The sequence below is a fragment of the Lemur catta genome, chromosome 5 (genome assembly GCF_020740605.2).
Source record: "Lemur catta isolate mLemCat1 chromosome 5, mLemCat1.pri, whole genome shotgun sequence".
Lineage (NCBI taxonomy): Eukaryota > Metazoa > Chordata > Mammalia > Primates > Lemuridae > Lemur > Lemur catta.
In genome coordinates, this window is record NC_059132.1 from 108,509,180 (window position 1) to 108,653,358 (window position 144,179).

General features: G+C 36.1%; 2 protein-coding genes and 1 long non-coding RNA gene across 9 annotated transcripts; 1 reads left to right on the forward strand and 2 right to left on the reverse strand.

Moving 5' to 3' along the window:
• Window positions 1-9,930: 9,930 nt before the first annotated feature.
• Window positions 9,931-15,094, reverse strand: LOC123637725. Its single transcript, XR_006735037.1, has 4 exons — window positions 14,980-15,094; window positions 12,671-12,909; window positions 10,130-10,267; window positions 9,931-9,969 (listed from the first exon to the last, which is right to left on the reverse strand). It is a non-coding gene; the product is annotated as an uncharacterized LOC123637725 (long non-coding RNA).
• A 7,128-nt stretch (window positions 15,095-22,222) lies between these two features.
• CEP44 (centrosomal protein 44) lies at window positions 22,223-43,875 on the reverse strand. Of its 6 annotated transcripts, XM_045552483.1 has the most exons (11): window positions 43,105-43,875; window positions 38,111-38,249; window positions 35,257-35,404; window positions 33,954-34,100; window positions 33,456-33,578; window positions 30,673-30,846; window positions 29,581-29,787; window positions 28,730-28,805; window positions 23,826-23,950; window positions 23,538-23,575; window positions 22,223-22,756 (listed from the first exon to the last, which is right to left on the reverse strand). In XM_045552483.1, the coding sequence occupies exons 2-11, from the start codon at window positions 38,197-38,199 to the stop codon at window positions 22,714-22,716; spliced, it is 1,170 nt and encodes a 389-aa protein (XP_045408439.1). In that variant the 5' UTR covers window positions 38,200-38,249; window positions 43,105-43,875; the 3' UTR covers window positions 22,223-22,713. The 6 variants fall into 6 exon arrangements, 5 of the variants coding, with proteins under 5 accessions (XP_045408439.1, XP_045408437.1, XP_045408438.1 ...); XR_006735434.1 differs by lacking the exons at window positions 22,223-22,756; window positions 23,538-23,575 and adding an exon at window positions 25,260-25,343 and having other exon boundaries at window positions 23,863-23,950; XM_045552481.1 differs by having other exon boundaries at window positions 22,540-23,950; window positions 43,292-43,875.
• On the forward strand, window positions 43,649-81,536 carry FBXO8 (F-box protein 8). Of its 2 annotated transcripts, none has more exons than XM_045552486.1 (6): window positions 43,649-43,817; window positions 58,354-58,701; window positions 61,927-62,053; window positions 76,882-77,000; window positions 78,995-79,191; window positions 80,901-81,536. In XM_045552486.1, the coding sequence occupies exons 2-6, from the start codon at window positions 58,373-58,375 to the stop codon at window positions 81,086-81,088; spliced, it is 960 nt and encodes a 319-aa protein (XP_045408442.1). In that variant the 5' UTR covers window positions 43,649-43,817; window positions 58,354-58,372; the 3' UTR covers window positions 81,089-81,536. The 2 variants fall into 2 exon arrangements, with proteins under 2 accessions (XP_045408442.1, XP_045408441.1); XM_045552485.1 differs by having other exon boundaries at window positions 43,766-43,817; window positions 58,365-58,701.
• Window positions 81,537-144,179: the final 62,643 nt, after the last annotated feature.

A 144,179-nucleotide genomic window follows, 5' to 3' on the forward strand; every position in this document is an offset into this window, starting at 1 on the left:
TGGACAAAAGAGCAACAGAAAACTTGTTGCTCTGATATGCAGAAAGACCTTCACAAAGTTTGTAGTTGCCAATCTTCTCGATTATCATTTTGGTGCTGAGTTGAAATGCTTCATTTCAAAAATATTTTTCTACTCTTTGAAATTATTTGCCTAAAAAGGAAGAAAAAAAAAAGAGAGAGAGAGAGAGAGGGAAACAGAAAACAGCAAGCTAAATCACTAGGGGTACAAAGATGAACGAGACCTAGTCTTTATACTTGAGGAATTCACAGTCCTGGGAGGAAAATATTGTATATAGAGAGAAATCAAAACATAACATGGTAAATACTGTTATAGAGATAGGAACAAAATGCCCATGGAGCACAGGGCAAGTATGCTTCTTGAGAAGGGCAGAATTCTCACAGCATTTGAGATGGATAGTGAAGATATAACATTAATAGTAATTTTCCAGGAAAAAAATAAAAATGCAGGTGTGGCATTCCAGTCTGGAAGAATAGTCCTAAAGTCTGGCATTTGTAAGAAAAGACAGTCAATGAGAAAGGAGCATAAGGTACATGGAAAATACAAATGCAGGGGAAGCTGCAAAGCCTTGTAGCAGCCAGTACAAAAATCCTCTTCTCCTAACCAGCTGAGGCCAAGGTTCTCCAACTTTAGTGTGAATCAGAGTCACCTGCAGGGCTTATTAGTAATAAATCACAGATCACTGGACTAAAGCGTTTTGGTTTCAGTACTCTGGCATGGGATCCAAGATTTTGCTTTGCTAACAAATTCCCAGGAGATGTTGATACTCTGGATCCAGGGAGCACCTTGTGTGATAGTGTGCTAAGGTGTCTGGACTTCACCCTGCGGGCAACAGAGAGATGATAGAGAACTTTACGGGAGAGATATCCATACCACTGGCTTGGGTGTACAGTGTGACACATGCCTAGAGTATAAGGTACTAGTGACAGGAAAATCAGCTAGGGATTATTAAATATTCTAATTGAGAGAAAAATGAGAGCTTCCTATTATGGTAGAAGCTGGGAGAAAGAAGAATGGCTAAGAGGCCAGGCACAGTGGCTCATGCCTGTCATCCTAGCACTTTGGGAGGCCGAGGTGGGAGGATCGCTTGAGACAAGGAGTTCGAGACCAGCCTGAACAAGAGTGAGACCCCGTCGGTACAAAAATAGAAAACTTAGCCAGCGTAGTGGCTCATGCCTGTAGTCCCAGCTACTCAGGAGGCTGAGGCAGGAGGATCACTTGAGCCCAGGAGTTGAGGTTGCTGTAAGCTGTGGTGATGCCACTGCACTCTAGCCTGTGCGACAGAGTGAGACTTGACTCAAAAAAATAAAAAAACACACATAAGAATAGCTAAGAACTATTTCTTAGGTAGAATCTACATAATTTGGCATTTTCTTGGATTTGAGAGCTGAAAAAAAGAAAGAAGTGAGGAATGACACAGCAAGTCTTTACTCAGGTACATAGTAGCACATACACGGGCATTACCTTAAACTGTGGAATATCAAACACTGGAACAGGGCTCACAGAGGGGTAATGTGACTTCCACTTCCAGCAACATTCTCCTAAAGAGAGTTTTAAAAACATCCTTGTACAAAGCTGAATTTAAAAAACAAATCTTGACACAGGAGTGACATACAGTGTCAAATGCTATTCAGAGGTTAAATAGGAGACAGAATAAAAATGTTGGATTTGGCCTGCAAGAGGCCATTGTCTTCCTAGTAAAAATAGTTTCCCTCAATGGTGAGAAAATAAACCAAGCTGTAATCAACGGGAGAGTTCATGGGAATTATGAAGGTAGACACCTCAAGTGTGACTGCCCTCTTAAGAAATGTGATAAAGAAAAGGAAGGACACAGGAACTTGATGTAATGGTTGGATCAAGAGAAATTGGTGGCTGTTGTTTAAGGATAAAAGGGACTTTTAGCATGTTTGAAGGCAAATGCCAGTGGAAAGGAAAGATTCAAAATTCTTAAAATTAGATATAACTGATCAAGTAAGATCTATAAGTAGGCAGGAAACATTAAAAAGATGTCAGCTGAAGAGAGAGAACTTGTTTTGTTTTTTTTTTTAAATAATAGAGATGGGGTCTTGCTGTTGCTCAGGCTGGTCTCAAACTCCTGAGCTCAAGAGATCCTCCCACCTCGGCCTCCCAGAGTGCTGGGATTACAGGCGTGAGCCACTGAGCCCAGCCTGGAGAGAGAGGACTTTATGAGAGAGATACCCATGTCCATTTTCTACTTTCTTCTGTGGGGGGAGGGGAAATTCCCCTTTCCCCCAAAAGTTGGCTGAAAGATTAACTCATAAATAAGGCAGATTAAGAAGAGAAAGAAGTTTATTTGCCATGTGCAAGGGGAGAATCACAGAGTGATTACTGAGTATCCCAGCGGGGTCCAGAAATGTATACACCCTCCTTTTAGAGGTGAGGGGAGATGAGGAGTACAGGTAGTTCTGTGTAGGGACAGTAAATGGTTGCTAGGGAGGATGAGTAGATACTTCGGAGGATGAATGGATGGAGGGAACATTCACTGACTTGTAAATTCACCTGAGAGACAGGTCTCATGTTTAAAATGATTTGGGCCAGGTCTGGTTGCATCCTTGATCCTCTTTCCTGAAATATATCACAATAAGAGGGAGCTGAAGGGAAGTCCCTTGTTCTTTTTCATGGGTCTGTCTGGTTATAGGGATGGAGAGAAAGCCCCTACCAAAGTCTGCTTATCTTTAACTGCCTTTAATTTAAAATACTCTTTGTACCAAGGACTCATATTTTGGGGTGAAATTTCCTGAGCTCCTTCACTTCCATATCCATAGTAGCTAAATAACTGCCATTAATGACACTTTTTGAGTAGATATTGGATATGAATCTCAATTTATAAGTTCAGAGGTACCTCAACTCTCTTTTTTTCACAATCAAATTAATTTCAATTTTCAAGCCCTGTCCCATGGGACAACTGTGAGACTCAGTCCTTCTTAGAGTCTTTCCCTGCCTGGCCCAGAGTCGTGCTCTGGTTCTGGGTCACATAAATACCACCAGGGGCTTCTGGCTGTCTGCAGCCATCCTGGCAACTACCCCAGTTATCTGTGACCTTATTGTCTTGGGCAATGTTGCTGCTCTCACTGGCCCCTCTAGGGTGAAAGAATCCGCAGCTTTGAGAGACTGCCCAAGGCTCCCTGCCAGAGGCCCTGCCTCGCCTCCTCTTGGGGGTCCTGCCCACTTCTCAGGCACTGCCACTAAGAAGCGCGCCAGTCACTGCTACCCTCAAGACCACACGCCCACCTCCTCTCCCTCAGTCTCGGGAACCCTCTCTGTGCTCTGGGGGAACATTCGTTCTTTATGTTTTTTCTTTTCTTTTTTTTTTTTTTTTTTTTTGCTTCATCTTCCTATTTTTTTTTTTATTTCAGCACCTTATGTTTTTTCGAGGCACTCTATCTCTGTTTTCAAATTACACCCATCTTTTTCTGCTTCCTTCAAACCTTCTAAATTCTCTGAAGATTTGAGGCTTTGGAGAAATAAAAGAGAATGATTTACAAGCCAGTTCTTTCTGTCCTTCCCCTAAATGGCTTAAATAGCTGGGGCAGGGATAGGATAGAGATGAGGGGGCAGAAAGAAAGCAGAAAATACAGAAGGGGAAGGCCGGGCGCGGTGGCTCACACCTGTAATCCTAGCACTCTGGGAGGCCAAGGTGGGAGGTATCACCCGAGGTCAGGAGTTTGAGACCAGCCTGAGCAAGAGCGAGACCCCGTCTCTACTAAAAATAGAAAGAAATTAACCAGACAACTAAAAATGATCGGCATAGTGGAGCCTGGCATGGTGGCACATGCCTGTAGTTCCAGCTACTCAGGAGGCTGAGGCAGGAGGATTGCTTGAGCTCAGGAGTTCAAGACTACCCCGTCTCTACTAAAAAAAATAGAAAGGAATTATCTGGACAACTATATAGAAAAAATTAGCAGGGCATGGTGGTGCATGCCTGTCGTCCCAGCTACTCGGGAGGCTGAGGCAGGAGGATCACTTGAGCCCAGGAGTTTGAGGTTTCTGTGAGCTAGGCTGACACCACAGCACTCACTCTAGCCCAGGCAACAGAGCGACACTCTGTCTCAAAAAAAAAAAAAAAATACAGAGGGGGGAGTACATGCATGTACACATACACACACACACACACACACACACACACACATGCTCATGGGCCCCCACATATACCACTCATTTCAGATGTATCAGCTCATCTAATCCTCATACAACCACACAAATGAGATAGCGTTATCTCTGTTCTATAAGTGAGAAGACTGAGGCTTAGGGAGATTATTTGTCCAGGTTTGCCAAAATAGTAGACACAGTAGAGCTAAGAATTCAGCTAAAAAAAAATCCCATTCCCAAATCCATTCAATTAATCACGTCACTAACTTCTGCTTAACAATAGAGTTTCTGTGTGTGCAGAAACTAGTTATGAAATAAATTTTCTACCTTCTCCTAGGATTTGTCCAGTGAGGATGGTTAGTAATATACCTTGGTCCTAGCTGCCACATTCAGTTGTTTAGTATTCAAAATGTTGTCACGTCTTAAAACATATTTTATTTATCTGGCCATTTAAACACATTAAATCTAAAGCAAATATCTCATGAGCACAAGCCATTGTTTTATGTTTTACAGGAATTATACTACCCTTCTTTCCTTATATATTATCAAAGCATTTATTGTGCAAGTATGTGTTAATATGCACAGAAATATTGACATCTCCATAGGGCAAATCAGCAAATACATATTTTAAAGGCACAAGAATCTGGGTACCAAATAGAGGGTTGGTGTTTGGTATCTAAATACCAAATTCTGTTTGCCTGTCTCTGTGGATCAGGGAGTCCAAATTCTCAGATTTGGAAGGAGTGATGTTTTGGAAGATTCTGAGAGGATAAAGCTGGGTTTAGGCTAGGAATGTCCTAGAATGCATCTGTGTGCCTCCCTCCCCCAGTGCTTTTGGGGGCACCAGCCCCTTTAAGGAACAACATCCTGGGCCTGGGGAGGTGTGCTCTTTAGTAAGCAATCCTGAACTGCATGAGATCATAATCATAATTTCATACAGAAATTTTGCAAGAAGTCAATAAACTCTGGCAATGTGCTGTGGGCATATGAGCTTGTTAGAGAAAACATGTAGTGATGGTGAATGGTTGATGACAATTCTGGATCCTCTTCTTCAAGGCCATCTGTTTTCATTTATATTCAGTTGTTCATCTGTTATTCATTCGGGAAGGTGTATTAGTAGCCTAGACATATTTAAGTAGTTGAATTGGTGAATCTACATAGAAAGTTCGTAATATAGTCAATGGTCAGAAAAGATGAAAGCAGATTTCGTGATATGTATAAACTATAATAGAAATTCCCCCTTTTAATTGTGGGTTTGTCTTTTTTGTTTGTACTAGAACTCGTTACAAATAATAACGCTATGATTTCTGAGGCAAGCAGCCATTCAGTTCTATGATTCTCAACCTAGAGTTCTTATGTTCTGAAGGTGTGCAGTCCTATGCCATGAAATAAATGTGGGCCTTTATCCTGAAGCATTGGATAAACTCACTTATATGCAAAGCATTAATTTTTACGTTAAATCAATAAAGATTATTTTATTAAATAGAATATAAAATCCACATAAACTTTTAAAACAAAAACACTTGCTCGACTTCAGTGTACAACCTTAGATCTGTAGGGCCACACTTTGATTCTTGTCAACCACTTTTCCTTCACTCATTTATTATAAAACAGAACACTAAAGACACAAAACATGAAAGAAAAAAAAAACCACTGGTAAATTGGATTTCATTCAAACGAAAAGCTTTTGCTCTTTAAAAATAGTTGTTAAGAAAATGAAAAGACAAGCCAAAAACTGGGAGAAAATACTCACAAAACATATATCAGACAAATGGGCTATAGCCAGAATATGTTAAAAACTCTTACAATTTAATAGTAAGACAAACAGCTCAACTAAAAAATAGGCAAAAGATTTGACAGCTACTTCACAAAAGAATATAGACGTACTGAAAATGATTTAGCATAGGTATGTGAAGGAATATTATTAGTCATCAGAGAAACATAAATTAAGACCACAATGAAATATAACTACAATACCAATAATTGACTAAAATTAAAAAGACTGACCATATCAAGTATTGGAGAGTGCTATGGTCTGAACATGTCCCTCCAAAATTCATATGTCGAAACTGAATCACCAGTGTGATAATATTAAGAGATGTGGCCTGCAGGAGGTGATTAGACTCTGTTCTCATAGATGGGATTAATGACCTTATAAAAGAGGTTGAAAGGTTCCATTCCTTTAGTCCTTCCATTCCTTCCACCATGTGAGGACACAGACAGAGGCACTATCTATGAAACAGAGAGCAAGCCTTTACCAGACACTGAATCTGCTAGCACCTTGACCTTGGATTTCCCAGCTTTTAGAACTATAAGAAATAAATGTCTATTATTTATAAATTACCCAATCTGTGGTATTTTGTTATGGCAATTGAATGGACTAAGATAGAAATTGGTACTGAGAAGTGAGGAACTTTTATAACAAATACCTAAAATGTGGACATGGCTTTGGAACTGGGTAATGGGTAGAGACTGGAAGAGTTTGGAAGCGTATGCTAGAAAAGACTAGATTGCCACGAACGGGGGATTCTTGCAAGGCATCAGTAGAAGAGAGCTGTGGAAAGGAACTAAATCTTCTTAGAGATTATCTAAGTGGTCATGAAAAAAATGTTGATAGAAATATGGACAGTAAAGGCAATTCTGATGAGGTATTATGTAGAAATGAGGAAGCAGGTCTGGAAACTGGAGGAGAGGCCATCCTTATTGCCAAGTGGCAAAGAACTTGGCTGAATTGTGTCTATGTCCTGGTGCTTTGTGGAGGGCAGAATTTAAGAGCAATGAACTGGGATGTTTGGCAGAAGAAATCTCTAAGCAAAGTGTTGAGGGTACAGCATGACTTTGCTTGGTTTTGTATAGTAAAATGCAAGAAGAGAGAAATTAATTAAAGAGGAAACTTATAATCAAAAAGGAAGCAGAACCTAGAGTTGGAAAATTCTCATCATGTAATGAATGCAAAAGCACGTTCAGAAGACAACACCAAGGATGTGGCCAAGGGAATGTTTGATAAGGAGGTTAGTATAGGTGTAAGGAAGTCACATGCTATTCATGAAGACAATGGAAGAATGAACCCAAAGGCATTTTGGAGATCTTTGAGGCTGCCACTCTTATCACAGACCCAGAGTACCAGGGTCTCGGGGCAGAACTGCTTCAAAGGAGGGGCCCAGGGCACCCATGGGACCTCAGGGTCTGCTGCCCAGGGCCACCTTAAGTTTCTGATTTTGCTTTCTGGCACAGTCACTCCAGGTGTGGCTCCAAGTGGGCCTAGGTGTGTGTGATCTGCAATGTCCACCGCTGCAGAGGGCACTGGCTGTAAACTTTGGCATCATCCACATGGTGTGAGGTGTGCAGGTGTGCAGAGAACACAAGCTGTGGAGCTCCTAGATTTCAAGGGCCAGATGGGCCCTGGGGCTCAGGCAGAGAACTGACTGCCACAGGGGTGGGGCCACCACAGAGAGTCCCTGGAGAGCAATGCTTAGTGGAGCTATGGGGCAGGCCTGCCTCTGAGACTGGCAGAGCCAGCAGCATACAACTTCAGCCTAGGACAGCCACAGGCACTGGACTCCAGCCTGTGAGTCAGGGCCAAACCCCTCCCCCGATGTATATAGCAGGCTGTACATGAAGTCAAAGAAGATTATTCTTAAGCCTTGAGATTTAATGTTGTTTGCCTTGGTGTGTTGTGGACTTACTTGGAACCTATTACCCCTTTCTTCTTCCCTATTTCTCCCTTCGGGAATGGGAATGTCTATCCTATACCTGTCCCACCATTATCTTTTCAGGATGAATCAGAACTTGAGTCTCATCTGTATCTGACTTAAATGATATTTAGATGAGATTCTGGACTTTAGACTTTTGAGTTGGTGCTGGAACAAGGTAGGAATTTTGAGTCCATTGGGATGCAATGGATATATTTCCCATATGAGAATAACATGAATTTTAGGGGGCCAGGAGTAGAATGTTATCATCTGAATGTATTCCCCCCAAACTTCATATGTGGAAACTTAATTGCCAATGTGTAGTATTAAGAGGTAGGGCATTTAGGAGATGATGAGGTCATGAGGGCTCCACCCTTATGAATGGGATTGAAAGAAGAGGGCTCACACAGCATTTAGCCCTTCCATCCTTTCCATCCCTTCTGCCACGTAAGGACACAGCAGCAAGGCACCAGCTTGGAAGCAGAGAGTATCTCTTACCCAACACTGAATCTGCTGGTACCTTGATCTTGGACTTCCCAGCCTCCAGAACTATGAGAAATAAATTTCTATTATGTATAAATTACCTAGTCCAAGGTATTTTGGACAGTGAGGATATGGAGTAATTAGACTCTCACATGCTGCTGGTAGGAATTGTACAAGCACTTTGGGAAACAGTTTGGCAGTTTCTTAAAAAATTAAGTATATACCTACCTCCTAGTGATTTACTCAAGGGACACCAGAACATAGGTTCAAACAAAGACTTGTATGTCAATGTTCATAACAGCTTTATTTCTAATAATCAAAAATTGGAAATGATTCAAATACCATCAACAAGTAAATGGATAAACAAATTATGGTAGACCCGTGTGTGAAATACTGTTTGACAATAAAAAGGTAAAATGTATGTATATATGCAACAGTGTGGATAAATCTCAGTATCAGTATGCTGAGTACATACTGTATGATTTCATTCATACAAAATTCTAGAAAATGAAAAGTAATCTATAGTGACAGAAAGTAGAGCAGCAGTTGCCTGGGGATGAGGGTGGGGAGAGAAATGAATCATAAAGGATCATGGAGATACATTGAGGATGACAGAATCGATGATCCATTGATTGTCGTGGTGGTTCCAAAACTGATCAGACTTCATACTTTAAATATGTAAAGTTCAATTACATCTCAATAAAGTTATAAAAAAGACTTCAAGTTCAAGCCCCACTGACTAGAGGGACTGTAGTACTATCCGTAGAAATCAGAGGGAAATATAACAGGGGAAAAAGGTTGACTGAATGGAAAAAAACATTTTGAATTTGGAGTGGATTTGCAGCAAAGAGAAACATGAATCCAGAGGATGGGAAAGAGTTCAGAGCTCAAGGAAAAGATTTAGTAGCAACCTTCATGGAATCATAAAAGCTTAGGACTGAGTGACATAATGAAGCAAGAATTTTAAAAAGTTGGAAATCCCAATAGCACGGACACCAAGTTAGGAAAGCAAAAGGAAAAAAAAGCCATAGGGAACTGAGAAAAATATAAGACCAGTGGGAAAACCAGGAGAGCACTATTTCACAAAAGCCATGGGAGGAGAGGGCTGTGGGAAGGAAGACGAGGTAGTAGACAGTGATGAAACAGCTCATGCTGTGAAGGATGAGGACGGACAGATGGGTTTGGTGATTAGAAAGTCATTACTAATTCCCATCAGAAAGGTATTTTTAAAAGGACAAAAAGTTATCTGAAAATATGTTAATCTCAATATTATTTATATTATCAAAAAATTGGAAACAACCTAAAGGGCTAAAAGAGAGGAAACAAATTGTGCCATGTTTGTACCATGAAATACTTTGTAGCAATTAAAATGTTTATGAAGAATTTTTCAGCAGGGCACAGTGGCTCACCCCTGTAATGCTAGCACTCTGGAGGCCGAGGTGGGAGGATGGCTTGAGCTTAGGAGTTTGAGACCACCCTGAGCAAGGGTGAGACCCCCATCTCTACTAAAAATAGAAAAATTAGCTGGGTGTGGTGGCACATACCTGTAGTCCCAGCTACTTGGGAGGCTGAGGCAGGAGGATCACTTGAGCCCAGGAGTTTGAGGTTGCTGTGAGCTAGGCTGATGCCACAGCACTCTAGCCTGGGCAACAGAGTGAGACTTTGTCTTAAAAAAAAACAAAAAAACAATATTTCTTGTGCTAGCATCCCAAGTTTCAATGGCACAAACATTTTAAAGCCCACAATATACACTGGATCACATTATGTTCATTTTCTCTACCTAAGTAACATTTTTCAATGTACAATCTCTTTGACATATTTTTTACCTCCTTTTCTGGAACTCTGTACTTCCTCCTAGTGTCCATCTTCCGGAGAATCCGGTGCTTTCGTGATTCCCCGTGCAGCATCGATGGGGAATCTCACACAATCTTCTACTGTCTCATGCTCCAAATTAGCCGCCTTACCTGGAAGCCAATAAAATTTCTCTGAGAGGCAAGAAATGTCCATCATTTACATGTCAGTTCAAATTTCATATCTTCAGAGAGTCCATTTTTGGCCACACAAGGTATACATTCCTATGCTAGTAACTCCCTATCACATTACCCCAGTAATTTTCTTCATAGCATTGATCAACATTTGGATAACCTACTAGAATTATCTTACTATAATACCTGCCAGACACGGTTATTCTACGGATTAATTAATACCTTGTTGATTATTGTTTCACCACTTCCTGGGACTCTTCAGTACATCCCATTAAATATTATAATACTACAAACAATGGTACTGATTTACATATAAGATGTAGAATTTATTCCAATGAATCCTCTCATCATGCTCCCAAAGTCCCCAAAATAAAAGATATATTCCTGAAAAATACATCCCTAAACCTATAAACACTGATTAAACACTAATCCTTTTTAATTTTAGCCTCTTTATTTGCATAATTTTCAAATTTTTCACTAGTCTTTCTCAGCAGTGCATTAAGCGTTACACTAACAAGCGTTAATGTAGTTCCTGTCTTTCCCCGAAAGGACTATAAAACCGCAAGGCTTTTAGGGTTTAAGGCTGGGATATAAATATTCAACCCAGGTGTTTCTAAATCACCTTCCATAATCTCAAACGATGCTATACTTGAATAGCTCTGGCAAAATGTCTTAAATTGTAGTCTGTGTTTGTACCAAGTTATGTTACATCCAGAATAAAGGCATAAAATAAAGCAAAGCCCGCTGACATATTTATTTTCAGAACAGTTCTGTCACATGAACTTTATAATCATATTTGAAAATCCAGCTGTGGAAAGGTATGCATACTAGATAAATGACTGTTGGGCCTTTGCCAGACCACAAAATTGAACTGTAGATAGTAAAGAAAAGTTCTAAACCAATGTTAGAGTAATTCATCCTTTTAGGTTAAAAGCTTCAATTAACCACCTAATTTCTGTCAATATCAATATAACAATCATTTTTTGCCTACTAAAAATAAAGAAGTGACAATATTTTTATGAAAATACCAACTAAATGTGATTCCTGGCTTTTAAAAGTCTTGTCTTATCTAAAGTGTTTCTATAAATATAACTGTCCTCTGTGCCCAATGTAATCAGTTTTCCATTTTCAGTAAATTCCAAAGAACTCTGTCCTCCACAAGAAATGTTGGCTCAACATCCTCGTGGATTGTTTTTATTAGCAAATGTGTTGTTAGAGAGGAATGTCTCCATGTGTTCTAGACCTCAGATCAGGGAAGGTAACAGGTTCAATCCTAAGCATTATATCCCTCCAACTAGGAATAAAATTGCATTTAATACTCCAAAAATACACTGCTTGAGCCAGAATTTATGGATATGCTCTACTTGAATAATTTTCTTTCTAGCCTAAGGCACATTCTGATTCTAGCCTTATGTATTGAGCAAACATCTGAACCAGTTCAGTAAATGGTCATGATTAATGTGTGAGATCTCGGGCAGTTCAAATGTGAAACACACAAAATATCTGCCACTTTGAGATACAGACCATTTGGGAAGACAATTTCCACTTGAAATATGGTCGTAAAAATTAAAGTGAATTTTATTTACTTGATGTGAAAAAAATTACATGTTAGCATTAAGAGCCAATAAATGCAAGGAATGAAGCCAGGGCCTATTACATATGGCCTATGAAAATGTGTTTTATAAGATGTGGTTGATGCAGTTAACAGAAAAAGTCTAGAGTGCTGTATGTTCAAAGAATAAACAAATGCTATTCCCATTGTTTTCCCTTCTTCTCATTGCCACTGAATATGTGATCAACGTAGAACTCGGGATCTTAGGTACAAAGGACTTCAAATTAATTTTCTCCATACTGCCCCAGCTTCTGTGGAACACGGTGCCTTTAGGCTGCCAGCCCCACAAAAGACCGTCTTGTTCGCTTGCCCAGCTCTTCCCTGCCTCGTTCCCTGTTGAGCTAGATCTTAATTCTCACCTCCCTCACTCAATGCTCGCCTCTTTCACCATACTGGGTTTGCAGCACTTCATCTATGTGTGGGCTTAGTAGACACTGGGAAGAAAGCAAGGATGGACTACTTTGGTACTTCCGTAATCTTTAAATTTCTCTCTAATGATGTTGTACCAAGTAGATAACGTTTTTCTAAAACCGACAAAAACATTTACGTTAATGAAGCAGAACTTCTGTTTTAAGAAAGCATGAATTTTCCCCCTCTCCTTAGCCCCCATCTACAATGACAACAAAGAAATATGAAGGATATAAACCCACATGAAGAATATGAGTGAGGGGCTATTGGCAGATGTTTTAAGGCACTTCTGGAAAACAGAAATTAGACAAGTGTTGCCTCGGTAGCAGGAAGGAACAAGCCTCAGATTGGGCCATACTCACTGGAAGAGCTGAGGCTGAGGAGGGAGCTGGCTGTCCAGGCAGAGTTCTGGGGAGACCGCACTTAGGGGATCCCTCCACCAACACATCACAGCAGAGCGAGAACAGCAAGGCACGGGGGCCGGGACACAGACACTGGAGAGAGGCCAAGGGAAGCTTCAGGATGAGAGGCACAAAGTGGGCCTAGAGAGCAGCATGCTGAGGTTGGAAGGAGGGGAAGGGACACTCCATGTGCGAAGATGCTGGGAGGAAAACACAAAATGATAGATTAAAGTATGGCATAAACATATGGCAGGATGGGTAGATAGGAATTAGGGTGGTATCAGAGTGCTGTTTCCTCCTCTTCCATAAAGGGTAGTCCAAAAATAATGCCTAAAGTAGACCAAACAAAAATTATAATCATATTAGTTAGAAATACGTTGTTAGACACCAGAACAAACAGCTAAAATATTCAAAGTTTTTTCCTCTGTTGTGAGAAGCTATGGGGATGAGAAACCTAAAGAACTGGTAATATATATAATGATGAAGTAACATAATGTATGTACTAATTAGCAGAGATTTTAAAAAATTAAAATATTCAATTGTGGTAAGTGTACACTGAAATAAAAACTTCTATAGAAGAGTATAACTTTTACAGACATAAAATAGCAATAGATATCAAGTACCTTAACCATTGCATACCCTGAAAACATATCCTAATGAAATAATAATATATATCATCAAATATTTATGTGTAGAAAATTTATCATGGCACTTTTTATATTACAAAACTTTATACACCAGCAAAATACACAATAGGGAAATGACTTAAAAGATTATGTTATTATGGCTGGCAGATCTAAGAAGGTTAAATGTTTGTTGAACTTCTAGGAGAGAATATTTTGTAGCTATTAAAATCCAGATTTCGCATCTAAAAACATATTTAATGACATGGAAAATGCTCATAATTTCCGTGAAAAGAACAACAATTACATCTGCAATATAATCTCCATTTTTAATAACCACACAATCCACATAGATAGAAAAAAGTAAAAATAATATACATCAAAACATTAACAAAGGTTATTTCTGGATGAAACATGCTCTTTGTACTTTTTACAAATTTTTAAATGAAAATAAAATGAATGTGTGTTACTTAGGACATGTTAAAAAATGATCATATGTTACAAATTCAGAACATATTCAGAATAAAAACATTAAAAAGATTGTATATTCTTAGATAATCATTTTTTAGGAAGTATGACAGTTGAAACTATAATAAGTATTCTTATCTAAAAAATTTGGGTTTACATATTCCATTTGACCTAAGGGTAGAGGATGTTATTTGCAACTCATCCAAACTCATCTTTAAAAATTTAACAAGACAGTTCCAGTAGTCTATTTTTACCATAAATCTATCTTGAGCAAGAATGATGATAACCTGAAGGTTAACATATATTCATTAGCAATTTTTTTTTTACTAAATCAGAGAACAACATAATCCAAACACTCTTATCCTTTTTCTAAACCTAAAAAAAAAAGAAGTCATGGACTACCTTTTGAACTTTCCCCTTTGGTTTCTCAAAGCATAACATTTTGAGTTCCCATGAGTAAAGTACATTCTTAAAGCTATAAAGTGTGAGAACATTATCCTGGAAGCAAGATATTATTGCTAAACTACCAAATATATTTTAACACTGACTGCTTTATAACTTTTATAACTTTGAAGATATATCCAAACAATTTAAAAACATGTCTTCTTTAGCTTTTCCAACTTAAAGTCAACTGAAACTGTACTAAGAAGGGAAGGGCTAGCAACTTTTCTGAAGATTCTTACAACTAACTCTTGCTAAAATGTGTAATTTTTTGTGTTTGAGCAAAGTGCTTCGCTTCTCTGTGCTATTTACCTACTCATCCTGATACACCTTCCTAATGCAATGGAAAAGTATAATTGCCATCACTCTTGTACATCCTGATCTGAAATGCTAATGGTTTATCATAAACTTTTCTATGTTACTTCAGATTAAAAAGCTGTTTTGATTTATATTGTTACATTATGGTTTGGCCAGGAAAATTAAAAGCAATTGATACCTTCTATGCAGAATTTATTAGCTTGAGTTGTACAATAACAATATCATTTACATGTATCAAAGTATTATGGGTAAAAGATCATATTTATTGAGTAGATATTCTTTGCCATGAGAAAAGAATTAAAGAAATAAGTTCCCAAAAATTACACACAATTTTCTGGAGACTCCAGAAGACCTGTATTAATAACAACAATAGCAATATATTGGCTCATGCAACTGAAAAATCCATAGGTAGACCCTTACCTCCAGCATTTCATACACTGTCTTTTCATTGTAACTTTTGAGATACTGGCTTTCTCCACCGTTTCTATCTGGTAGCTTTTCATTCAGGTACAAATAACCGTTATTAATTCCAGTATCTTCTAGTAGTTACTGTGGAAAGGAAAAAAAAGTTTCTCTTTCCTAAAAGACCCAGCAAAATTTCTTTCTCTACATTTGGATTATCTTCTCATCTGTCAGTCTGATAAGTAGAAAGAGCTATAAGGAAAATGGGTCTACTCCTGAATTTTTTTCCCATTAGGAAATTGGGTAAATTCCCCAAAAGAAGGGAAGTGTGAGCTGGACAGCAAATAAATGTCTACTATACCTATCACATTTATATAGATTATTCCATAGTAATAATTGTTTCACTTCTTCAATTTTCAGACAAAATATACAAAATAAAAAATAAATTCTGTGGCCTTGAATTCTATGACCAAAATGAACAGTGTGACGTGATTTTGACTTGAAGAGAGGTCCCAGATTGATAAGTTTACAAAACCTGCCTTTTATTATCATTGGGAGAACAGAGAAGACAGGGGTGGTCCCATAACATGTCAGTAACCATCATAGGTAGTACTAAGAAAAACGGTTCTGTTCGAGTCCCTTAGGAGAATTTTGTGAAACTACTCCCAGAAAATTATGACTTCAGCTTTGCAAAAACTAAATCACTGTACAAAATTCATATAAATCATATACAAACATGTATATCTTATAAATCAATGTATTCATTTAATTTCCTGAAGTTATAGGTTGGAGATGATTTATCCTAGTGTACTCATCAGAAGATAGGGCTTTTCAAAATGACTTTCCACAGGACCACTGTCAACATTCTTTGGTGATTATCATCTACTCAAGACAGAAATATCCTTTTCCTTTCCTTTCTTTATCCAGCCAGCCAGTCCTTCAGGGTTGGAATACCCGTGCAGCCATGACTTAACTATTTTCTCCTTCTCCTCCTTGCCGGTGGGATTTCTGGGCTCTGCCATGTCTATGCTTCCTTTTGCTCATCAGATTGAGCCAATAAATTCCCTTTCATGCTTAAGCTAGTTTAAGTTAAGCTTTCTGTCACCTTTTTGTGACAACCAATCCTCCAAGAAACCATCATCTTTTTAGCTGGTAATTAAAGTGTTTAATTTTGATATCAAATTTATATTTTCCTCTTATGGATTGTGCATTAAAAACTATTTCTTTGCCCCAATGTTATAGACATAAATCTCCCTTACTAGTGTTTCCCCAACTTTAATATTTATCCATGTTCATACCTGAAAGCATTTTTTAAATGCAGATTTAGCTTGGGGGGGATGTTGACATTTTCAGTCCTCACTTTCATTTCTATTTTTAAGTCTTTAATCCACCCAAAAATGATTGTGAATGGTGTACAACAAGTCTCTAAATTCATTCCCCACCCCACATATAAATAGCCAGGTGTTCCCAGAACTCTTTACTGAATAATCCACCCTTTCCCCTCCATACTCAGTAATGCAGTAGTTGTCATGCATCTTACTCTATGTGGAGTCTGTTTGGGAGCTAACTCTACAGTTAACCTATTTGTTTGCCTTGCACTGCTACAAATGCTATCACAATTTTAATTACTGTTATAATTATCATAGTTTTATAATAATTTTAGATAATTTATAGGACAAATCCCCCATCCCCTGTTTTTCTTCCTCAAAATTGTCTTAGCTATCTTTTGAATTTTTTTCTTCTTTAATCTGTATAATATTAAATTGTGGGGGAAAAAACTGTCAAGAATCTGATTGGGATTAAATGAATTAAAATAATAAATGGTGGAATTAACAATCTTTATTGAGTCATCCTAATATGAAAATAGTTTGTCTTTCCATTTATTTTTTAAAAATGTTTTTATTTCACATAAGTTTAACCATTTTCTAAATGAAGTGCACAAACATTTTTATTTGTTCTTAGGTACCATTTCTTATCAGTTCCTTTAATATATATCTTTCTAAAAGTAAATCTTTATTCATGGCTCCTATATAAAAAATAAAATTGGCTTTTATATCATGATCTATACTATTATCCAAATTCTATTAATTCTAAAAATTTGTCTGTAGTTTATGTTTGTTTTTCTATGTAGCCTGTCTAATTGCTGAAAATCAGTAATAATGAGAAAACTTAAAAGTAGCAAAGCAGAGTAAAGAACCAGATTCCATTAAAAAAGATAAAAATGATAGCAGAATTCTCATCAGATACAATGCAAACCAAAAGACAGCAGAGGGGCATTGTTAAATTGCTGAAAGAATAAAAACCAAACAAAAAACTCTGTTCACCTAAAATTGTATACCCAGCAAAAACATCTTTTGAAAATGAAGGTAAAATAAAGACTTTCAGTATTTATCACCAGCAAACTAGAATAGATAAAGGAAGCCCTTCAGGCAGAAGGAAAATGATGCCAGGAGGAAACTGTAGATCCACACAAAAGAATAAATAGTATCAGAAATGGTAAACAGGTCAGTACATATAAAAGACTTTAAAAAAATGTTTTAAAACTCTTTAAAAGATGATGGACTGCTTACAGTAAAAATAATGACAATGTTTTGTTGAGTTGAGAACATATGTAGAAGTAAATGTTTGACAAAAAACCTGGAGGGGTGTGTGGAGAATGAAAGCATATTATTGTAAGGTTCTTATACTTGAAGTATACTTACTTATCTTATACTTGGTCTAATATTTTAAGGTAGCCTATAATAAGTTAAAGATATACACTGCAAATCTATGCAAACACACACACACTCACACAAGCACACACAGTATACTTAATAAGCCAATAAAAGAGATAAAATAGAAACAAAAAATATTTAGTTGATGCCAAATAATGCAGAAAAAGAGGCAAGAATGGAACTAAGAACAAATGGTGAAAATAGAAAACAAAGAAGGTGGTAGATTTAAATCCAACCACATCCACAATCAAGTTAAATGTAAATATCTATTCCAGAGATTTTCATATTAAATGAAAGAGCAAGACCAAACTATATGTTATCTTCAAGAAATTGACTTTAAATACACAGATACAGATATATTAAAAGTAAAAAGATGAGAAATATTGTAATAACATTTCCTAAAAGAGAGCTGGAATGGCTATATTAATATATCAGACAAAATAGATTTCAGGAAAGCATATTACCATAGATTAAGAGGGCCAATTAGGCAAAGTATTAAGCATTAGTGAAGCGTCCTTTTCCCAATGCAGATAATAAATTGAAGATAGTCCTTTAATTGGAAGAGATACATTCTCTTCAAATCCCATTATTTCCCTCCATCTTCACTGTCATTGCAATCTGAGTCACCCTTACTTTATCTTTCTTCAACTATCTGATAGCTGCTTCTTGTACCAGTGTCTCTGCTCCTTGTTTTGCCCTCTTTATTCTTTATACTAAAGCACTAAAATAAATTCTTCAAAAACTCAAATCTGGTTATGATATTATGCTGCTTAAATTTTTCAGTAAATTAGGCACAAACTGCCCCTGGGGCCTGTGAAACTGACCTCTCACCACCTTGCCCCCATAGACAGATGTTACACACCCAGTATCCCAGCCCTAGTGAATTCCTTTCAAATGCCCTTCCTCTCAAGCCATTGTTCATGCTAGTCCTTTTGCTTACACCTTCTTCCCTGGCTATCCCCCATTCATCCTTTAGGATTTAAGAATAACATCACTTCCTCTTAGAAACCTTCCCTCCACCCTGATCTGTTAGATGCATCATTCTTCCCTTATCACAGTACTACACATTGTTATTGCTTACTTAATGGTCTTTCCTGCTCAGCTGTCAGATCAGTGAGAACAGAAACCACATCTATCTTGTTCTGTATGTCCAGTGCCTGGCACACTGGTTGGTACCTAGTAGACACTTCAGCCAACTTTCATTTTACATGCATTCATTAGCATACCAGTGAGGCATTCACCTTTGGATGACCCTTTTCTAGAATTCATGATTATATCTTTCTTCTGTCAATACCTTCCTTCCATAGAAAGGATACGGCATGATTGACCAGCTTTCAACTTGGTAAAATCTTACTTATCTGGAAACCTTAATTTATTTGATATTCATCCGGTCAACAAATAATTATTAGCACCATGTAGTTTGTAATGAATAAATGAATAAACAAATGCTAGGCACTAGGGGAAATAAATATTGGCAGAAAGACTGAAAACCAAAAGATAATACTAATGAGAATTAAGGTCATATAAATAATAGGACCTTACAGAAGGTAATGGTTCCTCATCAAAGCGGGGAATGGGAAAATGGAAAAGTGAGTTGGTCATGGGTCTAAAATGATCAATCGTGACTCCACTGTAATTCCAATTAATAGAGTTTTACAATGATAATTACCAGTGACTATTCCACAGCTTATTTTAAAACTTTTTTCCATAAATACCCTACAAGAGATACATTTTTAGAAAAGCTCAGCAAGTTTCAGAGACAGCAAAATAATAAAGAGAGAAATCCTGTTGACTGAGGACCCAGAAAGAGGGGATCTAACTCAAGGGAAACTTAGCTGGTAAACTACTAAAGCAAAAAAGCAAGTTGTGTGGGTAAGGGAGCTTGTGGTCCAATCTATAGGGACAATCAAAATACATAAGAAACAAGTATAGGATAATTCTGGTGCATTCCCACAGTGTCTCTAAAAATTTCAACATCAAATGAATCGAAGAGCTACATCTAATAAGTTGATTGCACTCCAAGTATATAACACTTAGTGAACAGAAGGATTAAACCTACAAATTAGGAACTATCCCAAAATATTCAGCCTTCTCATTACTCTAACTCCCAGATTGTTCAACTTTCCTGGGTGATTAAAAGTGTGATTCTTGCCTTCTTTTCAAATAAATTCAAATAATTTACACATTTGGAACACTTATTGAATAAAGCCTCTGTTTCAAATTTTAAAATGTTGAGTTTAACATTTTGCACTTATAAAATTAAAGAGCAAGATCAAATTTTTTATTAGTAATTTGGTGGATTTCAGAGAGGAAAAAAGACATTTACGCTTATATAGTCCTCATTCCCACAAGTATTAGAAATAAATATAAATCATGATAAAATATGCATTTAAAAAAATCTCCCCCAAAATAAATTTGCAAGATCTCAGCCTTGCTACTGCTGTCAGTACCGTGTTGATTTTCCAGCTTTCTTCTCTCTGTGAGCAGCATGAGAAACCTGCCACTTCCACTTAAAACAACACTCAAGTACCAGAACACTTAAAATTTTAATTTTGTAGTTTGAAGTTTCACTGCCTCCACCACTTCACCCTCTCTACCTCCTTCAGTTTCAAAGAAAGGAGACAGACAAAGCTGGGGACTGTTAAACAGTAAAAATTAAAGCTAAAATGTTATTTGAACTCAAAAAAGAGTTGTAGTTTATAAAATTGACAAGGTTTTTTTTTTTTTTACTTTTTAATGCTTCCCTAAGTGCATATCAATTATATAAAGCTGTGAGTAATGAATGGCATAAAACACAGTTCCGAAGTCTTTATGTTTTATTTTTCAAAGAATATATTACATGAAACATCACATTCAAAACAGTAGAATAAAACAAAAAAACGATAGAACTACTTTTTTCAACTTAATAGTACTTAGCTTTGCCTAGAATTGTCATGGAGTTAATGTTACTTCTTTTTAACTCTTTCTGAATAGTATTTTACCTTTATGCATTCTTTACGGCATTCCTATATAATCTCTACCCAGACCTCTTCACACAATATAGCACAGACAGGGCAGTACAAGCTACCGATGCTTTTGTTGGTAGTATAAAGCTTTTTCACCCAGCTTAAGAAAGCATGAAGGGGTTGGAGTTAGTTAACTAAAGGTTAATTATGTAGCTTCAGATCTCTCTAGAACTCCCCTACTTCACCTTCTCAAGTTAATCAAAAGGGGCTGGTTTACGGTTATAAACCACTTACCAAATTGCCAAGAAAAAGAAAACTCTTTAAAAATAATAAATAATTTGGTTATCCCTTCAATAACTTCAATGAAGTCAAATTTGCTTTATATTTCCTAAGATTATATTGTCAAAATAGCATAAGGAGATCCTTTGTAAGTGTAAACATACAGTGTTATCATCAAATGATTTTATTACTTCTTGTTACATAGTTGTTAGATGAAAGTATACGAGAATTTGGATCACAAATTTCTATGTGATTATATATGAAACATTTTATAGTATTTTCAATATATACTTATATTTTGCACACTATACATACACTAGGCAATTAGAAATGTTTTAAATCATCCAATTGTGTGTATGTCTACACTATATAAGGAAAAAAAGGAGGGTAGAAAGAGATAAAGAGAAAGAGACTTACCTTTTCTTCTGTCTTACACAAGAAAACTTCAAAAAGGTTTCTTTTTAAAATTGAAATTGAGTTTTTCAAACGGGAAAATATGGTCCTACGGTTTATGGTAAATCATGTATTTTAAAAAAAAGATAAAATATTGGCATAAGAACCACAAGGTGGTGCTATAATTCCACGCTAGTGCCGATATTTTAGAAATCATACTGATATAGTAGTTTTTTCTTATAACTGTAATCTCTTGATTTTTATAAATGTATCTGTCTTGTAATTGAAAAAATAAAGCTAATAGGCTTCATTAATCCTAGAAATATTTGCTGAAACTCTACTAAATTCAAGGCTGTATGCTTCTATATGCTAACATAAAAGTTCTCAATTTTAAAGTCTAATAGCATTTATTAGAATACTAAAAATGCTCTTAAAAGTTATTTTTACTTATAATTATGATTTAAAGTTAATGTTTTATATTTGACAGTGAAATACTGAATTATACATGCATAATATAAACAGATGAATAAATAAAATATAATCAATCTACAGAATAAAAAAGAAAAAACACTCTCCTTTTTTCCTTCCAAATAATGGAGTCAATTTTCTTAAGGATCATCCAAGATTATTTATAAAGTTTAAAAAAGATAATATAGTAACTTTTAAAATGAATTTAATTTTTTTCATTTAACTTCATCTAAGGCTTCTCCAAAAAAAATTGATAACTTCCCATCATTAAAAAACAAAACAAAACACCTCACTGTGTACCTTATAATGTTGGTCTTAAAGTTTGTTACAGAATAGAATACTAAAATACTCAACATGTTTCTTACAGTGAACTTTCAGACCTGCTTCCAAATATAAAAGGAGAATCTTACTCTTAATTTCTCAGTGTTAATTGAAAAGGTGTTGCTGCTTTTTGATTAAGCATGAAATAACTGTATTTTGTATTATTTAATTTTTGATGAGCATTTTTAACTTTTCATTACAACACACTTGTCAGTACAGATGGCAAGATGGTATACATGAGAGCCTCCTGGGTACAATATGCAAGTCCCAGCTGGAATGTTTCCAACAGGATGTAAACCATGGTCCTCAAGCCTGTACTTTAAAAAACATATTACTTAGCACACTGCCAACAAATGTCAACACAGAAAATACAGTGCTGTAATGACTTCACTCTGTAAGAGAAATGTACTGGAACATAAGTTTTTCCTAAGAGAAGAGAAACAGAGTAAAATCATAGCTCAAAAATATTAAAGTATTTATTCAATAATGAATGAAAAAACTCACACACCAAATGGAATTCAAATTGTTAATAAAAATATTGCAATATATTAAGATTGTATAAAGAATTCTTAAAATATACAACATGTACAGTAGCCAAAGTCCTAGAGAAGTTCATGCAGAAAATTCTACAATTAATGATTTGGACATTTCAGTAACTCTGCAGTTTCTTCAAACCTGAAATATAATAAACAAATAATATATTAAGTAAAACAAATAATTCATAATGAAGCATTGGATTTAAGTTGTTGAAATTATGCTTTTTAGCCAGAAATAATTTGAATATTTTCCTTATTTATAAGTACAGTTACTATGAGTAAACCTAAGTACAGTACGGCCAGAAGAAAAACAACTAGAGTCAATTATATTTTTGGAGTCGTATATTCTTGGAGTGTAAGTTATTTCAGTACTTTTCAGATTTCAAAAGAATATTACAGTTTTTTAAAGTAGTAGCTATACAATAATCTCATATACGGTTTTATATTTCCTTTGAACTGCTCTTTAAAAAATCATATGTAATTTTATTTGTACTGGATAAAACACCATTTTTAGTATTATCTTATCAATAACTTACTAATAAGGACCAGTGATACATTAATAACTGAAAATATCTCCAAACCATCCATCTATATATTACTTAATATTCTGATAAATCCGTTATCAGAAATAGATAATACTGTTGATAAACTACCAACCAAAAATATCTCTGCACTCTTTAATCCGCAGTTAATTCCATTAACAATGTTTTATATCACTTGTTGGAAACCAAAACAGTGACTCATCTCACAAACACATAACTGTAGGTGGATTTATTATCCACTGGAGTCCTGAAGGAAATTCCACACCTGATTGAGAGACCTTTAAGGTTTGAAACACATATGCACATTCTATATATACTGTAATCCAATACAATTCCCTAGAGAGAAATGAATTTCTGTTGCCCCTTTCTGTTACTTACATTTTTTTCATCCTTTCCATTTTCTGGATTGTTGTTTCCTTTAATTTAAAAAGCAACAAATTTAGGCGATTTCTTAAAGTAAACCATCATCAAAGATGGACCGTGAACATACAAAACACAGTCTGAAACATTGCATTAAGTACTGTTTACTTATCACAAAGAATTTTTGAGAGATTAAGATTTACAGTTTTGCTGTTTTTCTTGCCAACAGTATATACAACTAAAACTAATGCTTGTTGTCCTGACCTTAGAAAGGAAATCATCTAAGCAGTTGCCAGTTTTTCTTACCTCAGAAATGTTATTCAAACCACAGTAATTAATAGTCGAGGCTCTGGGAGTTGAATCTGTGGATACTGTACAATAACCAGAGGACAGAGGAATACTTGCTGGTCTCTCTACTTTGCTTTTTCTATCTGTGAAGAAATTAAGATTTAGGTTACCTTTTCCTCTCACAGTAGAGTCAAATATCCAAAAGTGTTATTTATAGGTGGAAGAAAAATGTTATTTTATTTAAAAAAAAAGCTATTGGTAGTTATAGATCAAAGATGAGTTTTTAGTATTCTTAAGATAACAGCTTAGATCTAGATGTTAAAAATTAGCTGATAAAAATTACTAAAGGCAATATAATCATTGTCATGATAGCAATAACTCTGAATAAACAGGTAACAATTTATTTTTAAATAAAACATACTGAATCATGTATATTCTTTTCTTAAAATGCTGACATCCTCAACAGCCTTGTGTAGGAATTATAAGGAAAAAATGGTGGTATCTATAGTAAATAATATCAATGAATTTGTCATGATGCTTTTATTCTGCAATGTCTGAGGATTTCACAAATTTTTTTTTTTTTGGGAGACAAAGTCTTGCTCTTTTGCCCTGGCTAAAGTGCTGTGGTGTCAGCTTAGCTCACAGTAACCTCAAACTCCTGGGCTTAAGCAATCCTTCTGCCTCAGCCTCCCGAGTAGCTGGGACTACAGGCATGTGCCACCATGCCTGGCTAATTTCTTCTATATACTTTTAGTTATCCAGATAATTTCTTTCTATTTTTTTTCAGTAGCGGCGGGGTCTCCCTCTTGCTCAGGCTGGTCTTGAACCACTGACCTTTCGAGCAATAAACCCGCCTCAGCCTCCCAGAGTGCTAGGATTACAAGCGTGAGCCACCTTGCCTGGCCCACATATTTTTTACTATTGTTCGTGGCAAGTAGCAATAATTACTAAAATTTATTACATATACCTTATAAAAATCAAGAAACATTCTATTCTGAGTTGACACATCTGGAAAGAAATAATGCTTAAAAAATTTAAGATCCACAGATTTCTTTTTCTAAAAAACTGAAAAACAGCATTTCAGGTATCAGTTGGACAAAATGATAGCAAGTCTTTCCTAGAACAGAATCAGAGAACATTACAAATAAAACATGCTCCTGTTGAATCAATCCTACAAACTCAAGTCAGAATACGTTGGCTACAAAAACAAGGCCAAAAAAAAAAAAAAAAAATCAGACACCCATTTAATCTGGTTTCCATAAAGATAGCTTTATTGTACGTCTACACAGATAACCTCAATTAGGAAACAACATTTAACACATAAGGACTAAAACAACCAATAGACTTTAGCTTTCATCTCTCAGGGAACCACAGTCTCTTTTGCCAATTTTTCTTGCCATTTGTTCCATTCCTGTGCTTTTCTCCGTAGAATGGCTTTCTCAGCATACTCACCAGCATTAACTTGGACCACATGGCTAGCCCAGTCCAGGGTCGACAACATTTGAATGACTTACTCCTTTGTCCTAAATCCAAATCCTAAGAGAGAGAATGTAATTTGGTTCCACACCCTTTGGACTGGTATTATCTAGATTAGGTGTCTACTCTTGGTCTACTTAGTTAAGCTGGGGGGCAAGATCACATGGTACAACTCTGAAGGCTACCTAGACCCAGATCTTTTAGCAGGAGCTGTGGACAATAGGTAATTTTAAGGAATAATGTGAAATAATTATTTTCTATGGGTAGAAATACGTACCCTCTGAACGTACTGAACAGGTCTTATGTCATTCCAAAAAGAGGGGAGCCCTAGGACAGTGAAACAGGACTGGAAAGACAGACAAATAGAAGGTGAAGGAATGGCTCTCTTAGCCTTGCTTTTTGGGGTCCAGACTTTGTGGCATGTAGCCTTACACAAGGTATGCCTCATTGTGGGAGCAAGCTGGGATTAGGCAGCCTGGTAGGCTATGCAGAGACACACCCCTATAGGGGATTCCAGCAGTTATAGAGTGGGGCATATGCAGAACACCAGCTGTATTTAATAGCCAGACCAGTTAAGTGCATGTTACTTTCTATGATAATTTTTTTATTGCTCTCCTGAGCCTTTAGTAAAGTCGTACTTGCTTAAACATTAATGGTTTCTCAGCTCTGCTACAGGGGATTGAGAAAAGAACTGGTAACTAAGTTCAGGTTGAAAATAAAAGGGGAAAGCGCTGACCCCTGATGCCAGCTGTTATGAAGTATCAGCCAGTGGTGACTGCTGAGAGACCTCTGTGAAGAAAGGGAATCTTGTAACGCTAGATCTTCCAGCCAACTCTCTCCATGTGACCATTAATCTTTCACTGCCAACTTTGGAGGATTATCACCCTATCCATTAAGAGAACCAGTTGGTTCCTTTACTGTTTAGTAATTTGTAAGCCAGTACTTCCAAATCCAGGACCGATATGCATATCCAACTGATTTCTGGAGGATATTTTGTCTTAAGTGTTTCATATATAATTTAATAAGTTCAAAAGTGAACTTATTATTTTCCTCAAAGCTTCTCCTCCTTCTAAATTCTCTGTCTTATTAAAGAGTAACAACCATCTACTCACTCACAGGAGCCAAGCATAAGTAAATAGCCAGTCTTAACTTTTTCCATTTCCTTTACCCCTTCTGCTTCTAGCAGTAATTGTGGCTTATCAATTTTAACATCTAAATATCTCCCAAATAAATCACATGCTCTTTAACTTCAGTATCACTGCCTTAGTAGAGATCCTCATTATTATTCCAAAATAATGATCACTAAAATACCCTTCAAATTACTGTCCTTGCCTGTCTGTCTTTCATCTGGGAAATCACTATTCTGCTATGATGATAATCTTTCTGAAACTCAAATCTGAGAATATTAGCTTTGGTAACAATCTTTCTAGGACTCTGGGATAAACTACATGATTTGATCTTTTTACTCTTCTGCTTCAACTTCTTTCATGTGCCCACATGTACCCTTCCTTCTAATCACACTGGAACAAACCACACTCTTTTGTGGTGCCACATCTTTATTAGTAATATTTTTTTTTCCTGACAGGAAAAAGGCACAAAACAAAGCAAAACAAACAAACAAACAAACAAAAAACAGCCCTGACAGTTCATGGCCTATCTGGCAATTAGCACCTAAAATACTATATCCCCTATTAAGTATAAATAATGACATAGAAAATAACATCACATGAGGTCACTTCATTATATGAATGAAACAAAAAGACACAAAACCACTGTCATGTCTGAACACAGACAGAACAAGGATCATGTAACCATAAAAATGACCAGATACAGCTCCTCCCCCGTTAACATGAATGCTTCTTTTACACTAAAAATTTCACCTCCATTTCATTCTTACCATCCCATCATCAAATTGCTCTGCTTCCTGACAGCACCCAAATCAGAAAAGCCCTTGCTTCCTTAAACCCTCTCCAAAATCACCCAGTGCAACCTCAGTCCTTAAAAGCCTGTCCTAACTCACTCTCACTGAGACACTGAGATGCCTTACAGCTCCCCCTGGAACACTGAATTTCTGATAAAGGCAAAACAAATCTGGAACCTCACAAAAACTATACCTGATTTAACATGATCCTAAGACCAGAGTGGTAAATTCTTGCTCTCTGTATCCAAATGAAATCAGACTCTCTGCTTCCAAGTAGCATGTATATGTACGGTATAATGTGTAAGTCTTTATAAACTTGAGTCTATTAATCTAGATCAGATTATACAATCTATGAGACCAGATGTTTACCCTATTCATAATCTATAATCCACTTCAAATAGTGGCCTATCTGCTCATTACTCTATGTCCTACCTAGCACAGTGGCTTAAATCTGGCTATGTGTTTTCTAAATAGGTTAAAGGTATATTCTACAATAATATTAAAAAGTAATAAGCCTGAACGTATAAAATCAAACTTGCAAAAGGCAATGTTTTGCAAATAGTAGGCATTCAATATTCTTTTAATGTGTAAATATTTGAGCTCTACCAAATGCAGATACTAGAGACAGAAGTACAGACGTATTTTCTGTCTGCTAGACAGACCATAAGATAAAGTTTTGGCTTTGATATCTGTTGAATAAATACATGGATGGATAAATGGGAAAAAAGTCAACATTTTACCATATCTGAAACCTATAGTCTGTAGTAAATTTAGTTGCCTTAAATAGCACATCAAATAATTATATTTAATAACCTAATCACTGAAATTGTTCTTTGTGTAATGAAATGGGCATCTGTACTAACATGCAGTGGTTAATAAATAACTTCAAAGACAGTTGCCTGGATTCAAATTTGCTCCACCATTCAATAATTGTGTGACCACTGCATAGTTACTTAATCTTTCTGTACCACAGTTTCTTTATCTGTGAAATATAAGTAATAATAGTACTTATCTCATATGGTTGCTTTGAGAATTAAATGAGCTAATAAATCAGTTGGAACAATGCCAGGTACATAGTTAGTGCTAGAAAGTGTAGTGCTATTATTATTGTTATATATGTAGTAGCTGAAAGATTTTATGATGTTAAACATCCACAGATGTTAACAAATGTTTTCTTCTCTCACATACATTATTTCATATGGGAAAGATATTACTTAAGTTAGAAAACTTGGATGCCAATTATAAAATTCTAGAATGATTAAAAAAGTAAAATATCTCTAAAAATTTATAATTTTGTACACTGAACTTTATTCACCCACTGTATCATGTAAAATAATAATAGGCTGGCTTCTTAAGCAATCCTTGCTGTTAGTAGTCTGTTGGTTCATTATTTTCTTTGTTCTAAGAGCTTTGTAATTTTTAAACAATAAGGCTTGGGAATATTAAAATTACCAGGTACCCATAAACTTATTTTTCTGAAAACTCCTTATCATACCACCAATTCTAATACCATTTAAGAACTTACCAGCATTCAGAAGATCCATGTCACTACTAGAAGCATAGTCTTCACTCATTTCATTATACTCTATATATTCATCACTCTGGAATAATACAGTTAGATATTTAGAATGAAAAACAAAAATGTTCTAATTTTATATTCTTACTGTCCAGCCTAAAATATAAAGATGGTATGATAAACGTTTAAATATTTTAAATTATTTTTTAATTTTTTATTTATAAAGCAATATATATACTATATATTCCTATGAATAAGAAATAGTCTTTTAAATGTGGAAGCAGATATCAAACTTCTTAAATTTACCAACTTCACTCTCTAGGAAGGAAAGATAGACCAGAAGTTGAAATCCTGAGTAAAAAAACCAAATTTCTCAGATTTGATAACGCAATGGCTGATATGGTAACTATTTCTATGAAATTCATAATATGATTGAAACAAATCAGTTACAAAAAGAAAGGAAGAGTTATACTTTTAATTTTTCCTGTACTGATTTTTCTTTTTCTTTACCCTGTGAAAATAGACCATTTGTACTATTAAAAGACATGAAATAATTTCAACCTTTTCCTAAACAAAGTCAATCATATTCTTACCTTATTTTAATTACTTCAAGTATTATTCATAGCTCTAAAAGGTCAACATACAGGTTTTTCAGATTATCTCATTTGATGGCGAGAAAAACAATAGCCACAGCAACAACAAAATGGGCTATATTTTAATAAGACTTCATTCTAACTAAACATTTTCCCATTACCTAAATATTCTTGAATTTAGCACTTTAAAAAAAGCATGTACATAACAATAAAAGAAATACTTTATTGTATCTGATATATTCTATAAATGCAAAGAAAAGTAAATACCTTTTTAGACAAAAGTAGTTCTGTTTCAAGAAGAGTGACACGGCTTAGAAGATTAGTCCAGGTCTTTTCATTTACCAACACTTTTCCTTTCATTTTTTCTTCCAAGCATTCTAACCTTTTCTCTATCCAGGTCAGTTTTTTAAGCTTTTCTTGGCATTCAGCAAGCATAGTCTGTAGCGCAGTAATCTCAGGATTAACTTTTATGTCCTAAAATGATTAGAAAGATTTAAAATACTATACAAATTGAAATTCCTTTAAAACCAGTGTATTCCCATTTCCATTGTGTTATTTCAATAGTTAGGAGAGGCAGTACAATATGAAAGTAAAGAGTGCTATCTCTGGAGGCAGACTACTTAGACACTTAAATTAGTTCATCTGGATTTATGATCACCTGCAAAAAATGTACAGATAATATTAGTCCCTACTTTTTATGATTCTTGTGAAGAGTAACTGAATTAATTTGTCATTAACTAGCATCTTGAAATAACACCTAGCACAAAGCTAAGAGGAAATGACAAAATGACAATGCATTGAGTTTGCTCAGTTTGCCATATAACAGGAAATAATTCCTATGGCCATCCGGTAGTTTTTATAAGTGCCAACTGAATACTGATATACTGAGATGCATAGAAATCACAAGACATAAAAAGATGAAAAAAAGTTTTAATAGAAACAGTAGAAAGTTCGTAAAAAGAGCAATAGAAATGGTATTCCAAGAGGGACAGAAAAGGACAAGGACCCAGAAAGCAAAATGAAAAGGCAATGGAGTGTCAATCTCTTCCATTCACCAATACAGGAAAAGGTGATAGAGAACCTCCGCCGTACAAAGTAGTGAATCTCCTGAAGCCAAGTATCACGTCGTCTTCTTTGCATTCCCCGTAACACTTGGCCCAATACCATAAACATAAGCAGCAAATATCTGCTGAATTATATACAGTAAGACATATTGATTCTTACATAATGATAGCATAGGTAATATGTCATGATTAATAATTAAAAGGCTAGAAGTATCCCAAAATTTAGAAGCTGAAATAATCATATACATCAAGGTAAGAAATATTAGCATCTCTTAAAGAAGTTTAAAATTCTTACTTGCTGCTCAGCCTTGATTTCAGGGACTTTTACTTCAGGTATCTTTATTTCAGTAGCCTGTAAGGCAGATACAGCAACTGCTTCAGTAACTTCTGTTACTGTACCTATTAATGTATCTTCAGGACTGTCAACGCGATCTTCATTATACAAGTGCCGGATCACCACAGCTTTCTTCTGCATAGAGAAAAATATGTAAGAAATGCTTCCATGTTTTCCTCCCACAATTATTTTAAGCATACACAGTAATCTGCAAAAGGAACACCAATCCTCCTTTAAAGATTTTAAGAAGTTTAAATTACCGCACATTTTTAAAACATTATAATTATTAATATTACTAATAATTTATGTGTGATGCTAAAATTGTGGTTATGATTTTTAAAAGCATTATTATATTTTAAGAAATACACTGAAATATTTATTAAATGATGTCTAGTATTTGTTTCAAAATGTTCCAGTTTGGGGAGGGAAGATGTTGAGGAATAAAGATGAAACAAGGTTAGCAAAAAATTAATAAATTGTTGAAAATAGATGATGGGTTTTATAAATGATTATAACATTCCATAATCAAAAGTTATTTTTAAAAATGGTTACCATGTAATTCACATATAAATAACCAAAAACTGGCTCTGTGAGGACTCATTAAACTTTTTTTCTATCAAACAATCCACAATATAATAGACCTTCAGCTTATAATTCAAACTTAATAATGACAAAAGGAAAGGCCTGACAAAAGGCAGTAGGTCAAACTGCACATTTACGTAGGAATCTTCTGCCTACTTCGTATTCCACAGTCTGTATATGTACTATAAAAACTGTGAAAGAAATCACAAACAGCACTCTGTGTAAGGCACTAAGAAAGGAGAAAATTTCCTTTAACACTGACTTAACTTTTGCCTGTCAACAAAGAAATGTACTTAGACTCTAACTTTTCTAAATCTTAGAATTTTTAATACTTATTCTAATTTCTGATAATTAAAGATCTAATGTAATTCACTAAATTTTGATAGATTACAAAGAAAACTTTGCTTTAAGACATTTAAAAACAAATCTAATGTTTTGAAATTGTACATTTTTCTTTGTTAGAACAATTTAGATTACTCCTCAACCCCATACTTAAATAGAATACTTAAAAGTACATTGAGTTATATCAACTCATATTTAATAAATGCTTACAATGCGCCTAATCCTGTGCTAAGCACAATAAAGGTACAAAAACATCAGTATAAGAAAATCTCCGTTTATACATGTTCTAGCTGGAGAAGAATACAAGATAAAAATAACTTAGCAGTTAGAAAATAAAATCATATAAAACAAACAAAAGTTAGATGAACTAGGAATGCAAGTTGACAAGAAGTATGGGCATTTATTCAGAAACCATGTCTCTCTCTCCTTTTTTTTGAGACAGAGTTTTACTCTGTTGTCTTGTTCAGAGTGCAGTATTGTCATCATAGCTCACTGCAACCTCAAACTCCTGGGCTCAACTGATCCTCCTGCTTCAGCCTCCCAGGTAGCTGGGACTACAGGTGCATGCCACTTAGCCCGGCTAATTTTACTATTTTTAGTAGAAACGAGGTCTCGCTCTTGCTCGGGCTGGTCTCGAACTCCTGAGCTCAAGTGATCCTCCTGCCTCGGCCTCCCAGAGTGCTAGGATTACAGGCGTGGGCCACTGTGCCAGGTCCCATGTCTCCTATAATTCCTTTTCTTATTGTCCTCATTACCTAGAGCAAAAAAGGCACATTAAAAAAAGGTGGCAGGTCGGGCGCGGCAGCTCATGCCTGTAATCCTAGCACTCTGGGAGGCCGAGGCAGGAGGATTGCTTGAGCCCAGGAGTTTGAGGTTGCTGCGAGCTAGGCTGACAGCACAGCACCTTAGCCTGGGTGACAGAGTGACACTCTGTCTCAAAAAAAAAACAAAAAAAGTGGCAAAAGAACTTTTTCCTATAACAATAAAATTTCACTTTATAAAAGATACAAAAGTATAAATATCATTCTATTTATGTAACTCTTGTATTTTGAATTAGGGCAGAAATAATTCTCTAGATTTTACTTCAGCCAGAAACTATTCACATTCTTTATCTAATTGCGCATTGATTATTCTATGTGGTATGGTATTCTATCCTTCAGTCTCAGAAAGAGTATTTCCCAGATGGAAGACAGCTGAAAGTATATTTACTATGAAATAACATTTTGGCTTAAATCTCCCTTAAAGATAGAAGAACTATACCTCTAAATGCACTGGACTCATTTTGCCACAGGTGCTCAAAGTAGATAACGGCAGAGAAGATATCTACCAGCAATGAGAAAATATTCAAAACACTAACCCAAAACCAGATGCCAGGTTTAAGGACTATGAGTCATTGGATAATTCATACTCCTGATTATAGAAACATGAATGTGTGTAAATGAATCATCATAACCTATCACTATTACTAACGTAGGCTCTCCATGTGTTCCCATGTTTTAGAAACACCAGATACATAATTAAAAGCAAATATAGATGACAGTATAATATAAGCTTCCTAAATCATCACTATTCCGTTTGAGAAATGAGGCAGAATTCGACTTTAGAAGTATAAAGAGAAGGCTTGTTTACTTTTACATTTCTATCCTCTCCTTATAACTTTAGGAATATTCCCCAGACAGTATTACGGCATGCACTGTTAAAAATCACTACACTCTGATATCTAACTAGAGTGTTTGACTAGGCGCCAGTCAGAAAAGTAAACCTTATGTATTCGATTAGTTAGATCAATAACTCTTACACTACATGACACAGGTTTATACCTTTCCTGAAGTCATAAACCTGCCGGTGATGTCAACACCAACAGCTTCTGCAGATATCTTCTCATTGTTCACACAAGGTTCTGATTTACCAGAGCTGCTTTTCTTTCTTTGTTGTGATGGAGTCTAAAATAAAAAAAAATGTATTAGCCAAAATAACAAATTTTGTGTGAAAGCATAAAATATGTTAAAATTCATTATCATTTGAATTTTCATATATGAACTGTAACTGAGAAATAATGAGGCTACATGTCTTTTAAAAACCAAAAAGTGATGAAAATGCATTATGTTTGTACTGTTAATTTAGGACTAGCAGTTCCAAATCATATATGTGTAAAAATAAGTGACTAGTTAAACATAAGCTTTATAAGGGTACTCAAATCTGTGAATAATGCAGTAATTGCACTATATAATAATTTACTGTCTAGGGTATTGATTTTATACATTCAAATACTGAGCCACTTATCATAAATTACCATTAAAATCTATTCATAAAATTACCTTCTCAAGAGTACTCAATTCCTTGTGCTTTTTCATCACACAATTCAAAATGTCACAAACAATTTGGATTTTCCATTCCGCAAACCCAGATTGGATAAATTGCTTTTTTGTCAAAATTGGCTTATAATTAAATTGATCACGAAGAAGCTGCAAAGAGTAAACACATCAGTGTAATAATCAGAAATTTCTTTTTAAAATCCAAAATGATAAATGGCCACCTGGTCAGGAGCGTAATGGGCACCTTTGAGAGGACAAGGAGGACCAAGACATTAACTACAGTTAAGGAAATTTACAGGGCTGGTGTCCTGACCAGGAAGAGAGGTATCCAGGCAGAAAATGGGGAGCTAGAGATGTGCCAGAGAAGAAACGGCTGTTGAGAGAGATGAAAAAATATAGGCATCATCGAAATGTTTAAATATCCTCATTTATACTAGAAAAATTCCTTAGCTCAATAGAATTCCATACCAGCTGTCAGAAAGCCATAGTTCTGTTTATAATTCTTCCATTACGTGATTTTTAGACAAGTCAGTAGGCCTTTTCGTCTCAAATTCTCATTTATAAAATGAGAGAAATAGACTAGATAGTAGTTTCCAAAAGCTACTCTGTGGAACTCTAGAAACGTCTCTTAGGTTTCCATGGAAGCTTTCTGGGATTAGAGACAAAGAATGGAAAGATTAAACAGAGACCCTACATATAAAAGCTCCTATTTCATCAAATGCAACTTCACTTTTTTCAAAAAAAGATTAAATTACATAAATGGGCTTTACCATTAAAAACAAAGTTTTAAAAAAAACACAGCAATTGAGAAAAAAATTAATGATAAAAAGGTTTTAAAAAATCAAATAGTGGGTTAAATTCAGTATAGTACAAATGTAGCTATAAAATGAGACACTGTCTCAGACATCAAATAATATAACATCTCAAAGTTTTAGTTTCTTCTTTCAAACAACTAAATTAACTCATATTTCTATAAACTGCAACTTGTACTGAATATGATCACATTTCTCTCTAACTTCTACCAGTATACCAATTTTTACTGGAATTTGACATAAAAAGGGCAAATGATAGCCAATGAGAAATGTTACCAGTTGCCATATTTATTAGAGTAGGAAATATCCACAAAGCAAACTTGAATTGCATCTTGATTTCAACAGGGACTACATTTAAATGAGATAAATGCATATGAAAATATTCTGCCAATGATGCATGCTGCATATATTTAAGGATTTAGTATTAAAATATTATTTTCTAAAAATCATTCAATAAATTCTACAATAATTAGTGTTTCATTGACTCAAAGTACCTTATAGACAGCATCTATAAAGCGCAAGTCATTCTTTGCTATGAGTTCTATATTGGATTCCATCAGAAGTTCTGCTACGTAAGGTGAATATGAGGTAAAAGAATAACTGATGATTGGCAAAGATGCCGCCGTGTCTCCCTTTATCAAACTGTCAGGGAAAAAAGAAAATGACTTTTAATAAGTATAATCCCACAAAGTTAGATAATCAAGAAATATTAGAAATGTCAGTAATTTATAACTTAACACTATAGCCATAATAATTAAGTGATATACGAGACTCTCTAGATTCCACCTCCCATTCTAAACCCATCTAGCCAGACTACTATAAAATACTATTGCTAATTTGCTCAGAAAATTACTACAGCTCTTCTATGGCACTGGTTCTTGACAACAAATAAATAAATAACCACAGTTCTCTAGCACCAACAGTCTATTTACCATAGCATTTATTGATTTTTCAAAGCTTAGTCTTACTTGATCTATTCCATTTTCTCCTACTAATAAAACAAATGTACCACATTATAGTACTGAAGTACACTTTGTAGTTTTGCAAACACTTCTTACATTAACTTCATTTGCTTTCTACCACAAACTTGCAAAGGTAATATTCTAAGTTATAGGTGAGGAAAGCAGGGCTGGAAAAAGCATGTACTGTGACTAGGCTGAGCAGTTTACTATCTTCCATTTATTGCTCATTCTAAATCTGTACCTTATTTGCTTATGCTAATTCCTCCAGTCTAGAAAGGTAACCCACTCTTCTCTGCCCATACAACAGTTAAGCCATCCTCAACTTTTCCGATCTATACTGATCTCTCCAAGAATGACTCACAAGGTACTTAGTATCTACTGCCTCATGCTCTGTCTTACGGTGTTTTCTAATTGTCTTATTTTCTCAATGTGAAATACCTTCACTGATTCTCCCACAACAATGCTCAGGAGGTATTTGTTCAATTAGCCAGTAATATTTGTTCAATTGATGTAACATTGCATGTACCCAAAACATCAATGTTTTCCATGAAATTCAAGACATAGACATAAATATCCCTATCCCTGCCCAAATTTTTAAAAAGGCAGAGAACATATATATGATGATAACACTGCATTTTGTTTTTCAGGACAAATATAAATTGTTACTCTTTTATGCTTCTTCATAGGTACAACAATATTTACCCAATCAGAAAACTGCTCTGGCAATCTTGTCTATCTAGAACAGAGTTCAAAAATGGAATAAAAAAAATACCTTTGAACAGCAAAATCTGTCCATTTTATGCACATTGTGAATAGATGACAGCCAGGCCCACTTTTAACACTTCTTACATTAAAAAAAAAATCTCAAAAACCTTAGCTACCTAGATTCTAAGGATTAGCAGATTAGAAATAGTAAGAAAAACAAATATTGCAAACTGGCATACTAACACAAAAAAACATTAAATGGGCAGAAAAAATTAAAAATGTGAAAAAGTAGAATCAAACTACACTGGTGGTGGTGGTGGGGATGTTTATGGGTACATGTGTGTGTGTGGCCAGGAGAGAGTGGTAATGGGAGTCTCTTTGGAGAAGCAGCAAGTAGCATGACCAATCTCAACAGATCCTGCAGATATTAGTATGTTATAGAATAATCTAAAAGTTATTGTTCTTAATGATGTTCTTGGGCAACAACTGTTTAAACATTATATTCAGAAAACAAGAGAATATTGGCATACTTTAGAATTAATCCCTCTAAAATGTTCTTTTCAAACGTTGATGCTTAAAGTGGCAAGAATAAAACTTGGCTACTTAAACTGGTTAAGTTTCTGCAGGTTCTGGATGTCAAGATTTTCATATTTTGAGGTATCAAGATGATTGCTACATATATGGATTTCATTTGTTTCATACTTTCTGCTTCTCACATAAATGCCTATAATGACAGTAATTACAGCTAAACTTTCTCCTTGCTCTCCTCACTGTCCTTTCATTTGTAACCTCCTCTTGAGGTCAGCTCTCCCAGGTATACAATAGAATATCCATTCTTGTATGTAAGCTCAGTACTCAAGGATTCTACTTAGCAGTTGGTTTAATCAAATTTCACTCTACTACCTGAATATATGCCTAACCTGGACTTGTCCCTTGACGCTCATCCATTCAATAAGTGTCTAATTAACTCCTATTATGTGTTAGGCCCAATTCTACACATGGCAATACTGCAGTGAACAAAACAAAGCCCCAGACTTCAGCTTACATTCTATTAACATTAAGCTGAAGGGAAACATTTAATTGCTGCATCAACTAATCAATGATAAAAGGTACAAATAAGTGCTATGAAGAAACAGAATATTAAGGGATAGAGAATAACATGGAATACCATATTAGATTGACATGAATATATCAGGAATGTATGTTGGTATAAACTACAAAAATAAATAAGTCATAGTTGGAAAATGGAATCCAATGTGATAGGTTCATAATGAGGTCTACTAAATGAAATAGTTTAATAACAATCTTTAGGCTGCCATAAAGAAATCTACTAACTAGAATATTCCGTATCAAAAAGAACACTTGGCTTAAATGTATAAAATCTATCATCTATAACATGAATAAACACTATACTTCTACGTGTTTAAAAGTTGTACAGAGATCATATCCTACACTGTGCTTCGAAATGGTGTTTTAAATCTCTTGGGTTGGAATTTTTCATTAATTAATACTTAGCCATAATCTCCTATAATTCTCTTTCTCAAATATTTTAATCATTTCAAGGTAAATTTAAATACAATCCAGATAAAATCTGACTTTTCTTTAGGTACTTCCCCCATGTCAAATATTATCTCAAATCACTAGCAAAAAGAATACAAATAAGTTCGAGATTATAGCTTACCCTACACAATCCACCTCTTCAGGATAATTTAGCAAGCGAAGCACTTGTTCTAGGTTCCGTAAGCTTCTTTTTAAGTCACCTGTTGCCATTATTTAATGATAGATTCAGCTCCAACTCTTGAAATAATCTAATTTTTCACCTAAAAATAAAAATTTATGAAACACTGGTTTAGTCTGTGTATTTTTTGAAGCTTCTCTATTTTATTTTGTTCTTATTTCCTATTGGCACTTACCTTTATTTATCTTATCCTAGCTCTTTCTCCTCTAACTTATTTTCCCACTAGTGAAGTACTGCCTTAGTATCTACTATAAATTCCTGAATATAAGGTACGCTTATCTCCACTCTCCAAAACTTTTTCCTTACAAAAAAGAAGTTTGCCTTATATTCCTGTTCGTACAATGTGTCTCATATGACATTCTCCCAAATACTTTATTTTGAATAATAAAATACCATTTCAGAAGATGCATCAAGTAGAAATAACTTCCATCAATGACTATTCTGGATGCTTATAGAGGCTACATGATACAATCAGTAGAGAATGGAGACAAAGAAATTTAGCACAGATTTAGTCAGAGTCACAGGGCTCCAAACTCACATAGTTGCCAATCAGTTGCCTTTTCTAAAAAATAAAAATAGATGAGTTTTTTAAAATGCAGGTTTCATCTGGTTAAATATGACAGATTAAATACATGCTACCTTCATTTCTATTCTCTAACCACCACTAACATGAAAATAAATAATTAAAAATCACATATACGCACCAGGACAAAGAGAACCAGAGAAGATTTCAGATGACAAAAGAGTTATCAACAAAATTTTGGAAAATGAAAAGCAGATGGATAAGTGATAACTAACCTAGCAGAGCAAAGACAGAACAATCCCATCTGGCTATTTAGGAAGAAACCAACAGAAGCAAGATAGGTTCACAAATGAGGGGCACTTCATACTTCTGAAAGCAGATGGTTAAGTCCAGGGGGCTTAAATAAGAATGATTATTTGAAAGTCTACATAAGCAGTAGCTAAGCCTAGATTTTTTACTTGTCCTACCCCCTCCTATACCCACACACATAACTCACTCAGCTAGGCAACTATCTCTTTGCTTCACTGGAAAGAGAAAAAGAAATTTACATTCTAAAGAAAGTGAATCAAAGAGGCACCAAATTTGGAAACATCAGACATGGCAAAGAGCACAGAACAAAGTGCTGGAAAGCAAACATATTTTTTTAAAAATTGTATGTGTATACATATACATATAATACATGCATAATATATATAAATAAATATATGTGTATATATAGCACAGTATAGCGTCCTCCTATGCCTCAGCTTCAAGAAGGCTAATTTTTTTCTCTTTCTTCTTCTTTTTTTTTCTCATTTTCCCATGTCTCACTTTAAATCAAAAGCTACAAGAAGTCTATTAATCAGACTTCAAGTTCTCCAGCGCAGCAGACTGTCAAGTTCTACTCTACAGAAAGCAGATGGACCTAGAGAAAAAAAATATGCTAACACTATTGACGTTTGAGGAAATCCACATTGAAGAGGCCAGATCTTGAGCGCAATAAGCCTGATGCAAAACTCACCCATTGACAAGCCTTAGCTTTGTACCTTTTTATAGACACTCATGTTTAAAACTAAATATATGCTCAAAGATCAATAACTACTAAGAGGAAGCCTTCAGCATGAAAGGGAAAGACCAATACAAAAAGGAAAAATTTTGTGGAAATACAGACAATGCAGGAAATAACAGAAAATTTCAAAATAAACAGTATATTTTCAATGACATTAGAATATTAAAGTCCAAAAGAAGAATAGGAAGATATAAAAAATAAACAGCTTGTGAGAATTTAAAATGAACCAGATTGTCAGCATGGATCAAAAAACAAGATCTAATTATATGTTATCTATTCGAAATTCACTTACAAAGATATATATAGATGAAAAATAAATAGGGGAAAATATACCATGCTAACACTAATCAAAAGAAAGTGGGAGTAGTTACATTAATTTCAAACAGAGCAGATATCATAATAAGGAAAATTGTCAGGGATAAAGACAGGTGTTATATAATGATAAAAGGAGTTAATTCTCCAAGAAAACATAACTATTCTTAATATGTATGTATGCACCTAACATCAAAGCATCAAAACACATGAAATATCTATGCTGTGAAAGGGTCAACTGGTACAATTACTTTGGAAAACTTACTGGAGATATCCACTAAGCCTAACATACGTAGCATGGGGCTTATGAAATAGAAACATGATTCTGAATAATGTATATAATAGAGATACATATATGTGTGAACCAAAAGACTTAAACAACCTGAGATTTTAAATAAAATGGATCATTTTTTAAAACTGCCCCAAAAAATAATATTATGGAATTTATTTATAAATAACTCATTTTATTACAAGGAGTAAGCCTTTCATTAGATTCTCAAAGGTTTTTCCCAAAGGAGGATCATAAAATTAATAGGTAGATATGTAAATAAATGATTGAGAACCTTTGCTAGAAGGAGGTAAAAGGCTTCTGAACTGTAAGTCTAGTCAATCTGTAAGGTGAAACTCAATAACTTACTCAAAAATATCTATTTCAATTCTCTGTGGACACTTCATAGAACGAAAATAATATATAACAATACCTTGAGTAATGAATCCTCTGAGAATGAAGCTCCTTTAAAATGAAGTCATTGGCATTAAAAACAATGACAAAAAAAGAAAAAACCAGAACAATTCATAAATCAAGTGAAACAGTTACCATGATCTTTTCACCTAGTCCAAATTCCAGCAACTGCCCAGGACACAAATCATCTCCTTACATACCTTCTCTGTATCTATACATAAGTACAGGCAATAAGGCTAGCAATTTGCAAATACCTAGATTTAGGAAGCTTTCTCCTTTAAGCCCCTAGCTGCCCATTTCTGTAGCCATTTTCCCAGGCTACAGTGACTGTTCCTTCCTATTCCTAGTCCGCTCTCCTTTATCAACATGGTAAAGAACACGTTATTGAGTACACTTTTCTATAAGTGTGTGCATGGGCATTTTAGTCACTATTTTTCAGCCCATCAATTATTTTAAGCAAATATTTACATTTTTAGGCAGAGGCAATTTCAGGTACAGTCAAATGAGAGGTAACTAGAAAAAGAGAAAGTGATCCTGAAATCTCATCATGCAAAACACTGGCCAAGAAGGTAAAACTTATGTAACATTTTTTAGGATGATTGGGGGTAATGGACACATGGAAGCAGTAAAAGAAATTTTCCAAGACCAACCTTTACTTTTCTGGAAAAGATGAAATAAAAACTAATCTGGCTACAACTGCAAAAAAGCAATTCTTGGGTTTTGCCATTGGCCAATATCATGGGTCTGAGACTGTTTTAGGTTCCAGATCCATCTATCTTAATACAATTCTTCCAGGGGTGCCTTCTTCCTGAAAGACAGTCTTTAACTTTAATGTAAATTGTATCTCCTCCCTCAGACTTCCTTTAGTCCTTCCAAATGTATATTTCATCTTCCCAGTACATGTAATTTTGTTTTATGTAACACTGTATGGTATCTTTTCATGTTTCTTTTATCTGATGTCCTGGAACACATTTCAATGTTTCTTACATTATTATTTCTACCTCTGTCATGGAATTTCTGACAACAATGTCCCTGGAACACATCCTCTTCATTACCAGCAGAATTAATATTTTGAAGAGTAAGATACAAGTACAGCTTGGATCTGTAGGTGAAGGAAATAAGTGATAAGACAGGACAGAAAAAAATAAAGGGACAAGGAAATGGGATTATAGAAAAAATTACAGCTACTGCTCTACATTTGCATGAAAGGCTTTATTAAGTCTATCACAAAATTTAAAAATAATAAAATTAAGAGATTGAAATAAGGCACTCTACTATTTATGCACATTTCAACACAGTATTTTTGGAGATGATGAAAATTAACCTAAATTAATATTTTCACCTTATAACCCTTATCAGAAGAAATTAAAAGAAAAAAGGAGATATTACTCAGCTTGTATCATAGATTCAATCATTAAGAAGATGTCCTTGCTTATCCAGAGTTTCTGTTTACAAGTGAGATCTGCCCAATTAAATCTGTGGGAAAGGTCGTGAAAACAGCATGCTCTAGCTAGCAGTTTTAACCTAGCTCAATCTCATTGCTGTTCAAGGTCATTAAAACGATGCCTCCCAATGGAATGCCACTGGAATCAACGTGATTTTTGTTCAGAATGAAGCAACTACACTCACTGTAACAATTACAGTCACGACTAAGAATTTATGCCATTAGAACGCTCGATATCTAAAAACCACGTCTCGAAAATACAGGAGTAAAGATGAGGAAAAATTAAGGTTATGAAACTTTTTACAATAGACAATTGGGAAATACATCTCTAAGAGTCTGAGAAAGTGAAAGCATTGAGCAAGCTGGGAAAACAGGGAGTAAGGGACAAGTATAGACTCAGTGGGACTGCTGTGTTCACACACAAAACTGTTAAAAGGCTTGCAGATAATTCTGAAAAAAAAATCGTCTAATATAGCCATAATTCCGGAATAAAAAGAATAAAAAATTCAAGATTGATTCTTTATAGTGAGGGAAAACTCTGTAGTCTTCAAGGAAGGTGTGAAAATATTTGAAACACCGGGGAAATGAAAGCAAGGAAAATATGAACTGCTTCCTTCTAGTCAGTATCCTGGAAGAGCCCGATGGATCCTCACCTCAGAATCCAGTAACAATCAGCAAATCTGTAACTTCCCATCCTAAATCACAACCTAATTCTGATGTTATGAGCTGCCACGATTCTTTCTACTTCGTTGTTACTAAGAGCATACACTAGTTGGGTACTAAGAAAGGCCCCCCTCCCGCCATTTGATTTACAAGGACGACAAGGCGGACCTGGTCGTTACCCCACGCCCGGGGTCTCGGGAAGGGCAGCAGGGAAAGGGACCTCCGCCCAACCCAGGGCTCAGCCTCCCGGCTCCCCGTGGCTCACCCAGCAGCCGCCGAGCAGAGAAGCGGGACAAGGAGAGGAGAGAGCACATGCAACCAGAGACAGTCACCCGAACCCCGTCTCCAGCAACGAGTCCCCGCTGCCGGCGCCTGCGCCCAGGGGCGCTTCTCGCGCCGACCGTTTGTGTCTGGAAGGACGAGTTCCAGCCCGCCACGCGCCGCGGTCAAACCTTCAAAGCCGCGGGCTCCTCAGCGCTCCAGGATTCCTCGCTGCAGATTCCACACCGCGTTCGTTAAGATCCTTGAGGAAAGTGACTCTGCTGAGAGCCTCCTCAATGCTCAGTCCAATAGCCACTTGCGGATTATAAGTCTGTATAATTTTGATGGTCCGAGTGGCTCGGGCTGCGAAGTGAGAAACAAAGAATCTATAGCGAATCGTAAACAACGGAAATAAAAATGCTTCTCTGTTAAGCGCGGAGCCCTAACGTCACTTCCGGCAACAATAGGAAACGTCAAAACACGGACAGTGGGCAGGTCTGGCCATTGCAGCTTGAGGTTCTCCGAGTTCAGAGTGGGCTAGTGCTGTTCCTGGTCCTTTCACCACCCTCTCCTCCACCGGCGAGAACAAGTGAGCTTTGAACCGGCTTCTCCATGGCCTGAGCGCCAGTTCCCGGCCGAGCCATTTTCTTTTTGGCTGAAAGCCCCTACCCGGAGGCAGATTCGTCGCGGCGGCGGTGGAGATCGCAGGTCGCTCAGGTACAAGCGTCAGCCTTGATAGTTCTGATCTCTCGCTTCCTTTCCCTGTACACCTTCACTTTTCTTCTCGGAAATAAAGACAACCAGTGCTTGCTAGTTGGTTGAAACTGGCCGACCGGCAAGAGTTTGGGGCCAATGGCAGTTCAAAGCATTTTGAGTGACAGAAGTGATGGCTTATAAAAGTGAGGAATCAGTGTGAAGAGGCGGAAATAGGTGTGTTCCTTCTGTTACTAGGCCATTGGGGTGTAGGTCGGTTTGGGACCCCGGGTGATAACTCAGCGTCATTCTGAAGTAAAGCCAAGAAGTGGCAAGGGTTTCTTTCAGGCCCAAGTGTTGCTTTTTGGGTAGTAGTGTTATTTTGGTTTCTAAGCACAGTTTTTGGTTCTCTACCACTTCCCAGTAATGCCAGTGTAAACACATACGATATAGTTAGGATCATGATGTATTGCCAGTTGCTGTAGCATTCAAACTTTGGTTGTAAAATTTGGCAAAATGTTAATTTGTCTTCTCTTATTTGTTTCTCTGTTACGGGGCACTAATCTCTTACATAGTAGGTGCTCAATGAATTTTATTCATTTGACAAAATTACGTAAACAAATCTCAGTCCTCAGTCAATGGATTTTTTTGTTTTATTTTTAGATTCCGTATTTGCTAATTTAATAATTTATTTTACTTGTTTTACAAGTAAAATTATTATTTTCCAGGATCCTAAGTGTTTCTCCCCAAATCAGTATATCAGGAGTTTTATTACCGCAAAATGAAGTCAATTTACGTTTTCCATTTCAGTTTTCCTTTTCCTTCTTTTAATGTTTGGAGCTTGGTAACCATATTTATGAAATAGGAGTTCTACCCACCCCCTCAACCGTAACTTCCAGGAAAATGATTTACAAAATAAAGCAGGTCTCAGAATGGAAAATAAATAAATTTTAAGGCCGGGCAGGGTGGCTCACACCTGTAATCCTAGCACGGTGGGAGCCCGAGGCTAGAGGATCGCTTGAGATCAGGTGGCCCGCCTGTAATCCCAGCTACTAGGGAGGCTCGGACAGGAGAATTGCTTCAGCCCAGGAGTTTGAGGTTGCTGTGAACTAGGCTGAGGCCACGGCACTCTAGCCCAGGTGACAGAGCAAGACTCTATCTCAAAAATATATATATATATTTAAAATAAAATATAAAAATATATATATAAATTTATATATTTTTTTTCAGATTGAGCCAGAAGCTTTAATTTTTATCCGGTTAACCTGGCAATTTTTCTGATGACACCATTCATTAGTTATTTATTGCTGAGTAATAAATTTCCCCCAAATTTACGCCAGCTCAAAACAACAAACATTTCTTATCTCAGTGGGTCAGGAATTAGGTTAACCAAGTACCACTGGTTCGGGTTCTTTCATGAGGTTGCAGTCTACCTGTAGTTGGGGACTGTGATCTCATCTGAAGATTCCGCTGAGGTGGAGGAAGATCTCAGTCCAAGTATACTGACATAATTGTTGGCAGGCCTAGGTTCACCACCACGTGGGTTTCTTTATAGGATTACCTCACCATGCGATAGCTGGCTTCCCCAAGGGCAAGTGATTCAAGAAAGAGCATCCAAGATGGTAGCTTTTATAATATCCTAATCTCAGAATTGATATTCCATCACTAGTGCTGTATTGTATTTGTTAGAAATGAGTCATTAAGTCCAACCCAAAATCGAGAGGGTGGGGATTACACGGGGCATGAATCCCAGGAGGCAGGGATCTCTGGGGGCCATTTTAGAAGCTGCCTAATGTAGATACCCTGGGTGAACACTTTAGGAGTTAATAGGAATAACTGAGCAAAATGTGTCCAAGAGAAATGTGGTCAGACAAGGAAAAATGCCAGGTTGTAAAGAAATAACAAACTTGTACTAGCAGTATCTCTTTTGGAAAAAGTTTTTTTGTAGGGTTTTTTTTTCCTGCTCTCTGAAGAGGGCGGAAATTTTATTATTTTTTATTTATTTTTTATTTTATTTATTATTTTTTATTTATTATTATTTTTCTTGGGAAACTTTGCCTGTGTTTACTGTGCTTTTGCTAAGTTAAGAGAGATTTTCCTCGTTTCACAGTATAAACACATTGAATTATCAAGAAATCTATCTTTCCTTTGATCAAAGTGCACTGAAATTAGTCATTCAGATTTATAACTTTATAGTCCATTATTTAACTAACCGCTAATTTACAACTAATTTTTTTCTACATTTTGATTCAAATTTAGAAACTGAAGCTATTCCATTAACTGACCCATTAGTCATTAATACTGAAGGCTAAGAAATATACAGCTAACTCATGTTACTTTTTCACTGAATTATTTTACTTACGTAATATTTTAAAAGAATTTTAATGAAAGACATCTATTTCTGGAAATATACGTTCCCTGTTTCTTTTTCTATTTTTTCTCTCTCATTGTTTTGTTTTTCTGACAAATTTCTTGACATGAATTCTATAATAAACTAAACCATTCTTGACTGACTTAAGTTTATATCATATTTGGAGCAAGTACTTTTTAGTGATACAGAGATTAAAAATATATTTGTAGCTTCAGATTTAGGCAACAAGTTTAGGGAGTTTAACTCTGTGATCAGTAGTTTGTGTATTCTTCAAGAATAGAATGCATAGGGTTTCATAAACTATTTGATTGAAGGAACCAGATTTTAGCAAGTAAGCCAACCTTAGAGACACCCTATCTGCTCATAGGGAGTAGGGATTTATATAAGAGAAGTCATGAACATGGGGGGAAAAAAGCTGGGAAGGACAGATGCTCATTGCATGACCCTTCCATCTTTATCATCTCTTCATTTTATTATTCATTTTTTAGAGTTTTTTCCCCACTCATGTTGTTTTTATAGAATCATAGAATTGTTTTTCCAATTTTTTAATTGTGGTAAAATACACATGTAAAATTTACCATGTTACCCATTTTAAATATACATTTCAGTGGTATTTAAATACATTCATAATATTATGCCACCATCACCACCAGCCTTCTCCATAGCTCTTTAATCTTGTAAAACTGAAACTCTATACTTATTAAACAATAACTCCCCATCCTCACACCCATTTCCAGATCCTGGCAATCACCATTCTACTTTCTGTCTCTGATTTTGACTACTCTAAATACTTCATAAAAGTGGGATCATCCATTATTTGTCTTTTTGTGACTAGCTCATTTCACTAGTCATAACATCCTCAAGTTTCATCTGTGTTGTCGTATATGTTAGAATTTCCTTTCTTTTTAAGGCGGTATAACATTCCATTGTATGTATGTGTCACATTTTGCATATCTATTCATCTGTTGGTGGATACTTGGGTTGCTTCCATGTTTTAGCTGTTGTGAATAATGCTGCTATGAACATGGATGTACAAATAGCTCTTCCAGACCCTGCTTTCAGTTCTTCTGGGTATATACCTAGAAGTGGAATTGCTAGATCACATGGTAATTCTATTTTTAAATTTTTTGAGGAAGCCCCATACTGTTTACACAGCGGCTATGCCATATTACATTCCCGCCAACAGTGCACAAGGGTTCCAATTTCTCCACATCCTTGCCAAGGAATGTTTTTTTGGTAGTAGCTATCTTAATGGGTGTAAGGTGGTTATCTCATTGTAGTTTTGATTTGCATTTCTCTAATGATTAGTGATGTTGAGTGTATTTTCATGTAATTATTGGACATTTGTATGTTTTCTTTGAAGAAATGTCTATTTAAGTCATTTGCCCGTTTTTAAGTCAAATTTTTTTGTTGTTGAGTTTTAGGAGTTCTCTATATATTCTAGATATTAATTTCTTATCAGGTAATGTGATTTGTAAATATTATCTCCCATCCTGTGGGTTGCCTTTTTACTCTGTTGATACTGTCTTTTGATGTACACATTTTTTAAATGTTTATGACATTCAGTTGGTCTGTTTTTTCTTTTGTTGCCTATGCCTTTGGTGTCATATCGAAAAAATCATTGCCAAATCCAAATCATTTTGAGGCTTTTGCCCTATTTTTTCTTCTAAAAGTTTTATAGTTTTAGCTCTTACATTTTTCTTTCATCCATTTTGAGTTAATTTTCACGTATAGTGTTGAGTAAGGCTCTAACCTCATTCTTTTGCATGTGGATATTCAGTTTTCTCAGCACCATTTGTTGAAAACACTGTTCTTTCCTCCATTAAATGGTCTTGATACCCTTGTCAAAAATCTTTTGGCCATATTACGTGAGGGTCTATTTCTGGGTACTTTATTGTATTCCATTGTTCTCTGTGTCTGTCTTTATGCCAGCACCACACTGTTTTGGTTACTGCAGCTTTGTAATAAGTTTTGAAATCAGGAAGTGTGAGTCTTCCAGCTTTGTTCTTCTTTTTCAAGATTGTTTTGGCTATTAGTGGTCCTTTGTGATTCCATGTGAATTTTAGGATGGGTTTTTCTGTTTCTGTGAAAAAGGTCCTTGGTATTTTAACAGAGATTGCATTGTACCTATAGAGCGCTTTGGGTAGTAGTATTGACATCTTAGCAATATTGTCTTCTAATCCATGAACATGGAGTGTGCTTCCATTTATTATTTTTATGTCTTTCATTTCTTTCACCAGTGTTTTTTAGCATTCATTGTAGAAGCCTTTCACTTCCTTGGTGAAATCATAAGTATTTCATTCTTTTTGATTCCTTGTAAATAGAAGTGTTTTCTTAATTTCCTTTTAAGGCTATTCATTGTTAGTGTATAGAAACACAACTGATTTTTGTGTGTTGACTTTGTATTCTGTTACTTTGCTGAATTCATTTATTAGTCCTAAGTTTTTTGTTTAGAATCTTTAGGTTTTTATACATATAAGATTATAATTGCAAACAGAGGTAATTTTGCTTCTTTGCATTTTGGATGTCTTTTATTTCTTTCTGTTGCCTAATAGTTATTGAAACTGTAGAATTTTATAGCTAAAAGAGACCCTGGGGATCATCTATTCAAAGTCCTTATTTTACAGGTGAGGAAACTGAAACTTCAAATTTAAGTGACTTGCCTGATGCTCACTGCTAGTTAAAGAAGGAGGTTGAATCAAATCCGTGTTTTCTGTCTCTTACTATTAAATGTTTTTTCATCTCATTTCTGACCTTCTTCCTATTTCAGGCTGCCCTTAATATTTTATTTTAATACCTGTCTTATTTGCATAAAAGCAATTCCATGAGAATTGCTATTTTTGTTTTGTTCTGTTTTGTTTTTTAATTCCACAGCACTCATAGGAATGGCCCTTTTGGTTAGTGGGCATAGGGGTGTGGTGTGCACCAAAGAGGTAGATTGGGATATGATGCCATGACTGCTGCTGATTATAATCTTGCTAAATAAGTAGTAATGCAGTTAAGTAAGAACCATATAATTAAAAATAATGCTAGTGAAAAGTATGATATTTATTTTGTTTAAATATTAAAATAGTAGAACATTTCTTGTAAAACAAACCGAAAAAATTAAATAAGCCTAAAATTCTCAGATTTTTGGTTACATTCAAATAACACATCTTAATTTTTAAATTTGTTTAGATGGTATTTGGTTAATACATTATAGAATGAAATTAAAGAACAGGAAAAATCCTTCAGAAAACAAAGTAATATTGTAAATCTTTTTGAATTAAAAAAAACACAAAACCTCCAATGGTATGCCTTTTAGTAACAAAAACTGCTCTTGCAGGACCAGATCTTTAAATTTAATGAGTGGGGTTTTTTTATGTGTTTAATGTACCTTGTGACCTCTTAGTACTTAGCTATTTCCCTTTTCTCCTTAGAAAGACCTCCTTGTGGACTTACCGTTCCTTCATTTCTCTACAGTTGTTGCCTTTAAATTTTAGGGATGTGATTGGTTAGTAGGTTTTTTCTTTTCTTTTCTTTTTTTTTTTTTTTTATTTCTCTACCCAGTCTGTTCTAAACTACTTTGGTGGTCTGTTCTTTTGGAAGTGGAGAAATAAATGTTGGGCTGCTGATTTGATTCTAAATATCTCATAGAAAATATTTTGTCACAGACTCTCCCACGTTCTTATGCCATTAAATAATATCACATGATATCACTTAAAGATTTTTAAAACTGTTAAGATGACCAGAAATAGAATTGTTACCTTTTACTTGAAAAACATTGAAAATTTCTAAAAGGATATAAATAAGTGAATTTCCTTAATTGTTAGTAGGATTTGTATTTTAGAGGTAACCATTTTAGTACATATTTTAGACCTTTATCTGAGATAAGACATTTATTTATAAATTCCACTATTTAGATGCCTAAGAAATATTGAAGAAAAGTAACCATTTATAATGAGTATTTAAATGAGGCTATTCATTTGTCAATCATCACATACTAATGATTTAACACTGGTTGCTCAGGAAGCTTTATGGAATTGGTTTGTTTCAAATGAAAGTATTTAAAGCAGAATGCGTTTTTGAGACTTCCAGACTCCTTTCTATTTTTCCCGTCTTCCATTGTGTAGATTTGAATATGCCCAAATAGTATGTAAACCATTCTTCATTACATGTAGTTGTCTCTACCGCATATACCATTTAAATGCTCAGTGCCATGAAATTACTATTAATAAAAGCATTAGTTACCCTTTTCTTATATGAATAGTACTTTATTTGGTATTTAACTTGTTACATAGGGATGTTTTGAATAAAAGTGCTTAATATTTTAGAGATAGGCTTTAGATTGTATATACCAATAGCTATTAATAAAACTTCAATTTTATTCTTTTAGGAATACTCTACTCTTTTGAAAAGAGAACAAAACGTTACAGATAGTCAATCAAGAATACCATCTCTTTTAGAAATGTAGTGATCTACTAGAAGTAAAAAGTATAGAAAACTTATCATTGTCATAAATTTTAATAAATTTATAACCTGTATAGTTGTTGGTAATTAATCTGCAGTTTGTACTGCTTTCTAAGTGGCAGCTCTTTTATGCTATAACAGATTTGTATCGACTAAAACTACTTTTTTAAATGAGAAAACTACATCCAAAATCACTTCAGAACAAAATAATTTTCTCAGTTGTTTGCTTTAAAAAAAAATCAGGCCAGAAACTACATACTGCTTTACCAATTAAAAGATGCTTTTATACACATTATCTTATTTAAGGCACATAGCTGCACTATAAAATAGGTGGAAGTGATTTCCCCCATTTTATAGGAATGAGAAGCTTAGAACTTTGAAATAACTAAGATAACATAGCACGCTATGGCATAATTGGAGCTCCACCTTTAAAAATCACTCTCCACAGTAGCAATGTCAAGAAAACCTCTATATTATTTTTCCTCTGATGGTTGTAAAATGGTGATTTTTCTACTTCCATTATTTTTCCTATCTTTATTAGTCAGCATTCTACTGTAAGAAAGAGCTTTCCCTTCTCTTTGTTTATATAATTATTTATCATTAGTGCAGACTCTTGGATTCTTATTTTATGTGATATGTTATACAGTCAGCCCTAAGTTTCTGCAGGTCTCACATCCAAGGATTCAACCAACCTGCAGTTGAAAATATTAGGAAAACACCTGAAGCAATAGAAAATAATACAAATAAAAAATACAGTATAACAATTATTTATATAGCGTTTACATTATATTAGATATCATAAATAATCTAGAGATTTAAAGTATACATGAGGATGTACATAGGTTATATGCAAATACTACATCATTATATATGAGGGACTTGAGCATCCATGAGTTTTGGTATCTGTAGGGGTACAGTATTGGAGTGGTTCTAGAACCAATCACCTGCAGATACCAAGAGATGACTAATTCATTACTGTCACTTTTATTTTGATGCCCAAATTGTCCTGGGTTTAGCCAATGGGAGCTGCCTTCAAATTAGTTTCTAACGTTGCTTTTGACATTATCTCATTGTTTTATTTTGATTTGTTTTTAGCTCATTAATACGAGTTTAAGAAACAGTGCCTTAGGAGTTTCTTGGTAGCCCTTAAGGGAGTCCTAAATGGACTGCAAAGGTGAAAGTTGGGAGAAAGGTGCAACTTTTCACCACATTTGTCTATAGCAGAACTTCAGTGAGTATCTAGTGTAGGCAAAGCCCCCAAATATGTAATATGTAGAGTATAAGATTTTATAATTATGTCTCTATTTAAGTGAATATTGTTAACTTTTACTGATGAGTCACTGGGTGAAATCAGGAAAAAATAAACCAAGTAATTGTTATGTAGGTATTTCAGCCACATTTTAATGATTGAACATTGGGTCTTTGAGTCAATAAAAAGCAACTTATAGATATATGCACCCTGTAGGGCTTGTTGCCCTTGCTTTGAGGTGATTGGTTTGACAGCCATGCTGGTCCACTTGGAAATATTAGGAGAGTGGTGGTAGGGAGTCTTTTCTCTAGTTTCATTCCATTTCTTTTGATAAAATGCTTTTTCATTTTGCCTGGGCTAGGGAAACGGGTTGGGGTAGGTGCCTGAGCATTCTAGACACATGATGAATGTGCGTTGAGGGAGAGACTGTGGTCCAGTGTTCCATATACACACATTGTTTTTTTAATTTCTCATGAAAATCATAAAGGGGGAATATTTTTATTGTTAGTGTGCAGGTAGGAAACAGTGATCCAGAGATGTTAAACCCCTGGTTTTTGTTGCTTATTTCCCTCTGATTTCTCTCTTCATTATTCTGTTTTGAAGTCCTGTTTTAAAGTCCCATCTTGAGGGTTCTGAAAGATACATAAGCTTCTGCTTCCCTCTCTATTCTACTGGAGACAGTCCTCCTTCTTTCCTTCCGTGGCTTCATTAGTGACCACTCCTCCCACTTTTCTTGTTACAGAAATATGTTGAAATCTCATATCCAGTCAGTGTCCTGTTTTCCTTTTCCTTTAGGTGTCATTTCTACCTTTTTAAATTCCTTTTCTGTCATCTTAATGAGAGGGGAAGGTGATAAATATATGTGCTCCTAATCTTCCTAAAATCATGTTACTTTCCATATATATCATCCCAGCTACTGTGCCACAGCAGCACAGGACTTTAGGAACAAATTTGAAATGTAAGATATGATAATAAACCAAAATATTAAATTCTTATACATTAGATTAATTTAAAATAGCTCTCAGCCAATGTGACACATTTATGCACAGTACCACTGAGTATTTAAGATCACTCAAGTTGGTTCCAATCCACATTCAGTAAGCCTTAGTGTCAGACTTCTGAGTTTCCTGTCCACTGCCATACTAACTGAGTGTGTTGGTAGCAGTGAAGAATTGGATATGATTATGTTGCCCCTAAACCAAACAGTATATAATAACTCTGAGACCAGAAGCATTACTTTACTACTGTATTAAAATGGTTAAAATTAATTGATAGCCATGTTTGTATAATTTCAGGAAATAGAAATGCTTGGATTGTATTCATTTGCCTGTTTGGCCATTACTTCATTTGATACTTCTTTCATTTTAAAAAGGAGTTCTGTGATTTGTTTTAGTTTGGCTAATCATTCTCTTGAAGATATAAATTTATATTCACTAAAAGTATCTAAAGTTTTTGGTTATAAGTATGAATTTTATTACCATTCCCAACAAATAAGAAGAAAATATAGTGTCTTAATTGCCTTGGTATTTTTTACTCATCATTTTTTTTTTCCTTTGAAAGGAAGAGTTTCAACTTTGAAATCTTCTAGAGAATTTTTTGGTAGCATAACTTCTCCTCCATGACCTAAGTAATTATGAATTTTTTAATTTATGTCAGATGATAATGAAGTTATGTTTTTACTTTTGGAAACCCAGAAAAAATGTCTTTGGTTTCATTTTGAAGCTTTTTAGAATTTTATAGATCCTATCAACATGTAAGTTTTAAACAAAATAAATTCAAATTTGGAAGAAAAGGCATGGGGCATGTTGAATTGCATTAATTCACAGTTGATTCTCATTATTTGTAGATTTTGTATTTGTGAATTAACCTACTCAGTAAGATTTGTATCTTCCAGATTAGTACTTAGTGATTTTGCAGTCATTAGCGGACATGCACAGAGCTGCAAAACATTTGTTGTTTGAGGTGGACATTCCTATCAGAGTTTGAACAAGGCAAGGCTCTGCCTTTTTTCCCTTTTTTAGATCTTACTTTAAACAAGTATCCCTTTTGTGGCTTACTTAGTGGCACCTTAGTGGCACATTTTTGTGCCTTTTTTTTTTTTTTTGGTGACTTTGGTGTTTAAGCTGGCCCCCTAGCATAGTGCTGAAGTCTTCTCTAGTTTCCTAAGGAATGTGTCTTACAGAGAAAATACAAGGATGTATATTGATCAGTTGATGAAAATATTGTGACCAGAGGCTTTCAGGAACCTAACCCTGTAATTTCCCTGGGAACAATCGTTTAATATTCACTAATTGTTTGCAGCAATTTTATAAGCCGTAATAACTATCATGAATAACAAGGATCAACTGTATTTCTTTTATGAAATAGACAAATTATGCTCTTATAAGAGTAAATATTTTTCCAAGAAAGAAGTTTTCCTTGACCTATTTTTAGTGAGCAAATAAATTATCAGCAGTAGTTTCATCAAAATCCATATTTACACCAAAACTAATGATTCCAAATACAAATATAGTGTTAGTGTTCAATTTAGTGTTCAATTTTTTTTTTAGTGTTCAATTTTTTTTTTCAACGTGAAATTCTTTGCATGTTCAGTGATTTCACTATACAGCTGAATTTTTTTGACCAAATGCTACAGGTGACAGGACAGTACTGTATATTTCATATTATATTTTGGTGTTAAAAATCTTTATAACAAGATTTTATTGAAATGTTAAGACAAATCTGAAGACTTTGTATTTTGAAATCAAGTTTTGATTGGTTTAGTTCAAATATCTGTTTTCAAGAATTAATTTGAAATCATGTGAGAACCCAGCATGAAACTGCTTCATATTTTACATCTCTTTTAGAGCCAGATGTTGACAGATTATTAATGATAACACAAGGACCTGTTTTGTGACATTGCTATTGACACTATCCTCAGACATGCTAAGTGTTGAAATTTTTAATAGAAAACAACTTAGCCCTTCTTTTTTTTTTTTTTCAGTTTGTAAAAAAATTTTTTTCCGGTTTGATCATTGATATAAAAGAATTGCATTTCCAGGAAAAACAAATAATCATGATTGAAATATGAGATAACTAAGAGAGATGAAGAATTGTATATACAAGTCCTGCAAAGCTATGCAAGCATGAACATGAACAAATAAGCTCACTGGGCAAGCAGGACATCAGAACAGTTGAAGTATCATCAAATAGGTTTTATGAACGTGCTCATCATTTTCATTTGATGAAAATACAATTTTGTCAAAACAAAGTAATATCTAACATGTATTGATTATTAACCATGAAATGAACTTTATATGTACTCTCTTACATAATACAACAGCCTTTTGAGCTATAGATATTATTTTTCTACATTATCTATGTAAAAACTAAAACTTAGTAGTCAAGTAACTTCCCCACGGTCCTATAAGTAGTAACAGAGTCAGGATTCAAATTTAGGTCGCACACTGTGCTCCCTCCATGACGTGCTTCACAACTAACACACTGGATGTCATGTCTTTTTGAGAGTTTTATCACTTTTCTGACAGTTACAGCCATATCCCACATTGTTATTACCCTACAGAAGATTGGAGAGTGAGGAAGGAACCCTGTAGACACCCTTTCCTTTCTCTAAATGCTGAGCTTATAAGATTCTTGGAGTGGTTTATCATACTACATTTTTACTCAGTATCAAGAACTGCTTTAAAAGGAGAAGAAAGTCCCAAAGGGGCAATTGGCAGTATTGTTTAGCAGTAGGATAGAAAATGAGGTCTAATCTTGCAGTTTTCAGTTTTATTTGTCTGAATGTATACATTGTACACTATGTGTGCGTGAGCCTTAACCTTCCACTGTCCCCATCATTTTTTTTTTTTTTAAGTACCAGCTGCTAGCTTTACCTCTTTATACCTGCCGGATGCTTTCTGAGTCACATTATCCAGTGCTCAATTTAAGTGTTCCCCATTAAAGTCCAGAGCCTAGGGAAATCACCCTGATTCTTTGTTCCCTAGCAACAGCCCTGAGAGTAACAACAGCTGCTTAACCATATGCCACTAGAAAGATTCTGTAGGAAAAATACACAGAAATTGTTAATAAATGCCTTAAATCTTGAGACTTCAGACCCCATAGTTACTGTGTTTTATGATTTCCCTTTATTGGGACAAAAACAAGAGAAAATAAATTTTAATTATTTAAAATAATAATAAATATGCTACATGAGCTCAGCAATTAATGCAATTTCTAGATGTTGTCTTGCTAAATTGAGAAATAGCCGTAATAAAAATAAAATAACCTTTATGATCGAGAGAATCTTAGAATGTTAAATTTGTGTCACAATTAAGTTGTACTTATGTTGTAATGTGACATGGCACATTTAAACATTAAGCAAATTGAAGACTTTACGTACTTAATAAATTTTTGTTGACATTCTATATTTCTTCTGTGTTAATCATTTTTACTGTCTCTCCATAGTTTTGCCCTTTCTAGAATGTCTTATAATTGAAACCTTTTCAGAGTGACTTCTTTCACTTAGTAATATGCATTTAAGGTTCCTTCATAACTTTTCATGGCTTTATAGCTCTTTTCTTTTTGTGCTAAATAATATTCCAGTGTATGGATGTACTGTACCAAAGTATGTTTAGTTTTGTAAGAAACTGCCAAAGTAGGCTGGGCCCGGTGGCTCACACCTGTAATCCCAGCACTTTGGGAGGTCGAGGTGGGAGGATCAATAGAGACCATTGGTTCAAGACCAGCCTGAGCAAGCTAACAAGACCCCATCTCTACAGAAAAATTTTTTTTTAATTAGCCAGGTGTGGTGGTACATGCCTGTGGCCCCAGCTACTCAGGAGGCTGAGGCAAAAAGATCACTTGAGCCCAGAAGTTTGAGGCTGTAGTGAGCTATGATTGTGCCACTGCACTCCAGCTTGGGCAACAGGGTAAGACCCTGTCTCTAAAAACAAAAAGAAAAAAACAGAAGAAAGAAAGAAACTACCAAATTGTCTTCCATGTCTGGAGTGGTTGTATCATGTTGCATTCCTATATCCTCGTCACCATTCAGTATTATGTTGTGTATATACCATTCTCATAGGCGTGTACTAGTATCCCATTTTAATTTGCAATTCCCTAATGACAACATGATGTTGAACATCTTTTCATATGCTTATTTGCCATTGTATATTTTCTTTGATGAGGTGTCTATTAAGATCACTTGCCCATTTTTAAAGTGTTTTTTTTTTTTTTTGGTATTGTTGAGTTCTAAGAGTTCTTTGTATATTTTTGGATACCAGTCCATTGTCATATGTGTGTTTTGGAAAGATTTTCTTTTGGTTTATGGCTCGTCTTTTCATTTTCTTGATATTCTGTATTTTTAAGAAATTAATTTATATAGCTTTACCACTAATTTAGGAACTGATACCATCATTGTGGTATATGTAGTAGGGAGAGAAGGGGTATCTTTTGTGCTTTTTTAGCATAAAACAAATTTTCCCCATTTAAAAATCATTAATATATTTCTTCTCTTTGTACCTTCCCCCACCCCTTTATAGCTTAAGCTGCTGGGATTCCCAGCAGTGCGACGTAAGGAGGAGGAAGAGTTAAAAATTATCCTGGACTGTTTTTCTCAGTTTTGATCAGCAGATGACCTAATCTAGTGGCCATTACCCAAACAATAGCCAGTAATTTAGTAAATATACACATGGATGGTTTGTATATTGGGAAGTCAATATATATAACAGGTAAATGTAGAGATGCTCTGGGTTGAAGGTCAAATGGAGTTGCGGGAGACTGGAGTAAACCTTCTTCTCCTGTCTTTTCCCAGGTACCTCTGAAGAATCTGTAGGGCTGTGTGGAGAAGAATTGGAAAATTGTCTAAATTATAATTTTTAATTTAAAGCAACAAAACCAAATAGTCAGCTATTACTGAGCTATTTATCATGGAGTTCTAGGTGTCTAATTTATAAGGTTTCTGAATTAGACTTCAGGGCCTATGTTACATTTTATTACAGTCTACAACATAAGTGTAGACTGGCAAGAATTAAACTAAAAGCCTGTTTCACAGCTGTTATGCATCTGGGAGTTTGGTTAAAAGGGGCTAGCTTAGCTTGGCCTCAATTGTGATAAAAAGCAGGGTCTGGAGGCCTTTTAACTAAAGTCCTGTGCTCTGATCAGAGCTGTATTTAATACTGGCCCATAAGTCCACATAATTATAATTTGTAAGAGTATTTAGGACATCAGTAACTTTTAAATCTTACCACGTGAAAAATGATTATGTCAACTGTGGACTTTAAAAGTAGTTACCAAACTGGGATAAAGGTGATGACCAATCCAAATATTTCTAAAACTTTCTCTGTCCAAGTTTTGTACTTATAATGTTCCAGCTATTCTTTGTGATATACTACTGGTTTTAATAGGCTTTAATGAGGAATTTTAATTCTGATAAATGAATGCTTCATGTCAGATTTGTTATACCACTGGGAAAGATGTGTTACTTTTTTAATATCACCCTTATTACATTCTAGCTTTCTCCCAGGCTTGCAGATGGGTCAGGGGCTGTGGAGAGTGGCCAGAAACCAGCAGCTACAACAGGAAAGTTATAGTGAGCAAGGCTACCTCACCAGAGAGCAGAGCAGGAGAATGGCTGCAAGCAACATTTCTAACACCAATCATCGTAAACAAGTCCAAGGAGGCATTGACATATATCATCTTTTGAAGGCAAGAAAATCTAAAGAACAGGAAGGATTCATTAATTTGGAAATGTTACCTCCTGAGCTAAGCTTTACCATCTTGTCCTACCTTAATGCAACTGACCTCTGCTTGGCTTCATGTGTTTGGCAGGACCTCGCTAATGATGAACTTCTCTGGCAAGGGTAAGTTAAACCCTCTGATATTTGATTCAGATATCTCTAAACATAATTATGCTTAAATATTCTTCTTATAACGTACATTATTAAATGTTTTCTTTTAACTTGGGCTTGTACTTTGAGTTGCTCTTTATTAAAACCTGGAAAAATAAAAATATAGTTATCATCATAGTCAAATTTGATACTGGGAAAAGAAAGATGATAGGAAAGAAAAAAGAATAATGATTTTACAGTTAGAAGAGAGGTTACCTATTGAGATATATCAGTTTATTATAAATCAGAAATTGTCAGTTTATTCTAAAAATAAAATTATGAAGTGAGAATTTCTAATTCAAAACTTGGACAGTTTATACACCGGTATAGTTTGTGCTTCCCATGGTATCCCATTGGAAGATAGGCATACTTAAAAATCAATTATTAGTTCTCAAATGTTATTGTTTTCATTGGTTACAAGTAGAGTATATGTGTATTTGTGTTTACTTATTTATATATTTCTTTTTATCAGAGGTGCTTGTTAGCATCAACTGGTGAAAATTTCATCTGCTTTTTATTTTTCCTAACCACCATTTCAATGGTAAATGAAGTAGGCAAATATTAGAAAGCAAGGAGATAAACAATTTACTTAATGCACTTAAAGTAGATTATAGAAATTCCAGCAGCTATTATACCAGTTTAAATTTAAACTACAAACCTAATCATCTTTGGTAGAATAGGATCTGTTTTATTGAACCTAACTTACTCCTTAAATAGCATCATGTACTTACAAAAAATTGTAGGTACATGTTTTTTTTTTTTTCTATTGAGTCCTGAAAACGTTACCAAACACAGAATAATCACTGGATCTCAGATTTTCTAGCATTCTTTACCAAAGTTTAAGTCTCATTATTTTAAAATGGGACTTTCATAAAGATATAGAACATATCTAAAAACAAAGTCTTTCTGAGACTTCAAATAATTTCTAACTGGAAATCTGAGAGAATTAATAAATTAATCTAAATTGACAAACTTTATTAAAAATATATTTTCGGTAATGACATTCCTAATTTAGACTTCCTGATGTCACAGAATTATAGTATAAATTATAAATCATTTCTCAGTCTTTAAATAGATAAAAATGATCCATACCATTTTGTTATTCTTTCATTGTTTTGTCTGAGTGAAGTACTATTTGAGAAGAAATTCTATTAATTAGTAGTGTTTAAAATAAATAACAGTTATTAATTTTTTAATCATGAGTATAAGAGGAAATGAAAATATTTTTAAACTGGCTCATTCTTTATAATATTTTGTCTACATTTTAGTATTCCCCACAAATTTAATTTGTGTTTCTATATTTGAACTTTAAAATAAGTTTATTGCTAAGTTTATCCTGAACTCAATCAGAATGTATTCTTTATTTGGGGTTTTAATTTGAATCTTTCATCTCTGAAAGAAATGCTTCCATTGCTGTTCGCCATATAATTATGCCTATTTTTATGGCACTTGGATTTTTTTTCTTAATGATAAATTGCTTCCATTTGAAATTAAAGGCTGGCTTACTTTTTATTTTACCTTTAGATGTGTTGAATACTTATTGATGTTGGTTGGGGTTCTGTTGCTTGCACAGAAAACTTGAAAGTTATAGGACTAGATTGAAGAGACTGCTAAAATACTGATAATTTCCTAAACAATTTATTATACTTACAGTTTTAGAATCAATGATTTCATTTGGTAGGTAAAAATAATGCAATGATATAAATTAACTATTAAGAGCATAGTCTCAAATTAGATGTTTTACCCACTTATCCTCACAATTTTTGATGTTATAGGCTGAGACAATAATGTTGTCCTGTACTTTGTGTGCGTGTATGTATGTGTGTGTGTGTGAGAAAAGAAGGAAGCATGAGACAAAAGTCAATAATGAACATCAGAAAGTGAAGCTCTTTTGTTTGTCTCAACAAGTAGCAGGTATTTTTGAACACAACAAATCAAATAATTTTGAGGCAAAGACTCATTAAAATTGTATCAGGATATAATTTCAGTATTCTCTGTGTCTCTAGGATAATGCACTTATATTTAAGGCTCTATGGTATATATCCAGAATTTCCAGAGATTATAGTAAGATAAAATTTAGCTTTCAAATAATATCCAGTAGCTATTGCCTCTGTGCAGAGTTGGAAACAACTACCCCAATCTGCAGAAAATAGTTATTAATGGTTAATATTACAGGTTTTATATAATTTTTAAACAATCATGTATCACAGTGATAATAAAGAACCAGTGTTTTTGAAACAGTATCTTAAAAACAGCTATACTTAACACCACAGCTTTTACTTACTAGAGTGCATGCAGTGGTGTCATCATAACTCCCTGCAACCTCAAATTCCTGGGCTCAAGCCTTTCTCCTGCCTCAGCCTTCTGGGTAGCTGGGACTACAGGCACGCGCCACCACAGCTGGCTAATTTTTTCTATTTTTAGTAGAGACAAGGTCTCACTCTTGCTCAGACTGGTCTCAAACTTCTGGCCTCAGACAATCCTCCTGCCTCCGCCTCCCAGACTGCTAGGTTTACAGGCATGAACCACCAATCCTGGCCCTACAAACAATTTCTGTGTTTAATTTATCAGTTGTAATATATATTAATATATTGTTTGAAAACCAAAAGATTGTCCCCCTGCCCAGCAATCTTTTCCCCTGACTTAAGTTTTGCTTCACAATAGAGCACATAGATTACTTAATAAATTCCATTTAGCTTCTTGGTTAAGATTACAAGCTCTGGATTAAGACTCATTGGGTTGAAATCCTACACCTATACATGTTAGCTTTGTGAACTTGGACAACATTTTTGTCTCTCTGTTTTGTATCTGTAGCATCAACATCATAAGATTGTTATGAAGACTAAGCAGGCTAATACATTAAAATACTTAAAATAGTGCCTGATATCTAGGAAGCACTCAGTAAATTGTAGCTATTGTTACTATTATTGTTAATAGTTATGTTTACCTTCAGATAGTACTCATGAATATTATTAATCTTTATAACTCACAGTTATTAGGTGCTGTCAAAATTGCTAAATTTAAGGCATCTGTCATATTCTAGTAAATAAAAAACAAGTACAAACTTAAAAACTTTAAATTTGGGGGCTACAAAATCCAATTTTATATTATTTCATGTTACTATTTCATTATATATATGCATGTTTAACTTAGGAAATTAAGTATAGTAATATTTTCTTGTCTCATTTTCTCTTACAGGTTGTGCAAATCCACTTGGGGTCACTGTTCCATATACAATAAGAACCCACCTTTAGGATTTTCCTTTAGAAAATTGTATATGCAGCTGGATGAAGGCAGCCTCACCTTTAATGCCAACCCAGATGAGGTAAGTGAAGAATTTGAATATTTGTATCCAATGAACTTTATTGCTGTCTTTCTGTAGCATTCAAATATAATAAACTAGCAGGGAAAATAACAAGTCATTGAACGGCCTATTCAATCACTGAGAAGAAGCCCAGTATTTTATGTAATTGCTATATGACTTAGTCATTTTTTTTTACCTTACCATGTCACATTCTAATATTTCTACCTGTTCACTTTTGTATGGCAACACCCTTGCTATATACACAGTCCTCTATGGACCTGATTGAGGTATTAGTATATTGTAAGTTAGGAGAGCCCAGAATTTTGATAATGAGAACACAGTATATTTATCAAATTTTATATACAGCATTTTTTCCTGTTTATTGTTTTTATTTAGTAGTAGTTTTATGAGCGATGACCACAGAGGACATTGTTCTAGTTTCTGACATATCAAAATGTTGTCTTTAAATAATTTTAACAATATGGTTCCTTGTTAACATAGAACTACTTATAGATTCTGTTATAAAACTGAATAATTTTGTATTAATATGTAAGATTTTATATAATACGTAAGAATGATAAAAGTACTAAGACAATTGTTTCACTGATTTTTTTTTTTCTATTCTCATTTTAATATATCCTGGAAAAGTTCAGATTTTCAGTAATGCTTAAATATTTGCTAGACTTAGTCTTATAAATCTAAGTGGAAATTATACAATACTCAGAACTACTATTTTGGGGTGTGTTATTTTCTGTGGAAGAATTTAACCAACAGAATTATTTTAATTTACTTATTTTTCAAAGACCAACTTTTTTTAATTGTTGTAGAGAGGTATTTACTGTTTAAATTACACTGCCAAATATTTTCCACAATTATCTTAACTTTGGATATAATTAGGGAAATGTTTCTCCCATGAAAAGTATTTGAATTTTAAGCAGAAATACTGATTTTTAAAGTGTGCACATAGTAATACCAATGACATATTTTAAAATAAATTGATTTTTACTTATATATGGTTTCTTTATTAAATTTTTCTTATACATGAATAAAAAATAAAATAAAATGCCATTGCAAAGGTCAAGTCTTATCCCCACAAATATAATGAAGTATAAATATTATAGAGCCTGGTGTAATATTTAAATTCAGATATTTAATTCAGGCATTTGTTTTCTTTTCACCACTATTTAAAGAGATTTTACTTTCAATGAATAGAAAACTGATTTTCTTCCTTTTTTTTTTTTGAGTCTTCCTCTGTTGCCCTGGCTAGAGTGCCATGGCGTCAGCCTAGCTCACAGCAACCTCAAACTCCTGGGCTCAAGCGATCCTCCTGCCTCAGCCTCCTGAGTAGCTGGGACTATGGGCACATTAGCCACCATGCCTGGCTAATTTTTTATAAATATATATATTTTTAGTTGTCCAGCTAATTTCTTTCTATTTTTTTAGTAGAGATGGGATCACACTCTTGCTCAGGCTGGTCTCAAACTCCTGAGCTCAAATGATCCACCTGCCTCGGCCTCCCAGAGTGCTAGGATTACAGGCATGAGCCACCACGCCTGGCTGAAAACTGATTTTCTTAATGAAAGTAGAGTTTATAAGAAGTTGGAATTATGCATTTGAAACTGATATAATACTGCTTTTTAGAATCTAATGATCATTCTTTATAAAGGCAAGTAAATGGATAAGCTATCATAAATTTAACTTTTGTTACTTGTCCCTTTATTGCACTTTTCTTCTGATGCCTTTTATCTGAAATATACTGGGTTTAACTTTGGTTTTGGTCAAATCCCAGTTGGCTTCCTTGTAAACATATAGCAACATAAGTATGTCACCTTTTTGATCTTGCACTGTGGCACGCCTGCTTTGTATAAGAGATTCTGCTGTACTTAATGTATTTGAAGAATGGCGTGTTTTCAGATATTTCATTATTCTTAATTCTTTATTAAAATTAGACATTACTTGTTGCTAATTAAAGCAGTTCATATGATGAACTTTATAAGATATATATTTTGCATCAGTCTAATGAGGCAATTGAATGATGATTGCTAGAGCAGGACTGAGGCAGAATAGTACAGTGTTTAACTCTACACACTTAAGAATCAGGAGAGGCAGCTGTTGTAAGCCTTAGTCTTATTACGCCCAACTTATCAAGGCATTGGCTTTCATCATGAATTATTCTGATGTTAAGTAAAACTATCATCTTCAATTCATATCACTTGCAAGTGTTACATTCTAAGGAAAATGTAATTTGGTAAGTACTAAGTTGTAGATTATTACAAAATCAGAAGAATTGGATGTAACTGCTGTTATTGAGTATGGTAAGTAGTCATTCATTGCTATAGGAATAACCACTTTTTAAACAAATCATAAAATCATCCTTTTATGCAAAGATGAAAATATATATGGCCCCTCATATACCTGGAATATGATATGGATGGTTCTAAATACGTGAATTGGAAAAGCTAGATGTAAAAATATGTTTCCATCTTTGCAGCTACATATATCAGACTATACAATTCTTGTTAGGACCTCCTCTGTAGTATTTGGAGAGGGGGCAGAGAAAAAGTAAAATTCAAGTCCTTTTTTAATCTGACAAAAATTTAAAAATTTTTCAAGTCAAATGTTTGCTAAGACAGGGGATTGAGGTTATTAATTAAAATAAGATTTTTTTAGATCTTCAGATTTTACTTCTCCATCCTACCTTCCATTGTTATTGAGAGTTGGCTGTATTTTTTTTTTCACTCCCTGGCCTGATTTAAAGATACCCTGGAGCATTCCAGAAATACTGAATTTATTGTTTTGAAAGGGCCATATAGTGCTGCCAAGAGGCATAGACCTGAACCACTCGAAGTGTCTCGTGGTTCCAGAATTCTGATTCTGTGCTTTTATGAACATCAGTAATTTAGCAACTGTTGCCTAATAGCAAAACAGAATTCTATCTTTATCAGGATACTTAGGAGATATATATATAAGGCAAAAAAGAACATTGAAATACACGTAATAGGTGCAGAGAAATAGGGGAAGTATTTTAATGACTCTATACTTTAATTGACTAATGTAAATAATTAATGTTAATTTGGTTAATTGTTTACCAAGTTAAGTCTTCAAAATTGAAATTATGTAAGTGAAAGAGTTGTCCTAATAGATGTTCTCATATAGAACTTATCTGTATGAGTCATATTTTAGCCAGATCATTAGAATGACTCTTGCCAATTTTTTCGAGTGCTAGAAATCAGGGAGTACTTTTTGGAGGTTGATTTTTGCCCCCCACTTACTGGAGCACTATCATCAGACATACTATTTTGGGTTCATTTAACTTGGAGCAGTAAATTAGTTTTGATGATATGTTTAAATGTAAGTGGTGTTTATTGCAAGTACCTAAGATGTATTTAATTGCTCAGTATTGTAAAAAGTCTACTTTTCCATAATTTCTAGTTTTGTATGTAACATTTTGATGGCAATCATCATTAAAATATTATAAAAATAAGAATACTTACAGCCACAGGGAACAAGATTCTCCAAAGGACACCGTTCATGTCACGGATATGGGTAACCAAACTCCACAGCAACTTCTGGCAGTGGCTCATGGGGTGGGGGAGAACATCTGCACACTTTGTGGTACGATTATTGGCACGCTGGTGTTATATGCATGACGTTGTGATCTCAGCTGTGTGTAACGTCTTGATCTTGTGCATGAGCTTGTGTTCTTTGTGGCAGGTGACCACATTCTAGTAAAGGAATGTGCTGAAAACCATCTATTTACATTAAAGTTGTATTTCCCCTGCATGTACAAATTGTGTGTGTCCAATTTTATTCCACTAGCAGTATTATAATAAAGTAGTTTTACTTACCAGCCAGTAAGCTATATTACTTGTATTCCATTTTATATTAAAATGTTTTCTTGACATAGTTATTTTTAAATTTAGAGTCTGAAAAATTGGTAGTGAACATGGTTTAACTTTAATAGGCTTATTTTTATTTGTGTAAATGTTTTTAAACAGCTTTTTTTGATTATCTTCATTGGAGTCAGATAAAGTCCTTTTTTGTTAACCACGTAAACACATTTTTCCTGTATTCATATAAAAGGACATGCATACGATTTTATGCATTTTACTAGATTGATTACGAAATACATTGTAAGTTTGACCTGTACACGTTTTAGATGGAAATGAATATGCAAGTTATTTTCAAGATAACATTTTGTTGTTGGACCAGCTAAAGTATAAGCAGAAAATTTGTAGGCATTCTCCATTATAGAAAGGATCTCAGGAATTTATACTCAATTCTTCTGAATAGTATCTCAGATATACCCTACTGACTTTTTATATAGCAACAAAATGATCATATCATATATATGACCAGTATACAAATGATCATTACCGTTACTTCATAGCACAGCAACAGTGGTGAAAAATAACCTGAACTTTTATTCCTAGAGATATAAAATCCTGATGAGTATTATTAGAATATACAGATAAGCATTTTCCAAATGTATTCTTTGGGAATACATAGTTAAAAAGGGGCTCTCAAGTCTAATACATTTGAACATGATATATTATAATTAATGAGCTTATTTGTAATATAAATTTTCAAGCCTTTAATACGTTATGCACATTGTGAATATCTAAGAGGAGGGATGTTATATGCAGTATTATCCAAATTTGTTTACATAGTATTGTTTTCTGTGGGAGTTGGGGGCAAGAACATTCCGGTGAACACACTTTGAAATAACCTAGTATAGATTATCTGTAATCTTAGTGTGTGTAAATAAATACTTTAGAATGGTTGAAATAACCTGTTGTTCACCTACAGCTATCTGATATAATCTCTTTTAAGAAATTCTGTATGTGTGTGTATATATATATACATATATATATATATATATACACACACATAAAAAATTATTTTCTTTCCTTTGGTCTGATAGTTTCTATTACAAAAACAAAAAAAACTCAGAGAGTTGAGTTGTCTTGACAGACTGAGATTTTTTTCCATGTTCTATATTTTGATTGCCATCTAACTTGTTAAGAGAAGTGTTAGTTTGGAAAATAAGGGTAGGACAGTCAACCTGAAAGCAATATTAAATTGAGATAACTGCCTGTACACATTGATATCAGTATCAGTGTCAAATAATCTTTTTAATCAAACCACATTAGGAATGTTATGTGTCAAATGAGAGCATCCATTGTTACATCCTTGGTATCTCATTCTCTACCCTAACTTCATTAAATTTTAGTATTTCCTGCAACACAGGGGTATTCCTAGGGAAGGCTGACAGGCCACTAAGATGCTTTTTAGTTTGGAAAATGTACTGCCTTTCAAGGTTTTATCCTTAGTTCTGTGGGTCTGGAAATTTGACTTTATCTTTCTACTGAAAGTAGATCAGTCTCTCCAGAATAAATTTATGTTATAGGTAGTAAAATATGAGCCAGATTTACAGTAAGAGGCAATATACTTCAGGCAATGCTTAACAGCATAAAGAAAGAGACAGATAAACTCAAACTTCTAATTCTTGGCTATTAGATACATGAAAATCTATCTAGGAATAATTGAGCCTTGCTGTTCCACTCAGCCTGCTCACATTTTGTGATCTGCTTCTTGCAGTAGCCACTTCTCCCTGTGTCTATCAGCTAGGATGTTTTTGGCCAGAAGGAACAGAGAACCTAAACTAATAGTGACTTAAACCATTTACATTTATTTTCTTCAAAAGAGTTCTGGAGATGGGTATCCCAGTTAATTCAGTGATAGAATGACCATATCATGGACTGCTGGTGTGTTGACTTTTGCCCTCTATTGATAGCAAGATGGCTGCGACACCTCAAAATACTACATTTTCACGTGAGTGCCCTCAGCACAAAGAACAAGAAAGGTTTCTCTTCATACTCCTTACACTTATTAGGGAAAAAAGTCTTTTTTCAGAAGCCTTCAGTGTACTTTTACTCATTTCTTATTAAATATAACTAAGTAATATGAACACCTCTAGATACATAGAGAATATAATAGAAAAGATTACATGATTGGCTTAGACTTACGATTCAGCAACTGTAGCTAAGTTGCTAGAAGCAATGGAAAGAGGGAAATGGCTTTTGGGCAGGCATTCAAACATCTGTAACACTATTTTAACTAGTGACCCAGTTGCAAAATTTGTGATTCTGCCTCTCTTATTTCTAGTCTCTGGTGGGTTAGAAGTCTTAGTACCCAAAGGTGGATTATTGGCACCAGAGGTAAAACAATTTCAATTGGTAGCTGACACTAACTTCTTGCCATTTTAGGTCCTCCGTCCACTGAGCAAATAGAGAAAAAGAAAAAAAAAAAAAAAAGGTATGAGGGGAGGTAGTTATGCTGTGATTGAAGTAGATAAGCCAAATTACCAGAGGGAAATAGTTACTACTACACATGGAGGAAAAGGAAAGGGATATAGGTGGAACTTAAGAGAAGTCTTAGAGTTCCTTCTAATATGACTGTATCTTATGGTAAAAGTAATTTTTTAAAAATTCATAGTAGGCCTGTATGGGCAAGGCTTAGATCCCATAACCTAGACTTCTCACTAGATAAATCACCTCATCCAGCTGTGTGGCTGGCTGCATTCCTAGCCTCAAGAGTTGAGTATAGATTATTCAAGCTAATCATGTTAATTCCATTCCCCTTGGCTTCCACGGCTTCTAATGTAGTCTAGTTCTGACCCATGAAATTGGAGGAGATATGTGCAGAGAAAGGTTTTTTTTTTTTTAGGTTTTAAAAAGAGCAAAGGGAAGTAGTACTGTCTGTGTATATATGAGGATGTAATGACAAGACCACCTGCAGCCGTCTTGTAGCCATGAGAGGTGTTAGCGACACACCTGAGAATAGCAGATTGGAAAGAAAGAATTGGGTCTGTGATGCCATCTATGAGCCTAAGAACCCTGGAGCCATATTCGTTTAGAATTACTTGTTATACAAGGTAATTTTATTTTTAAAGTAAATTTATCTCTTTACTTTTATTTTGAATTGGGGCTTCTATTATTGTTTGTAACCAAAAACATCCTGATGTATTATTACTATTGTTATTACCCAAAGGTGTAGCAGTTTGATAGGTAATCCTGAATGCAAATTTTTAAAAATATTGCTAATTCTCATTAGCAAATCAACTCATCCACAAATTTGCTGATGAAAATTTAATCAGAGCAAAGGGAGCTAGTTGACAGTGAGAGGAGTCCCTCACCAAATATAGCTTAACTAGCTACCTCCGTAGAAGAATTGCTTACCCATGAAAGCCAAAATGTTGAAGTTCATTGGCAAAGCTCCTTCCTCTTGATCAGCATTAGAGTCAAAGTGAAAAATTATGCCTCTCAGACACTGAGTAGCATCCTGTCTAGACAAGTTAATACCTTGAAGCAACTAGTTACAACTAATCAAGTCATACTAAACTGGAGGTCATTTACTTTTTTGAGAGCAATGTGGTTGCGTATGTATGTGTGTATATGTATTCGCTATCTCTTTTTCATCTGATCCATCAGGTGATTTTATGGTTAGAAAGGCAGCTTTATCCTGTGTCTATTAAGTCAACTTTAGTTTACACCTTGCCCTAACCATACTCTATCCTGGCCACCCTCCCTACTGTCCCTTATCTCCAAGAGTCATTCCAATGCGTGGTTTAGAATCTGTTCACAGAGGAGATTTGTGGACTCAGAATAAACTTTTTAGAAGCTTCAAAGAGAAACAAATTTCCCTGGTCGTCTTCTAATCTTTATCTAAATGAAAAAGAGATTCAGGCCTTGGAATATTCCATAGTTTATTCATCAGACAAACCACCTGGTATATTTTGCCTTTTGTTGGGGGGGGAGGGCAATACCCTGTGGGAGATACTAATTTGCTCTCATTGAGTGTGAATTGTCTGGGGCAAAAATTACTGAAATTAGTTGACAATGTATTGATCTAGGGCACATTTTTAAATTTCATATTTGAAAATGTGAAATGCTAAAATGAGCAAGAGTTTTTCTTCATTTGAATTTTATTAATTTAGATAAATGTACATAGAGACTTTGCAGTGATACATAAAGTATTTTAAGTACATTTCAAAGAAATATGTTTGCCTTTTATTTCCTTATGTACTCTTCCTGGTGAAATGAAATGATAGGATAAAAACACAGACACCTAGTCTTAAACTTGCTCATTAGGAAACCTGCATTTATTTTACTGTAGCTAAAAGGCAAGTGTTGATTTTTTTATGTGTAGAAAAAATATCCCCAGGTAAATTACTTTCAACTATTCAAGTTCTGTGGGTTTTTTTCCATTAACTAAAGAGCACATGTTGTCTGATTAAATAGGGAGGGTGACAACTGCTGAACTGAACAAAATTAGTGGATTTTATATTTACCTTAGCAATTCTGAAAGCATTGTAGAAAAGAAGAGATAATATGAGAGCAGTCATCTTAGCCATTGCTACTGCTATTTTCAAACAAAACAATGGGAATACTCACATTTGCCCTGCAGAGGGCCGCCTTCTGATGTTCTGATTATTTTTTTACTATTCAGATGTAAAGTTTTCATGACATATTGTATCTCTTAATTTTTACATTACTTTTAATCTGAAAATGTTACATTTTAACTTAAATTTCACTTGTTTGTTTAGCCATGGTTATAATGTATACTTGAAAATGAACATATCTGGTCTCATTAAGAAAAGTTTGAAATTTAGATTGAGCTATTTTGTTTTATAAATAGTTAAGGTTTATTATTTTTAAAAGTCTTCAAAATATCCTTTAAAAAAATTAAATGCAATGTCCAGTTTGCTGTCTCTTATATAATGGTCCATGGACAGATTTATTACCTAGAAAGTAGTAGCCATGGTACTAGAGTTTACATTGCATACAAGGACAAAATTGAGTAAAACTAGCTAAATCAATTTTTTTTTCAATTACTAAGCTATTCTTTAGGAAAACAAGTTAAGGGTACTCCCTAGTATGTGACAGTTTTGTTTTATTAGTGATTTCTTTTATTGAGAACCAGCTGTTACACACTGTTTCTGCCAGGGGGCCATGCCAGTAGCCAGTCCTTGCAGTACCAGTAGTCAGTACTCTTTCATTTGGCTTTGCATGCCTGGTTTCCTGGAATTCACTCTGTTCCCAAATATATATTTATTGGTTCTGAACATATATATGATAGATTTTGCTTAACTTTCACATGAGATGGGATGAATTCACATTATCTTCACCTGGATTCTCACTGCTTTTTGGCACTCGTTTGGCTTGTTCCTGGTGGATTCACAGTTACACCCTGCACCATTGTGGATAGAAACCTTCGCCACTTTGCTCAGTGATCCTAATCAGCTCTGTGGTTTCCAGCTCTCCCCAGATGGTTCTTCTCCCTAAGCAGGAAACCAAAATGTGCTCTGTTTTCTGCTTTTCACTTTTTTAATATACTTGTCTCTGAACCAGTCCTACTATGCTGTCCCCCAGGCTTAGAAAGCATTGTAAGCTCCAGGTGTGTTTTTAGTCTCTTTTCCTGCTCCCTTTTGGTCTGCTTTGCTGCTCCTGCAACAGAATCTTTCTCCTGCACTTTCATCTTTTCCTCTCCATTAACTCTCTTTTTGTTTTTTTGGTTTTTGTTTTTTGGTCTTATGACACAAATAGGTCCAAATTATCTTGAATAAAATTCATTCTCTTTTTGCCTTTCAATTTTACCATTTATTTTTTTCCTCTTTTGTACTAATAAATGTTTTAAGTAAGTGGGCAATACTCACTTGGAAGTGAGCTTCTTAACTGAGCTCATTCCTTGCTCTCTTCTTGGACATGAACAGCCTCTGCTGCTGTATGGAAAGAGAGACCTTCTCCCAACCACCAAATCCAGTGCCCTCTTTTCTCATTTTGGTCCCTTTGAGCTATCTGAAAGAAGAAGAAAACTAGCCATGTTCCCTTTGCTAGGCACGTTCACATCTTCACAGTAACCATCTAAGATTTTTACTGATTTGGAAACAGGTTCAGAAAGGTTGAGTGAATTGTTTATGTTCACGTCACCATTAAGTGGTCCTTCTTCTGGAGATTATGCTCTTTCAACTATACTATGTAATTGCATTATACATCTTTTCTTCTTTAAATCCCAAAGGGTCTTGGCCTGTGGGACATTATTCTATCCTTCTCCTCTTTGTTACCTATGCCTTTATTGATCCTTCTTATTCACAATACTTAATCTATATCCTCAAGCTTACTTTTTTATATATCCTGTTACGTTGCCAATTGCCTACCATGCCTTTCTGGTTATTACTGTATCTGTCATCACCTAAAAATTCAACATTTCTAAGACCAGACTTACCATGTTTCCCTCAAATCAATACCCTCTGTAACTTTGTTGTTCTCTGTCAGTCATTTTTTTGTCAGTCATTCCCCATCTAAGCTGGAAACAGCAGCTGTCTTTTACTTTTTGTAGTCTTGGCTTGATAGCCAGCATGTTTATTAAGTGTGTTCACCTCCTATTTCATACATGTAGTATATGGAGTGTTTTAAATACATCTTTAGAATATATTTCCTTTCTATTTCTAGTGCTTTTCCATGTGTTCAAACCTGGACAGTTGTAGTAGCCCACTATATAATTTTTCTTCCGTTATTTCTCTTTGTATTACTGTCAAATTCACATTGCAAGCCATTGCTTCATCAGGTTTAAAAGCCTCTGGAGGCTTTCAGTTACACATAGGATAGAGAACAGACTTCTTACCCTAAAATGCAGCATTATTTCTACCACAGACTCCTTCCAGACTTATTCTCAAACCCAGGATAGTTCCCCCTCTTTCTTGAAAATAGGCTGTTTTTTCATCTTTTATGACTTTTGCTTATATAATAGTGTTAACTGAAATATTCCTCGCCAGTGTTCTCCTCATTCAGAGCTATCTAACCTGCTTCCATTCCTTCCAAGTCTAGTCTCTTTCAGGAAACCTGACCCAAATGTTCTGTCCCATAGTGTTTTTTCCTTTCATTGAACTACCTAAATGCTTATTTTTCGTATTCATTCATTTAGGCCTTATTTGACTGCCTTATATCACTGTACATGTGTGTATTCCAGTTATCTATGTACCTGTCTCATCACCACAGATAAACTTTAAATTTTCGTAGGGTAAAACTCTCTCTCATACTACTCAGTGTCTATCACTGAATACCTTGAATATGCTACCTTGTGTTTAGCATATTTTTAAATGAAGATGTGGACAATTTTATGTATATTTTTATTTAATGTTGTTTAAAAGTTTTTAAAACAGATACATGTATATGTAAATTTCCACAGATATGCATGTATATGTTTTACAAACTAGTCTTTGGGTATTCATCTTTATATGTAAATATAAAATTAAATGGTTACTTTTTAAAAAATCAAATTACTAAGAAATTGATAATTGTAGCATGAACATTACTTACCAGTTTGCCATTTTCCAAAGAAATATGAGACCTAATGTCTATTTTCATAATAAGAGTTTTATTTACCCACTGGAACTTTTCCTTTAAAAGTGTTTTTTAAATAAAAACTATTTTGGCTGATAGTTTCCTTTCACCTCACAAGACCTTATCTTTATGCGATGAAGCCAGCCCATTTATAGGACTGACACCATCATGACTTATCTGAGAGTTATCAGACAAAAATGTCTTAGAATTCTCCTCACATGAAAAAAAAAAAAAAGGAACTACACTGTAACTACAACAGTTTAGATCATTCCAAAAGTTGAACAGAGTTTGCATTAGGGAGTTAAAATTTATATAGGTAAACTAGTCAAATTAAAGTAGGTAGTAGTAAGTTTGAAGGTTAAATTTATTTTGAAAATGGAGGGAAAAGTTGAATCAAGCAAATGACAAACTATTGGCCTTTGAACAACTCAGCCATAGTTATAAGCATGCTTTCCTTACGGGGTGGTAACCTGCCTGCCTACACCTGGCACTCACTGACTGTATTGCCACACTCTTCAGAATAGGGACTCCTAACCTGCAGTCTTTAGATGGGCTTCAGGCACTTGATTAATATTTTTTTAAATGTGTATGTGCATTATTCTGGGAAGACGTTCTATAGCTTTCTTCATACTCAGAGGGGTGTGTGACACCAAAAAGAGCTTAATATCTTCACTAGAACTACTCACAAGGTCTGTTCCTTTTTTCTTGTGACACAACCTTTCAGATATCTTAAAGTCTTAATCTTTTCTTCTTTCCTAAATATCTTCTTTGGCCTAATACTCCTATATCCTTCAACTCTTTCTTACATAATACGAATTCTACTATGCCTCATAAAATGTGACATCAAAAATTGGAAAGTTTTATAGTGAGTCATGTAGACTATACTAAGCTGCAGACTTTTTCTTTTCAGGATCCTATATTTATATTAATAGAGACTGATGATTGCCTGTGGGACACCATGCAGATGTGTGTGTGCATGTACACACTGTTGAGAATTCTAGTCTTTACTGATCACTGATAACGCTATGTGGTCTAGGGATCTCTCTGTAACATTCTCCTAAAACTTAATTAAAAAACCAAAATGCTTATAACACTTATTAAGCAAATTTACAATTACTCAACAGATCTCATGCTGTGGTACATTTTTGTATTTCATTGTTACATAAAAAGATGGAAATTCAGATGATTGCCAGCTTGCTTATGAGAGACAATTGTAATCTGGTCCCATGCCTTTTTCTATCTGTCATTCCTTTACCATTCACTTTGGTAGCCCTTCTAAAGTGATCTTCCTTTCCAGAGGAATCCCAGGCTTGAAATCGATGCCTCCTGTCCTCATAAAACCAACAGAGTTGGCTTATTTCAAGCTGTGGTACCAGTTTTCAGGATTTGATTTAAAACTCGTTGTGTACATGCTAACTCCTATATATTCAATTGATTTTGGAGAACTCAGATTATATATTAAATTATCAAAATGTGTGCTTCATGAAAGAGAAAATGGTCAATAGTGTATTTTTATGATGCTTACATGAGGCAAATACTAATGTTAATTTATAACTATCATCAAATGATATTAAAATGGCATAAATCATATAATTAGAGAATTATACTCCATTTGATGAATCATAGTAGTGAGTTTATTTTGCATAATTTTTAAAAAGTAGATTAGAATTAGTTTTACATCTCTTAATTATTGATTTAGGCATGAATAAAGAATCTATTCAATAATACTTAATTGATATTCCTTTGTCTTTAAATCACTTCATTTACAATTAAACACTGGAAATAATTCTGAAATATTGTTATCCTTTTAAACTGAAGAATCTTGGAAGCAATGAAGCCTGACTTAACTTTTGCTAAGCAATTAAATATACAGTCAACTCTCGATTATTCAAACTAATGGAGGAAAGGATAGAACACGCATTAATATTTCTCTAGTTCCTGCCCCCTCAGACAATTCCTGAGAGCCTCATTCCAAACAAATTTTTTGGCTTTCCTTCTTGATCATACCTTTTCTAGCCATTGTTTACAAGAGTAAGTTTGAAATATGGCTTACAATTGAGTTGACAAGAAAGCTTATGTTATTAAACACAACTTTTCTTAATGTACATTTTTAAAATCAGTGCATTAGCATTGCTTTTATTCTATTAAAATTCACATGAAAATTTGATAATGTTTCTGTTGGGATATTATCCTGATGGCTCATAAAGTTAGTTTTATATAAAAAGTCTTATTTTTGAATTACAATTTATAGGTATTTATAACCTTTCAAAAAGCATTACCTTATGGTACAAATTACTTTTAAGTTTTTTTAATATAGAAATTTTATGAAGAAGTTTTTATCTTGAAGAGTTTTTCATAGAAATTCTTTCAACTTTTTAAATTTTTGATGTGTGCAATATTTCTGAGTACTATGTGTTTGTAAAGTGAAGAAATGCCAAAGGAATTTATGTATGAAAACAGTATGTTGCATGTATATAATACGTCATTTTCTCTACCAATTAACTGTACACAATGTGCTAGTATCCAGACATAAGCATTCATGGGAATGCATGTATCTGGATAACTGCAAGTTGAAATGAACACACCTGCCTTTTATTTCAATAACTGCACATTCAAATCCACGTACGACATTTGTTCGAATGTGACCACATACGTGAAAGAACACTGGTCTCAGCATTTGGTTTTTTTGTTAATGTTTTGTTGTTGTTGGTTTAAATCTAAAATAGGTACAAACTTATGGGTAATGCTCTCTGGAAAACTTTGCATGCAGAGAAAAGGAAATTCAAAGATAAATCCAGTGAAGCACATTGAAATTGTTTTGTCTTATGATGTTTTGCCTCAGTGCGTATTGTAGCTAGGTTCTTGTAGAATGCAGCAATGCTTACAGCCAGAGCAGTACAACCCATAAACCGGCCTAGAGCTGGGCCTGCTTTACTCTAAGTTAAATAATTTAATTATTTTTCTTTCCAGAATAAAATTGTTAGGCTTTTATTTGGAGAATTTTTTTTCCTTAAGCAGTTATTTCCTTGAAAAGTATACTACAACATGTATCTGAACTTTAAGAAATCATGTTTTCTAGTAGACAGGGGAAGTGTTTGCTACAAAGGCTTATTTCAAAGTCTGTATTGTGATTTCTTCCACAGCCATCCTCTCCCAAATTAGGCCACATTTCTATATAGTTAGTTTTATCTGACATGAGCCAAAAAATTAAATTAAGATTTCTTTAGGAGTCTTAACTTTGAATTTCCTACTTTTCATTGCATGTAAACTATCAACCACAAATAATAGTTTTAGTTCAAGTTCTAGCTTGTATTTTTTGCATGATAAAGCTACAAAAAGGCTATTAATGCTGGAAAGAATTTATAGCTATTGTTCTGCTATTGCCTAATTGTTAAAATTTATAAATAGTGATTTTATTTATGTAGACTTGTCTTTCTGCCTTAGGGAGTGAACTACTTTATGTCCAAGGGTATCCTAGATGATTCACCGAAGGAAATAGCAAAGTTTATCTTCTGCACGAGAACACTAAATTGGAAAAAACTGAGAATCTATCTTGATGAAAGGTAAAAAAAAAATAAATAAATAACAATAATGGTTAAGTTTTCATCAGAAATGATTTAAGTAAATAATGCTTTTGATGAGTTTAGTGTTACTTTAAAAATTAATACTGCATAGTAATCATCTAGTTGCAAAATTGAGTAAAGACAGGGAAAAGAGTTCCGTACCTTATACATTATTAGTAGTAGTAGTATTTTGGTGAGCTTGCGCTTAATGATGAGGAAGTTGCCATTGTAAAAGTAAAAAAAAGTTCATCTACACACACAAAATGGAAGCCCAACATCTTTGTAATAGCAAAACAAAATCAAATATTTTAGGAAACTGCAGCCCTGACTTTTGGTGAATAACTGGCCATAATTTAAGTGTTTAGGTAACTAAAAGTTGTGAATCCTGAAATAACTCATATACAAATCTAATACAAAGACAAATTATAGTCATAAACCCACAAATCCTAGGGATATAAGATATGTATATATTTGCATATAGGCTACACAGAAGTGTCATGTGCAAGTTTGAAAATTTTGAAAATGTGATATTTAGTGGTACATTTGACACAAATATAGATGATGGTCATTATGCTGTTCTGATTTGATAGTCATTCACTTGTACTTTTAATTCTGGTTTAAATGGACGTGAAAATATCGGGACAACATTTTGATGTGACATCACTGACTTAAAAAATTTTTCAAAAATTATAGATCTTGTATGGCTCAAAAATATGTTTATCTTTCATTGTAATTCTCAAACTTTTTTATTTCTCAGGATTTTTCAACAATAATTTGCAAACATTCATTATGTTCCAGAAATTTTGCTAGAGTAGGAGTACTTAAATGATTAAGATATAATTCCTGTCTTTGAGGAGTTTACGGTCCAGCACACTGGTGATTGAAAGAAATCTCTTAAGATGTGTCATTAACTCTTTTTGTTAACTTAAAGTACCAGATTCCCAGGGATCAGCAGGTTTTTTTTTAATAAAGAACCAGATCTTTTTGTAAATATTTTAGACTTTGCAGGCCATATGATATCTGTCACTGCTATTTATAGCTCTGCCATTGTGTTGTGAAAACAGACATAGACAATACATAAACAAATTTAATGTGGTTATATTCTATTAAAACTTTATTTGCAAAAACAGCAGGCCGGATTGGCCCACTAGCAAGTGTGACTATATATTGGAATGCTATTGATTTTTTTTAAAAGTTACAGATACACACCTATACATATACAAATATTTATACAACAGTAAATAACCTAAATGTGTATCAGTAGGATTTTTGCATCCATAAGGTCGGATGCTATGGAGCCATTAAGAAGAATGCAGTGGATCTAGGTGTAAAGATATAGAAAGCGGTCCATAATATACTATATGCAAAAAGCAAAAGCAAATTCTAAAACAATATACAGAGTGTCCCAAAAGTCTCCATACATAGGGAAAATGGGAAATTATGGGTAAATGTACCTTTATTTACAAAATATTCATTACAAACTTTTATAGTCATACAAAAGAAAAATTTTATAGTTATACCAAAAACTCAATGGCAACTTTTGGGATACACTGTGTAATATATATAGGCATTTTAAAAATTCTGCATAAGTAGTTGTTATCTCCAAAGATGTAGATTGATGTGGTAGGTGAAGACTTTTGTTACTTTCATAATTAAAACAATAGAGAAATCTATTGCTATTTGGATTCAGCTAAGAAGCTGTTCTTTTTTAATACTACAAATTTTTTTTCATTTTATATGTAGAATTACTAGGTTTTACCCTGTTTCATTTTGTTGTAACCTATTCATGAAAGATTTCAAAATTGTTTAACTTCTTAAATGATTATACTTAGATTTTTTTTTAATTTTAGAAATGATATATACTTTTATAGGATTAGCCAATCTGGCAATCAGTAATAAAGTATTTTTATCTAAATGACAATTTATGATTTTTCTTATCACTTTTTTTCATAGAGAAAAGTTGACTAAAGCTGTGCCTTTTTTTCACCCTATAGGAGAGATGTCTTGGATGACCTTGTAACACTGCATAATTTTAGAAATCAATTCTTGCCAAATGCACTGAGAGAATTTTTTCGTCATATCCATGCCCCTGAAGAGCGTGGGGAGTATCTTGAAACTCTTATCACAAAGTTCTCACATAGGTTCTGTGCTTGTAACCCTGATTTAATGCGAGAACTTGGCCTTAGTCCTGGTAAGAACATATATAGTGCATTATTTCCTCTCCCTGCCCCTCCTCCAGGTGAAAACAGTAGTGTATGACACATCTTTCTGACTGGGGTTAAAAATGTTCCCAATAATTGCAAATACTAATTTTACTGCTTGTAGCAGGGACTGCATCTGTGGAATGCATCATTTATGTGAGATTACAAGTAATACTTTAGATTGTCATAGCTATTTTATATATATAATAAATGTACAGTTTTAGGAAGAAAGTTAGACTTAGCTACATAAAGTCTTTAAAATTACTCTTGTTTGAGTATTGGGTATTTTTACGAATCTAACTGAAAACTTAAATTACTTTTAAGGCTTTTAATAATCCATGAGTTACATAGGTAACACTATTTTTCTACTAAAATTTGTTTTTAATATGACTTATTTTCTTTGTGTGCATACATATATGTATATGTGTATTTATGTGTGTGATATAGCCTGAGTCTCCATATTTTTTTGATACAGCTTTACTTACCTCTTCATATGAAAAATTTTACTGTGCTTATCTTAGTCTAAGCAGAGATTACAAAATATTTACCTATCATGAAATTTGTTGAACGTGCTTTACAAGACATAATGTTTAACTTAGCTTTCTTAAGACTGCAGGATTCTGAAATATAAGCACTATGGTAGTAAAGTGTCATGACATTTGTTACTATTTTAATATTAAATATGAAATATCCTGAGCATATATAAAATTTTGTCACATGGTGCTGAGGTATAATAGTTTTCTCCCTAAAGGTTTACTTTTGAAATTAATACATAAATTCCGTGGACCTTTAAAATATATATCTCAAATGAGAATATTAATTTAATAATCTTTCAAGTTGTTTATATTTTTTTATCTTTTTCTTTTCTTTTTTTTTTTTTTTTGAGAAGGGTCTTGCTCTGTTGCCTGGGCTGGAGTGCAGTGGTGTCATCACAGCTCACTGCAGCCTCAAACTCCTGGGCTCAAGAGATCCTCCTGCCTCAGCCTCCCGAGTAGCTGGGACTATAGGTGCCACCATGCCTGGCTAATATTTCTAGTTTTTGTAGAGATGGGTCTCACGCTTGCTCGGGCTGGTCTTAAACTCCTGACCTCAAGTGATCCTCCTGCCTCGGCTTCCCAGAGTGCTAGGATTACAGTCATAAGCTACTGTGCCCCAGCCTATATTTTATTTTCTAGTACCAAGTTAATATGTTTTCCTGTCATTCAAGATATTTACAAATTAAATTAGGTATTTGTAAAAGCATTCTATGTAAATAAATATTGCCTTTTTTTTAGAATACAAAGATAAATATGCCGACAATACCAATGTATTTTATGGATAGTCGAATAGAAATATCACATTTGAAAGGAAAGATGAAAATAAAGCCAATTCTGAAATTTAAATCTAGAATGAATTTTTACTATAATATAAAGCCATAAACTATTCTAAAGTTCTTTAGAGTTGAAGAAAATGCCTGCTGAATTGGTATCCAGTTAGGATGGTATCCATCTCGGTTTGCCTGGGACTAAGGAGTTTCCCAGGATGCCAGACTTTCCATGCTAAGCTAGGAAAAGCCCAAAGAGGATGAGTTGATCATCCTATGTTTAGTTATTAGCTAATACTGATCTTTTGAAACTGTAAACATTTTTGCCTTATATAATGCCTTTGGAATCACATTTTTTAAACCAGCTAATAATTTGAAGTGTTTTTTTCTTTCCAGATGCTGTTTATGTACTATGCTACTCTTTGATTCTACTTTCCATTGACCTCAGTAGCCCTCATGTGAAGAATAAAATGTCAAAAAGAGAATTTATTCGAAATACCCGTCGCGCTGCTCAAAACATTAGTGAAGATTTTGTAGGGCACCTTTATGACAACATCTACCTTATTGGCCATGTGGCTGCATAAAAGCACAATTGCTAGGACTTCAACTTTTGACTTTAGACTAAAGCTACCCAAGGACCTATTTATCAAATATGGAGGTTACGTCAGTGCTGGTCATTCTAGCCTGTGTATACAATCAAGCTTGAGTGTACAACATATTTTTCTTTTGCTATTTTCTTTTTTAGTAATTTTCTTGGGGAACTAAATAATTTTGCAGAATTTTTCCTTATTTTGCCTATCATGTTTTGCACAAAACAGAGCCATTGTCTGACACAGCTGTTAAGGAAGGTTAAACTGAATTATACTCTAAAAGATGGTGTATTTGTGCAATTAGATTTGCCTGAAAAACTTTATCCATTTTCATTCTTTTTAAAAAATACCATGTAATGTGTACATATTTAAGTAAAGAGATTTATAATCATAATTATTTTATTGTAATGGTTTAAACTAAAGTTTTTCCTTTTCTCTCAAACTGAGTTCTGAAATTTATTTGATTCTGATCTGAGATTATTGTCTTCATAAAAGTTGGATCTGACTTCAGATAGAAACCAATAATACCAGCTTTTTTTCCTTTGAATTTTAAAAAGAGTGTTTATTTGTTATATTACTATGCAAAACCATCACTTATTTTATAATATAAATACATCACTTGATTTTTCATTTTTAAAACTTCTGGGTTAGTTAAGCCTCAAGTCCATTAAGCCATTTGGGATTTTTTAAAAAGATCAAAATTTAAGATTTACACTCATAAGAACACAATAAAATGTTATTGGCACTCTGGTAAATTTTTGCCTGCTTATATCTGATGTGATTAGTCAAACTTTACCATTTTCCTAATCTTGATGAGCTCTGTTCATAATCCATTGAGAAGGGGATATTGTGAATGATAGTAACACTCTTTATTCATTCAAATAGTAAATATTTGTCGAGGGCCTTCCGTGGGCTAAGCACTGTGCTAGGTACTGGACGTGGGCTCTTGCCTTCACAGATGATCCATGCTTGGGTGATGAAAGGAAAAATACTACTTCATGGAAAGCAAATGTTTGAAGCATATCTTAATTAACAATTATTAATTAAATATACAGCATTGGAATGATAGAGAAGCATGTATTTATATGATGAGTTAAAAGTTTACCTCTAAAAGCATAAGCTTTGGAATGTGACAGTATGTGATGGGTAGAGCCGCTATTAATAGTTTAGGGGGAGGTTTCTGGGGGGAGTAGAAACTCCTTACTAGAGGTGTGGAATCCTGGCTTCCTTCCAGATCTGACCCTAAGTCAACAGTGGTTGTTAATATTACAACTGGAAGGATGTACTACAGATTCTTCAAGGGCAAAACATAAGATAATCCAGCAATTTTTGAATGTCAAGGGGACTTTTAGACTGATATTGAATAACTTCTAAGATTATGAAGCAAATATCTAAATAATTTTTACATGTGTAATTTTGAATTCCATGACAAAATAATTCTTTCTAATTTTTAGCTTTAAAGCTAATTTATTAAATTTTAAAAGAAAAAGGGTGGTGATAAAAACATATTCACTATTATTACTATTTTCCGGTGATTGGCACCTTGCCCTCTCTGTCTACCTCCTTCCATCTTTTCTTCTTTGTTTTTTACATACCTTTCTCTTTTACCATCTGCTTCTCTCTGCCTCTCTGTTTTAGCTTAACTATCTCTTTTCCTTTTTTTGTTTGTATCCTAGATTTTCGAAATTCTTTTACTTTTTCCTGTTTTATTTTCCTCGACCTGATAATAACTGTAGATTGGTAATATTCTTTTTTCCAACATTTCCTTATGGAAATTTTCAAACATATAGAAAAGCTGAAATATTTTATAGAGAATGCCTATATACTCACTACCTAGATTCTACAATTAAAATTTTTACTGTGTTTTTAAATATCACGTATTTATCCATTCCTTTATCTATCAATCAATCTATCTTATTATTTTGCTACAAGTGAAAATAAGTTCCAGACATTAATATACCTCATTTGTAAAGACTTAAACTTACATATCATTAACTCGAGATCAGGGGTTTTTTTAGGTTTTTTTTTTCCTTTGAGGTAAAATTTACATTCATTGTAATTTATAAATCTGATGCCTAGTAATCACTGAGTATTCACAAGTGCATATACCTGTGCAGACCAAACTCGTATCAAGGCATACAACCGTACACAGCCTATTTACAGTTAATGTTGTACCACATCCCATAACACATAGAAACCGTATAACCATAGAGGCCCCCTTTATCCTACCCCCATCCATTATCTTATAGCTGTTATATGTATTACATATAGCATAAGTTACAAACTCTGTAATATAATATTTTTATTTGAACAGGAATATACATTTTAAATAAATTAAGAAAAAATATTATTTTCTATTTACCCAGATTATCATTCTGAGGATCATATTCCTGAAAATCCAAGTTTCCTTATAGTGTCATTCTTTCAAACTGCAAGACTTTTTGTTTAACATCGATAGGTCAGGTCTGCTGGAAATTATCATAGTTTTCTTTTATCCGAAACTGTTTTTGTTTTGTTTTCCTTTCAGAGAAATATTTTTGCTAAATATATAATTCTGTGTTAACATTTCCCCCCCCACTTTGGGCATTTTAAAGATGCTATTCCACTGTCTCCTTACTTCCATTGTTTCCAGTGAGAAGCCAGTAGCGTTCAAATTGTTTTTCCTTTGTATAATGTCATCTTCCTCTGAGTGCTTTATTTCCATCAAATATTTTTTTCAGCTTTATTTTCTCTTTCCTCTCCTTTTGGGACTGTGTTTATGCATATGCTAGACCTTTTGATATAGTCTCACAGGTTTTTGAGGTTCTGTAGATTTTTTTCAATCTTTATTTTCTCTTTAATTGGATTTTTTCTCTTTATCTGTATTCCAATTCACTGACCCTTCTATAATAATTCTTCTCTTAAGCCAATTCAATTAACTTTTTCCTTTCAATTACTGTGTTTTTTAATTCTAGAAATTCTGTTTACTTTTTATCATTTATATTCCTGTGCTAAGAATTCCTATCTTTTCATCCATTATAAGCACATTTTTTCCTTATGTCCTTGAGCATAGTTATAATAGCTGCTTTAAGATACTTGTCTGCTCATCTCAATATTCTAGATCATCTCAATGTCAGTCTTTTAAGAATGGCTTTTCCTATTTCTTCATATGTTGAGTAATTAAGATTATGTCCTCAACATGGTAAATAAAATGTTGTGGAAACCCTGAGTTCTGATATGTTTCTACAAAGACTTTCTTTTTTTAAAGCAGACAGTTAGCTTGGCTGAACTCCTAACTGCAAACTTTGGTTTGCCCTGCCGTTGGTGGCAGGTCATATTTCAGTTCAGTTCTTTAACCTGCCTGCTGTGCTTGAAATCTTTTCTGTATATGCAAGCTTCAGAGACTGGTCCCAGGTATTTGGGGCTCTCTCTCTGGTTCTTTCCTTATCAGGATTTTTCTCTGAATTTTCCATCATTGTTCCGAACTCTGTCCTGTGGTTCTTCAAGCCAGTAAAAGTCAATGGAAATGAAGCTGGGAGGACGGGATGTGTGAAAACCTACCTAATGGGTACAATGAGCACTATCTGAGTGATGACACACTATTAACCCTGACTCAAGCATTACAAAAATGATCCATGTAACTAAAAACATTTGTACCCCTGTAATACTTTGAAATAAAATTCAATTAAATTTTAAAAAACTATAGGCTCCACATGATGCAGACTGGGGACTACCCTCAGACTAAGCTATAGAAACAGAAAACTCACGCAATGATACTCTGTTCTTCCAAGTGTTCTCTCTTCTGTATGGTCAGCCTGCTTTTGGTTGCTTTCCATTATTTTCAAATGTTTGATTTTTATATTTTTTCCAGAGTTTGTAGTTTTATCTGTTGGCAAGGCAAGGGTTGATCTGAATGAAGTACTTGGCCAACACTTGAAGTGGAACCCACTCCAGTAAGGTAGTATTCTTTTTTATTATGTTAATACTACCTCGTATGATTACTGAGCAGGTGTTTGTTCCTGGTTAATTTTAAAACTAGATGGTGAGTAGGAGTTTTTACCATGTTCCATTCTATGAAAAACCTTAATAATAAACATTTACTAAATGTTTAGTAAATTAGCAATTGAGTGTTTCTCAGTGGGGGTCGTACTGCCCTTGGGGGAAGGATGTTATTCACTGTGGGAGACTGCGCCATGCAGTATAGCCTGGATTTTGCCTACTATGTGCCAGTGGCATCCTCCAGTTACCATGACGTGAAAATATGGTCCCCACGTATTTCCAAGTGCCTGCTGGGGAGACAAGTCAGCTGAAGTTGAGAACTATTGCATCTTCTTTCAGACTTAACAATTTTGTCTTTCTAAAACATAAATCTCCTGATGACACTTATCTATTTAACGTGTTTCAGTGTTTCCCTCTGTCCTACAAAATAAGTGTAGCCTCCTTAGCATGATAAATAAGATCTTTCACAAAATGGCCTCACCTCATCTTTAAAGCTTCATCTCCTACAACATTCCTCAACTATGGTCTGGTCTTTCTTTGCCTTTTACAAGCTTGCTTTCTTCTTCTGATACCCTTCTTCCCCTCTGGATCCAAAGTTCCCCTACTAATCATCTAAGATCTACTTCAGATGTAATTTCTATAGCAAAGCTCTCAAAGACTACCTCCATCGTACATGCCACTAGTGTTAATTGCTTCTTCCTCTGTAAACCATAGCACTTTGTGCAGATCTTTGTTTTAATAATTATACTGTAATTTTCTACATGTCCAGCTCCTTCATTGAGTATTTTTAATACTTCCAGCCTGTTATGTTCTGTTGTAAGACCTGAACTAGGGAAGTGGCAGAGGGCTTAGAGAGGAGGAAGGCATTTTAAAAATCCTGGAGATTGATAGGATTTGGTGATTTTTGCAGAAAGGTTCAAGAGTCTAGTTGTTCTGTTATCAAAGGTCATTAGTAGGAAAAGCAACCAGTGGAATGAAATGGAAAAGATAATGATTCCAATTTTTGTAACTTGAAAGTGTTATTAGACCATTCATTGACTGCAGCGAGAGAATAGGACTAGAGTTGGAAATAAATGGGAGCTGGATATGTAAGTTGGTATTGGGTCATATTAGTATGTAAAGTATGTAATACTAATAATATGGGAAAAGGTAAATCCTCAAGGGAGTATGTTGCATAAGAAGAAGTAATCAGGAATCAACATTTTAACGTTGTATAGAGAAAACTCAGAAAAAGAGGGTTCATCAAAACTGTAGAAGGATCAGAGAAGAATGGTATCCAAAGAGCTAAGGAAGGAAATTTCAAGAAGGAAGCTGAACTTTACATTTGCTGAAAACCAGGTAAGTAGTTTTTCCCATCTAAACTCAGCCTTTCTGAGTCTGTCTTTTCCACTTGGGACTGAATTCTTTGAGGCTAGAAAATCACAATACTGCTAATGGCTTTATGTTGTCACTAGATAAATACTCTCTTACCCGATATGTAATCTGAACTCTGCTGAAACCCACAAAAATGCTTATGGATCATTGCAACTCAGACCTGGCTAGACCCTCTTTGTCCAGTAAGGACTGTGCTGTTTCAAGCCCAGAACTTACCACACTAACTGGGTACTGCTAGTCAATCTTTCCTATACACAGTCACCAGTTATGTTTTCTAAGAGATAGGTCAGAATTTGAAAGAGAAAGAAAGAAAAAGAGACAAAAAGAAAGAAAAAGAAAGAAAGAAGGAGGAAATGAAGGAAGGAGGAAAGCAGAAAGAGAAGAAAGGAAAGGGGAAAAATGCTTAACAAATTTTAGAACTCTCTCCAAATATGTCATCGGCAGCATTTTTCCTGAGTACGTTCTGTTAAAACTAACACTCTCTAATCTTGATGAACCCTGTATTTTCATACTTCCATTCATTTGCTTTGTTTTCTCTTCTGGAATGCTATTAAGTCTCCCCCACATTTACCTTTTGAATGTTATTTGTCCTTCCGAGTTCTCTCAGATTTCTTCCCCTCCAGGACAACTTTCTCAATTTTTGCAGGTGGAAATTTTATTTTTATATTTCTCTCACTACCTAACACATTAGCCTAGAGCACTTTCTCAATAAATCCAATTGAATTATTTTAGCTCTGGTTCAGTTTCTATATAAGCATATAGAAAGATGGCTTTACTATTTCCCCCTTAAAAAATATATCTAGACCTTTCAGGTGTACACAATTTACAAATCAGAATATATTAACTAGCTTTTTAAAAATATGAAGACAAATTCAGCCTATGTATTATTCTAGACATAACTCATCCCTCCGGGACTTCTAATTTTAAATATATGGATAAATCACTGCTACTTTAAGATTCTCTACCTTTTTTTTTTTTAACTTTTATAAGAGTTTATCATTGATCTTGTTACTTCTCTTAGTCTTTTACATTTTTGACAATATGAATATGGTGCTCAATGAGAGTAAGCTTATTGAGAAGTCTTAATATTTAAAATAACAGCCTGTTTATTCTAATTGAAATCTGTTTTCCTGTGTCTAAAGTGAACTTTTTCTTATATATCACTATTAGTAACACAACTGCCTACAGTTTCTTTTCAAGCGTTCATAAGTGAATATGTTGTCTTCCAGGAAGCCACCTTAAGAAAATAATCCAAAATAGGGAAAAGGCAGTATGCACACCCCTAATGGCATCATTGTTTTTAAAGAAAAAAAAAAAAGATGAAAACACTGGAATTCTAACAAATAGCCGATGAATATTTGGGTACACACTGTGTACCAGACACTATGCCAAGCACTGGTCAAGAAGACCAAAGCGCACCCTCGTGTATTGCTAGGAAGCAATGATGTTTATGGATAACATGAGAAAATATATTTAAAAGTATGTAAAATTGTACATATATGTATATTGTACAGATGTATATGCACACACATTACAATTACTATGTAAAATAAAGCAAAAGCCTATAAATAGAAGAGACTGAAATAAAATATAACAAAATACTATGGATAATTGATTTTTTTCTTATTTTCTCCTCAAAATCTTACTAAGGATCATATATTTTAGATAGAACAAAATTCATCAAACTATTCAGAAAATAAAAATAAATATCCCTAATTTACCTCGTACAGTTTCCCCTCAGAATGTTTCCATGCATTTTTGTTCAAAATGTGTTTTATTTTTAAAAGACACTTGGTTGATCTGTTAAATCATATCTGGACAAATGTTTTGTTTTCAAGCTTAGAAAAGTGGATTGTTTTATTTTATTTTTGTCTAATCAAATTAAAGACCAACAAGAGAAAGATGCCAAATCTTTACTGAGGAAATTTTTATTTGTTAAGAAAAAAAAAGAGAGTTTATTCTTGGCACAGTTGGACAGGAAGGTTGGATTTAATTTAAAATGATTAATGAGATTTTGTCAGGCTCCTTGACTTTGCCACCACTGCAGTTTGTCAGAGCAACAACCTGGGAAGACCGGACGCCGCTCTGTCGCCCAAAACCATTCTCCAGGGAAGAAATTAACTGGAAGGACTAGTGCCAGGTCCACGTCAATGCCATTGTCTCTCCAGTATTGACAGCTTAAAAGTCTAAATCAGAAATATGTATGTTTGGGGACACACATACTTAAGATATTGTTTTTAGTCCCTTTACAAGTAATCACTTCTTAAATGTTTAAGTTGTTGATATTTTCCAAAGAAACTATTTGAAGACAAAATCTTTGCTTATGCCCGACCCTCCTTTCTAATTTGTTTTAAAAATTACAAGAAATTTTTGGATCTCAGGTTACTTTCTGGTTTAGGTTTTTTGTTTTGTTTTTACTTAAAGAATTAAAGCAGGCATTTTTAAAAATCATTTTTCACTTTTTGAAAATTTTAAAAAACAAGCATGATTAATTTTATAATCAAGTTTTTAAATTAAGCTATAGTATGGTTGCAGTCTGACTCTTGTATTTTGTATTATTTAAAAAGAATCAATGACATGCTTAACTTAAATCAAATTACTGAATAAGGCTAGTTATGAGGTGATAAATGCAATATTTACTTTTGCTTCGATATTGGCATTGTATTTGGTATTGTACAAATTACTGTGTTCAGTATTTGTGTTTAACTGAGAGTTAACAAGTGTACTAATACAGTTTAAACACCAAATACCAATTACCAGTTCCAAAAACAATACCAATAACAAATTACAATAACAATTGTACAAATTGTTATTTATATTAATATTTGTCCCAATTGCCAATACCAATCAATACAATGCAATGTTTATCATTTTATTTTAAAAACTACCCAAAAGAGTTCAAACTAAAGGAAAGGAAATTCTTCCAACAAAATCCTCATAAAGTCTTGAGAGAATGACAGAGATCCAAGGACTACTATTGTAGAAATTTAACATAATGTATATTTGATGATTTTTATCAAGACAAAAAATGAACAGAGTCATACTGAACAATTTCAGGGCAGTTGTCTCTTCTGAGCTGGGTGAATCTGGGGAGGGACCGTGTGCCAGAGCGTATCTTCCACACTGTCCAGTGGCCATCGGCTCGCGCTCCGCAGCAGGCAGTCTGAGGAAAGCAGGGGCCTGGGCAAGTTTATCAGAGCTACTGCTGTTACGAAGAGGACAAAAAAGGGAGCAAACTTAACTAGTGGTGGTTAGACACCAGCACAGCTGTCACCCGTCACATTGCCCTGCAATGGGTTCCTTCCAAAGCCAATGTCATTTTCAATCCTGAGGCCATGAAATAGTTTATTATATTTGTAAAATCTTCAAAAAGCATATACCCTATTTTCAATGTGTGTGAATTTCAGTGTTATTGTAATTTCAGTGTTGCATCGCATATTTTTCCCTAGAAGATGGACTGAAAAATCTAATGTAGGCAATTGTGTTTATAATGGAATTCATAGTTACTCATTTTATTTCCCTTGGGAGATTTTTGTTCTTATTGCATAAATTTAAAAAAAATATGTATTGCTCTCCCTCCTCTAATTATTCTTGCAACAATAATACATAGTATCTCCCAGAATCCCACCCCAAAAATATTATGGCCATTGTCAATAATAAGCCAGAGAAATGAAAAACTCTTGAACGAGACCAAGTTCGGATTGGATTAGGTGAAGCCCAATGCTTCGTAACAGCACCCCCAGAACGGCATTCATGGCTATGATGGATTGGTGTTGGTTCTGAGTCTGGTCCTTTGCCTCAGAAATCCGGTTTTGTCCACACACCTCAAACAAACGTATTTATCATGACATGATTTTAAATGCAGAACTAAAGGAAATGTTACAGCGATAACTTGCTGAACGTGGTCAGTACCTTCTCTCCGCCAGCCTGCGGGAAGCTGGTTGATGGTCATGGCATCAGAGCAAGGGGTGTTACCGAGACAAATGCTTCGTAGTTTGTACCTGACTGAAATAGCCAGATGCGTCTCTCAATAGGGATGACTTTATATATTTAAAATTCGATAGCTAAAATCACTTTCTACTGGGTACTGCCAATATTTGCGTCTGTATTTCTTTTTATTTTATACTATTAAGTGGAACAGTGTTTTGCCTTTTCCATCACCAGTTTCCCTTTCCTATCACTCAGGATGTTTCTAACACTTTCACTTATTTTTACACAGTTTATTAAGGGCTTAATACAGCCAGTCACAGTACAGGCAAGGACTCCTGTCTGAAAGCCAATCTAATGCATTTTGTGTTTTTTTCTCACTGTTTAAGTGAAATCTCATTGCTCACATATTCAAGTTCTACTACACACAGTCAAGTTCACAGTAGCCCCCAAGTACCTGTAATACAACAGTAAGTTTAGAGGACTATTTTACATTACAATGACATTTTAAATTTAAATTTTAAAGATAGCCCATTTTGTATAAGGAGGGAATTTACTAGATGCTACAAAAGAGACAAAAATGAAGAAAACCGTCCCTCCCCCACACCGTCAGCAAGGACTTCTATAATACCTCACTTATATCACCACAATTTTGCAGAGGTCTGGAGGATGTGACTTTTGCAGGATCACATGACCATTTACAGGGACCAAGAGAGACACTGGCTCCAAGTACCTCTTGTTTATAACTAACCTTCATGAACAGCAGAAGAAAATGTGTTAAAAGATATTTTCAGGCTGGGTGCGGTGGCTCCTGCCTATAATCCCAGCGCCTGTCTGAGGTGGGAGGACCACTTGAACCCAGGAGTTCGAGGCTGCCTGGGCCACTGCTCTCTAGCCTGGATGACAGAGGGAGACCTGGTCTCTACAAATACATTTTTTTAGAGATCTTTAAAAAAGCAACTAGTATTTTAGAAAGAGCAGAGTACGCGATTAATACTGACTGGCTGAGTGTGAATGGATGAATGTTATTTCAGTAGGTGATCTGGCCGAGGGAACAGCGTGATGAAAGGCATGGAAATAGAAGCGTTTAGGGATCTTGGAATAAAGAATAATCTGCTGTCATTGGAGGGTAAGACGTGAACAATAATTTAGTAGAAGAAAAATCTGGAAAATACAGGTTGGACAGAGAGTAAGAGAGTCGGCACTTTAATTTTGTAGGCAACTGGAGATTTTCAAGAAGAAAGGTGTCATTTCTGATCTGTGTTTTAGAAAGATCTTTCTAATGCTAATCTAAACTACAACGTAGAAATGCAACAGAACATAGTCTGAGTGAAGAGGTTACTATAATTTTGCTAGTGAAATATGAAAATCTGACCTTTAGCACTGTCATGGAAAGTGGAAGTGATAGAGGAAAGATTTGAGAGAAACTTTCAAAGTAAAACATCGTGGTGAACTACAGGCTGTTGGACATGAAAATGAAGAAGTTAAAAATTACTCGAAATACTCTGAAGAAGGTGTTGCCATTTTAGGTAGAGGGAACAAGTGAAGGACAAGTTTGGGAAGACGGTGGTGATGAGGGGGAGGATATAAGCAGGAGAGAATGAGTTCACTTTGGGTCACTTAAATTTAAGTGTAGACTGTACAATTATGTGAAAGCATTCAGCAGTTATTTTGGAAATGCAATAATATAGTGCTAAGATGGGTGATAAAAGCTAAGATAACATTTTGGGAGGGTCCTCAGCATAGAAATGGTAGAAAAAACTGCAGGAATAAATATGTATATCGACATTGTCATGAGCACTTAGCACAGTGCATGGCAAATAGTAGGACAGACAAATTGATTTTGACAAGTGTTCTCAAATCAAGCATCCAAAAGTTCTCAAAGTAATTTAATGACACAGCTTGGTTATAAAAAGGTACCATCCTGTCTCAGTTTAAAGCATCTTGCCCAATAAAAATTTAAAACTAAATAACCAAGGTGCTCTCCATTCAGAAAAGTTTCCTCTTGCCAGTCCCTATCCTTGCCGGAATGAGAGGTGCTCTACTTATCAAATACTCCTTTTTTGTCCATAGACTGTATCTGACCCTATAATTGGAGCACTCAAAACTAAAATTATACTAAGCCACATTAAATCTTACACTAGCGACTAAGATGAATGCAAACCCAACCTTCCCCTTCTCTTCTACGCACCCCTCCCCGCCCCCCATCCCAATATTTCTTAGAATCCTCAGAAACCCAGGCTTCGTTGCTTTCACTGAGGTTCTGGGCTGCAAAGCATCTTCTGGGTTTTGTCTCATTGCCCTGATTGCTTCACCAGGGTGCTGTCTTCTAGTACACTTGCAACTACAAGCCCTAAAAGAACCAAAATGGTGCTGCTCTCTGCAGCCTTCACTGCCTTAGAATAAGCTGTGTTCTTAGCAGAAATGGGCCGAGGAACCCTGTCCCCACAGGGTTTAGCTGTAGTCTTTGAGGCTGTTTTTTCTCTTGTTGGCTGAGTCTGCGTTTGGCCCTCAGCACCTACCTTTCTCCTCAAAGCCCTTCTCCACACGCAAAGCAGCCAGACATCCCTGGGTCACCAGCGTCACCAGTTTCTCAAACAGGCCCACACCCTCGCTCAGGGCAGGACCACCCCAGCGCTCCTCAGTCTCTGCAGCCAGGCACCTGCCTCATAACTGGGGGACTGTAGAGTTTATGGTCTAAACCAGGACACTTCTGAGAGTGCTAAAATGCTAAACCAGATGGCACTTCAGGACAACAGGCATAAACCTGGGATGTATGGTCACCCTACCCGTGACTATAATACAATGTGATAAATGCAATAATAAAAGTTTAAACACTTTGCAGTAGAGACATTTTGAATGTAATGCACCAAAGGGTCAAAATTTGTTTCCAATCAAAAACATCTCTAAATTATTTTCTAATTGGCATTGGTGATCAAAACCACCGTGTGAAGCTGGGAATATTTGCATCATGCCCAGCAGAGCCCTGGCTCTGAGAGAAAACACTTTTTCACCATCTTGGAAACGTGTTTTGTGTAACTCAGAATTCCTGCAGGGGAGCTCATTCTGCAGTTTGGTCAGTACCATAGGGAACTGAGTCTCAGAAATCTCTGAAAAAATTGTGGAAATATTTCATTGACAATAATGATAATAAAATCAAAATTATATATAACATGCATCTTACTCTCTACTATGCTGACTCTGCTAAGGGCTTTGTATTCAACTCATTTAGCCTTCACAAGTACATGCTGAGGAGATAAACATGACCTTATGTAGAAGTCACAGGCTAGTGAGTCCTGGATATATACTGGCCATAGCAATCTGTCTTTCTCTCTTCCTGAGAGGATCTGGATAAGAGTGTTCCAAAGCAGAGGAGCAGCAAATTTAAAGGCCATGAGGCAGAAACGATGTTAGTCCACGTACAGGAAAATGTAAACTCCATAAAGGAAGACACTGTGTTATTCACTTCTCTGTTCCTAGCACCTAAAAGAGCCACCAAAACATAACAAAGGTCAGTAAATATGTGAAGAAGGAAGGAAGAAGGAAGGAAGGAAGGAGGAAGGAAGGAGGAAGGAAGGAAGGAAGGAAGGAAGGAAGGAAGGAAGGAAGGAAGGAAGGAAGGAAGGAAGAGGGAAATGGGTTTGGAGGAGGTGGTAGAAGCCGTATCTTGCAGGGCCTGGTAGATAATAGTAAAAAAATGTGAATTCTATTTCAAGTGCAATAGAAAATTATAGAAAGATTTTAAAAAGAGCAGGGATGCAATGTGATTGAGGCTTTGAAACAAGCATTCTGACTGCTGTGTGCAGAGAGGGTAACAGGCGGATCAAGAGGGAAGCAGGGAGTCTGGTCTGCAGGCTCCTGGGGTTGTCCAGGAGGAAGATCCCGGAGGCTTGGATGTCACAGTGGCAGCAGAGGCAGAAAGGACGGGGCGTTCCTAGAAGTTTGGCTTTAAAAACTGGGCTACTGAGATGAGGACCATTGGGAAGAAGTAAATTTAGAAAGAAATCCAAGGGAGTTTAGCCATTAATCTAGATACATATGAAAACTAGTTAACAGGGGACACTGTTTATAACAAAATATTAAGTAAAACCCTAAATAAAATGAATATAATTATCATAATTATAAAGAAAATATAATTATAAAGAAAATTGAATTTCACTCTGCTTATTATACCATTGTTTGTAAAATAAAAGGTAAAATTCTCATAAAAAACAATAAGTCTAGGAGAAAAGCCAAAAATGATTGTAATACAGATTAGAATTTCATTATAATAAATTTATTAAAGAGTTGAAATATTTCATAATGGGATTATTTTAAAACCACTGAAAGCTATATTCCCAGGTCCTGAAATTCAAAGCAAAATTATTGCCGGGTGGTGGTGGGGGGTGGTATTTATTGATATTCAATTCTATTGCTGAAGACCTCAAGAGAAGGTCTGAAAAATTTCAAATAAATATCAGGGTAACTTAGGACCTAGAATAGATAGCTTTTAGTGATGAGACTCACACGCTCTTTTTCCTTTCTCTTTCTGCCTCTATTCTTTTTAATTTTAGCAACACTTGAAAACAAAATTATATGATGAAGTTTTTACAACAACATGGGCTCAGGCACTTCTACAACAGAAGATGAAGTTCACTTAAACAATAGCTGTAAAGAATCAAAAAGTTTATTTTTCCTTCTAACTTGTGATGTGGGCCATCCATTCTCTTAAATCTCACACTGCATCTGATATCAGGAAATTTCTGTGAAGGACTCGCTGATTAACCAAATGCCCTTCTCTTGACAAAGTTTACGCCACTTCTCATTCTGTGACCTGATAACAAGTGATTTATTTTCTCATAAGTAAATGTCTTCATGTTGCCGGGGCTGTGAACATTGTGATCTGTTGTATTATCAGTTAGAGTGGCAGTATTAACAATAAGAAATAGTTCAACAGAAAAAAACATTGAGCACAAATAAATTAAGAGATTTTATGTTTAAAATGGCATTTAGTACAGTATTTAACATTCTTGGTCACAAAACTATTTAAGTGGCCTGTATTTCAACTATGTATCATGTTTCATGTGATTAAATTAGTGTTCGTTCATTATGTGTTCTCTTCTACAATATAACACATTGACACTGTATTTCCTTATGTTGCAATATTTTGCCAATGAGTTTTTGACCACATATATTCAGCAGAAAGTTGATTGAAAACCTATTCAAGAAGAGAGTTATATAGATATTGTATCATTTTTAATATACGCCTTAAAATGTGTGTTGGTTTAGTGTCTTTTCTTGGATATAAAAAATGCCTGACCTTGAAATGTTTTTCACTTAAAAATTGTAGACGAAGACCCTTTATGTCACAAAGGACATCCCATTTCCTAATCTAAAGACTTTTAAAAAATGTTTCTGTGGCTGAGTTACTAACAGCAACTGTCATTTTGTGTCTGTAGTAAGAGAGTGGTTTTTGTCCAACAGTGGATATTTTTATAGTGTTCTCTCAGTGGGTTGTTTTTCCTTTGGGTCATATTCATACCTTCTGATGAAATTGTACAAAACTAGCTACATTTTATAATAGTCCAGCAGCCTTTAACTCTATTAATATAACTAAAAGGTTGCATTCTAAGGTGAACCAAGCTAGAAGTCCATGCTTAAATAAAAATTATGTCTAAAAGTGAAAGCAAACAAATGAAAACCTCAAGAGGAGATTCCATGAGCTCCCATTATAATCCATTTCATTACCTATAACCATAATTTCTTTAAAATTCTTCTTTTGTCTAACATAAAGTCCCTAAGTGTCCCTAGGCTTCACTTTGAGGCTTTTTCTTGTTTTGCCATCAGTAGGAATGGATAACAGCTGGTTGCCATCTTCAGTTTAGGAGCACTTTATATACTTGAACCCCCTTGAATAGTTTCTTCTTTCGTTCAGACTACAGGCAAAATCCTTTTACAATTAAAATCATATTAGGCTGGGCGCAGTAGCTCACACCTGTAACCCTAGCACTCTGGGAGGCTAAGGCGGGAAATCGCTTGAGCTCAGGAGTTCCAGACCAGCCTGGGCAATAGAGTGAGGCTCTGTCTTAAAAAAAAATAAAAAAATAAATAAAAAAAGTCCTATACATATTAAAATGTTAATGTTCTACTAGTAATTATGTTCTTAGAAAAATAACATGTAGACTTGGAGAGAGCATCTTCACATAGAGAAATATTTATGTCTAACATCTCACGTTTAGATGTATAGAACACTCATCTGGAAACAAAGACCCTGACTCCATACGGTAAGTTAAGCACAAAAAAATTTCAAACTCTATATTAAAATGACTCTGCAAGTATTTTTACATTGTGTATAAACCGTTTTTCCAAAGAAGGAAAGGGTTTTTTTGTTTGTTTGTTTTAAATCTCCCTGGAAAATGTGAAGATAAATAAAGGTCCAATTTCATTTGGGAAAGATATCACAGTTCTGCTCCAAAGAAGAGATCTGATTAAATGAAGTAAATTTATTTCTTTAATGTAAGTGTAAATTCTTACTTAAGGAGTCTCTGAAAATAAAATATATGTATGATTGCATGCATATATATATATATATATATATATATATTGGTATATGGGTTTGACTACTTGTAAGCATGGATGTTAGACATTAGTATTTTGGACACTAACCCTCAAATCAACAAATCGAAGTGTGAGACCTAAAGGTACCTAAGTAAATTTGAATAAAATTGAACCAGGGCTTTGCAGACCCTGTGCATAGCCAGGTGTTCAGACCCTTAGGCAGATTTCTATAATCCACACATCTGGGGGCACAGAGAAATACAGGGAGGAAAAGAGGAAAATGTCTTAAGGTAAGCTTAAGGATCTTGTAGATTGGCCTCTGGGGAACGCAGCTGGCATTCCTGCCTTGAAGAGATGAGCCCCTCGCAAGGGATGCTTTCTAAAATTGAGCACGAGATGTATTCTGGCTGTTAGCTATTAACTGTAGTGCTCAAAAAGAGACATTTGTAACAAAATATGGTGGAAATTTTCATAGAAACCACTATTCTTTTTACCAAATTCTGCTCTACTTTACACCTTCAGTTTTGCACACTTTGCCACCTGGTGGATAACCTGAAAACTACAGAATGTTTTTGCCCCTTAACTATTAATTTCCATACTCTTCAGAAAGAGTTCCCGCCTAATTTATCTGCCTAGGGCAGGTGTTTTGTTTGTTTTGTTCTTTGGTTCTCCTACAGTAGTGCCTGGAAGTTAGTAGATAACCCACAAATGGTTGTTACATGAATGATGAACACTTACTTGTGGTAAGTGTTTAAAGACTATTTTTACAGGAAATGTCATTGAAAATAAAGTCACAATATGATGTTGGCAAAGAGTGTTTCCTAACTGAAATGAAAGTCCCGAGTTATTTATAAAGTAAATAGTGAGGTCTATATTCTCCTGTTAGAGATGTATCTTCATAGCTCATTAGGGAGAGGAAATGTCATTATTGCTGTGTAGATAATCTAGACAATTTAATTGAAATATTGAAAGCCAACTTTGCTTTTGTCCCAACTGGCCGAATAAAATGGACTCTACCCTAGAAAATGCCCTTTCTCCTTTGTCTAAAAACCATTGCTAGCTTTATTCTTGCTTTGCCGTGATGTTTGCTATTCCTGTTTTCTGCTGCCTAAAATTATGAAGCCCTTATAACCCTCTTTTAAAAAGAATACATATGCAAATGTATGAGTATATATTTTTTCTTTTTTCCTTTTCCAAAATAACATTTAATTCTTTCACTTCAATGAAACTAGGGTGTTGGTAACTCAAACATATTTCTCCTGGCATAAAGATTGGTGATCAAAAAGAATAATAGTTTTAAAATAGAGTATACCTCTCTAATGTCTTCATTGATTTTTGAGACTTTCTTTTGAAAATACTATTTTAAAAATATAAACAAATGACTATGTTTTCGTACCTTAAAATTTAGGCTGGAAAAAATTTATTAGGTAATCTACCTCAAATTTCTTTTGCAAGAGGATTATTTTCCATTCTAAAATCAGCAAAAAAAAAAGTGTATACATAAAACAATTTTCAGTAGTTCATTAAAAGAACTGTTTTTAAATCAAGCTGATCTAAGACTGATAATATCCTAACATATTTTAATAGTATATTATTGATATATAAATCTTATTTTTATTAGCTTAAACTGTATATATGCATTATATTAATATTAAACTCATTTATGTTATATAGAATTAAACTTCTCCCCAGAGTCCATAGTTTTAAAGAAATGAAACAAATGTGTATACATATGTACACACATCCAAATATGTATTAAATCCAAAGCAAATAATGACTTTATTTTGACAGAGTCAATGAGAAATGCAACCTTACATATGTGTAGCCTACAAAACAACAAAAAAATTTTAAAATGCCAGCTTGAAGAAGCCAGAAAATTTTAAGGATGAGAAAATATAAGTTATAAATTAAAGTATTCACTCTTCAAAGATTTTAAAAGTAGAAGTTACAATGTGATTGCTTTCTAAGGTAATTTTTGCCCTCTGGGGGAAAAAAGTGGTTAAATAACAGTTTTATAAGTTCAATATTTTCTTACATATCTTTGTGATTGAGTATAATATTAATATGCACATATAAAATAACCTCCACAAAAACTAAAGTTTAGAATAACATTTTAATTATGTTTTAGTGTATGTGAAATAATTTGTTTTCTCGATTATATTCTTGGGTCAAGGTCTGAAGCATTTATTGGAGCCAGCTATATGTCTCATTGTCATAAGGGTCTCGGGAGGCAATAGTCAGATATGGTTACTCCAGCCTTCACAAAGGCAATACAAGGCAGAGCCCTGCACTGTAACAGACAACACAGAACAGCTACAGCTTCAGTTCCTGTTACATTGACGAGACTCCTGCAGGTAAGAGGTTAAAACACTCCTTTATTATTATAAGGTTAGTGACCATTTTAATGGAATAAAAGGATTATTCCTGCTGCATTGGGGATAGGAAGTTTGGGATGTGAATGTGTGAAGTAGGTATCTTTTCCCTCCTCCACTTGTGTTGTTTAGAAGCTCTCTTTGATTGGAATAAAGCTAGCTCTATAATTTCGATATTATTATTCACTATAAAATCTATTGAAAACACACATGATATAGTGAGCCTGACCAGGAAGTTCAATATACATTTTTTTTTTTTTTGAAAAATCAAAAGAAGGTAGGTGGGTGATTTTCACAGGCTAAGAGATTTTGCCTTTTAACATCAATAATATAGTACTACTTATATTTGTTCTATCATTGTGACTAAAAAAGTAAATAAATAAACTGCCAACCCCCTCCAAAAGTACATTTAATTTATTCACCTCACAGTAATAACATATATCATTTTTAAAACTAATAAGACTTTCAAAATTAATTTTCCTACCTAACATGCATGACTTATGTGGAAAATATAGTGAAAGTTGCCCCAATATTCACACATGTACATTTTGAAATAAGATATCACCTCTAAATTTGCCAAAAGACTTTCAAATAGCTAATTGCTTCAGATTTTATATTTCAGTATAATTTGCTATTTAAACAAAAGCTCTCTCATTTGGGGGAGGCTTTTAAAAGAAAAACTAAATCAAGGTAAGCGACAGTGCCTTTTTCCATTTTGCTATAAAATACATACATCACAAGGGAATTATGTTTTATAAAAATGCAGCATTTATAAATGACAGTTTCATATGGTCTGATATGAGCTGTATGCAAGTTATGTTTTACCAGGAAGATTAGATAACATTTTTATCTTGGCTTGTAATGATTTCTTGCAAATATGCATTTATTACTTTCCAATTCATGCCTGGGAATTAAGAAGAAAAAGTTGTTTAGCCCAAACAGCTGTTCTTTCTTGCTTTCACTGGGGTGAATTCTGATATCATAGAGAGGAATGTATTATGATAATTTCTAAAATATAACCGTTTTTACTGCTTTGTGTATGCTGCCAGGTAGTTAAAAACATTTTGTTTCAAAATAACTGCATGTTTAAAAGCCAAACATACTATTTGCTGTCATGGTGGTGTAATTTGATAGGGAAACAACATTGTTATTTGCAAAGTAAGATTTTAAACCAAATCTCATCAATTATATAAACAACTAAGAGAACTAAATTTTATTAAACTGGAAACGTAGTTTCTTAATTGTAACTGCTTTAATAAAAATTATGTGAGCGTTTTGTTTATGGTTATCTTAAATGTGCTGTGTGGCCTTTATAGTCTCTTAGTTCTTCCTTTGACTTCCACGCTGTTGTGGCACGTGACTAGCGCAGACCATACCTGATCTCTTTCAGTATCTAAACTATAGCGCCGGAGAGTCGAAACGGAATAAAAATCACTTCAAGCCACACATCTGAAGTGATATTTATAAATGAGGGAGGGTTGTCCCCTTTGAGCTTTGCTGCGCCTCGCCGTCAAGCTACTTTCCCATCAGCATCTCCCGCGACTTCCCCGAGACCGCAGCGGACGCGGCGACTTCAGGGTGTCCGACCGCGGGGGAGGGGGCGGGGCGCGGTGTCTTCTCCTGCTGCCTCTCGCGTCCGCGCCGCGCGGCAGGTGTGCGCAGGGGGCGGGGGCGTGGGGGGGGGAGGGGGGAGGGCGCGATATAAACAGGCCACTTGCACAAGTGGGGAACGGACTCAATTCTCCCAGGATTCCGGAACCTTATCTCTGGAAGCCCTAGAGGCCCTGCGAGCGGATCCCGGTTCCGACAGCCCGGCGCCCGGGCTTGGCAGCCCGCATCTCCGCGGGGCGCGAGGGGTTGGGGACTTCACGGATGCGGGGCGCAAGGGGTGGGGACTTCCCGCCGGAGCGGGGCGACCAGCCCTCTCCGCCCCTTTCTGTTTCGCGACCGTGTCCGCCGCGCTCCGGCTCAAAGCCGACCAGGAACTCGGGCTGGGGGAGGAATGATTCGATGACAAACTTGGAAGAAACGGCGACGGCCCGGTCCTCCAGTCTCCGAGGAAAACCTTTCCGAACCGCGGGCGCCGGGCCAGTTGCGCTCCTTCCAGTTTCCTCGTGTGTCTTTGTCTGGGGCTAGCTACGCAGCGGATCCGCGCTGCCGGGAGAAGCGGGCCGGGAGGGAGGCGGGAGGAGTCAAGTCAGCGCCAGCGCACGTTCGGGGTCCCGCCGCGGGGACCACCTGGGGCCACATCCGCCCCCGAGGCCCCGACCGCGGGGACTTTGCTTCGCAGCGCGGGTGTCGCCACCGCAAGCTTCGGAGACGCAGCTGCAGAGACCTGTGCGCGGCGAGAGGACAGCTTCGGGGTCTCACCGGTTTTTTTAAGGTATATTTGTAACCGGATGGAACCAGTCTCTCTCCTGCATGGGGAGCGCAGTCTGGCCGCTTGCCCGGCGCTGGGGCTGTGGTCACAGCCACTGCTGGGTCCTGGAGGAGGTCACATTTTAACATAAGTGATCGCGGAGAATTTTCCCCTGAGGCAGACGGCCCGCCCCACCCCCACGGTCCAAGCAATCCGGGTGGAACCCAGGGCTGGCCGTTCCCGCCGTCCGCGCCGGGGCCTGGGCGGGCGGTGGCCGCGCTCGTGCACGCGGCGGGGTAAAAGTGTCCATGCTTTCGGTTAACCGAGCGGTTTGAAACGGAATCCAGTGAAGCAGGAAAAGCCGAAATCCCCGCGTCCTGAAGCTGTAGATGGACCAGGCGGACACACTGGGGAAAGTCGTGCGGGGTGGCGGGTCCGTCCTCTGGGCCGAGCATCCTGCGTCAACTGTGGCGTCGTTCCCAATACAGTCTGGCAACCCAGGTTTATGGTCGACTCGTGTCACACGCGCATAAATCACTGTCAGCCCGGACAGTGGGTGCGGAGCTCTCCTCCCCGGCCCGCCCTGGACGCGTCGGCCACAGGCAGGTTAACTGCAGGGGCCACGGGGTGCACCAGCGCAGAATGTGGGCCCGAAACGGCCCGTCCGAGTCCCCTAGGCAGCTCCAAATGGGCTCTTGCGTTGTCAACAGACGCGCAAGGGGCGCTAGGGGGAATCTCTGGCCACCAAGCGCGTCTGCTCGTGGTGGCCTAATGACTGTCCTTCATTCAGAGAAGGCAGGAGCGCATCATCCGATCTGATTTTGTGCGTGGGGAAACCTGAGCCCACCAAGGTTAAAGTGACAAGCACAAGGGCACACGAAGCTCTGGTGAAACTGATCCTAAGGCTCTCACTGTCTGGCCCCCTTCATAATCCTGCCTCGAAAACTCATTCTGTTTTAAAGAGATCAGGATCTGAGAGTGTCCCTAAAGAACCACTCACTATTTGCTGTCATTGCAATTTATCAGTGTAACTTTCAATATGATCATTTCCAGTCACAGTCCCAGGAATGGACTTCAGATCTCCTCTCCCATTCTTCCTCACGAATTCAGATAAGAGGACTCTCGGTGGCGGCCAGATATCAGGGTTTTAGACACCCAGGTGCTCCAGCCGCTGGGCGTTGGGTTTCCCGCACGGATCAAGTCAGGAAAAGGAATTCCGAGCGGCCCCAGGACTGGGAGCCAGGCGAGGCGCAGGTTTAGAGAAACGAGTGGGCAGGCAATCAGCTTTCACCGTCTGGTGAGCTATTAGCAAAGGGACTGGTTTTTGTCCAACAAACTCTCCCCTTAGGCGTTCAGGGCGTGGTGTTATCGTGATTATTTCTCACTATTCACATTAATTATTTTAGGACAACACACACACACACACACACACACACACACACGCACGTACCCCTCCACCTCCACACTTCCCGTCTATGAGAACTCAAAGCCATTTCAGATTCTGTTAGTCTGTGTGTGTTTGTGTTTTAAAATCTGGGTTGGAAGGTTGGAAGCCCCCTTACCATTTATTTCTGAAGTGAAAAGGCCCTAAAGTGATCTCTTCCATCTATGCTCATTAAAATCCCAATCTCTCTCTCTCTCTCTCTCTCTCTGTAAAAAAAGAGAGGAACTCCCAACCTTCAACTGTCAACTGTTTTCCAAACACCAGATTAATGTTCCCCAGGACTCGGTAGTAATGTGACCTCTCTGTTTTCAGATGTGTTTTCCAACATGTAATCGTTTGTTTGTTATGTCTCTCAGTATGAAATAAAGAAAGCTGGAGGAGGGGTGTGCGTTGCCAGAGGAGGAAAAAAATGGATGTGGAGGCTGTTTTTGTTCCTTCTCCAAAATGCTCAAAGCGTTTTGTTTTGTATTTTCAAGAAGGTAATCCCCAAGAGAAAAAAGATCTATACAATATTGATCCTGAAAAGAAATCCAGTGAACAATTATTTAAATATAACCATCCCTCAAAACAAAAATCTAATAAATGGATTTTTTTAAAAAAAATCTATCCCAGGAGAGGGACTTTTAGGATGTTGATAATGCTCTTTGTCTTGATCTAAGTAGTTAAATGAGAAGTATTATTTTTTTATAATTTATCAATTTTTTCACTTAAGATTTATGAAAATTTAGGACTTTTATACCTAAATTAACAAGTTTTTAAAATCTATGAAATAGGAAACCTCCAATGTGTGTATATCACTGTCTTCTAAAAGTTATTCTTAATACATTTTCAAACAAATGTTATTAAATTATGTTAAGAAATTTGCCAATAACTTGAGTAATAGGTTCTGAATCAAATTGAAAACGTTATACTTGAATAAGTTATTCAGAAACCAGAGTAAATATTGTACCACTGTTTCTAGTATAGCAAAATGTCACATATGCAATGAGACTTTAGAGTTTAAGAAATACCAAAGAAACTCTATAGCTATTTGGTTAAAAACAAAAACTTTATATCTTAAAAAAATATTTAATTGTTTGAGACAAATTCCTATTAGAAAATGTTTTATTCCAAACAAGAATTTTAAAAAGCCATCCTCAAACGTGAATTTCTGCTACTAGAACGATGCCGGTTTTAAACTTTTTTCCTCCATAAAATATTATTATTAGGCTGCTTTCATGATTAGTGCCTAAGCATTTCACCAAGAAACCAAAGACCAAATTGTTCCCCTCATTTAATCAACAGCTTTTATTGCCGGCATCAACCTCACTAATGACCTGACCAGGGCCCTCCAAATCCTTCCTTTGTCCTTTCTCTTGCCACCCCTTTCTAGCTCACCCTGGCATTTTTCCTGCCCCGTTCAACTTAGAATCATCGTAATTCCCCGTCTAGGAAATTATTTCCTGAGGAATCGCTTTATTATTGTCCCACCCCCTTCTCCCCCACCCCGTCCCTCCTCGACCCTTGATCGCCCGGGAACAGTCGCTAAGCCCGCGCGGCCCACACGGAGGCTTCGCGGCTGCTCTACTTTAATAGGCCCTTCCGCGGTTTTATGATTGGTTGCTGTGGTTGGAATATTTATAGATAATAAACAACTAATCCATTTCTTGCCTAATGAATTGCCCCACCCGCGTACCAGTTTAACACCCGTAACTAGCTCCAGGATCCATCTGAGCCAGCGGTAGGGGGGTGGCGGGGGCGAAACCACCCAACTTCACTGCCCTTTAAAATCAAAGCCCCGCAGACACGTACTTCCCATTTCCCAGTTCCTGTCCCCGCGGCCCCACCCTCCGCTCGGGCTCTGCCCACCGGTGGAAGCGGTGGATTCCAAACGCGCTTTTCTTGCCGTCGAAAAGCGAGAGCCGGCGCTGGAGAATCTGGGCCGCTGCCCTGCGAGACCCGCGCGCTACTGGGACCCGGGGACATTCCTGGTGACAGGCTGAGGCTGGTGCCTGCAGCGGCTCCTAGTCTGGCCAGCCAGCATCTTCACGCCCCGGCAGCCCACACGCAGGGCAGTTCGCGGCCTCCCAGCTCTGAGCGAGGTTCTGCGCCCAGGATCAGAGAGGCCGAGGTGGGCCGGGCGCTCCGGCCGGGACGGCGGGGCAGGACGAGCCCCGGCGGGGAGGGAGGGTAGGCGGCGGGAAGCGCGCAGTGCAGTTCACACGTCGGACTCCAGTCTGAAATAGGGAAAAATGTGTGTTCAGACTCCCAGGAGACTGAAAACGCGGAGAATCTGCCCACAGCATCCCAAGAAGAGAAGAAACCAACGCCTGGGAGAGATTCCTCCATACACGTGGTGGCAGCTGCACGCCCCGTCGGTGGGCCCCGGGCGTGGACGGCGGCGACGGGGAGGCGCGCGGGGCCGCGGGCACAAGGCCAGAGGCTCCCGCAGTGTTGCCCCGCGGGCGTCCCCTCTCCAGTCTCTGAGCCACGGAGAGAGTTGGCGGTCGCCCTGGGGCCTTCCCTTTCTGTGAGGACGCAGAGGAGGGAAGCCGGACGGGAGTCGCAACCAGAAGGTCCCAGCTGAACAATTCATTCCCTAGAGCCGTTTTCAAAACCCACTGAACAGTTAGCTGTGCTTTGAATGCAGAGACTTCCTTTACTTACACAGTAGTTTGAAAGTTCTGCAGTCTTGGGTTTCTACATTTCATTTTAGGAAACTAATATTTATGCTACCTTCCAACTGAGCCCCCTGTTCCTGGATCTCTTCTCTCCAGGAGCCTAAAGAAGGATCGTTACAAGCACTTTCTACGCCCCCTACCCCCATGGGCCCGTGATTTTGCTTCCCGGTATTATAAAGAGTAGGTGGAGATGTCGTTGAGTCAGTATTTATTTTCCTAGGTGGCCAGTTCTTCCCCACACTGTGGGTAAAGAGCATTACAATCCTTGTCCCTTCCTTCTTTCACTAATCTTGGTTAGTAAATCACATTTTTCATGGGGGTGGGGGGATGGAGAGGGTCCTAATGTTCTATCATTCAGTTCCCAAATATTTACTTAATGTCTACTGTTTTAGGCATTGAGGACTCAACAGTTTAAACACACACACACACACACACACACACACCCCTTTCCTAGAGCTTCTAGAGGGGAAGATCAGGCTAATATTATGACCTGGTTTGGGCTGGGCTCTGAGAGAGAGGATGTGATTTTTAAATAGAAGCATAAGGCACAGTCCCAGCCACCTGGCTGAAACCTCTGCTTCCTTGTCACCTAAGAGCTTTCTTCATCACGTGCAGTTTAAATCACACAGCCTTTCCACAATGTAGTTGACTCACTTAACAGCAGATAATGTCCTCCACCTCTGTGGGGAGTAGGGAGAAGGGGACTCCAGGCCACCGACCACTCTCAACTAGTATTGGTCATTGTTCAACCCACGCAGTGAATGATTGAGTATTTTTAGTGTCCTCTAAGGGATCTTGGCCTGCAGATCTTCAGGGATGACACCAAGCCAACTTCGAAATAAAAAGCAGGCTGTGTCTCGCACAGTGCCCACTCCATCAGCACCTCTTGGATCCTGTCCTACCTGGGACCTCACTCTCCTCTCCGGGGGGAAGTGGGAGTCGCCTGGGGAGGAGTTTGCAGCTCCCGAATAGTAGCCTAACTGGCTGGCTTTCCCCGGGGCTTGACTTGTTTTGCGGGAAGAGTTTTCAGTCCCTCACTGCCTTTCTCAGCTGCCATTCTGCCCCTCGCAACCGCGGGGCCAGAAGGCGCTCAGGGCCCAGCCATGGGGCCGCCGCCTTCCCTGCGCTGTGCGCAAAGATGCACGTGTAACTGCCCCTGATGAAGAAGAGAATTAAAAATGATCCGCAAAAGAAAACTTGAATAAAAACAAAGGTAAAATGGCCACCGCCAGCTGTTCGATTATCTTCTCTGACTTTGCTGTTCGATTTGAACCTGCCTCATCAGAAATAAAAATAAATAAGAACACAAAACTTTGGTTCTTCAGCACGGAGTGTGCGCCTGGGGTGGAGAGAGAGAGAGAATGCGGATTGCTTAATGAAAGAAAGAAGAAAGTAATTTGCATAAACAGTTTTAGAACCAGGAACAGAGCGCGCAGGAAAAGGCCGCCTCTGGGTCCCTCGGTCCCTTCGCAGACGCGCGGGAGCTGGAAGCCCAGGGCAGGGGAGTCTACGCGGACGCCCGCAACAATTAGGGAAACCAGCCTGCACCGGAGCTGGGCTTAATTTATTTGATCATCACAGAAGTGGATAATTCAGCAAGGCATGGATGTCTGCACCCTAGGAAACTCTGAGAATTTAATAGAAAGGCGTTTGCACCTCGGAGTGGCTTCCCCTGAAGGTGACCGACAGAAGAGCAGCCGCTTACCTGCAGGAAGGTGCAGCTGTTCCCCGTGTGTAGACCGTGTTGCTGGCAGTAGATGCGGTGTGAGCGCGAACACACGCACAGTCCTGGGACTTGTGGAGCCGTGGGCGCGCTGGTGGGGCCACTTCCCTGCTGAGTGTTGGGGACCCGGAGCTCTCTTCCCCAGTGGCACCCTGGATGTCTCCCCCAAGGGTCTGAGACTGTTCTGGAATCACAGCCTGCAGAAAGGGGAAAATGCATACAAAAGCACTGTCACTTGTAAAGGATTGGATGGCAACCTTACTATGCACATCCGAAAATTTCATATATAAATGCGGGGACAATTTGTAAGAAAGTACTAGGTAGAGTTCTGGTTTCCTTTCATCACGGGTCTCTGTCTCTTCTTTAGATCCCACTCTCAGCTGAAGTTGACATTTACTGAAACTTTACTTATAAAATGCAGTCTTGCTGCTTTCCTTTTCCTTTGTAAAGTTAAGCTGCCAGCAAACTTGGCTTTGGAATTAACCAGGGATCACCCTCCATTCAGAAACACAAAATTACTGTGTGCACAGAGGTATGCTCAAAGGAAACTTCCTCCAGTGCGGGCCTGGAGATGTGGAATAAGCATTTGCAGAGAGTGAGTCACAGCTATGACTCAATCTTACTTGTCACTCTAATATGATGTAAAAACTAGCCCCTGTAGGCTTTTCCCCCCTTCGTTTAAAAATGTGGAAGTTAAATAAATACTCTGCTCCTCTCTTGTTGTAGGGAGAATATAATGACCATTATCAGTAATTTGCTATGCAAAAATAGAGGCACTAAATATCAATATGTATAACACATTTTGTGCAGAGATTTGAGAATTTTCCTGCCTGAATTTGGGGAAGAATGGAATGTCTTAAATATGTTAGCTATTATTATTGGTATTGGTAACAACAGAATATTTTTAGAGTAAAATTCAGTTAAAAAATATAGTTGATATGATTAGAAGAATAAAGTATCACATCAGAAAAAGAAAAATCTACGTTGAGCTGAAAGTGGAAGCTCTGCTGAGCAAGGGGAGGGACAGATGAGGGGTGCCCCCGCCCTGTTCCTAGGCATCACCCCTCAACCCCATAGCCCACGGGCCTACACTGACAGAGCCTGGGTCTCCTATCACTGCTCTCTACTGCTGGGGCTGTATTCCTTCTCTTCCACATTCTTCCACTGCACTTCCCAGCCCCAGAGTACCTTACAATTCCCTGAAGTGGTGACCTAGAGGACATTTCTTTGTCTCCTCCCCCCACCAAAACTTACTAGGTTTTCTCCAGGTCCTGCAAGGTCCCAAGAGCTAATAGATAAACTTATGCATATGGAGGTGCTAATGTATGGTTTAGTGTGTTCTTTAGTCCAACTTATTATAGCTGTCCTAAAACTGATGTTTCCAATGCCTTAAAAAAAGGGTGGAACTAGAATTGGAAATTTTAGGCTGCTTTGCCACAAGGGGAGGTAATTGGAGGGAGGTTATAAAGGACCTTTTAGCTGTAATAATATCTTGTCTATTTATGGGCTGAACTGGCCAGAAGCCATCTCTAATAGTGAATGATTCCACTTATCCTCGAAATTAGTAGTGAAATCATTTCTTCAAATGGAATTTTACTTAGAAGTCCAGTACACGAAACCAATTGAAAAGAACTGGCCTGGTTAAAAGGAGATTGAAAGGCCTATAAGCTTGAAAACTAGACTAGTAGTCACCCATCACCCCCTTCTTTCTCTCTGACTTCTTCTCCTTGTGCTCCTGGGAGTGTGGTTTGAAAATTATTATTTTGCAGGAGGCCAGTATGAAAGACATAGACATCATCGTAGACATAAAGAACAACTAGTTGGAGGTAGAGAGAATTTGTATAATTAGAAGCATCCTCAGTGACCATGATGACAACAATCACACATATGTATATATAGAATTAATATATCTCATATTCATATATTCATAAATACATTTACAAACAATGATTATTAGAAAGAGTTCACTTTTATTTCTTTCTTGAACCAAGGGTCTAGTCACCATCTGTGTTGTCACCATCTGTGCTGAGGAATGTACATGAGAGAGTCACAATTCGAGGTCTGGGAAGAGAGCCACCGGAGTGAGACGCTGTGAAAGTCATGGGGATGATTTTCCCTGTTATCCCCATTTGAAACAGGTCAGGCTGTGACGATAACAGCTGCAGAAACAATTGGGGACCGTAGGCATAAAATGAAAGGCAAAATGCCAGATGGCAACAGACCAAAGAAATTGAGGATGGCGAGGATTACCAAATGCTGGCGAAATAATCAAATCCTTTGGAGAATAAACGTGGCTATGTATTTGTGAGAAGGTAGAAATCAGATTTTTTCCCTCAAACTTGCAATCAATAGAGTATAAAATAAAAAAAGTGGTTGTTAACTAGGAAGTTTATCTATGAAGAAAAACAATTTTCTTAGTTGCAGATTTGATGGGCTGTGCAGGCTGCTCTGTCATTTTTCTTGTCTCCCTTCATAATCTCTATGTAATCCAGAAACAGCCAGTAAAAGAAGAGAATCTCTGCTTCTTTAATTGCTTCCTGTAAATTTGACAACTACTACCTCAGTCTCGTTGGCTATTCTACTTCTAAATAAGCCACTCTTTCAAAAACAGCATAATTATTTGCGTGCACTCACTTCCCTAGCTATATATCATGCCTATCAAAGCTAAGTGCTTCCAACCTACCTTAGCAGCGTCTTAGCATCTCATCTGAACAACATGTTTAACTGTTAAATGTCACTTAATTTCTTTTTTGGTAAGTATTCAAACCATTTATGACAATATGTACCCCAAATCTGAAATAAAACCCAAAACAAAATTTATCCAAATTAATCATAAACAATAAACTCAATCTTCATGGCGAAGCAAAATTATTGATTTCTACTTAATCCCACTTATACTTATTTTGTAGTTTACAAGTTTTGTACTTATGAAATTCTTCTGGGTGAAAGGCCTATAGGAAAAAGAGTAAATTTATAAAATATTTTTGTATGTGTTTAATTGGGAAGGAAATAATCATCAAGAAAAATAACATAAACTGGAACTATTTTACAATCCTGGTGATTTAATGAGGTAGTAAAATTCAAAGCCTAAAATACTGGCATTTTCTATAGTTCTGAGAAAAAAATATTTTCAAGTTTTTAAAAGTACCAGTGATGGGATAGATAAAAATAATCTAAGTTAATTTTTTAAATAGAATTTTATACCTTTTTCCAAGAAATTTGGGTCTTTGTAACTAATATTTAAACTCTGGTCATTGATTCAAATACGAGATTAATCAGAAATATCCTAATTCAAGGGACATACGTGAGATACATGACATATACATTAAGGTTCTTTCATGTATGGTGTGAAGTAAAGGGAATCTCTGGCACCCACCCGGTTAGTTTGATCCATTAAAAGCAGCCAATCTGATAGTTAAGGGCTCTTTTAGCTAACTGATTTCAGGGGATTCTAGCTTATCTGGTCTGGCTCTCTACTGACCAAATAAACCATTTGATTCCAAACATATGCTTTATCATCTACTATATAATACTTTAAATTAGTACTGTTAGGTACAATGTTTATGCATGAAAGTTACTTTACTTCTAATGCTTGACTCTTAGCTATTATTTTATTTCTTTATATAAAAATCATTGTGGTCTTATTATTTGACAGTTTGGTATATATGTTGAAGATAATTGTAAGAAACTGTAGGGTATTTAGGAAACAGTAACGAGGTGGGTGGGCTGTCATGTCATTCTAATACGTGCAATGTGAAATGGAGATGGATGTAATTATGAAAAAAAATTTCAATGCAAACACACCTTCAGGGAACTTGGAATGCTGCAGGAATGGGAGATTTTTAAAATGAAACGTATTTGTCCACTATAAATCAGTGATTTTCTTAATCATTGTATCAGCATATGTATCAGAACCAAAGGAAATATGGTAATGTGTACTTGTATCTGGAACATATTAAACTATCACAGTAAAACAATGCACATCTGCATATATGATCAGTCATGCTTTACTTTTCCTTTAATGGGTGTGTATGGGGAGGAAGCATTTGAAAAAAACCTACTGCTTACTTTCTTATTCTTCTTAATTGAGGAGGAAGGTGGCGGAGATTTAGTCTTACTATTGAATAGTCTATCCCAAATTTGAAACAAAGAATTGAACAGCCAACGAATATTTGTATGACAGACACTTCTACAAAGAAGCCAAGGCACCTAGTCTCCATAAATGGGAGGATAATATGTAAGTACATAGAATGTTGAATATCTATAGAAGAGATAAATAGACATATATCTATTTGGTACAAAGTGCTAAACATATTAAAAGTTGGTAACTTTTATTTGCTTCTAATAGAATATCTCTGGAAAGATACACAGAAGCTGATAATATCCGTTGCTTCCAAGAGGGACTAATTCAAGGGCAGGGTTGGGAAGGAGATAGTTTTCTGTAAACACTTTTGTATGCCTTGGATTTTGAACACTGAGACTGTATTACAAAATTATTCTAAAACTAGCAAAATAAAGCAAAATAATTATGTATGTGGTTGGTTTCCAAAATAATGGTTCAAATGGACATCAATTATACTTTGGAATTCTGTGTGAACCTTAATGAATAAACAGTAATCTGGAAAGAATATTAAAAGATGGATAATATTTGGATAGACTCAGAGTAGGGGGAAGTGCTCCAGATGGGGCAACTGACATTAAGCGAAAAGTCTGAAGGAGGAAAACATGACATTTGTGGTCGTAGTAGTCAATAGGACTGGCTATAAGTAATTTGGAGGTATGGCTGTAGCAATTAGGATGCAGATGGAGAAGGAGCCTTGAATGCCAGGACAAGGAGTTTAACCTTTAAATAATACAAGCTGAGAGAGACTTTGAAGGTTTTTGATCAGGGGAAATTAGTCTCCTAATAATGCTGGGGGAAATTAGTCTCCTAATAATGCTGAGTGTGGACTGGGTTGGGAGAAATTGGAGTCTAATACAACATTCGAGGCAAAGAGGCTGGTGTAGGTGGTGGGGTGAGTTTGTAAAGGTTGGAGAAATTGAGGAAATGTGATTGGCAGGCGAGGAGAACCCGTATTCTGGGGGGTCCCCAAAGAGAGGGCTGTCATCAGCATTAGATTCTTCAGGGTCAAAAAGAGTAGGGGGCTGAGAAAATGTTATTGAATTTATTAATTTGTAAGCAATTGTTGAGACAGTATTAATACATACTATATATTTTGGGTGAATGTACATTTTCATGGAGTGGAGGGGGTGGAAATCAGATTTTCAGGAGCTACAGTGAAAGCGGTAAGAAAAAAATAAGAAGCACTATTAAGATAAAATAATCCAGTATAATCAATGTCTTTGAATGCCTATTATGTGCCAGAAACCGTAGGTACTGAGGCTATAGCCTGACACAAGACAGTCTTAATCTCCACCTTTATGGGGTTGATGTCTTGTGAAATAGACAATAAACAAGTGATTAATAAGGAGTGGGTTATGTGCCATAGAAGGAGAAGAACGGGTGCTCATGAAGTTTATAGCAACGGAAAGGAGGATGGAAATGGAAAAATAGCTGGAGGAATGTGGTGGGCACATGTGAAATAGTTTTTTCCGCAACGAGAGCCATGTGTCTTTGAAGGCATAGTGGAAGGAGTCTGTGGCGAGGACAAGAGCAGCTAATTGATGATGAGAATGAAGCCTTCGGGGAGGCAAGGGGAGCTGGAATGAAGCGTAGGGGGAGAGGCTTACTTGTGGAAAAGGATGCTGATTTTCTGAGGCAGGCAGGAAGAAAAGAACGCCACGGTACAGAGGCACCGTGGTTGGGAGAAGGAAAGCTGAGAGTATTCAAGACTGGGTGCTTCCCCCTCAGAGTAATAGTGAGGCTTGAGGAATAGAGTGTGGACAAGGCCGTGGGGAGTACGCTGAGGACAATTGGCTCCATTCTGTTTCAAGGTTACAAACTGCGATGTCAGCCCCAGGTCAACCCAAGGCAATCGTGTGGCAAATGCAAGCATGGTAGGGTCATATGGAGCCCGGAGTGGTGACATAGCGTTTGCTACATATCCACCAAAACCCACAACTGCTCATTTGAAAACTCTGACCAAGCAGGACCTACATAGAAATCTTTAAAATCAATAGGATTGTGTAGAAGGCATTTATTTTATTCCTCTTTTGTGATATATGAAACTAGGAGACGTTATTTACTTACATATGTAAAATTCTCAGACAGTGTGCAGTCCTTGTGTGATTGCGAAAAGGGGTTGATGGAAGCGATAGAGAGATTGTCAGCTGGTTTCGGAATCTCCCTAAAATCGTGTGACACGATCATCAGGTTGCAGTGGCCGGGGACCTCCTGATGAAAGACACGGTGAAGAGGTCATTCGGTGGCTTCTGTCCGAGGCGCGTTGGAAGGACAAAAGCGCAGCAGACGGAGTAATTTAGGGGCCTGAGGGGGTTGAACCCACAGGTTTCTATTGGCAACGCCCGTTTCAGATTCAAAGCAACTGGAAATGGGGAAAAGCCTCTTTGTGACTGATCTTCCTGGGTGATCTGGGTGGCGGACAGCGCTGAAGCATCTGGAAGGCCAGCTCTGCGCAGCGGCCGAAGGGGGACACAGGAGCCCGGCTGCTTGTGCTGAGGACGGGCCTCATTCACGGCCACTCTCCCGGGACGGGGGAGCCCTCCTTCCTCTTTTCTTCAGCCATATGAGAAAGCCCAGCTCTCAACGGGCCTGAGAGGATGAAGGATAAGAATCCAAAGCCGTGGAGACGATAATCAGGATTTATAGTAGTACATTTAATGCAGTTTATAGTTTGGAGAGTGTAATTCCGATTTGAGCATCCAGAGAAAGAATCACTTCTGGCCAGAGACTGGGTGGTGTAAATCAAGCAGTTCATTGGAAACACAGTGTTGATAGGACCACTGTAATTTAGGAATACATGTTTTCATGAGAAAAAGCTACACACTATGTTATCATACAATCCCTGCAGAAATATCTTCGCCATTTAGTTGTGCATGCATTTCCATCTTATTAAACAGTGTTGCCTATTGTTTTATATCATGCAATAAATTGCAGTTAAGTATAAAGAGTTATTGCAATTTAAAAATAGAGCTAATTCTGTTCCTGCCACATTTCACAAGGCATCAGAAGTCAGTCTGTCCTCATTATTATTATTTTTTAATTAAATCTCTTTATCAGATAACCTAAGCCTTTAAAGCCATATATCCTATTTTAATTAAAAAAATTCTGGCTGTGATCATTGTATAGAATTAAAATCCCATGTAAAATATGGGAAGAAAGGAGGTACGGGGAGGTCATATAGTGTTACCTGATAAAAGGAGACAGTAATATTTAAAATGAGGTAAGTGTTGCACCGATTTATGATGTATTTTATCTGTAGGAGAAACCATAGTTTATCATGGTGTCATTCAGCTTGAATCATCAGCTGTATATCTTTGACTTTTTCAAGGTAACTGTTGAAAGGAAAAAACTTTCAAAGATGTGAGCTATGAGATAGATCAAAAGCTTAAAGCAATTTTGCTTTGCTAGTTCAAATATATTTTTATTGAAACATACTTTGTTGTCACGCATGCATAAATATTATACAGTATCAGTCAAAGAGGGTGAGGGTGCAAGAGTTTCTGGGTGTTGTTAATAGAAAGGCAAAAATTCAAATGTCCCTACAACTGCTATAATCTCAAACTCTGCTTCGTGTTATTTTCTTCTTAACATCTGATTTTGCAGTGGCCATTCTTTTCCATATATAATTTCTATTGTAGAAAATAGAAATAAATTCATAATGTTATATATACAGACTAAATTTAATGGTAAATTTAAAGAACATAAATCCTTATAAGATAGTAGGAAACACTAATTAGAGTGTCTTAGGAAACATTATAGTTCCATACCTCATATGAGCCATATATTTAAACTGTACTGTTAGTTTTTGTTTTTTAGTTTATTTTTTCTGTCATTATGTTTATATTTTTTGTTGTTTTCAACTGGTAGCACTGTGGTCATGAAACAATTAAAATTTGTTAATTGATACTTTGACAGTTTGTTCATTTAAGTATTTCCTTTCTTCAGCTTCAGATTTTCTTCTATATTAACATTTTCTCCTCTTTCAGTATATTTAGAAACCAAGAAATTATATTTTTTCTTCAATTATTGGAATAGATTTAAAAATTTTTAGCATTTCCTTTTCCAAGAGTTGATTTTAGTTTAGAGTTGAATAATAAAAATAAGCTATTAAAAAGAGTCATTAGAGTTTTTAGGAATATGGTTGAACTAGCAATACTGCAGTCTGAAGATAGGAAGGAATTTGAGTTTTTTAAACAGTCTATAGAAATTAGTCCCAAAGGATTTAAATTATTTAATACAAAAGTATTCTGTAGAAAAGACAGGTAAGACCAAGAGGACATATTCTATTCTTTGTTCTACACTTTCAAAATATGCTATCTTTTCATTTTAGTTTTTAAAGACTACAGTTACTAATCAGTGGTTAATTGGATTTTCTATGTCTCCTTTACCAATCTCTTTTTTAAGAATAAATGCCTAGGATGTGTTCTTGCTCATGTCATCTTTGGTATTAATAGGGCTAATGATTTGAAATTTTAGGAGGGGGGGAAAAGAATTAGGTCTCATAAATTACATGTACTGATCTCTGTCTCTAAAAAGCATGGATATCTTATAAAATACAGATTCTTCACTGCTGTTTCTCAACTCTCTGCAAGTGGGGGGAAAACACAGGTTTTCTTAAAAGGATTTACAAAATGATAGAACAACCTAGTGTTTTGAGTTGGTGTAGCAATTTATGCAAGGAACTTGGAGACTCATATAATTCTTAGTATTATTTAGAGAACAGCAGCTTGAAGGGTTCTGCTGCCTTGTATATCTTACCCAGGCTTTATTAGAATGTTTACAAAAGGACTCACTTCATAATTCACATCCTTTCTTAAGGCAGTGGCTATAAAGCAGCAAACATATGACAGATGTGTGTCTGTGTGTCTTTTCTGCCTTGTTTAGGCTTTATAGAAAGTTTTTTTTTTTTTTTTGAAGAAAATCATTAGTGGAGGATCATTTCACATTAACATACATTCTTTTGTTTGTGTTATTTTTTTAAGCTTGCTTAACTATTGTATTTTAATTAGGTCCATCAGAGAAAATATTATGTAAGTTTCTGTATTTAATTTAGGCCACTCCATGCTAAGTTCACATTTACTACAGCTTATGGTAATAAAATACCTTTAAACATTTTCACCATATTTTATACTTCACTATTTCAAAGACCTTTTGTTTTTTTTTTTTTTTGTTCCAAAGTCTCTTTGTCTCCCCTATCCCCACTCCTTTTTCTTAGTACTTCAGCAAGGTGAACATATTATTGAATAGAGGTTTTAAAAAACAAAAAGCATCTTGTGAAAACTTTTGACAAAAATGAGTCCCAGAATTATTTACATTTAAACAGAGAATTACTATAATTGATGTAAGTATCCAGTACATATACTGAATGAAAACTGTGCATGAAGATAGAGAAGTGCTAAAACAAATGCTGAATATTAGACCTTGTAAACAAAAAATTTATTAAGAGCCAATTTATTCATGATATTTCTTAAATACCTGTTATGTGGCAAATGTTGCATGAAATATTTTAATTTTATAACCTAAACACTATCAATTATTTTGATTTCTTGTTTTTCGGAAAGGAATTGAATATGCCACATGTGACAAAATTGTGCTAATTCATATTCCATTCATTTATCCAATGATTGATTTAAGTGGTCATTAACTAGTTCCACTAATTAACACTATTAGTGGAATTAGTAACAATTCAGAGCAAAAGAACTTTATTAGAATGATTATAATAATTTAAAAAACTTACTTTGTAAAAATACTTGAGTCCCTAGTGCAAAAAAAGGAATAGAAATAAAAAATGAGAGGTTTCTGCACTGTTTTCAGTATAGCACATAGTCTTTCCTTGTAAAAGCTTTTCTGTTATACTGGTTATGTGTTAAATTCTAATGTGGACTCTATTATCTCTACTATTTCATTATAGTATAATTATAATATAGTATCATTATAATATTTTATTTGTGTTTCGATGTTTTAATCTAATTAGATTGACTGTCTTTCACATAGTAAAATTTAATAAAACCTGTATTTCAGAATCATCAACAATCATTTCTTAAAACATGATACGATACAGTTTAACTTGAGACAATTCAACTGGTGTTTTTAGCTCTGTCTCCTTCTCCACTCCAGTTTTCTCCTTTCTATCTCTTCATTCTCCATTTTCTAAGGAAGAAAATGTTTTTGTCATTGTGGTTTCAGTTACGTAGGCCTTTGCTTTTAGATACATTTTAAAATTTTCTCTCGGCAAATTCTTCCAGGATATTACGTAAAGTTTAAGTTTGTATTCTGTTTTTGGAGCTGCTTCATGGTTTAGAAGGGAGGTTTTCTAAATTTTTCTTAATAAGTTCATTAAGTACCTTCCTATTAACTAAGCCCTCCAGACTTTTGATAACTCTTTCGTACAACAGAATAACACTTCCTTTTAAACAGTAATTTTTTAAATAAAAATAATAGAGTGATTACAATGATTTTAATGATCACATTAATGAATTTCATTACTAATATATAATCTTCTTTTGGAGTATTTTTCTTAGAAATTTCAGTTGCAGTTATTTGAGGGTGATAACTTAGTTATAACATATGCACTGGTACTACAATTACTCTGAGAGACTTATTTGGTTATGAGTCTTATGAGGGTTAATTAAATTTTTTAAAAGATCCATCAGCAAAAGTGATTTCTTATTTTATCCTGATGGATTCTTTGTGAGTAACCAAAAGAAAAAAATCACCAAATAATATTATGCAACTGAATCAAAATGATGAATCTTCAAAGAATGTTTTTAAACATATGTGATTCTGAAGAATACCTTCCAATACTTCTGTTTAATAGTTTTAAAGCTTATAGTTGTTATGGCCTAAAAATAAATCAAAAGCAGGAAAACACTCCCGTCTTTATCTACACTGATCATCTATTTATGTTTATCTCTCCATTCATCCATCCGCCCATCCAGCACCTGCCTGGCCATCTATCAAAACCGATCCTTTGCTAGTGTGAAAAAATTATTCAAGACTCCCAAATGTTCTGAAGAGCTGACCTTATTATTTGCATTTCACTCTAATAGTGCTACATTTGAGATAAATGTCACTCTGCCTTTATAATTCAAACCATTTTTTAAAAAAGCAAAATGTCTCCATTTTAACTCACATTCAAATTATGTTATTTAAGTTTTTGATAACCAGTATAAAGATATTTGTAATAATTCAGAATGGTTCAGATTAAATTACTATTAAATTTATAATTAGTGCCTGCTGTCAAAATAAAGATTCAGGCCTAAATGACACTAAAGGAAAAACTAACGGAAGCTAACTGATTGATTATTATGGGACATATCATTTTTTTCTAAAAGCTCTCATTTTGGCTGTGTTATTTTATTATTATGTATATTTTTCTAATCACTAAACAGATGCTTTATAAAAAATGGCATTTTATGAATTGAAATAAATCATCAGTAAAAGGTAGAAGACGTCAACTTTCAGCCTGTTACAGTGGCAACAATTGCAAAAATGTATCATCATTTTGAATTTTGACTGTGTGCTTCTTTACTGCTGTAAAGAAACTGAGCCTTTCTGCCCGTTACATTGCTACAATCCTTCCGTCAGAAGACAGGACTGTGCAAATCTGCGATAGCCTTCAATATGACTTGATGAATAGCAAGAGAGCTTAGTGGAAATGTTGAACTCCTACATGATTAAAACGCAAACCTTTAATGTAGTTTTTGTTTACCATGTCATAAGTGCAGCGTTGGAAGTTACTGCCAAAGAGTCATTGGAACAGGCATCAGTAAGGCAATGTCAGCCAGCCAAGGCTTTGAAAATGATTCAGTTCCTCTAGCCTTATGACTAAAATAATATCCAGTGGCTCCAGCCCCAAGCCTGGTTAATGCATCTGTCCAGAACACATAATTACTCGGTCATAACATTCCCCCGGCCACCAGCCAACAAACCAATCAGCATTTCTTCCTAACTCACCAGAATTTTTGCTGTGTCAAACTGTTTGATCTCTAGGTAGTAAAAATGCAAAAAATGGAAGGACACTGCACTGGAAGGTTTTAATTTAGAATAGTTTCTCATGGAAATTAAATTTGAAGAGAAACATGTTTTTGTTGTCATGACTGAAGTTGAAATTTTAATTTGTATCCCTTTGCATATCATGGAGTTTGTTTTTTCATCATAAGCTAGTCATTTAGTGAGGAAATATTCTAAGAACAAAATAATGGTGAATATATCTCCAGTAACTATTTGTTTCCAAACTATTAACAAATATAGTGGCAAAATGTTATCTTTTTGGTTGACATAAATATACTGTATGTGCATATATTTATGTACATGTGTGTATAGAATTCTTCATATCACCTTCTGAACGCAATTAAGAAAGTATATATGCATGGTTTTGTATGTATGTGTGTGTATCATCCAGGCTTTATACAAGCTTGTTCCACTAGAATAATTATAAATAAGATCCTTGAAATTATTCTAGATTAAATTACATTATTTTCCTATATGTTCCACAGAATTCTCTAAAAGTGTTTTAAAATGGATTTCAAAAATCATTTTTTATGAGGGAAAGTTTCACTGAGTATGTGAAATTTGAGCTTAGTTATAAAGAATAAATTGATTTAAGCCACCAGCGGAAATGAGGAAGAACACTCTATATAGACAGAAAAGCACGTGAGAAGCAGTGTAAGTGCAGAAGAAATGGCATGCTCGGGAGAGTGTGAGAAAGTTGGTCTTTCTGGAGTCTAAAGGGCTCATGTGGGAGCAATGTGAGGTGAGGTTACAATGGTGGCCCGGGTCAAGTTGCAAATCACCTTAATATGCAAAAGGCCTGATAATTTGAAGGAACAACATGGAAGTACTGCAGGGGGTAAACTTGTGGACACATGAAAATATTTTCTCAATTATTTATCGCCCCTTAGCTTCACTTCATCCTGTGTCAGGTTTAGATGGCAGCATGCCCATTGGAGCGTATTTCCAGCTTCAGGTTTGGTAACAATAGAGAGAAGTATAGAAATACTTTGTTCCCACAAACAGTTGGTAAAATTTGTATAGTATCCCCTCTTTACCTCAGACACACACCCACCTGCGAGGGAACAGGACCTGGCATGAAGTTAAAAGATAAACTTACAGAATAGATTGCGTCTTCCCAATAGTGAGCTCCTGAACACTTAAGGAAGCGCACAGTAAGCGTCCTTCGGAGCTCGAGGGGGGATCTGTGCGTATATGTACCCCTGTGTGCACACACGTAATGTCTGCTTAGTTTCTCTCTTTACTGTGTCATCGTGCGTGTTTGTGGACATTGACACAGTTTCTGGACTGGTCTTCATATCTCTTTTCATTTTCTTGTGACAATGTTGTTTGCATGTCAAAAACCTTGAAGTACTTACCAAGATACTATATTATTAATAAATAACACATGGACCATCTCTAAGACATAATTGCTTTCTTTTTTTTTTTTTTTTTTTGGAAACAAGGTCTTGCTTTGTTGCCTGGGCATGAGGACAGTGACATGATCCTAGCTCACTGCAACCTCAAACTCCTGGGCTCAAGTGATCCTCCTGCCTCAGATTCACAAGTAGCTGGGACTACAGGCATGTGCCACCATGCCTGGCTAATTTTTCTATTTTTTGTAGAGACAGGGTCTTGCTGTGTTGCTCAGGCTGGTCTTGTGAACTCCTGACCTCAAGCGATCCTCCTGCCTTGGCCTCCCGCAGTGCCAGGATTACAGGCGTGAGCCACCGCACACCGCACAGGCCTTTCTTTCCTTTTTTAGTGATTGCGTATTTTATAATTTCAAAGGTGACCTGAGCTTCCACTAATATTAAAATGGTTAGCTCCTAAAATGCACAGTGATTCTAGGGAGAGAATGTGTGGTGTGTTGAGGCTGCTGCTATAGTTGTAAATCTGCGTTTTAATGTCCAACCATATCCTTGCAAGTAGATCTAGTTTGAAAGGGAAACTTGTTTGAAGGATGGATGTATCTCTTAAAGTGATACATTTAAGAAACTATTTTATCTTAAAGAGAAAAAGACATAATGTTCACAAATTATTATCATCTCTATTATTCACAAATCTGTACAGTGATTTCAGGGAATAGACACCAAATGTGGAACTCTCTGTTTTGCATTAATGGAACCCCTGTGCCAAGGCTGCACTGCCCAGCAATAATAGAATGAGAGCCATCTACTGGATGTAATTCTATGACTTATAGGGGTTGAATAGCCACATTAGAACAAGCAAAAAGGAATAGATGAAATTAGAAATTACTTGTAATAACATTTTATTTAATCCAATATATTAACATTATTTCAATATTTAATAAATGTAAAATATTAATAAGGTATTTATATTCTTACAAATTAAGTTCTCTAATTCCAGTGTGTATTTGATATTTACAGCACATCTCCATTTAGATTAGTCATATTTCAGTTGCTCAATAGCTACACGTGGCTGGTGGCTGCCAGACCAGACAGCTGAGCTCTAGTGAGAGCAGCTGAACTCGCCGTCATGCTGCTGACCTGCAGGTGCATCTGAAGCTGTGTGCACTCTCTGTGTTTTAGTCCTTGGATAGCAGCATCACTAAGACATTCGTTACAGGTGTTTTTATCAGATATGTGATTCTAGAGTTACCTACATGTTTATCATGTTTCTTGTCCTTTGTTTCTTCCTGAATCTCTGAGTTTTCCTTAGGGATAAATTTTTTTTCAGCCTGAAAAATATTTTAAACACATGTCTGCTGGAAATGAATTTTCTCAGTTTTTGTGTGAAAGTATCTTAATTTCACCTTCATTTTTGGAGGCTATTTTTGCTATGTGTACACTATGATTCTAACTTAGATCTTAAATTATTTTCATCTTTTTTTATACTACTTTTCTATTTTTTTCTTTATTTTTTCCTCCATTTCATGCCTTCCAACCTTTTTTGTGTGTGTGTGTGTGTGTGTGTTTTTATTTTGTGTTTGTGTGTGTTTTTCCCCCCTCATATTGTTTCTGCTGAGGGGTCAGTTGTCATTGTTGCTCCTTTGTCCTTTAAACGTAGTCTGTTCTTTTTTTCTTTTAATTGCTTTTAAGATTTTCTCTTTGCATTGGTTTGCAGCGTGGCTTTCAACATACATTTCATCATCATGTGAGTAGGTGTTGATTACTTTTTAGCTTTTTCTGCTTATCCTTTGTATAGCTTTTTGAATTTTGGCTTGATTTATTCTATCGATTTGCAAACATTGTCAGTCATTTTCTCTTTAGATATAACTGCTGTTTCATTCTCTTTCTGGGGCTTCCATTACATTTATTTTAAGCTTTTATACTATATCCCCTTATAATTCTTATTTTCTCTCCTGTATTTTTTGTCCTTCAGTCTCTCCATGCTTTGTTCTGAAAATTTTCTTCTGATTTACATCCCAGTTCACTAATCTCTCTTCAACCATCCTATACTATAAAAACCACCCATTGAGCTTTTAATTCTGGTAATTGTATTTTCTGTTCTGGAACTTCAATTTTAAAAAATAGATTTCAGTTCTCCATTAAAATTTGAAATGTCCTTGAACATAGTAAACATTAACTTCAAATGTGACATTCTTGTGAGTCTGTTTTTACTGTTTATTTTTGCTGTTTTTCAGTAGTGTGGATTTTGTACCTGTTTTTTTTTTTTTTGGTTTTGGTTTTGCTTTTTTCCCTTAACTGTTCTCTGAATATTGTGGTTACAGAATTGTTCTCAGTGATAATCTGGAAAAGAGGATTTACTTTTTTCCTCTACTAGGCACCTGGTAGCGCTAGCAAGATGGGGCTCATCCTAATCCAATTTCCAGTATTGAGGTGATTTTCAGCACTCCCTGCAAGTGCTGCACGCTACCATTACACTCTCGTGTGCTTTTCCTTTCATGCTTTTCATCTGAAGGTGCGTTCCTCCAGAGTTCCGGCTCGAAGTAAGGGGAATCCACCTGGGGACTCCCTTTGGCAGGCTCTGGACTGTTTCTGTTTGCTGAGTCAAAAGCACCACTCCCTCTCTCAGCCTCCCTCTCTCAAAGTAAGAGGGGAAAAACCTCACAAAACAGGTGAAAAGTGGTCACAGAGCTGGGATCACTTTTCTGGTTCTCTTTTATACTCCAAGATCCTGAACCAGTAACTTCATTGACCTCTTAGCGCTCCCATGCCTAAAGACAAAGGTTTTGCTTGCTTTGTCTTTTCTAGTACATAGCAGAGAACTGCTGCAGATTGTCTAGTCTACCATTTTCCTTTTAATTCTTTCTAATGCCTAAAGCTGGTGTTATTTTTGCCCATGTCATGATCAAACTCACCGCATTACAGTGGCCTTTGGTTGAAGCTGACCTAATAGACTAAAGCAAAGTTGCTGCGGGCTAAGCATCATCTTTTAAAAATCTTCATGTTTTTCATCCCCTTCACTTCTCTTTCCATTCAACTATAACTAGAATATACCTTAAAAGTTTTCCAATTATTTTATATTTACTTTGAGATAAAGTAGATATTTTTCCGTTAAGTAATATACCCACAAGTAGCTCTGGTTTGTCTCTAAAAATCGTGGCATCTCAGTGAAACGTATGTCAAATAGTAATGTGGACAGAAGCCCTAAAGATGCTTTTGTCTATTCAGTGTGAGCAGTTTTTAGAACAGCTTTTGAAAACAGTAATTGAGGAGGTTCCTTTTTCACGTCTAACATGTTTTCTGACTGTACTGTAGTTATAGGTTGTTTCAGCTGGGTGATTGTTGCTGTTTGTTTTTGTTTGATTATTTGTTATTTTGCTAATTTGCATGCAGGAAAATCAAACAGTATTTGAAAAGGCTGAAGATCATTACAGTAGTAGATTTCTTGGGGTCTAAGGGAGATGCTCATAGAAAATCCATCCATGAGTGCTTTAGATATTCAGGGAAACTTTTATACTACAGGCCGAGCTAAGGTAGAAGACAAAGAAGGTGTTATTTGATAGCTCTAGGAATTCTCAGTCCTATTTCCCTTCACTTGGAGCCCCCTTAGCCAGCGTGTGCCTATCAGAGTTAGTTTATGCGCCCCCGGCCTCAGGTCCATGCGCCACTCGCTTTGCTCTCTGGCAGGAGGCATCCTGCGTCTATGGAGGAGCGGGGCTCATGTGGCAGGTGCTCCCCACTTCCTTGTGTTTTTCACAGGATACTCCTAGAGCATCAGCCCATCCTCCTCATTGAGCACCTTTTGCTCTGTTCCTGTGGCTTCTCTGCTCCCTAGGAGAAAGATACTAGGGAATCCAATCGGAGCTCCGTGTATGTGGAACCCGCACGTGTGGGCACATTTCGGACAGTGTGGAAGCTGGTGGATAAGTTTTATTCTCTTCCTCCACCTTAAAAGGACTGTCTAGAGACTCAGTAGCTTCAGAAATGCACATAAGAAGTATCTTGTGGAAACGAGCAACCAGCTCATCATGAAGTTGCAGCCAGCACAATGAGGGACTCCCTCAGACTCGGTCTCCTCTCCTTGTCCCTCACCCTGGGTCTCTGGATTGAACCCTCTGATGAAGTGTCAGCACATCTGCTTTTGCCTCAGCCTCTGCTCCTAAATATAGATAGTTATTCATGAAATCAACAAATATTTATTGAGCACTTACTATGTTCTAAGTGCTTAGACTATTCATGAACAGAATATTCAAAGATACCAATCTTCATCAATGGGAAGATCGTCCTCCAAGGCCCCACGTCTTTTCCTCTGTACAGTACCCCCTGGCGAACTCATCCACTCTAAATTCTGCAACCAGCACTTCTAGGCTGGTCATTTCCAAATCTGTGCCTCTAATTATATCTGTCCTCTGAGGTGTAGTCCTATTTAAGTCTTAGCATGATTGATTGATTCAACAAAGTTCTGAGCCCCTACTCTGTGCTAGGACTGCAAAGATGAATAAATAGATGCCCTGAAATCCAACAAACTCATGTAGTTGGAGATACTCAGACTTAGCAGCAGCATTGTAGAACCAGCAGGGAGGGCATTGATAGATATATGAGTCCTAAAATGGCCATAGAGCCAAGAATCTTGGAAAGGGCATCGTGGGAAGATTCCCGAGGAGCGAACACTTTACTGAGACTCAGTAATAGTGGCAGTGAGGCCGGCAAACAGCAGGTGTCCTGACAGCCTATCCCAAACGCCAGGATTTTAAAATTTCATCCCAGTTGGATCACATCAGTCCTTTTTTTGACTCTCACCTCCAACTAAATAACATTTTATTTGTATTAATATTGTCTTTCACCTCATGAAGGAGACATCTTATACTACAATGTTTTATAATTGCCTCTTTACCATACCTACCTCTTTGCCAGTCTGTAACGGCCAGTCTGTGACTTCTCGTATTTGTACCTACCATGTACATACACAGTGCTTGTTAATATGACAGAATTGAATTCTATAAAGAAGTAAGCTAATGAACCAAATGGAAAATCAAAAATTGCTGTGTATTTTTGACTTGTTTGTGTAAAGATCCAAATGTGCTTAAAGGGAATGAATCTTATTTAATGTAGACAAGGGTGTAAGTTTAAGGTTAGGAATCCCAAGCAGAGAATTGGCAATTTTCTGTTCTCCCAGCCCAGCCTCCTCAGACATCCCATCACCATGCACCCAAGGAAATCACTCTTTTTGAGGAACCTTGGCTATTCCAAGGGCCTGCCTCTGTGACAGCTCCTTTTGTGTGACCTGGCAATTGTAAATTGCAGGTTAGGTTTCTCTAGGCCAGAATGATGTCTGGGATAATTTGCATGGAAATGGCTGTGATTATATAGCTCTGTTTCAACTGAGACATTCCATGTCATGTAATAGCTGTCATTATTAATGTTAGTGGAACATGAAAGGAATTCCATGCTGGCTTAACAGGTAGTACAGTGACATTAATGACTCATCTCAGAGAAAAATAGGTATGAAAAAAATTTTTAAGAGGTATATTTTATTTGAATTGAGATCTGTGTAGAATGGCGACATTGAAAACAAACAACAAAAACTGCCAGCAGCCAGCAGGACCTATGTATCACCTCCAGCTAGCTAGGACACATACAATGTTGTGGAGAAGATTTAAGTTGTACAGACGCATTCACTGCTGAGACTCACCCATGCCTTGGTCAGTCCCCTCCCCTGGGCTGCCTGGTTATATCTCAGCGCTGCCTGCGGCTCTCTGGACCTTCGTTACTTGGGGGCACCAATGAACAGAGGGTTTCTTACTTTAGAGCTGTAATCTCATATGTATACCTAAGTCACAAGTTAGATACAAGATACACGTTAGATACAAGACATATGTGTGATATACTTGTATGTCTTGTATACTTAGTATCACATGTATGTTTAAGTCATAAGTTTTGCTGCACTTAACATAGCAGGGAAAGAGAGAGGCATGTACTGATTTCTGTGACACCCCACTGGTTTTTAGAAATTCATGTCATCCAGCACCCTGAGTAAAATTTTCTATTCTTGAAGTGATTAAGAGTATTTTAACTTCCCTGGTATTTGTTATCATGAAGTACCAATTGGTATTGAGGTTCTTCAAAGATCATAAAAATTTCTAGAGAGTGAAATTATTATATATTAGATAGTCGATGTCATGTTTAGATGGAGCTGCATTTGAATTGCTAGTGGATTACACACTAGCTGGTTACTTTGGACAAGATACTTCTCTTCTAAGCTTCAGTTTTCTCATCTGGGAAATGGGGGTATTAACAGTACCAACTTTATGAGGTCGCTTTGAGTATATATAAACTAATGCTGTTTTTTAAAAAAAATCCTTATCTTCTGGACATTAAACACTGAAATATTTACGGATGAAATCATATGAACGTTAGAATGTACTTCAAAATAGTATAGAGGAGGGGAAATGGGTGAATGTATAGAAACAAGATTGCCCATGAGTTTGTGGTTGTACAGGATGGAGGATGAGGTACATGGGAGTTTATTCTACTGTCCAATTTTTACATGTTTTTGAAAATTTTCATGGTAACAATTAAAAAATATAAAAGATAATACAAGTAAAACTCTTGGCACAGCACTTGCCATATAGTATGTTTCAATAAGTTCGTTAATGTAATGGTAATCTTCACAAAGTAGTGGTTTCCAACATGGAAGTGGTGAGATGCATATTGATGTAAATATGTCATTTTTTAAAATGAATGGTTCTAACTTTTATCGTTTTAGCAGGATAACCAGCAAGTATGTCCTGCTATTTATCACTTGTTTTTCTGTTTTAGTTGAATAGGGTATAACTCTTTTGTTATTTATTACAAGCAGATAAAGGACCTACTAGTAATTATTTTTTTATCTTGTCATAACCAAATCATCTAGAATGAGTGAAAAGAAAAAAAATTACGCAATTTCTGCATGTTATGACATAATAGTAACAAAATTAAAAGTACCTTCAAAATTTCAAGCAAATATGAACTATTTTAATTTGCTTAATTAATAAAAGGAAATGCAAAAACCGCATGATGTGTCTTAGCACAATGTTTTAGCAGAAATATTTAAATTAATGCTCATTTGTTATAATCTACTGTTTTTGTTCATATGACGCTGTCGTTCCACTCAATACCAAAGGCAGAACCCAGTCACCACTAGGGGCTTTTCAGGAAATATTTCAGAATAGGTTTTGATCTTCCCTTTTCTCATGCTCACGGAGCTCTCCAAATCATTGGAATGACTACTGAACAGCATGCTTTCCCCACCCTTGTCAGATTTTCTGATGTATCGATTTCTCATTCTGTAAGATAAAAATTAAAGTATAAAACACATATTTCCTGTAGAACCTCACAAATCCTTCTTTTTGGAGATTTTCACTTTTTCTCACTGTCTGAAAGTCAAGCAAATCTCTAACACCCCGTGTCCCCCAGTGGTCAAGCTCCTTACAGTGACTTCTGGAAATAATTATCTTTGTACTTTAGAGATGAAAGCTTAGTTAAATATGTGAGAGACCAAGCAGATGTGGCAGAATATCTTACGCTGCACATTGTCTTGTGTCACAGCTGTGCAACTGATGACGAACTTGCCTAGGATGGTGTCCTTTAGGGTTGTTAGGAGAGATGGTTGTTTAGAGGAAGAAAATTAGCATCACAGTTATTACATGCTCTAGTCATGAAATCTGGGATACATGCATCTATATGGATCTATATTTTTTTTCAAAAATTCATTTAATTGAAACATGGATACAAAATAAAGCAAAGTAGAAAATAGACATTGTGTGTTTAGAAAACTCCCTTTGTTAATACCCTCAACCATACACAAAGTAATTATTTAATAGGAAATATTCATGCCATTAGTTTAATAAAGAGTAGTACGCAGTAACACCGTGCACACTAACTTCTCATCAGATTATCTTAGTTTTATTTTTGAGCCTATGTTATGCCATTTCTATATTTGACTTTTAAAAGTCTTTCAAGAAGGTTTTTTATTCTTTATTCTCCAAGTTAGAATAGTAATAATGTATATCTAGATAGTACTTGACAGTATTCAAATAATTTCATGCCTACTATATTGCAATATGATATTAAAAATCTTCTTAAAAATGTGACACACAGTTCGAAAGAGTTCCATATGTGCCTCTCATGCCCCACAGCACACATCCATCCTGCGCTCTCGTTCCTGGTTCAGAATTGGCGGAAAGGAAGCCCTTTTGTTTTTTCAAGGCTGCAAAGAAGAAGTAGGAAATACATGACGTTCTTGACATCTAGACGGAAGGTCTCGTTGTGTGGTTTGGAGATCTGCTGACCACTGCTCTAGAGGGCGTCAAAACTGACTAAAATGGATCATCAGATGTTTGATGAAAGGGGAGAAAGCTCCATTTTGATGGCAGATGAAGTTGTGGGGGATTTCCTACAGCCATGGGAAGAACTGCTTCTTAAAACATATATATAGGTCAGGCATGGTGGCTCACACCTGTAATCTTAGCACTCTGGGAGGCCGAAGCAGGAGGATCGCTTATGCTCAGGAGTTCCAGACCAGCCTGAGCAAGAGTGAGACCCGGTCTCTACTAAAAATAGAAAAATTAGCTGAGCATGGGGGAACATGCCTGTAGTCCCAGTTACTAGGGAGGCTGAGACAGGAGGCTCACTTGAGCCCAGGTGTTTGAGGTTGTTGTGAGCTATGATGATGCCACTGCACTCTAGCCAGGATGACAGTGTGACTCTGTCTCACACACACACACACACACACACACACACACACACACACACACACACACTATATATCTATATCTATATCTATATCTCCTGGTTACCAAGTAATACATTTTTGAAAGTGTTTATTTCCTTTTGGATTCTGTTGTCTTTAACTGCCCCCAACAACCTGGGAAAGAAGATGGAGTAGGTTTTCTCATTTCCATTCTCTGGTGGAGACCCGGGAGTCAAGTGATTTTCCTCCAGCCACTCCGGGAAAGGATGGCAGGATTCATGTAAGAATCCGGTCTACTGACCCTAGCTCAATCTACTGTGTTCACATTAACCCGAATGCTATTTCCTTCTCATGCTTAGTAGCTAAACCAGAAACTTAGAAAAGGCTTGTGTTTTATCGACTTTGATTTTAAAACGATTAATGCCGGGAGCTCACCTATTTAACTTTCATTTTAAACAGAACCTCCCCTTGCCTCAGTATTTCCAGGATGTGTCAGCATTTGAGGATTTTGTGATTTAGGGCATTTTGCATTTTCTAGCTGAATAATTTCACATTCACTCTCTCTCCTTTTCAGTTCTCTTTGCTGGACGTGCCCCACTGGCTCCACCGATCACATCCCGACCGTCCTGAAGCCCCGCGGAACCAGCACCTGGTTATAAACGCGTCCTGACAGCCTTCAGGCAGAGGCTGTGTGTTCCTCTTTGGGGCTCATGTAAAACTCTGTCTTTAGTGTCCTTTACTCGATTTCTCTCTTATAATGATCATTCATATTTTCTTTTCTTTTTTATTTTTTTGAGACAGAGTCTCACTCTGTCATCCAGGCTAGAGTGCAGTGGCGTCATCCTCACTCACAGAAACCTCAGACTCCTGGGCTCAAGCGATCCTCCCACCTCAGCCTCCCGAGTAGCTGGGACTAGAGGCATGTGCCACCATGCCCGGCTAATTTTTTCTATTTTTCGTAGAGACAGGGTCTCGCTCTTGCTCAGGCTGGTATTGAACTCCGGAGCTCAAGCGATCCTCCGGCCTCGGCCTCCCAGAGTGCCAGGATTACAGGCGTGAGCCACCATGCCCGGCCCTATATGTTTTATTTTCTTTACGTGTTTTCCAATGACTGTATATTTTTATATCTTCCTACAGAACTTTTTGCTGCTTTAGTGGGAGATCAACACATATTTGTTGCCCGGGTATAGGAGAGAGATAATTGTCAATGCATTTTAAAGAATTACAGAAAGATCTACCTTGTCTCTGCTATTACTGTCAAACACTGTAAAAGGATCAATAATCTATAACAAAAAATAACTGAACTGTCTTGGAAATTGAAAAACATTTTTGGAAGTGATTAATTATAGGACCAACATTTATCTACTTTTTACATGTATAAATGAGAATTAAACAAGCCTTTCCATGGAAGTTTCCTGATTGGTAGAGCAAGTTATATTTGCTCTGAAATACGTTTGAGCACTGAGACATCTAATGTATGCTACAAGTAAACAATTGCATTTTTGGTAAACCTTTTTCATCTTTTACTGTGAACACTGAAGTCAACTTGTTTCTTTGGCTTCTGGGTTATCAGCAGTTTGGATTATACCTTTGGGTTATATCCTAGACCCTCCCTGTCACCCCTTCTTTCAAAGTTGAGAAGGCTTATTTATTGGCATAACTATTGACTGAAAGAATGTTTCCTTGACATATTTCTCTTTAGCTTGAGGCACAAAGCCAGTTTTGGTCCATAGACATTGTTAGGGTGGAAATATTCTTCCCTCTTTAAATTTCTTTTTATTGTCACTATGGAAATTCCTCCAAACACTGAAAAGTTTTCTATAGAATAAGGATGAAATCATACTTTTTAAAAATAGTTGTACTAAAAGGGCACAATGCAAAATGTTTTAAAAGGGTAATATCAGAATCAAAAAGTTGAGATGAAATTAGCTGTGCTTACTTTTCTCCATAAAGATGTAATTTTATAATTATTCTGATTAATCTATAAATTGATATAGTTATCCTGATTAATGGCTGGACATGACACCATCGAGGCATAAAACTCATCTGGGGTATAAAACCTGTCTTTAAACCTATTACTAAGAATAATAAAAACAGAAATAAGTCATTAAAGAACTAAAGAAGTCATATTATGTTGATAATTGCCATGGCATTTATTTAATATATGGGAGGTAGATTTTCAAAAATGTTAAAGCTGGACACTAAGGTTATGAAATTTATTTGCAACTCTAATCAGCACAACAAATACACATTTCTTTACGGCATCAAATTTAATTGTCAAAGTAGAAAAATATAACAATTTCAGTGGTACTTTGCAGAGAATAATACAATAAAATCTTTGCTGATGAGTGTTCAAAATAATATTCTTTTAAAAATTGAAGCAAGCAATAGAATGATGTGATTAAAAATTGCTTATATGATATCTCACCAGTATAGGTAAAGATTTACAGATTTAGAAAGTGCTAATGAAAACTAAAATTCTTACCTTACTTTTAAAATGTGCAAAAAACTTGTAATAAAGCTGCTTTGCTCCTGATTGTTTTACATAAGACCATTATGACTTCAAGTTATATTATACAAGAGGGAAATTAGAGTGGGAGAGGCTAAAATTCTAGTTTCTAAGCATATTTCAGACTTATGTGCACAATAGCCATTTAAAACTTGCATGTGAATATCTCAAAGTCCCTTCCTCATTTTTGCTGTTGTGCCAACTAAAAATATTTCTGGCTGCATCTGGAAGATGTAGGAAGGTTTCAGTCATTTGATTTATGAACTCTACAAGTGGAGTGTCTAGGGCAGGGGCTTTTAGTCCCCAGTAAAGTCTTTGAATTCATAAACATCTTGCAAAATCCTATTCACATAGGCAGAAAATGTACTTAATCAACATTGGTTTGCAGGAACCAGAGCAGAGCAAAAAAGCAGTTATTGAATAGTTAGGGCTCAAATGCTCAGGACTGGGGAATGTTGTGAGGTTGTGGTCTACTGCCAGGATTTTCTTATCTGAATTTTCTTTGAATTTGCCTATTTTAGCCACAAAGGCATATATTTAAGTTTGCCAAGGAGTTTCTTGGGAAATGAAATCCTATGGTCCTAATGACTCTTCAGCAAATTCCAGGGCTTACCTCGCTGTGAGTTTTGTGTTTTGTGAAGGCAAGTTTTGCTTGGTGGAAGTGCTGTTGCCATCGGATGCCCCAGATGTGGTCTAGGTGTTGGCAGGTGGCTGAGTCGGCCGGTGAGCAAACACTGCGGATGAGGTCAGCTGGTGCTGCTTAGTGGGACTATTCCCAGGACCTGTTAAATGCAGTTGAGTGGGGATGGGGCAACCAGGATTGTAAGGAAGGGGATCACGTAGTGGCTAAGAATCAAGGAAGGACGTCCAGGCATGTGTGGAGTCTCACCTCAGTCCTGTATGTCGGTGGAGAAAGGGAGAATGATAGGAACTAGAGCGGTTTGATGGGAGTTAGCTTGGCCAATTTCTAAATGGTTGCTTTGGTCTTCAGCGTCATTTCTCATGCTCTTATTCCCTTTGCATCTTGTTCCTGTCTCTGATCCCTGTCCTGGGTGGGAGCCATACCACGTAGGTCCTTGTCCACATCTTTATTAGTCTGGAATTTCACTTCCTTGATTTGTCTGTCTTGAAGCCTTGGAGAATATAATGGTATGGTGGCAATGGTGTAATGATAGTGGTTCCAGAATCTGGACGAAGAGGAGTCAGGGTTAATGTACGGTGTAATCACTGCTTTTCTGTGTGACCTTGGGCAAGTCACCTGCCCTTCCTGAAACTCAGTTCCTCATCAGGTGATTGGGGGCAATACCAGTACATATCCCCTGTATCCAATGAGGGGGATAAATGCCAAACATGTAGAGCATTTAGTTCTGTCGAGTGTCTGGCACAAAGGGATTGGTCAGTTAATGACACCTTTTCTTTCGCTGCTTTCTTGTCCCCAAGCTGAAATGCGCTCCCCTCTCTTGATCACCTTATATCTCATCCTCCTCCTCTGGCCCAAGGGGGATTTTCCAGAATGAATTCTTCTTCCTAGCACTTCCCTTCTGTCCTTTCAGCCACCTGCCCCTTGTCTGACAACCTGGCAGGCCTAGATCATTTTCTGCCTCATCTTAGTAACCAGCCCTCATTTGAGTTGAGCTATCTGGGTGATCTGTGTGGACCTACTATGAGAAGCGTGGCTACAGAGAACCTTGGATATTTTGGGCAGTTGAGGACAGAAAGAAAGAGGGTGGAACTGAAAAAATGGTACCAAAGGAAAGTAGACCTTTGGCAGTGGGGGGTGGATTAGTTTGCTAGGGCTGCCATGACAAGGTACCACAGACTGGCTGGCTTCAACAACAGAAATTTATTGTATCACAATTCTGGAGGCTACAAGTCCAAGGTCACGATCTTGGCAGGTTGTTTTCTTCTGAGGGCCTCCCTCCTTGGCTTGGAGACGGCCGTCTTCCCCTGGTGCCTTCACATGGGCTTCCCTCTGTGTGCGTCTGTGTCCTAATCTCCTCTTCTTCAAAGGACACCAGTCGTGTTGGGTTAGGGACCCACTTCATTTAACTTTAATTAGCTCTTTAAAGATTCCAGCTCTACAGTCACATTCTGAGGCTCTAGAGGTTCGGACTTCAACGTATGAATTTTGGAGGGGCAGAATTCAGCATACAATGGGGAGCAAAACATGGAGGAAGGGAGAGGATGAAGGCAAAAGCTTCTAGCAAAAGGCTGGTCAAACAAACTTAACCCAAAGACAGACTCTGCGGGTTGTCCCTGCCAGAGAAATCGTAGTCCAACAGGCAGAATAAGGGAGAAGATAAGCCCGTCAAGGAATTGCTAAAGTGAGTTACATGTAGAAAAGGTATTTTAAACTCTTCTTTTCCACCTCTCAACCTCTGGTATGCAAGGTAGTTACCCTCCTTTTCCATTGCAAATTCCCCCAAACTCTACCCCAGCATGATCAATACTACTACTCCAGTATACTAATAATATTATAACATCACAGTATGTGTAGTAATACCAACACTATTTCTATCCCTTTTACTTCACTTCCCTCACCAATTCTGTTGGCCTATTTTCTTCTTTTGGTAGCTCGGCCATTTCCAGTGTGATCAATGTGCTCTTTGCAGCTTCCCCAGTTCTTCCTTGATTAACATAATAAATAGGCCCAAATATGCAAAGCACGTAGGGAAAGAAATGAGACTTAAGATCTTCTGCCCTCTCTCCCCCCATCATAAGAGATAGAGCAGATGCCTTTCGATATTATTGATAAACAAATGTTTCAACAACTGTTTGTGAATATTTGTACTTGATGCTGACTTGGTTGATAAATCTTCCCTTGGGAGATTCTGTCTCTGGATATAATCAAACTTATAACTACTGTAAAAGCTGTTCCCATGTTCAAAGAAAAAACAGCTGTACTTGCTCCTCATTTGACTTCTTAGAAGAGGAAAATCTTAACATTTAAGTGAAAACAATTTAAGAAGGGAAATGATGCTTTGAGTTCAAACTATTGCTTTCTTTTTAAATTTTTACAAATGTACAAATTATTTTGCCACCAAATGTAAATTGGGGATTTTGAACATAACTTTCATCACCCTACTCTGGTCCTCTCCCAAACAAACAAACCACCCAAATTCTAAGTTTCCACTAGCATTTAAAGAAGTTTCCACTGGATGCTTTTGACTGATACTAGGTGAATGTTCAATTTTTATATTGACACATCTCATATTCACTGAGAATATTTTCTGCTAAACCCTCTGCCTTGTACTTGATTATGTACTTTATTTAATTCTCATTTTATTTACTAGTGGAGTCTTGGTCAAACATTTGAGCAGAATTAAAGAAATCAAAACCATTGTTAGGCAATCAGTGTATAATTTATTTATTATTCATATTTTGATACTCACAGCAAGCAGTATATTGATGTGACTTTTACAAACTTTAGTGCTTCTGAAAATTCACATATAGATTGTGTTTTAAAGCAAACATGATTTTTTGGTTGTTCATGATTGAAGAAATATATTATTTTTTATTAGGAGATGTGTAAACACATTTTACTTGAGCTGGCAAACAGGAAACAAACTCAATGTATTGGACATTTAGTCTGACACAAAAATCTGTAGGAAAAAAAAATAGAGTTTTTCTTATGAGAAAAACAGAAAGCCAAGAGAAGCAAGAAACTTTTGTAGCAGAGACAAAAATATTCAAGTAAGATTTTACATCATTTTTTTTTTCTACCCTGAAAGATAGGTAAGGGCAAACTTAAAGGTACAATTGAATGGAAAAAAATCAAGTCCTTATCAATGCCAAAGGCCAAGGGGTTGAGAAAACTGGAATAACTACCACAAACATACAGTTGCAAATGAAGCAAGATTGGGGAGAAAAAGTGTAGAAGAGTTATGAGCAAGGTCTGACGGAAAGGAGGAGCCAGATGTCATTAACTTTAATAAATGCTCAGTGTCTTCAGCTCATGTCAAATAAATTGCTAAAATTTTAAAATAGAAATACAGCAAATTTAAAAAATAAGTCTTTCTTTCCAATTTCGACAGCTTCTACTATAGCTATGAGAAAACTTACTATTACTTAATTTTATATATCGTCATTGAAAATATTTTTTCAAAAAATCTTTCTAACACTGACCAACAAATATCTTAGGTGCAGGGTTTGTTTGTTTTTTTTTTTTTTTTAATGAGAAAAGCCATGTTCCATGTGCACAAACCACTTTCTAATGTTCTTTAACCTTATGCCATTTAGACTCGCCTCTCCAAAGAAATATATTTCAGTAAGTGGCCCATTAACATTACATAGAGGAAGAGCCTCATTTTTTTCCATAACCACTGAACCTCCTGTTAGACATCCCTGGAGTTTGTACTGATAGAACAACCATGAAGCTCTTCAGCAAATGGTAATTTCAAATCAGTGACAGTTGCAATGCTCAATCATCCAACCCAAGCTCACAGAAGACATTGTTTACACAGTGGTAATCAACAGAGCAAATTTAGAATATCCTAGAATAAATTATGATAAATTTCCTGCTTTACGACGATAACTTAATGGATCAGACACGGACAATCTCCTACAAAGAGGATGAATTGATGAGCATTCTTTTCAGTGAGCAATTGTGATAGAGCTTTTTGCAGTTGTAAAATTCAAATAGGATATTTTTGGCTCATTTTCTTTTAATTCAGAGCTCATGTTTTGAAAGTAAATAATAATCGTGGCATTTTGTAGGTCCAGGAATAAACTCTTTACAATAAGAGAGTAGCAAGGTCTTGCTGGAAGGATGATGCTTCTCTTAATGTTCTTCCTCCCAACAGAGTGACATGCTGATTTCCAGAAACAATCCTGAAGCATGTGCCAGATATGCAATTTCTAGAGTCATTTTTCTCTCTGGTTAGAGTGACTGGCTAACATCCCTGCAAATCTATCAAAGCAATCTTTTTGTGTGTCCTCTTTCTTGGGATCTCATTTCCACATGTGAGACTGAGTAGTCTGTATGGAATCCATCGTTCACCTTTGACTGCAAAATCTGTCCTGGCAGCCTCTGGTGAACAATATAGGAGCCTAACAGATCTAGTTCATTTCCATTTCCATTGTCTCTGACCTTCTTCAATTCCCGTCGCTTCAGCTTAACAATTTCATTTTCCCTCTTATGCCTTTATTCATTTGACCAGAGATTACATTTCTCAAATTATATATTTGAGACATTTTGAAACTCCACAACTGCGTTTTTATTTTTAATGATTGAGACGATGGAGTAATGCTTTTCTTGTTTTCCGTTGTTAGTGTACCCCACATCCTGGTTGTTGGAACAGAAACTGAAGGTGATGAAATCAATATTAATTAAACACATCTGCTGTAATAACGCAAACATTCATCCAGTTTAGGAATTACTGCCCTTGCTACCTTTTCCCAGAGCTCCATGAGTGTGAGGTATTCTCTCTCTCTGTCTCTCTCTGTGTGTTACTAAGGCAGCAGTATAACATATTGTTTTTTCTAAATTAATTAATTTATTTTTAATTTTAAAATATTAAAGGGATACACACTTTTTTTACATGATTATCTTGTATAATACTTAAGTTGGGGCTTTTAATGTGCCCATCACAAGAATACTATAAGTTTTTACCCCTCGCCCCCTCCCACCCTTCTGCCTTCCTGGTTTCCAATGATCTTTATGTCTCTTTGCGCCTGTGTGAGCCCATGGTTTAGCTCCTAATTATTAAAGAGCACATGCAGTGTTTGTTTTTCCATTCCTGAGATACTTCACTTAGGATAATGGTCTCCAGTTCCATCCAAGTTGCTGCAAAATACATTATTTCATTCTTTTTTTTTTAGCTGAGTAGTACTCCATGGTGTATATATACCACATTTTCTTAATCCACTCATGAACATTGATGGTCACTTAGGCTGATTCCACAGCTTTGCAATTGTGAATTGTGCTGTGATAAACATTCGAGTGCAGGTGTCTTTTTGATAAAATTATTTATTTTCCTTAGGGTAGATATCCAGTAGTGGGATTGCTGGATGGAACAGTAAATCTGCATTTATTTCTTTGAGGAATCTCCAGACTGTTTTGCATAGAGGTTGTACTAATTTGCAGTCCCACCAACAGTGTATGAGCATTCCTTTCTCTCTGCATCCACGCCAGCATCTATTGTTTTTTGACTTTTTAATAATGTCCATTCTGACATGGGTAAGGTGGCATCTCATTGTGGTTTTAATTTGTGTTTTCCTGATAATCAGTGCTGTTGAGCATTTTTTCATGTTTGTTGGCTATTTGTCTATCTTCTTTTGAAAAACTTCTGTTTATGCATTTTGCCCACATTTTAATGGGGTTGTTTGTTTTTTTCTTGCTGATTTGTTTGAGTTCTTTGTAGATTCTGGATATTAGCCCTTTATTGGATGTATATTTTCTCCCATTCTGTAGGTTGTCTGTTTACTCTGTTGATTATTTCCTTTGCTGTGCAGAAGCTTTTTAATTTAATTAAGTCCCATTTATTTAGTTTTGTTGTTTCTGTATTTGACTTTAGGATCTTAGCCATAAATTCTTTGACTAGGCCTATTTCTAGGAGAGTTTTTCCTACATTTTCTCCAAGAAATTTTATGGTTTCATGCCTTACATTTAAGTATTTTATCCATCTTGAATTAACTTTTGTATATGGCAAGAGACGGAGGGCCTGTTTCATTCTTTTGCATGTGGCTTTCCTGTTTTCTCAGTACCATTTATTGAATAGGTTTCTTTTCCTCAGTATATGTTGTAGTCTGCTTTGTCAAAGATCAGTTGGTTTTAGATAGATGGTTTTATTTCTGGGTTCTCTATTCTGTTCCATCAATCTATGTCTCTACTTTTAGACCAGTACCATGGTGTTTTGGTTACTATAGACATGTATTATAGTATAATTTGAAGTCAGGCAATGTGATGCCTCCAGATTTATTCTTTTTGCTAAGATTGCTTTAGCTATTGAGACTATTTTTTGGTTTCAAATGAAGCATAGCATTATTTTTTTCTAGATCTGGGAAATATAATGTTGATATTTTGATGGGGATTGCATTGAATCTGTAAATCACTCTGGGCAGTATGGACATTTTTATGATTTTGATTCTACCAATCCATGAGCATGGGATGTTTTTCCATTTGTTTGTGTCATCTATGATTTTTTTCATCAGCATTTTGTAGTTCTCCTTGTAGACATCTTTCACCTTCCTTGTCAAGTATATTCCTAAGTATTTTATTTTCTTTGCAGCTATTGTAAATGGTGTTGAGTCCTTGATTTGACTCTCAGCTTGACTGTTATTTGTATATAGAAATGCTACTGATTTGGGTATATTGATTTTGTAACCTGAGACTTTGCTGAATTTATTTATCAATTCTAGGAGTCTTTTGGTGGAGTATTTAGGATTTTCTAGATATAAGATCTCATCATAAGTGAACAAGGATAGTTTGCTCTTCTCTTTCCTAATTTAGATACCCTTTATTTCTGTCTCTTGACTGATTGCTCTGGCTAGGACTTCTGGTACTATGTTGAACAGAAGTGGTGATAGTAGTTACGATTTTCTTGTTCCAGTTCTTAGGGGGAATGCTTTCAACTTTTCCCCATTCAGTATGATGTTGGATGTGGGTTTCTCATATATGACTCTTATAATTTTGAGGTATGTTCATTCTGGGTCTAGTTTGTTAAGGGTTTTTATCATGAAAGAGTGCTGGATTTTATTGAATACTTTTTCTGCATCTATTGAGATGATCATATGGCCTTTATTTTCACTTTGTTTATGTGGTGAATCACATTTATTGATTTGTATATGTTAAACCATCTTTGCATCCCTGGAATGAAACCCACTTGATCATGGTGAATTATCTTTTAGATGTGCTGTTGAATTTGGTTTGCTAGTATTTTGTTGATGACTTTTGCATCTATGTTCATAAGGGATATTGGCCTGTAGTTTTCTATTTTTGTTGCATCCTTTCCTGGCTTTGGTATCAAGGTGATAATGGCTTCATAGAATGGGTTAGGGAGGACTCCTTCCTTCTTAATATTATGAAATAATTTCTGTAGGATAGGTACCAGTTCTTCTTTGTAGGTCTGGTAGAATTTGGCTGTGACTCCATCTAGTCTGGGGCTTTTATTTTTTGGGATTTTTTTAATTACCATTTCAACCTCACTGCTCATTATTGGTCTGTTCAGAATTTCTGTTTCTTCCTGATTCAGGTTTGGGAGGTTGTATGTTTCCAGGAATTATCTATTTCCTCTAAATTATCTAGTTTGTGTGTGTAGAAGTTTTAACAGTATTCATGGATGATATTTTGTATTTCTATGGTAATCAGTTGCAATGTCATTTCTGACTGAGCTTATTTGAGTCCTTTATCTTCTATTTCTGGTTGATCTGGCTTATGGTCTATTGATTTTTTTTGTCTTTTCAGAGAACCAACTTTTTTTTTCATTGATCCTTTCTATTATTTTTTAGTTTTCCATTTCATTTAGTTCTACTCTGAGCTTTGATGTTTCTTTTCTTCTACTGGCTTTGAGTTTGGTTTTTTCTTCTTTTTCTAGTTCCTTGAGATGTGGCATTAGGTTGTTAATTTGTGATTTTTCTGTTTTTTTGATGTAGGTATTTAAGGCTAAGAACTTTGCCCTTAGGACTGTTTTTGCTGCATCCCATAGATTTTGATAGCTTGTGTCTCTTTGGTTGTCTACTTTGATGAATCTTTTGATTTTCATCTTAATTTCACCGTTGACCTAAGGATTGTTCAGCATCAGGTTGTTTGATTTCTATGATTTTGTGTAGAATTGCATGTTTTCCTTGGAATTGAAAAAAACTAGAAATCGATTCCAGCAAAATTTTTTTATGGTTCAAGATATTCTCCCTTATTCTGTAAAATAGTATGGTGCTACATTCAGGTCTGACAAGCCTACTTGCCACATTAATGATATTTTATCTATTTAAAAACTGACAATAATAAAAAATTTTCAGGGTAAAAAAATCACTGCTTAGCAACTGAATAAACATTAAAAATTAGCATATTACGAGTTACTAATGAAGTCAATTAAGATTATATTTCACATTTATATAAAGAGGTACAACTTTTAATTGATGAAAAAATCTTAATGCTAAAATGGAAACTTATCTCTTGAATACAGTATAAAATATGTTCCAACTTGTGGGGTTGGAAAATTTGTTCAATGCAAAGTAGTTTATATAGAAAGCTTCAACCACAGTAGAAATTTGATAAATATTTGTTGACTCTTGTTACTGATATTTTCCAAGTACCATTACTTCATCAATGCATAGGATAATTATCATGTTTGTGTAAATTACACTGTTTTCACTTAGCTTGCTTTCAAATTATATTTGTGTATGATATATATATCTTAATTGAATTTCAACTACATATTCACACTGATTTTTAACATATACCTTGAGTCACTCTTTCCCTGAGACTACTTTGTGTATCACGTATGTTTGGTATTTGACTACTGTTTTTTAAAAACATTGAAATGTCACTTCCCAAATAGATCTTGATCTGGCAGCTATTTCTCTGGGCAATGAATTGTGAGATGGTATTGGTGAATAAAACATGGCCTCCATTGAAGTATAAGCCTTTGGTGCTGTTTGCTGGAAAGACCATATATTAGAAGCCTTGGGCCAGCCCTTCAGCAGCGGTTCTTAATATTTTGGTGATCATAGACTCCTTTGAGAATCTAATGAAAGCTATGAATCCTTTGCCTTAGAAACATCCACATGTACACACTTTTACAAATATTTGCTTAGAATATTGGGACCTCATGGAGCTATTTATGGAGTACTCTGAGGAGTCCCTTTGATCTGATGGGAATTGAGCCCATCTAGGGTTTACTTCCATATTTTGGAGAAAGTCTCTTAGAACTTTACAACCTTAAGCAATTTTACAGTCTTGGGCTAAATCCTAGTCACCCATTCATTTTATTCATTCATTTATTCTGCATGTTAGATGAATAACATCACTGGAAAAGTACTGTAGTGGAGCAAAGCATGTTTAGGAAAAGTCACTCATTCAGTAATAGACATTTACTATGTGTCATACACTTTGTTAAAAAATGCAGGACGTCACAATTTTGGAGAGGAACTAAATGAATACCAGCCATGCTTAGGAAATGAGACAGAAAGGAAGAAAACCTAGTGAGCACCTACAAGCTCGTAGTCAAGGTACTAGGTACTAGGTGTCTTACCTACATTTTTTCTTTTGATTCTGTGACATCTTTGGGAGGCCAACATTATTTTCACCATTTATCAGTGAATAAATGAGTTTAATGGAGTTTAAGTAACATGCTTAAGGTTGTATGTGGCAGAGCAGGATACTAATCCACCTGTCTGCATTTCCACATCCCAGGTTACTCCGCTGTCTTCCCACGGCAACACATTTAGGTTTGCTCAAAAGATACAGCCAAGTCAAAACTCCTTGCCTGCTTTTATGTAATGTATCTATTTTATTAAAAAAATACTATGTATATTATGCAGAGACAGCCTGGCCGGAGTAAAGTACACTGGCCTAGCAATCAGAAGACCTTGAATCGAGTTCCAGTTTTGTCACTGGCTATTTACATTTGTGCGATTTTGACCAGTAACTGAAACTTTGAAGGCTTAAATTTCTGAATCTAATATTGGAGTTGAGCTAGATGACTTTCTCAGGTCTTTTGAGCTTTAAACTTTTGTGATAGCTCCACTCAGACAATCAAACTATTAATAAAGTTCAATAATTTGAAGATGATTAGTAGGTTATTCCTGTGCACATTCTTTTTTCCTCAATCTAATTAAAAAGAGAACTATTTATATTCGTGGACCTTGCCATATCAAACCATTGGAGACAAATAAAAGGCAAAGAGGCTACCAACATGTAATTTATCAATTTCCCAGAGAATTCACTGCTTAGCAGTCTTTGTCATTTAATGAAGAGGTCACTTAGGAATCTTTAGCATTTAATAAAAGAACTATTACAATATCAAGAAGGTTTTATTTTCTGTCCAGAAAAATCAACAAGAACATAGTCTAATCATTGTAAAATGGAATAACTAGATAAGAATGATCCTAATATCCCATGTCCTAATGTCCCTGCAAGATCAGCTTCGGTCCGACTCCTTTCCCCCCACGGGGCTATTCCCACCACCCCGGCCCCTCCCTCTGAGCCCTGTCGGCACGCACCGTCTGTTCCAGTGAACGGGCATTTCATCCTGCATTACTTGTGCTTTTATGAAATTTTCCTTTGTCTAGTTTCCACAACTTTAGAGCATGAGACCTTCCTTATACTTCTTGTACTTTTCAGTATATTTTTCACATATGGAACTAGTCAAAATTCGTTAATTTTCAATATTTTAGTAACACTTTTGAGTCTACTGATGCACTTTTTTTTTTTTTGTTCTGGGGCAACTTGCTAATATTCTGGTCTCTTGAAATAGTTATTAAAGCTTCCCAAAGTTGATCAATTTGTCTCTGTACATACAGCATTCATCATTTTATTTTCCGTCTCAGCATTAACGAAATCCCTGTATGTGTCAGCTACAACGTGGGCCGCTGGGGTGTAAAAGTCTCGCTGCCTAACAAGGGCAGCACGTGGATTTCTGTCGCCAGGGCCCCGTTCCGTGGCCACGGCCCACTGGAGTCTCCTAGGAACGTGCGAAAGAGACTGGCTGATTCTGCTCAGAGAAACATGGAGAATTTTATTGCTATCACGACACATGGCTGGACACTATAAAATTTAGGCATAGACTTTTCCACCTGGTTCAAAATCCCCTTTAAGTCTCTGTCCCTTTCTACGATTAGGAGAACCAAAGTTGTAGAGGAGCATGCGGCCTTCCATAGTCATTTTCATCCCTCATGGTGAAATATTTGGCTTAGAGAGTCTCCTTCTAGGAGACTTGCAATGAACTGAACGTTTGTGTCCCCCCCAGACGATGTGTGTGTTGAAATCCTAACCCCCAATGGGATGGTCCTTTGGGAGGTGATTAGGTCATGAGAGTGGATCCCTCGT

What these genes read in the sequence shown, in the direction of transcription:
- CEP44 (XM_045552481.1), bottom strand. Translation starts at nt 38,199, where the DNA reads ATGGCAACAGGTGACTTAAAAAGAAGCTTACGGAACCTAGAACAAGTG. An exon ending in GAAGAGGTGGATTGTGTAGG is followed by an intron (nt 35,405 to 38,110) that starts GTAAGCTATAAT and finishes TTTCCCTGACAG; the next exon opens with TTTGATAAAGGGAGACACGG. An exon ending in TTATAGATGCTGTCTATAAG is followed by an intron (nt 34,101 to 35,256) that starts GTACTTTGAGTC and finishes TACTCTTTGCAG; the next exon opens with CTTCTTCGTGATCAATTTAA.
- FBXO8 (XM_045552486.1), top strand. Translation starts at nt 58,373, where the DNA reads ATGGGTCAGGGGCTGTGGAGAGTGGCCAGAAACCAGCAGCTACAACAG. An exon ending in TTAATGCCAACCCAGATGAG is followed by an intron (nt 62,054 to 76,881) that starts GTAAGTGAAGAA and finishes TTTCTGCCTTAG; the next exon opens with GGAGTGAACTACTTTATGTC. An exon ending in AGAACTTGGCCTTAGTCCTG is followed by an intron (nt 79,192 to 80,900) that starts GTAAGAACATAT and finishes TTTTCTTTCCAG; the next exon opens with ATGCTGTTTATGTACTATGC.